Here is a 132980-nt window from a genome sequence, read left to right as displayed (position 1 = left end):
TTGGGGCGAAAAGGTTCCATTTCATTGCATGTGCCCGAGCCACACAAGGTACACACTGAGTGCGACATTGTCATCTTTGGTGTGTCACTAGAGCGATTTGAGAAGTGGTTTGCAGAGAAGTTGTTGCCAAACATCAAGGCCAGGAGTGTGATAGTAATGGACAATGCTTCATGTCACTCATAGTAATGGACAATGCTTCATATCACTCTGTCAAACATCGTGCCCCTCCAAGCAGCAACGAGAAATAGGAATGACAATGTGCTGCCGTCTCGTTCTGTATCTACTTTCTTTCGTCAGCTGAAGGACCTGCGACTTAAGAAATAGGAACAACAATGTGTTTGCTGTCGCACTCCGTGTCTACTCTCCCTCGTCTGCCGCAGGACCTGCGACTCGAGAAACAGCCACGACGACGTGGTGCCGTCCCGTTCTGTGTCTACTCTGTCGTCTGCTGAAGGCCTGCGACTCAAGAAATAGGAACAACAATGTGCTGCCGTCCCGTTCTGTATCTACTTTCTTTCGTCAGCTGAAGGACCTGCAACTCAAGAAATAGGAACAACAATGTGCTGCCGTCGCACTCCGTGTCTACTCTCCCTCGTCTGCCGCAGGACCTGCGACTCAAGAAACAGCCACGACGACGTGCTGCCGTCCCGTTCTGTGTCTACTCTGTCGTCTGCTGAAGGGCCTGCGACTCAAGACATAGGAATGACAATGTGCTGCCGCCCCGTTCTGTGTCTACTCTCTGTCGTCTGCTGATGGACCTGCAACTCGAGAAATAGGAATGACAATGTGCTGCCGTCCTGTTCTGTATCTACTTTCCTTCGTCTGCTGATGGACCTGCGACTCGAGAAACAGCCACGACAATGTGCTACCGTCCCGTTCTGTGTCTACTCTATGTCGTCTGCTGAAGGACCTGCAACTCAAGAAATTGGAACGACAATGTGCTGCCATCGCAATCCGTGTCTACACTCCCTCATCTGCTGAAGGACCTGCGAGTCGAGAAAGAGCAACGACAATGTGCTGCCGTCGCACTCCATGTCTACTCTCCCTCATCTGCCGAAGGACCTGCGACTCGAGAAACAGACACGACGTGCTGCCGTCCCATTCTGTGTCATCTGCTGAAGGACGAAAAAACCGAGACGACGACATATTGCCGTCGTTTCTGTTTTTGAAGGTCGTGGAAGTAAGACAACACCCGCACCTCTGTGCAGTGAATTCATGAATGTGACATTGACTGTTGTTTTGCCCACCATACTCACCAGATTTGGCACCGTAGAACCTTCATCTGTTTTCTGCACTAAAACAGCAGCCTTTTCACAGTGACCATACCATCGCACTCTTTATGTGAGTAGTGTGAGGACCAAGACAAATAGCAATTTTTTCTCTATGAATTGGATACATTGGAATATGACCGGTAAGTGCATAACGCTCAAGGAGAACTAAGTAGATTTCTCAAGTGCCATCGACCTCGGGCAACTCCTTCGCAGGTAACATTATTACCTCTCAAACAACCCTCGTAAATATAGCTTCCAACAGTATTAACAGTTGTTGAGCAAGTTTTGTTGCTGGGCATACGAGAGAATCAGACACACGGCAATCTCTCAGGCAGAATCTCTCTCAAACAATCCCCCGTGCTTTTTTTTTTTTTTTCTTTTTTTTACAGGGCGCACAGTCGCACGATCTGCTTAGCTTAGATGAGGAAGTAGAATTTAATATCACTACAGCGAGCGAGCACCCATAAAGATGCCGGCAGACACACAAGCCAGTGCACACATACCACCACACACATAGCGAGCAACAAACCAAAGGTGAATAAAGTCAATATTTACCTGCTGAACCTTCCAAGTTGAGCCTCAGGATCCACAGACTTCTTCCGGTACACTTCTGGGAACAGCGTTGGGTAGTAACCAGGGTGGTTCTCGATATTGCTGAGTTCGTTGTTCAGGAAATGAGTTGAGCATATCCTGGAGCTCTCGTTCGGACTCCAGTTTGAACCGTCATCGCTGAAGTAATGAATGCAAGAATTAGCTTCAAACCCAACTGATATCTAGGAGGCAGCGAGGTATGCAGACTATGCTCATTTAAACTGGTGCTTTGTGTGGTTTTCTAGTTTCCCCGTCCCTATTTAATATAACACCCGAGTCAAATTGGGAATTCAATCGGTAAGGTTGGAATCTCTACTAAACTATATTTTAAAAAGCACTTGGGTTCAGTACACGCAAGAAGGAAGCGTAAAATACCTGGCTGAAAGCTGCTCGAACAAAGATTTCACTGACACGGGCCCGCAACGGTTCGCGAACATTAGAGAATGTGTGGTTCTCTGATCACATTACTGGAATTGAAACAGGTTCTGGCCTCGCGAAGCAGTTCACCAAGTGAGCTGATCTCCGCAAAATTTTCACGAAACGCAGTTCCAGGAAATGCTCCGCGAAACATTGGCACAACTGTCCTCAAAACGCAGTTCAAACAAAAATAGTCCGCCGAGAAGACGGCATGTCAACAGCATGAACCTGGCTCTAGGAAGTTCGCCGCATCGAACATAAATGATAAAAACGCCGCGCTTCGACCGTCCTCATTGAAATATCAAATCAAAAAGCACACCTAGCAATGCGTCTCGAGCTCTGCGATTAACACGGAGTACTTACTTTACACGCCTTACGGCATTTATCCATCGCTGGCGGCGTGCTTGTTCCCAGGGCCGCGACGGGAACCTGTGGAGCTTGACACCAGCTAGGCCTTCTCGGTTGTGACAGCCCTTCACGCAACAATACCGAACGCTCGATGCCCTTCGACGCTTGGTCTTCTGCGGAGGCATCCGGGATCGCACGCGACAACTGAAGGCGTATCGAAAGCCAGGGAAACCAGACAACTTTTAAATTAACGCCGAGGAAGCGAGTCTCGACCCACACGATCAGGCACAGCTGCCGAAAGAGCCTTCTCAGTGTTGGAAATATTTTGGACCAGGTGGCGCGACGTGTCACACCAAACTTGATTGCCCTGACGGTATACGCCGAATGCAAGCTGCCGAGATAGGGACGAGGTGCCAGAGTAAAGTACGCACCATTTCTACGCAAGATTGTGCAAAGGATTCACTGCGTTTGCGTCGAGTGTCGGGATCATCCGGCATAAAGAAAAAAGACAATTAATCGATAAATATTTTAAATATAGTTGAGTTTTCCCCAAATTAAGATATATTTAGCCGGTCTAGATATGATTTCAGCCGATACTGCACTAGACCCCTCTGCAAACCTTATCAAGCAACATTGGGGGTTACCATTCCTTATGCACGAAGCGCGCGATTGGATTCTATTCCTAACCGAAAGCTGACGGAGCACACGTCTTCGAGACGTGTTGAGCCGCGTTCATGCCAAACGTTGACGCGGCGCTGATGTCCGTTCCATGTTACGACTGCGTGCTGAAACAATGGAACACTCTCATATTTCGATAAACCTGCTGCTAGGTGGTGTCCACTCAAAAAAAAAAGTATATTGTAAAAGGACCTGTCAGACCACAAATTAAAACGTTGATTAACAACATTTCTGGTTAAATATGTTTCTGTTCGTTATAGGATCACCCTCTCACCTAATATCCTCAAAATTTTCAAACACATGCAGTGAAGACGGTGTGTGTACATCTATTCCTTGTGTCATTTGTGTTTAGCGGTGTTTTACCGCTTTTTTATGCATTTACCACGTATTTTGTTTTTCTGTGTTGGAAAACAAAAACAATCACCGTGTATCATGAAAGCACAGAATTTGATTTTTCACGCCGTAAATTAGACATTTCAAGTTTTATTAGGCCACCCTTTTACACCTAAATTTTTAGATATTGTTACCGTTTTGCACGGCTCGACAGAAGCTTGCTGTTCCGCAGCAAAACCCAAAATACTACTTGTCAGTTTTCCCACAAAAGTGAATGGGGACGATAACACGTGAACTACACACAAATTCGGTTTTTCCCCTAAAACTATCGAGGAAATTAATGCCACGTAACCTAAGCACCAGTTCAGCTTCTTATTGAATATAACGGGGAAATCGACGTAGCGCGACCTATTGTCACGTGACTTAAGGAACCATTCAGTTTCGCGTGCCACAACAATTCCATCTCACCATCACTCTCCTCCCTTTCCTTTTCCTCTGCCTTCCCATCCCTCCCCGAAAATCATACGGCGCCCTCCCTTCCTCTTTCTCTCTTCCCCTCCCTCCCCTCCTCCGCCTTGGTCGTGTCAAACACCAATTCAGTTTCCCTGCTGAATTTAGCAGGAAAATATGCATTACATGACACAACAATTTCCTCACCCCAGTCATCTTCCTTTCTCTCCCCGCCTCTAAAATTCCTTTCCTAACTCTCCTGCGGTGCCTTTCCACTCTCCCTCTCCTGGCCTTACCCCCCCCCCCCCATTACTCCCTCTCTCAAAAAGACCCTCCCACCTCGCACCCCCTCCCTCCCCACTTACCACCCTTTCCCATTACTCCCCCCTCATAACCAGAAACACCAATTCAGTATCCCCGAAATTGATAAAAATATAGGTTCTTCACTCTCTGAACGACTGATTAATGTTTTCCAGACAATTAAAAGAAACGCTCCTAAACACTGCATCTTATGCATTATTAGACTTCGAAGATAAAGGTCATGCCCAATTTTATGCCGATATAATTCGAAGTGTTTACAGAAAAGCGGTTAAAAAAAGTTTTATAACCACGAACGACTTTGTCAAGAACAACTTCGTCAGTACGAACATTGAAACAACTTAATCGTTTCAAACTTTCTGTGCATCTCTTCCACAGGTCAATTTAATGCTATATTGTCCTTTGATCGGCCATGTTTGTTCACTTGGTTTTTACTTTTTATTGTGTGTACCAAAGTGAAGACCACTGCGGTTGTTTTTGGGAACATTAAATAAAGATTTATTATTATTATTATTATGATTACTATTATTATTATTATTATTATTCATTGATCAAGAAGAAGAAGAAGTCCCCGAGAGCAGTCGTTCTTTTCGATCGCTCTTCAAATTTCTATCAGTTATTCATTATATTTCAAGCTCATCAGCAGCCTGCAAGCAATTCGCTACAGAAGTCAAGTCCTGGCGTCAACAGAACCAGGTAACCATCGTCATTCATCGAACGCTTGCTCCGGGCGAGCTTTTGCAGCATAACCGTACCTAACCTCCCTGGCATCCATCGCCAGTTCCACGCCATCTTTCAGGGTACGAAGTACTCTTCGAGTGGACTTAAAACCACAAAACCCATGTCTTCTCAATCTCCATCAAAATGTGCAAAATGCCACGAGAAGATTGTCAGCGATGGCCGCCATATGTCCTGCGCCGACTGCAAAAGGCCGCTTCACCTGGGGAAGATGTGCTCCGGTGTTGCGGAAAGCACCTTCAAAACCATGGGTGCTGGTAAACGGGAGGTCTGGCGCTGCCATCCTTGCCGACAACAAAATAGTGGGGCTGATTCCCCAATTGTGTCACGGTGTGAATCTCCCTTGACTGGTGACCAATTTCGATCACTTGTATCTAGGATGGAATGTCTAGCCTCACTCAAGACAAATGTTGAGTCCCTCCTTGATCTACCAGCCAAGATGGATCAACTCTTGACGTTAAAGCCGGTAGTGGAGAACCTCAAATCCACCGTAACGGAGGTTCAGAAGTTCATTGACTTTCTATCAGACAGGTATGACTCCCTACTATCGACAGCTACCACCAACTCCGCCTCAATAACAGAGCTCCGCACTGAAACTACATCTTTAAGAACAGTGATAGCGGAGCAGTCTGAAACCATTCAACATCTACAAGAGGAACTCAATGACAGCGAACAGTTCAGTCGTCTCTCCAATATAGAGATTCACGGGCTGCCTCATTCCGCAAACGAAAATCTTCCTGTTGTGGTGGGCGAGTTAGCCAGTCAACTTGCCCTTCCTGACTTCCACCCAAGAGACATTCTAACAGTGCATCGTATACCATCTAGGCGGGACGTCCCTCCGCCTATACTGATTAGATTTTCTTCGATGACAGTCAAAGAGCAATGGCTCACCTCAAGAGGAAAGCTGCGGACTCTTGCAGCCAACGGGTCACTGCCAAAGCTGTTCGTCAACGAAAACCTAACCCGAAAGAACAAGGAACTGTTTTGGAGGGTACGTGCGAGAGCAAAGGCAAGGCTATACAAGTTCACATGGGTCAAGAACGGTAAGCTGTTCACAAAGAAGACCGAATCCTCTCCAGTTGTCCGTATCCATCGGCTGGACGACCTAGAGAAGATTGTTTAATCTTTCTCTTTACTAAACGGTTCTGCGAACATGAAAACGACTTAGAATAATTGAAGTACAATTTTGTCGGTGTTTGGATTTCTCGTCCCTTCAAGACTTCTTGCACCCATTGAGTGATAGCGCTTTTGGTGTTTTACATGTGAACATTAGGAGTATACGCAAATATTAGGATCAGTTTATAGCAACTGTGAATGATACAATAGAATTGTTCGATGTTTTTGTACTGACACAAATCAATGTTAAAGACGACTTCTCTAGTGAATTCCAGATACCGGGTTATAAGCTGTTCTTTTTAACACGTATAATTGGACGAGGGGGAGGGATTGCTATATTTGTTAAAGATACCTGGCGTGTTGAAAAACTTGATGTAAATTTTCTTAGTTGCGAGTCACTATCACTGAAGGTATCGAATTCTAAGTGGTCGTTGATGTTGCTAGCTTTCTACAGGCCTCCGTCAGGTAATCCTTCAACATTTTTGAACGAACTCCGAGCTACGCTTAACAATTTTCAGTCTATTGATGATAGTTGTTTAATAGGCGACTTTAACATTGACACGCTTAAACCCGCCAAGTCTATTGTTTGTGATTATCTTAACCTATTGGCACTATTTGGTATTGAGGGTTTAATTCTTGCTCCTACCCGGGAAGAACTTTTAGAGGATCACCTTGTGGCGTCATGCCTCGATAATATTAATGTACGCGCACCGAGTATAGTTGCAAAATCAGCAGTAATTGAGCAAAAACTCTCCGACCATTACTTCGTGGCATCTCAACTTATGCCACAACTCAATGTTAAACCACCAAAAGAGACAACAAAAATAATTGAAATAATTGATCGAACGAAGTTTGATAACTTGGTTAGGACGAATGATTGGAACATTTTGTTATCTAGTGATAACTTTGACGACGTTTACAGTAAGTTTAGAGATCAATTTTGTGCCTTCAGGATACAAGCAAAAAAGGTCATCACTCTGAGGAGACGTCGGAACGAACACGACTGGCTAACTGATGACATTCTGTTAGCAATTAGGTCTAAAGATGCCCTTTGGGCACGATGCCGACGTTCTCCAAAAAATTCTCAGTTGAAGACAGAATTCCGCAGTACACGAAATCGTTTAAACGCGCTGATACGTCCGGTAAAAAGAAAATATTTTCGAGGTCAATTTTTTAAAGCAAGGTCAAGTATATCACATACCTGGTGTTTGGTGAATCAACTACGAGGCATGGGGATTAATGAATCAATTGATCACACACTCGAGAAAGAATTCGGTCACGATACAACGCAACTGGTTGAGGACTTTAATACGTTCTTCGCTAAATTCTCCGGAGTAGCCCGTGATGACGCTCTGTTTTCGGCAGGGACTGTAGACTCAAATGCTTCTTCGGCTTTCCTTCCTCAGATGACGGAGCTTGATGTTAGAACTGCACTGTTCAGTTTTAAATCAAACAAGTCCCCTGGTATAGATGGAATCAATGCAGAAGACCTACGGAGAAATTATGATTTTATAAAGCACGTACTCCTTTATATGTTAAATGGTTTCATTTCCAATGGGAAAATTCCGGATGATTTGAAGAGTGCCTTAGTAAAGCCTTTATTCAAAGGTGGAGAGCGTAAAAAACTTAACAATTACCGTCCAATTTCAATTTTACCTTGTATAGTCCAAATTTTGGAAAAACATATCCTTAATACTATGACGTCGTATCTAGATAGCTTTGATATTCTATCATCTAGACAATATGGTTTCGTTAGTGGCCGGGGTACCCAACCACTTCTGGAAGATTTTTCTGATGAACTGCATCTTACTTTTGAAAGGCGTCAAGTCGCGTGTGCACTTTTTATTGATGTGGCGAAGGCATTCGACACGGTCAGCCATAGCATTCTACTTAAAAAATTACATAAAATTGGATTCCGCGGTCCATTCTTTTCTCTACTTCAAAACTTTTTGAGCGGCCGTACAGAAGTAGTCTCTATAAACAATAGACGAAGCTCCAAGGTAAATTTAAAAGCTGGAGTCCCCCAGGGATCTATTTTGTCACCTCTTCTTTTCAACGTGTTTGTCAACAATATGTCCAACGCTGTCTCCACATGTAGACTATTCCAATACGCTGACGACACGGTGTTGCTCTCGCTCCATCTTGATTATGCTACAGCAATGACGCTACTTCAAAAAGACACGTGCTGCTTACTTGACTGGTTTAAAAGAAATTGTCTTGAGGTAAATATATCAAAAACTAAACTTATTTGCTTTCATAATCCCCTAAGAATTATAACATTTGATCATCCACTTTACATGCATACGTCTGACTGTGCAGACAGCAACTGCTGCCCAGTGCCTTATGCAGATCAGGTTAAGTATTTAGGAATTGAGTTTGATAGTGCTTTGTCATGGAATTTTCACATGTCTTATATCTGTAAAAAACTGAGAAAGGTGTCCTGCTTACTCTATAATACAAGATCATTAATTCCTATATCAACCAAAAAGATGATAGCTCAAGCGTTAGCGTACAGTGTTTTAAGGTATGGCATAACAATTTTCGGGCATGGGTCTGTGATATGGTGCCAAAAAATTGACTCAATTTTGAAAGGAATGTTTAAGAGCATTGTCTACTGTTCATCGTCACAAACTGAAAAAGAAAAAATAACAACTTTAGTTTTGCCACTATTCCATGCTTTATTCATTCAGACTGTGGTATTGAAATATTTTTGGAACGATGACTATAAAGAGCCTCACACAGTGTCTAGATCACTTCGTCGGACCGAACGCTATAAAGTGCCTTTTATCACCACGAACTATGGAAAACGTGTTCGCAATTTTTATGTGCCTTCAACCTTCAATGACTTGCCAGAAACCATATATGGTGTGAACTCTTTAAAAGAACTCAAACAAGTGCCCCAAGATTTCAATTGAACAACACAACTATGCGTGAGTGTGTGTGCGCGTGTATGGTTTTTATTTTTACATATCCATCTATTGCATCACAGTGTAGTTATTGAACCTATGTGTATGCTTTTTTTTTCATCATGTTTTATTTCATTCGAGAGTAGCTACTGTATGATGAGCTTGATACTGTTTGTGTGTGGGGATATTGTGACTATGACCTGTAGGGTGCTGTCCCACAAGCCTTTACTGGCTTTGACAGACCCGTGCCTCGATTTGAAGAAATATCTACCCAAATAAATTATTATTATTATTATTATTATTATTATTAATATTATTGTTAACGTCTTACTACTGCGTTTGAAATTTTCAATCTAGAACAATGAGGTGAACAGTGTGCCATGGCAAGCTTCATTCTTATTATCTCGCTGATTATTCACATTTTACTTTCTAAATGTAAAAACAAAGAAAAAAGAGTGTGACGACCCCCTTGCGCAATTCAACATTAAAAAATGTCATTTTTACATGATGAGGTTCCCAGCTAGAAGTTTATATATAGGAACCATGGCTCAAATACAACCATCTAATCTGCTCTAGGTAATGTAGCTAATTTAAGAAACAGTTTGTGAAGTATTTTAAATAAATACATCTGGTAGTAGAATTACGTAAATAAACTAAATCAAGAGTAATTATAGTGCGCATTTGTGGCATACCTCCATAATAGTAAGATACTATTATTAGGGGCTGTAATCGGAAGACCCGAATGTCAGCAGTTGCTGCGAAGCAGGTGTGGAGTGTCAAGCAGGGAGCCAGACACCGGTTATCGGAAAGGCGTCGGTATAGCGCTGATAAGAGAACGGCGTATAAAAAAGCAGGATATCCGCAGCTTAAGTGATAGGAACGCGTGTGTTTTAGTGAGGCCTGAGACGTCAATACTGAGCCTCCGTAAAAACAGCAAGAGTTGGGTTTTACGGAACACTCATATTGATTTTATCGCGATCGGAGTTAACGACCGGAGACATAGCTGTTACATATTCGAGGCATCGCTGGAAATTTATGCCGGATTTCCGGACCCGACAACGCCACTGAAAATAAAAGGGGGAAAAAAAAACTTTCTGGTGTATTCGTCCGATGACTTATCAGAATGTATATACTTAAATATGGCGCAAGTAAGTTCTTATCTAGCCTCATGCGTTCTCATACATTTGTTAAATAGGCTCATATTATTTCAATATAGAATTGCAAAATCTGTATCCTCCTTTAATAAATAACGTCCGTCAATAACAAAAATTAAGAACCATTTCGTGGTCTTACGCTACCCTTGCTCAGGAATTCAAAGTAGCTTCTGGTACACATTGTTTGTTTGTTTTTTGATAGAAGGGGAGATGCCATTACCACGTCACGACTAGGAAATTTTATCCGAGTTCCGGACTATTTGCACGTGGTTGAGGTTATACTTAACTTAATAGAATATGTCTCACATTTTTCGAAACCTACCAAGCTTTGGATAGACGCCAATAGCAACCTATATCGCAGCTCATTATAAACCAGAATTGTAACACCGCCCAGTGTGAAAGTCTACATAGAGTCGAGTTGCTTGTAACACACTGTGCGTGCCGTTTTTTTTTTTTATAGATATACGTAATTTGTGGTATTCTCGCTCACCGTTTGTCCGGAGAAAGGGGCCCAGGTCATAACTGTAGCATTTATTGAGCCGATCTTCAGGTGTTCGGCGACTTAAGTATAAACCACATGTGAGCAGAAAGTGCGTTGCATCGCAGCGCCGCACGACGTAAGGAACCACCAATGACAGCAATGGTTGTCACGGTTACGCCGCTCAGCCGCGCGAAGCGCCGCGATTTTTGCTCACATGTGTTTCTCGCTTCACGCCGCCATGGCTGAAATGTCCTACCCCTAGCCTCGCGCTCGCTCGCCGCACGCCCGCCTCATCGTTGCCAATGTTCTTGGTGTCCGAAGTCCCCACAACCCCCCCCCCCCCCCCCTTTTCTGGATTGCTCATGTTCCACAAACCCAGCAGACACTCATCATTACGGCAGACGTTAAGACCACCCACCTTTGAGGGGCAGAACACCTCACAATAATTATCAACCTTCAGAGACCGTAAACTGCGTTTTCATCTTAAAATAAACAAAAAGTGAGAATAAGAAAGTAATTATAATGAAATTAAATGCAAAGGTGCAAGCGAGCTAGACAAGAATGACGAAAGTAATCCCTGGAGAAGGGGAACAAGAAGGACAAAGGACAAACATAAATCTCGAAACACAGCTAGGTGACTGGTGAGCGACCGAAAAAATCCGCCTGGTCCGGGTATCGAACCCGGGACCTCTCCATTAGCCTTAAATTGCAAGCTTCACCCTTGTTGGTGTTCGACTGGTGGCAGCTGATAAAACCTGCTTGCTCTACTGACGTCTAACCTCTGGTTAGCTCAGTTGCTAGAGCGCTCGATTTGTAATGGAGAGGTCCCGGGTTCGATGCCCGGACCAGGCGGATTTTTTCGGTCGCTCACCAGTCACCTAGCTGTGTTTGGAGATTTATGTTTGTCCTTTGTCCCTCTTGTTCCCCTTCTCCAGGGATTACTTTCGTCATAAGAAAGTATTCGTCTGCTTTCCCACCAATCTATCTTCTCAAAGAAGCATCATCAATAGCGCCGGTCAACTTCAATAAGACTTTCAGCTCACGCAACGGCTTGATCGAGTGAAGAGTGTGAACGCACATAAAATCAGGAACGGTCGTTTTCAAATTTACACTGATATAAAATTTAGACGAGGAGTGACAATAGCACACGATTTGTTTGCTTTTTGACCGGTCTTCCTCTCCAACCAAGAATAGTCAATAACGCCGCTTAAGTTGAAAAAGTCTTCAAGATTGCACGACCACTAACTCAGGTAAAGATAGAGAGCAAAAAAAAACAGCAGCCACTTTTTAATTAAAATTAGTTAAATCCTCACAAAGCTTTCATTCTAGCCTATTAACCGCGGTGAAGAAATTGACCGATGCGTTGCAAACGGGATAGCGGGAGCAAGGTGGGACCATGGGACAGCCGAACATTAGAGCAAGCATGTATACACCACGTTATCATCTCGGTGTCCTGATTCTTGGCGCTATCTGTCCACGGCGTCTTCGGTCTCCTCGGCGTTGTTCTTGAGCGGGCTGACACCAGGATGACAGCCTCGTTCTCCAGGCGGACTCGGACTCGGATGCTGGACATTGTCTTCATTCTTTCATAAGTTTTTATATCTTTCCATCAAACTCACAGGATATGCCGGAACAGGTTGCAGAAATTTGCGCGAGGGAACGTTGCCATGATCGCCTGGTCGTTGGCGAACTCGAGCATTTCCATGAAATCGAGCATGTGCAGGAGCCTCTTATCATGACACTGCATGACTCGGCCCCACACAGGCGGTAAGCCCGATGATTGTGCGCCAAATTTGATATTCCGACTCCCCGTTTGTCTGAAGAATGAAGCCCAAATCATCACAGTAGCTATAATTCAGGCGATTTTCCGGTGTTCGGCGGCTTACACCGCCATGAGCTGTTCTGTCCCCTAACCACGCGCCTCGCCCCCATCCCTTGTCCCCGCGCTCGCTCCTCGTGCGCCCGCCGCAATGTCGCCATGGTTGTTGGTTAACAAAAATTCCGCAAGTTATTATTATCATCATCATAATTGATTACCCTGGAAGGCCCTTATGGGCATTGCAGAAGGGATTAGTACATTTGTTTTTGCAACCGAACATTTTTGCACGCAATGTTAACACACTAGGAAGAGGGATCGGTCGGATAGAGAAGAGATGAAAGTGGTTATACAGGCAGCAAATTTATGTGAGTAAGTTATGGTAGCAATTTCGTTTGGCAGTATGTTCAAATCGTTGATGGCCAACGGTAAACTTGAATTACTGTATGAAGAAGTTGATGAAAAAATTAGCCTGAACTTACAGGAGTGGTCAAAGCGGAGGAAATTTAGCACGGGGCAAAAGCAGCGATTTCCGAAGAGGCATGTGTCATAATAAAAGATGCGGTGAAGGAGAGAGAGATGGGACACTCGGTGCCTTAATGAAAGTGTATGAAGGTTAGCAGTTTCGCGCAGTCCAGATATGCTTGTGAACATTGAGTAATCAAACAATATAAACCGGAGAGTTCTGCTTTTGGACGAATTCAACTTTTATAATCGGGTAAGATTAACAAGGGCAGCATACAGAAGAAGCTAATTCAAGCTTAGACCGAACAAAAGCTAAGCTAGTTGTTTTATGTCTGGTTCTGTGGGCGTCAGGTTTGCGTGCAAAAAGCCGAGGGTACGGTTTGCGATTGCAGTATATTGATGTGAGACGTCCATGAAATGTCAGATGTTAAATGAATACCGAGATATTTATATGGACTACAAATGGTGAGAGGAGAGGCGTCGAGATGGCAAGTTAAAGGTCGAAGAAGAGAATAACGAGAAAACGAAGGGAAGTTGCAATTGTTAAATTGCAGGGTCATCTGCCCTTTACTGCACCAATGAATAATTTGTTTTATATCTGTTTGCAATGTATGATAGTCGTCGGGAAAAAGAATTGGCCTGTAAAATGCGCAGTCATCTACAAACAAACGAACTGATGACGAGATGTGCTCATGAATATTATTAATCTAGATTAAAACAGTAAGAGCCCGAGTACACTGCCTGAGTAACACCTGAGGTTACCGCGTACGAGGGGGATTTAAGATTATTAAAGGTGGTGTAGTGAGTGCGGTTAGCCAAACTTATTTTTATTTGCTTTACGAGAGTGGGCTCGATTTTAAATTTGTTAAGTTTTAACTCAAGACGCGGATGAGAGACCCTATCAAATGCTTTGAAAAAGTAGAGGAAAATGACGTCAATCTGAATATTTTACTAAACCAGCGGGAATTTCATGAAGAAATTATGTTAAGTGCGTTTCACAGGAGTATGCTTTCTGGAATCTCTGTTAGTGAACGAAGATTATGTTCTTATCTGCAAAATATTTCTGTATACCGGAGTAAAGTATGGGTTTGAATGATCTTAGTCGATACGCTATTTGAGGAGAATGGAGGATAGTCTGTTATTATGTGGCGGTAACCAGACTTGAAAACAGGGTTTATGTTGCCACTTTTTCAATCCCGCGGAATTTCAAAAATATAAAGTGACTGGCAAAAATATGCCTCAAAAGAAAACTGCTGATATGCGTTTTGTGTTTATTAGGGTCTTAGAATTGATTTGGTGCTTTCCTGAACTGAAAGACCTTTTTAAGTTCTCGACTGCTTCCAGGATGCCGGCATTTTAGTGGTGATGGGCCCCATCGGAGTGTGCAAAACTGGCGTGATACGATAGTATTCTGGAGGTTTTCATAGGTAAAGAGAAAACTGAATAAATTATTAACTGAAAGAGCACTGAGGATCAAATAATTTATGCTCGCTGTCGTTTGTGATTTGTACGGGAGGCGACGCAGACAGATTAACGAGCTTCAAAAATGTATTTGACTTGTTACTCCAAATGTCAGAGAGCTCCAGAGAATATAATTTAGCTTTTGCTTCATTTATAACTGTTTTATATCCTGTTGAACACTCGTGGTGTTTGTCCCAAGCTACCGGCCTGTCGCAACACTTAGCCCGTCTATGAAGCCTTTTTTTGTGTTTACGAATGGTTTTTGTTATAACACGCTTTGTGGTTATCGGAGATGACATGAGTGGGTGGTAGAAAATACTCAATGAGTTCAATTTCTTTATCTCTGTGCAGCGTCCAGTTAACGTTGAGAGAATTTCCCTCCAAACCGTTCAAAAACGTTTCGTAGAAGTGTTTTAGCTGTTAGTTGAAAGAGGTAAAGTAAGCAGTCCCGTAATCCTTATTCAATTCAGTGTAGTGTGATTTAGGAGGAGTGGTGAGAGAGAGTGTTAATTTGATAAAAAGATAGTCACTAATTCCGCGTAAGTATATAACATTACTGATAATGGCTGGCTCTGTGTTAAACGCAAATCGAGCAAATTACTACGGTTTTTGGTAGTCCTGGTTGGTTAAGTGATATCGTTGGAAAATTTAGTCAAGGCAAACCTTAACGAAAGCGTCGGAAAATCACAGCCGGAATAAATGGCAGTCCAATGAATATTCGTGCAATGAAAGTATCTAAGAATAACAAGGGTGGCACTGTGATAAAAGGTCGTAAATTGGAACGCGCATTTATAAAGCCTAATAACAAAATTCCCACAACTATGTAACGGCCTGTAGAATACGCCCAGAATAATATATGACTAAATGGTTAAGCATACCCAGACAATTTCCAGGCTTGTTTCTACTAAGATAAACCTTAATAGAATACGATTATTCACGGCTAAAAGAACACCCGCCATTTTCTCCTTTCGACTCTGTTGGTACGCTGAACATGGAAATCAGAATACGGAGGAAACAATTCTGATTAAGCGATATCAGGGTTTAGCCACATTTCAGAAAGCAAAACAATATTCATTTTGCAGGCTTCAGTCAATGGATGCACATTTTCCCCTTCAGGTATAAGACTTCTGACGTTTGTGAAGAGTACATACTGTGCAATGGACACGTCACAGATGCGTCTAACACTGTGCGGCAGAACTTGATGAGGGTGTGGCGTGAAAAAGAAATGGTAAACACACCTGTGTGCTTTTTTTTTTTTCTTAGGCCAAACTTTTTGCAGCATCAAATATAAAATATCTGTCAGCAATCAACAGCCTGTCGTTATGAAATATAAAGGGCAAACCTTTTGATCTTGAAAATTAAAGAGGTTTGCGGTGCGCGAGTAGCACAGGTACAGGGAAATCCGCTCCTATAGCAGAAGGCTGATTTTTTTGTTACTATGCTAATGACATAATACTTTCTTCTTCAAATAAAAAGAAGCTAACGATAATTGACGACACTGCTGTTCATCCTAAGATCCCAGACGATGCGTTTTTTTTTAATTCTGTTTAGGTCGACACTAATACAGAGTTTTTTGGAACACAGTTTGACTACCAAACATTCCGATTGATTCCAGGTCTCCTTATCTTTATCGGGGAGACCGAAAAATAACACGTGTGATCGGCGGGACCTACCCTCTGCGTCATCGCAGCGCATTTTTAGATTAGATAGATGTTATAGAGCGGCCGAAAACGAAGGATCTTCACCGGTGCCAATATCCTTTTCCTTAAACTTCATAAAAGCTACATCGATATTTAACTGAGCGTTTTTTCCTGTAAGTGTTAGTAGAGTATGATCGGTTTGTTTGAGGCTTTTTTGGTTTTCGAGTCAGCATAATATTCTGTTTGGAAACTGATAAAAGTGTTTCATCAGTTTGTTTTAGCATTCCCTTGAGTTCGGCTACTGCTTGTTGAAGTGTGGTTAAATAGTTTCGAGTTTTAGGACTTTCTTGATGAGATTTTCCACAAAATTTAACTTAAACCTTTGACATAGGGCCTGGGGTTTTCTCTGCGTGACAGCCCAAAAGAAGCAGTAACACTCTAAATTATTCAAAACACGTTTCTGGCCATGAAAACTTAAAAAGGGCAAACTTTGTTCGACTGGAAACATTGGCGGGATTTGTGTTTACTAACCTGCAATTAGAAGGCGAAAAGGCTCAAGCACTTCATAGCTAGAAAGCTTCCATGCCAACTGGTGAACAGCTCGTCGGAGTCAGCTCTTGTAGGGAGCATAGGTTATTGTTAGAAATGCTCCAGTATTAATAACTGGAGGTCCCCTTTAAGGCGCAAAGCAATAACAAAGCCTGCAATCGTATGGGCTCAAGGCATTGTGCCTATGTAGCCCAAAGATAAATATGTTTTGGCAATAGCCACGGGCCCTGAAAAAAGGAGGGTCGTGTGAGAAAAAGAAATGCAATTCAGTTCTAGTCAAGACTCTAGGCTGGTACTCCCTTTCTGATACAACTGCTACCTTGGTGACTCGGACGAAGCAGAGACCACAAGGAACCCAGAATGAATTAACGAAGCGTCCCCAGTGGTCCTCTGGGCTCCCCGCTGCTTCCCTACCAGCTGTCGGCACCCACGCTGTTTGTCTTCCATTTTTCTGGGCGCAGCACCCCGAAGTATGGTTTCTGCAAGCCAAGGGCAGCTTCCGAGGGTTATAGATCACATTTCAAGAGGTATGGTCCAGGAACCCCTACGCCTCGCACCCCAGCGATGCCGTGCTCAAGAGACAGGACATCCTCTGGAGTGCGCCTAGAATGAACACGTACGACATACTGAACGCTGACATATAAAAACGCACCATGCTTTTCGAGTGCATGCGGCTACGGCAGCTTGCATCAGCGGGGAAACTTGGTGACCGTCGCCCTTAAAACTTCTTTGTCAGATTAAATAGCTTCTGGGCGACCGCGCCGTAACCTTCGACGTCCAGCTACCGAAAGAAATTTCTACCGTAAGACTTCCAGCGACGGCGGAAGTCTTTTAACGACTTCACCCGACAGTGGAAGACTAATAACGACTTCCACCGTTGGTGCAATCTTCCGACAGCATCAGGGCTTTATTTGCCTGCTTTGGCTCTTCACGCTGATAAGATCATGGAAGCCTCCATTCAATACCCTTCCGCTCCTCTCTCGCGTCTGCCCAATCCTCAAGCCCGTCACTCCAATTGATAGCAAATCGGCGCGATCCTCGACTGCATCCAACAAGATTGCAGCGCTGCGACAAGACGTGGAAGACCTTCGGGAATTCGGCCCAAGCACCTTGTTTTTCGTCCGCGCAACCCTCCTGCCCCACGAAACTCACGCTCGCGGAGTTTCAACTGTCGCTCTTCTCGCCCGACGTGGTCCGCCATCCTCGACCACTAGAGCAAGAACAACAGTCGGCGCCGTACCCTATTAAAAAAACAGATTATGGGGCACACCAGAATTTTTCATAGGTTTTTACGTAGCATTCAAAAATGTTTAAGGAGCTGTAGACGACCGCTGAAGTTTTCTAAGGGTCCTGATTACACTTCAAGAATTTATAAAAGATGCAAAAGACCGTCATAGTTTTTAGAGAGGCGTTTGGGTCCTGTCCCATCCTTTTCCGTCAAAGCATGGAATCCATCAAAATTGTTTCCACGGTTCTGTTGGAGAGATAACATGGTCATTCAGTATATATGTGTCGAGGAAGCCGCGTGGCCATTTTCTATCCGGAGGCCACAACGAGTGGCCGCTCAGTGTCGGCTTCGCACACGAACTCAAACCGTAACCGTTACCGAAACCGTAAAACGTTTAGGAACAAACATCTAGGAAGAAAACATTTAGGAAAAAAACGTTTAGGAAGAAATTAAAGTTAAATAATTGATTTCCTGGACTACTACAGCAAGTCATTCCTGCTGAGGCTGTGTTTGCCTCGAAGCGTGAGGTTGTATAGAGCTTGAGCCTGGTTAGACGCCTTTCTGCCATTCTTGGCCCCAAACGCGAGTTTTCTTTAAAACGTTAGCTTTCGAACTTTAACTCATCTTGGTTTTGTTTTGATTTGTTTTGTTCCGTACGTTACGACAAATAACAAAACGAAATATAGCAATTAGATTCAAATTTATTTATTTATTTTGAACACAATTTTGGAAGCCTCATGCTAAAAGGTAGTCACATACAGCATCAGAGATGTAGTGTCCTTTGAACAACAACGATTTTTATTCTATAAGAATAAAAGTAGAAAATACAAACCACTCCAATGCTAAAAAATTAAAATTATCGTAGATATTTTCTTGAAGCACTGAATTTATATTATTATCCTAACTAGTTTGGTGGAAAGTCCAAGTTCACGGCAGCAAATCAAGCGGTAAATTTTAGTGCTCATCAATAACAACCTAGAGCGAAATTTGAAAACGCACAGACGTTGGATCCGTGTCAAATTTCAAGCGGAGTTTATAATGACATTAGGTAGTTTATAAAAAAATCGAATTAAATGTCTCCTTTTGACGAAAGTTGTTTTAATTTGAGATGAATGCAGAACTTGAACGGGCAAAAAATAATAAATGGGTCTAGGACTTTAATTTTGAAGTCGCTTATTTGAGACAGCATTCTCAAGAGCTATTAAGTGACTTGTATATTAAAAGAAAACGAAGACGAGGTAGCTGAAGCTAGTGAACACACACGTTTGGGACAAAGAGACAGAAAATGAAAAGAGAACCAAATAAAGTTACACACCAGTGGGCCTGCAAGTAAAGTAATGCTTCTGACGATCGTCAGAAACCCCTTGGGGGCGTCAACCAAATATGTTGTGGATACATTTTCTGCACCAAACCCATGCTGCCCAGAACTGCATCCCAACCATTAAATAATATTAAGAATAAAAAAAAAATTGGGGGTCGTTTAATTTTTACCTTTAAAGGCCGTTATACTTCGACGTTGAGCGCAGCGAACGCTGCGTAGCGCAGGACGCGCGCCTTTCATTGGCCGGCGAGCAGGGACCGATATCTCCGGCAAATCAGTATCTGTGTCCGCAGCGCTAGGCTGCGTTCGCTGAGATCGACGTCGGATTATAACAAAATCTTAAGAGGGGAACGTGAAGGCACCATCGGACGCCAATCACAAAGCCTTCTTACATGGACCAACCGAAGTCTGTGACGTCACACCACTGCGGTGGCGCTGCCGTCGGCACTGCGCACGCGCAGGAGCTTCGCCTCGCGCGATTTTGGTTTCTGCGCAAGCGCAATGTCCACCCTCGGTGCGGGCAAACGCGGGCTTGTTTGTAAACGCTGTGGTGGTGTATAGAACCGCGCTCGCATTCAAGCCGTGCAAGAGTGTGTGTGTGTCCGAGAGCCGTATATTGGGAGTGTCTAGCCAGTGGGTGGTTGCGACCAAGGCGCTGGAGAGGAGAAAAGTGGAGGAGAGGGAGGAAAGCGCCGTACGGACGAGACAGGAACGAGGGGGCAAAGAGGAGACGAGCGCCATTCTGACGCAACACGCGTTCCGTACAGAGCACTGTTGAAGCTGCGCGTTGTCTGCTACGGGCCCACTTCTTATTTGCCTGAATAAAGTTTGCGGTCAGACGTCGAGAAAACTTCACTTGTTAGCTTCTTAACCCATCGAGGAATGACAATATATATATATATATATATATATATATATATATATATATATATACATATATATATATATTTATACATTTTTTTTTTGCCAGAGCCAGCAATATAAAGGGAAATAACCGAAATTTAGATGCCGATCCCATGCATTCCACCGGGCGAAATAATGAAAATGGCGTCCCTCCCCGCTCAGCTAGGAGCAGCCGGAAGTTCACGCGCATGCGCTCACGCCTCTCGCTCTGCGCCGCGCGCTGATTGGTTCACTCGGGAGAGGGGCGTTAAGGCGGCGAGGTCATAAACTAGACGAACTCTCCCCATATACGGCTCTGGCGTGGCCTAGTCTGTAGCGTCATGTGTCGTCTAACCCCTATTGAAAATCGCTCTGAGGGGACTTCAGGAATTCTTTAAAGGGTGTGAAGGGGACTTCAGGAATTCTTGTGATGTTTGAAAGGTGAACCGATATTTCCTGGTGGGTTCGTTGGCCCCGTCAGAGGCTCTCCTGAAATGTCTGAAGTCCCCTTTACAATGCCTTGAAATGTCTGAAACCCTGTCAAGAACTTTTCTAATGGTTTCGGTAAAACCTTCAGGCTTCTTGAGATCTCTGTGGGGACACGGCCTAGGTGGAGAAAATACATGTCGCAGAATTAGAACATAGCTACGTATTGTTCACAAAGGGAAAACAAATAATTATATGGAGAATGTCGATCGTATGTCTGTACGGTCAGTTTTTTATTACTGCTTTTTTATCAAACACAACTGGGCTCCTCGACCCGTCTGTCAGTGGCCGGGTGTTCGGTCGCCAAGGGGGCTAGGGGTTTGATCGCCCCATGTGGAGAATTGACAAGGCGCGGGCCGAGTGTTGTTGGCCGAGCGGCGTTTTGAGGAGAACAAGCTTTACTTGTTGCACTAATAATAATAGAAAGGGCAAGCCGAGAGCAGCGCGTTGCCCAAATTCAGGAACGCTGCGCTGGGGAGGTTCCGAGGGCGAAGCGGCAGCGACTCGTGCCGGGAACCGGTTTCCCCGCGAGGGACTGTCCCCAAAAAGGAAAAAAAGTAAATAAACAAAAATACTTTGCTTTTCACCAGAGTCGGAAGTCCTCTCTTTTTCGCCGTCGCCAAAAACACGAACAGGCAACTCAAATCCCCCCCCTCCCCTTTTACAATGCCTACACACACACACTGCGCTTCTCTCCCCCCGGCAATGGGGAGAGGGTGCAATACCGCCAGTTCCGGACGGCACGCTTCTCCAATGGTCGGCGGGAGAGAGTGGTGTGAGGAAGCCGAAGAAGTCAGGAGGCCGCTATAGCCATTTTCTTTCCGCTCGTGGGCGGTTTGTTTCTCACCGCCATGGAGATCTGGAACGGACCGTTTACTACATCCAGAAAGGTAAGCGCTGCTTTGAGGGCTCGCCCCTTGGTCTGTTTTAATCCGTGCCGTTTCTTTCTTGGTTCCGCAAGTGAACCCCAGTTCGGCGTTGGCCGCCTTCAGCACCGCTCGAGCACCATCGTGTTCAGCGCATTCAAGGAGATGGTGGCCGGTGTCGGCCTACTCGCAGCAAGCCTGGCAGCCGGGATCAGCGTTCAACCGCATGTAGTGCCTACGCACCGGGATCATGGCACTGTGGGTCCTGAGACGGCGGATGACGGCCGCTGTCCCGCCTTGTTCTTTGCGCCTCTTTGTCAGACCGGCCTCAGAAGAATCCAGCGAGCGAAAAATACGCCGAAGACGCCGCCCCGACGACATCGTGGACGAAACCCTGACTGTGCTCGGAATTTCTCAACGGTGACGGGATCTGCTTGCGAGTTCGTGGTTTTCGCTAAACGTGCTTACTGAGACTGTGTGTGTGTACGTGAGGTGCACCTGCTCCGTTTTATTAGCTGAACTACCGTACACCAGGAATTTACCCAACGGCATTGTGAGTACTTTGAAATATATTTTTCGATGTGATAAAGAAGTTAGTTGTTGCTATTTTATATGATCTCTTTCGTCGACAGCTGCTTGCGCCCGGGTTTGAACAAGCGTTGGTTTTTATTGTCTTTTTGAGTGTTAATACGCATGTAAAACTCAATGTCCGCAATAAATTTTCAATAACGTTTTGAACTGAATTTTTGTCTATGGTTCACAGTCATTTGGGCGTCTAAAGGGTTGATGGGCTAAGGGGTGGGGGCTGGAGGGTTTTTTCTGAGGGGTATATCTGAAGGGTATTTTTGAAGGGTTTTGAAGGCCTGTGCGGTCCCATAATCCTTCAAGGCTGATGGGCCCTTCAGAATTATTTTCAATAGGGACGCCACATGACGTCACGTTTTTCGTCATGTCACGTGACGCGTGATGTTACTCCTGGCTGTTGCGTCATGACCCTATCAACCCGATAAATTTGGCTGAAAAATGTTCCGCTAAATTTGGCGGGGAAAGTTTTTCGCTAAATTTAGCGGATTATATTTTGCCAAATTTAGCGGGTCGATAGGGTCATGACGTTACAATCACGTGTGACGCCACACGTGACGTCACACGTGGCCGCGTGCGTTGCATTCTCGAATTTCAAGGTCCCACCGACGCCGACTCTGGATTTTCTGCGGCACGAGCTCCTAAACGCTATCGCCTTAATACGAAACTGTGTAAAGTAAACGTTTCAGAGTGACCTTCTGATCGGTGCCATTTAATTGGTTTCACAAAAGACTGACCAAATCTCCCCCACGCCGAGTACACGTTACAAAGTGTAAAGGTTGCATGCGTATTGCCATTTGTTAAAAGGCCTCTGTAGGAAAATTAATATATGTCGGTATAGTTTGGGGAACTTAACATTTTAACTATTAAATTTGAAGCTCAAATTTGAAAAAAAAATTAGGAGCTTTACTGGTATAATAGAAAACCACTAAATCAGCGCAGTTAAAAAAAATGTAATGCCCGTGCCGCAATTTGGGACGTTGTGCAGACCACGATATAAGATTTGCGGTGCGGGCGTAAGAATCGGCACAATGGAGATGCCTTGCCGAATTCGAGTTCCAAGCGTAGATACATCGTTTTGCAAGAACTGTAACTAAGTTTCTTTGGAAAACTCAATTCAAAGCTAGAAAAAAAAAATGTGGAACTAAAACGGCGGTCGCGCATTTCCTAAGTCCCATACCAGCCTCCCATCGTCTGCATACTTGTTTATACAAGCTCGTTTCCAGGTGGCGGCGGGAACATTAAAACCCTGACGACGTGATTGGAGACGCTGGTGACGAGAAGGTCACCGCGGGAACTATTGATTTTACAAAAATATATAAAGGATGGTGGGGGCAGTTGTAGTCGAAGTTTGGAAAAAAAGCCAACTTTTTTGTTTGGATACAAGTATTAATTCTAAATCAGAATAAACTTTGCTTACTTTTGCCATCTGCTTTCCGTTCGCGCATCCCTGCTGAACGACGAAGGCGCATAGGAAGGAGAAGAAAAAAACATACACGCACAATTAAAAGTACACCATATGCCTGTTTAAGACCCCTCGTACGATAGCCCTGTGTCGTGTAGACTGACGCGGAGCTTCATCGACGTAATTGGCTCCGCCGATAGCTTTCGGCACTTATAGCCTAACCATAAAGGTAACCGTGAAAAACACGTTAAAAAAAGGTACGGAAAGCACGTCGGTATCGGTCTGACCCAGCGTCTTGTACATGAGTAAACGAAGTCCCGCTCCTCGAAGTGCTTACGGTAAACAACGGCCGACGTTGACGGTGCCTTCCCCGTCCTTTGTTTGATCGTTCGTGCTTTCTTTAACCTCGACGTATTCGAGGGAAATGATTGACACCGGTTTTTTTGGGGGGATTGGCACTGCGGCACTGAAAAGTAGTTCTGCGTGATCAAAAGCTCTACGGTCTTGAGGAAAAGGGCGCAGGGAAGCGAGCCGGATGCCAGAACGCCGAAGCGGAGTCCTTTGCCCGACTTCACGGTACAGCTTACCCGATCAAGATGTGGTGACCGCAACGATGCTTGTGTTCGCTCTTGGGTCCAATGGCGAATTTTGAGACCGATAAACATCAGAAAAAAATTCGTTTTTTTATTGTCTGCTCACACGACAGGATATATTTATATTTACAACACACTGTGGTAAGGTGCTACTAGAGACACGATATCTATAGCTAAAGAAACCAGCGCCAAAGCAAGAGGTAGAAGTCAAACCGCCTTGCTTTGTCTCTTTTGCCTCAGTTCAGTTATTTATCCGCTCCTTTTTTAGCTGTTTGCAAGACAGTTACGCCTTAGCCTAGATAAGGACGAGGCCTGGATTGATATGGAACCATGTCAACAGCAAAATATCTGTCGCAACACCCCATCGAAGCTCAATCAAAGAAGGCAATATGGCTGCTCTTGAGTTACAAAAATTTATATATTTTACGCAATAAGTAATATTTCACAAACCAACATATATAGTGTGTCGTTCAAAAGCAGAAAAATCCTGTTAAAACTGGTTAATATTTTAATTCGATGAATTATAGAACACGGCTAAAGTCAAGAGTGAAGAAACTTAAATGACTCCTGAATTGAAACGAGCTCATGTTCGTTTGAATTTATTTGATAATTGTGTCTTATTTTAGATGCGGGTTAAATATTCTAGTTTCACACCCCAGCTACAATGTATGATTAATTGTTAACCCCTAGAATCTCCCGTGTGCTCGATAGGAAGAAATGCAATATTTTTTTAAGAAACACAGTGCGTGTAATCAGATCGTTAAATTTATATGGCAACCAATAATCGGTTTATCACGTACCGTACTGCGACTTAGTGCGGTGATGTGGAGGACATTTGGATCGAAAATATCTCTGGACGAACTTATTTAAAACAAGAGGAAACCTGTATCGGTCACTCTGTGGCACTTTGAACAATGTTTACAACCACCGTTTTCCCGATTTACAAGTGAAATAGCACTATAAAATAGATAGGCAGAAAGTTTTTGTTTTCTTCTGAAAAAGGTAGGTTCTTGACCTGATATTTTAATTCTGAGCTTCCACCAGCTATACTTCGTTTCAGCTTCGGTCCGAGCGCGGCCGATGCTATGAGCAGAAGGGCCAATAAAACAGCGCAAAAAGCAAAACGTCATGGCCTGCTTTCTACAGCTGATAGGACCATCCGGTATTCGCCGAGTCTCTGTGCGCGCTCCTCCGCCGGCTAGCCCTATCAGGAGCAGAGAGCACGCCATGACGCTGCGCTTTGTGTGGTGTTTGATTGGCCCTTCGACTTATAACATCGGCCGCGCTCGGACCGAAGCTGAAACGAAGTATAGCCGCATTTTTGTAGCAAATCGCACCGCGATACGTAGAGGAACTAATTTCTTCAGACCGTCTAGAGTGACTTCGAAGCTTTTGTTAATAGGATATGGAAGGCTCACAATTGCAGGTGAAACTCATAAAAACTTGCGGCTCCTTGAACCATAAGTGGGCAAAAGTATAAGCGACAAGAAATGCGTTGCATTCGATCGTCGTTTTACAGGGTTGCATCGCCGCGTGGCAAACAGGGCTTTAGGTTGATATTTTATGCGAGTCTTTCCAGAAACCGATACTGTTGTTTTAAAGCGCGTTACTTGCGTGAGCTTAAGCTTTTATATCGCAAGTATTTTAAAGTGAAGCGACGTCCGCGCGCAAGTTTATAGCGTCACCTGTGCAGAACAATACTGAGCGCGCCCAGATTCTACTGCGAAGTGGTAATCGCATCTTCTCCACAATCGGAGAGATCCAGCTTCAATCTTACGCTCACGAATGGTTGGCAAGGCGCCCACCCCACCACTCTGCCTTGTCACTTTATTTATTCATATATCTAAGTACATATAAAGCCCCAAGCAGGGCGTTAAATTGCTGAATGTGGAAGCGAGCAGTGTTCTGTGTCCCGCCTCTTGCGAACTGCGTTTGACCAGGTGTGATATATACTACTTCGTTTTATTAAGCAAGAACGCAATCAAATACTAGAAGGCACAAAGCACAGGCGCATAAAATAAAAAGGAATTTCGTTTTAAGGTACCTCGTGGTATATCGCAATCGGACGTTTCTTTCATTAAGGCCATCACGGGTTCGATTTCTAATCGGACCACTGCTTTACGCCGGCGGTGTTGCTGAACACTACCTCATACACATTGCCCAATACGTGCTCCACACCTGCACCATACTTCCCTCATCCCAACTAGGGGGCGAGGCAGTGACTTTACGCCTAGGCCACCGGAAAGCAGGACTGCGGACGTGAGGATGCGCTTCGATAAGAAACCCAAACCTCGAAATACATCAAAATAGTGCGTTATTTTCGAACGCCGTAAACTGCTGCCTCTGCCCTATATATTTCTAAAATATAAGTTTATTTAATGTTTGTCGATGCATAGGAAGTTTCTTTTTGAAATCATACATATATTTGAACTAATTAAAAAAGGTTACTCGGTAAATTTTCGTTAATTGTTTACCTTTATGATACAAATTTGCATCAGGAAACCAGAAATATTGGTGTGAAATGAAACTTTTGACCGCGTCATCTTTAGCCTAATAATATCAAGGTCCAAGGGCCTTGCTGAAAAAGAAGTACAGGCTGTGAAAAGGCGATTAAAAACGAAGTTCTCGGACGAAGACTCATGGTGTGCCTGTTAAATTACCGGACTGGACCGTTGAAGCATTCATGCCTTTATTCCATGCGAACTCCCAACGGAAAGCATGCTCCGGGAATGACTGAGGATTCCGGGGTACTTCTAGTGCCTGAAGTGCGCAATTACAGTCACACCTTCAGAGTGGCGAATCATTCACAGAAGCTGCAAGATGGGAACATCGTGAAAATCTTCGACGACAATAGCTGGGAAACGAAGGCACAGGTTGAATAATATGATAACTCTCGTTCCTACCGAGCTCGGTTCACACACGGAAGATCACTTTAAAATTAAAAAAAAACAAAAAAAAACAGCACCTTCGAAAGACGTCGGAGCAATGTTAACATGTTCGCAACGACAGTGAGGCGGACAGTGAAGGTGAACACCAGCACCTGCAACTCGCAACACCGTTGCACGACCAAACGGCCCCAGTGGCATAAAAGCTCTAACCAATATCCAAGTGAGTTGGATGCTTTGCGTGACAAAGTTCAGGTTGAATCTAAATTCTGTGTATTTGTGTTCGCCGAAGTACAATGATTACGAGACAGCCAGGCCGAGTACGCTACGACAAATATTTTAGCCGACGGTTTGAGTAGTTTCGTTTTGCTTAATTTTTGTTTGACTTTTGTATTTGTGTCTGTATCTGTATGACTGTGCCTGTTTGTATTGCTCTAGATATACTTTGTAAGAAAAAGAAGGATGTATCAAACACAGGCTGTGAACTCTGTTGGACCCAGCTCCTAAATAAATGGCTGACCATAAACCAAGGCCAGTCTCGTGCCAGATGCCACGCAACTACGCCTTCTGTCTAGTTACTAAGCAAATAATTAGTGTGTCTTTTTGTAATACTTCACGTCCGCTGCGGCTGGTAGTTTGTTCCCGGAAAGATTTAATTTTTTTTTCTCAAACACCCTATTTTTACGGATTTTAGAAAGCCTTCGTTAAAACTCCCGGTACAGTTATACTTCGTTACACGCTTGGTAGACAACGTGTTTAAGCTAAAGGCGCGAGCACGTGGCTTCATCTATATTTTTTAAGGACGCGCTCCAATGATCTGCTAGATCAGCAAACATTAGACAGAACGAACTTCTTTTTGGCCTGGTAAGTCAATACACCGTAAATTACTCACGTCTTGAACCACTTAAACAGACAAAAAACACTACGAAGAAACTTGAAATTGCTTACGTGTAGGAATGCGAAAGCATTATCGTCCCACGGGTAAAATGTTTTCGAGTAAAGTTTCTAGACGTACTGAAGTTGGTTCTGCCGGTATTGTATTCTGTGTGTGTGTGTTTCCGTATTCGTTTGCCTGCTTCCTCGGCTGTCGCGTATTTGCGTGGGTGGGCCGGGCTATGTTTGCCTGCGGAAGCCGTCGGAGATATAGGCGCTGCTGCCGATGTCCTGGCCGTAGATGCACACGCGGTAGCCTCACAGTCTATCGCACGAAGCATAAAATGGCCACGCATGAAGTCCGAATTGACACTGACGCGCCGAAGGCTGCGCGTCGGGTCCTCCTTTCGCACACGGCGCTGCAAGGGTGACATCACGCCCCCCCCCCCCCCCCCCCCCCCCTTTGTGCAGGCGCGGAACCTCCGCCGGCTTCATGGCTTCTGTGACGAAGCGTATGCGTTGCTCTGTTCTTTCTTTCTTTTTCTTCTTCTTCTTTACGGGAAAAGCCGCCTTTTCCTGTAATGGGCACATAAGGCTTTCTCCATAAAAAAAAAAAAAAACATCCAAAATAGATTTTTTTTTTATCATGCGGCTGAATATTAATGAGAGGCGCCCTTATGCTTGTTCAAGACTGAATACAATGTCGCAAAAAGACCACGGCAATAGTATTCACTCTTTCTCGCAATAGTTAAAACGTGGTGGCATCAGTTTGCAAATAGCCCCCGACCACTTCTTGTTCTAACTAGACGGTGGTTTATGCAGTATTCCGCAATGATTTATACATTCTATATCACGGAAATGGCCTCTAATAGCACTGTCAGACTTATTTCCGCCTTATGAAAAAAATATATTGAGTAAAAAATTTGGAAATATACGTGAACCCGAAGGGGTGCCGGGGCTACCCAAAATATGGTGCCACTGGGCTTGTAGCCATAAAATCACGGGCGAATAGGCAGACTCGCCCAAGTCTCCATTTTAATATAATAAAGTTATTATTCTAAGCATGATATTCGTATATGACGAGCCAGAGTACTGAAAGGCTTAGTTTCCGCATCGGATTGTAACAATGGTCAATTCAATAAAAAAGTGCCACAGATAACGCCTGAGGGAACGCGCGACGACGAGTCAGAGAACGCACGGGGTCTTTGGCTGAGTCGGGGAGGAAACAAAAGCACAACGGCGCATTTGGACGATGGAGAAACACACGAGGTGCTCAAGGGGCACTCGAGGCTGCGCGTCGTATTCCTCTTTTAGACGCAATCACTACATGAATCTGGAGATTAACCTTCATTTTGACAAATATTTCACCGACCGAGACCACCTAGATCACAATAAAGAAACTCACAAAATTTAGTGTCTCGACCAGAAAACAAGACATGTTAAAGGGAACGCAATATAGGTTTTCAGCAATATTGGTGTTAGAAGCATCCCTCTGAAGTTTTACTTGCTTGATCTCAAAGATAGCTCAAAGATTAAGCACATGCGCGTTTAATGTAATTTCACTTGCTAGGAAACAAAGCAAAAAACGTACAGCTACACTGCAGCAAGGCATGTAGTTGGGCTAGTTGGTGGTACATACTGTTTGGAGGGAACAACGCAAAAAGGACGCAGGACGAGGTCGAAGAAACACACAGACAGGGCGCTGACTTACAACTGAAAGTTTATTGCTTTGAAAAAAGAGAAATAAACACAGAAAGAAGGAAGGGGAGAGAACAAAAAAATCAAACCAATAACATGCGGCATCACCCACGCCCACGCCCCGTCAAACAAACCTGCCACACTTTCTTACAAAATCCACCTCGTCCCACATTTGCAAGAATGGGTTGCCCTTGCAAATGACGAGGTGGATTTTGTAAGAAAGTGTGGCAGGTTCGTGTGACGGGGCGTGGGCGTGGGTGATGCCGCATGTTATTGGTTTGATTTGTTTGTTCTCTCCCCTTCCTTCTTTCTGTGTTTATTTCTCTTTTTTCAGAGCAATAAACTTTCAGTTGTAAGTCAGCGCCCTGTCTGTGTGTTTCTTTGACCTCGTCCTACGTCCTTTTTGCGCTGTTCCCTCCAAACAGCAGCTACACTCTTAGAAAAAAAAAGTATCGATAGTCCTCCCTAAGGGGAGGAACGGTCTTGTAACCTATGTTCCTTTAGAAAGGGAGAAACTTTCGTCCCTGAAGCAGGGGAGCAAAGATCCTCCGTCGCCTGCATCTCATTATGGCGGCCCTGGATCGAGCAAATCGAGCTCAGTTAGGCTTAGCCAGGACGCTACGTCTCTTGTACGGGACGAGAGGAGCAGCAGATAAGAGCGTAACACGAGGTTTCCGCGAACTCTGTTTATTTCCGAAGCCAGATTCCCCCCGCAGGTACACAAACTTACGTTTCGAAAGCAGTTACTCAGTCTTGTGGTCGTCAGCACTGCGATGTTAAACGGAGACAAGCGGTACCCAGTTACTTCGCGCACTTTACGTCTTACCTTTGCTGTTCCTCGAGCCACAATTCCCTCGTCAATCCCACATCACAGAGGAATGGCAAACCAATCCGCGAAAACAAAAGCCGCTCTCAAAAGAACAAACTCGAAGCCGCTGTTTATCACGTAGCGTGAAAGAATGTTAAATCGCTTGCCACTAGATGGCAGGATCAAGTAGAGTAATTGCAAGTAGCGAGGCTAGGTGGCGCTAGGTACCGCCCAATTCATGTTCTACAAAAAATATTATATATTCAGGCCAACATTGCGCATCGGGATCTTCGGGATCCTGTACTATACACACACGCAGACACATTACTCATACTCAGAGCCGTATATGTAGAGAGTTTGGCCATTCGTTGGGAAGTACAGGTGGCAAGTGAGGACGCGCCATTGGCCGAAAGCGGGCTGGGTGTGTGCCAGGGCGTCTTCGGAAATTCGAATGTGACCAGCCAGAAGCCGGAAATAATACCCTGGTGGTGGTCGCGAGAAACAAACCTGATAACTGCATCGGAGTGACTCTCGGTGACTGAAAATATGGTACACGTGATGTTTCAATCACACTCATTCAAAATGATGATGGAAGACTGCGACTAGCCGAACGATCGACATAATCCGTACGCCAAGCGCCGAGGGCCAGGAATCTGTCGTCCGAGCGGTAACACTCTGTCCGAGCCAAACAGGGTCGAGCGGCGCATTCGTTTCTTACATCTTTCCGCATGATCATGGTCAAAACAACACGTGAACTTTATTTTCAACCACAAAGAGTTACTACACTTCACTCTTTCGCGCTTATTAAAACCATATACGAACCTTTGATAAGAACCGTTTCTCGCTAGCACCGCCAGGGGATTCTTTTCGGCTTCTTGTTGGTAAAGAGAGCATGGCAAGCCCTCTTTCCGAGTATGCCGCACGCCCTGGCTCTGCCCGCACCTCCCATTGACCAAACTCTCTCTATACACGGCTCTGCGCATACTACAAGCATCACGTGAACATACATTAAGCGCGTGCACATACATAGCACAAACAAACGTCAATACAGCAGCACACTAATCCAAACACTACAGGCGAGCTCTGCGCTTCCGTCTTCTACACTGGTCGTTTTGAACGTACGGAGTTTCTCGGGGACTCCCTAAGCAATAAAAAATATTTCCAGCATGTTCGTATTTTTCCAGCAATGTCATACCCCTGAGATTATTTTCAATGGCTCAAGAGGGAAGAATCTCTTATTAAAAGCGAACGCTCGATCATGCCGTAAATATTTGAAAGCCAACAAATCAAGCCGCTGCAATGCGGTTCGAAACCATGAGTTTGTTTCCCCGCATGGCACGTCGTAGCCTGTATTTCTATTGTAGCGTTTGTTTTTCTATTTGGCTACAATTGCCGTCTTGAATTAATCTCTGTAGTCTGGATATTCACTCAGCTGGAAGGGATGCTTAACGGGCAGAGAAATCGCTTTTCGATCAACCTGAATGCAGTCAAAGCTGCGACTTGCGGCAGGTGTTAAGTGTGCGGAGCTACGCCGTGGCGAGCTCGAAAACTTCTAGTAGTGCTCCTCCCAGCGCGCAAGTTAACAATGAACCGTAGTATATTTTAACAGCCAAATAAAGGGTAGCTTTTCTTTTTTTCCTCGATTTTACCTACAATTCTTTTTTAGTGCTAAAATTCCACACTGTAAATATACGAACTTTCCGCCATAATTTCGTGCTGTTCAGTCCTTTCCCCAGAGCGCAATCGCTCTCGGCGAGGAGACAACCGACAGTCACATTGGCCACTGTACGATAGGAGCTTACTGTTCAGACCAGCGTTCGAACATGACTATCCGCAAGTCGAACGATTGCACGTTCCTATTCCTTCAAGTATGTTTAAACTTTCTTAATGTAAAGCGGAATATCAACCTGCAAGACCCCGCCCCCTTCGATCACGGCCCGACCAGCGGCATCAATGCCCGACAGTTTACGTCATATTATCTTGTTTTTACACCACTGATACGCGAACACACGGTCACATCATGGATAATTGCAGTCTTCTTTTCACAAGCCACAACACTGCCATCACGATGTTGCTGCTATGTCGCTGACACGCAGAAATACAGAACCACGTTGAACGCCTGTTGGCACTCGGCATCGGAAAACAGAACCGAACTCACCACGGAAGGCATGCCCAGGCAGCCGGCAGCAAAACCTGCCTGTCTTGGGCGCAGTTCCTGCGTCCCAGACAGTCATGGTTCGAAAACGTCGAAAACGTCGACGCAGTTCCGCGTGGTTCCGCTACTGCAGTTCGGCGTGGGACCCGCAATCCCGCAATCCGGAAACGGCCATCTCACCCAGTGTACGTAGCGCTGCTGGCACTGCTCCGGAACTTCGCTGTTTCTAGCGGTTTAATTTGCTCGTTTGATACAACTAGTGATCAAAACGTCAATGCAACCGAAATGTTCTGCACGTTTGGACTAGACGACATAATTACAGGCGGCCTTCGCTGTGGCTGAAGCTGAATCAACTCAACAACCTTTATTAAACAACGTGCCCGACGTGCTCAAAAAACGAAACCGAAAGAAGATGAGTCGGGAGGGCGAAAGCTTTCTCCCGTCTGCCTGGAGAAGGAGAAAAACGTTTCGTTCCTCCCTGTTTCTCGTGTCCGCTTGGGGGAGCGTCAGTAGAAAGGAGGAAGACCGCGCCGTTGCTAGATTTTTCCTCCATTTTTTCTTAGAGTGTACGCGGTCGCACAGTTTCGGGTGAGCCTCGGTATTACCTATGATTGGCCACAAAAGTCGTAGAGACAACACTCGGATATTCGGAGTGGCTGTTGAGACTCCGCTACAAGAAAAGACTCTACTCCAAGATCACCATGGAGCATCATAGTACTGGAAGCGTTCCTCGCCAATATAAGCGTCTTTGCAACTGTGTATGCAATCAACTTAACAATCATGCCCATCTCCACGGATCTCTTACAATTATATTGTTCTACTTGCGTATTTAAAAACATTAAGACTATTTTTAAGAGCCTCGCCCAATGCTCTACTGTCAAGCCGGATCATATTGAATCCCAAAATTTCGAAATGTTTTATTTTTATTTTTTAAGAGTCAAGTTACCCCCTTGAAGCTTCAATGTAAACGTATATGCGCCTTGTGCGTCTGTATCAAACGTCTTCACCTAGGGCACTGATGCACCAAACCGCGCACCGCACCTCTGGCAGGGAAGCTTTCCTCGAACACAGCCGTCGCTGCTCGCTTTGCACGCGTTCAGAATGAACGACTTTTGCCACAAACGACAACAAATTCAGAGGTAAAAAATACAAATACAGATACACCTAATACTGCTAACGTCTCGGAATGCGAAAGCATTTGTATACGTAGCGTATATCTTTAAGGGGGGGGGGGGGGGGGGAGGGGTGCAACGATTTAATGATTAAAAGACTTTGCATCTAGTCATTTTTGCGTCGATTATTGTGTCCCGCAGGATACAGAAAACAGCTCCGTCATCAAAAAAAGTCGCGATTCCGGTGCATAATCGCAAAGCAAAACCTGAGCTTTTTCCCCCACCTGCAGCCACAAGTGGCAGCCGAAGGAACTACGGCTAGAAGATTACGTGACCTCGCTCGGCTCTAAGCTGCAGCATAATGCCCGCAGATGTCAGCACAGGGAGGAAGAGGAAGCGTCCTCCGAGATAGCACACGGAAACCTACACGGCACTCCGAATGACGTCACTAGGAGGGGGACCAGGTGTGATTCTGAGGACTGGGAGTGAGTTGGGGGAGGGGTGCCCGAAAGGCCAATATTTCTATTTTTTTTTTTTTTTAAGCAACAACTAGGACACGCAGGCAAAATCGGTTTTCTGTTCTTTACTTCAGAGGTGTCAGAGGGCAACTTCCATAAATTTTTGACCAAAGTCCGGAAATCGTTGCACGTGCCCAGCCGAGCGACCTCTACGGATCCTGCCCGGACGGGTTCTGCTGCCGGCCGCTCTGCAGAGCAGGGTCACCCTCTCCCTCTTACCGGCGGCCGGGCTGCTGCGCCATGGCAGTGGGGTCGAGTTCCTTGGAACTCTGCCACGCGCCAGGCAATGGGAGTCTATCCATGAGTTCGCTCCTACAGACTACAGGCTTCGCTCCATAAAACAGGGAAATTTACGTGCCGTTTGGCGCGGCTTCAAAAGCTGATAACGCAGGTTCGCTCCATGGGAAACTTAATGGTTTCGCATTAGAAAAGTATTTGACGAGGCCAGTGTGTCGACAACGGTTGTGCGATCGCGGTTTGAACTCCTTGCTCATCTATAATATTGCGTTAGCATTAATATCCACATGGCAGGGAAAAGCTGACGACCCCCGTCTGCGGAAAAAATAGTAGAAAGGGAAGCACGCCGCTTAGACAGGAGAAAACTAGTGAAGGACGAAGGCGAGAGTGAGGCGCGGTCATGGGACGGAAGCCAATGCGCGCGCGGGAGACCGGGGAACAGCGAAAACAGCGTCAGGCAGCGAATGCCGCTGCTAAGCGTTCAAGGCGGGCGAACGAGAAAGAGGAGCGGAAGCAGCGTCTAGATCTGCTGTATGAAATGCGGCGCAAGAAGCGACGAACCGACGCGGGTCTGAATGCGACAGACGCTGGCTGGACGCGGGTTCGGCGAGCCCGCTTCGTTGGAAAATAATAATGAAGATGAATTGGAGGATTCTTAAGGAATGCCTTAGCATGACTTTTGCGAAACGTTACACACGTCCCGTTTTGAGAAGCGATGACACTTATCCCGTAACTTAGCCAAAAAGGGGCAGCAAAAAATAGAAGAAGCAAAAGAGAAAGCAAAAGGAGAAAGCTGAAACAGAAAATTTAACGAGTCAGTGGTAGCGTTTCCCAATGAGGGACGTGTGGTGCGGTTTCCAAGGTTCATTCCAACGCATCCTCTAACAATCCACTCATGAATCTCCCTCTAATTTTTAGCTTTTTCTTTCTCCTTTTTGCTTGTTTTGTTGTCAGATTGTACGCCAGTTCTTGTTTTGCTGATTGCTTGACTTTGCCTATCGATGAAGGAAGAATACTTCTCATAAATCCAGGTGTTTATATTATTTTTTTCGCGTTTCGTCATCTGTGTTGTTGACGTCGCGGCCACGTGCGGCGATCGTAGGCATGGCGAGCTCCGCACTCGAGCAGCGGCGGCCACCGCGGTTCTTGCCAAATACGCTTTAACCCGGTTCTATATATATATATATATACTGAATTTATCGGTTCTTGGATGTCCTATTTTGATAAGCTTCTGTTTGTCACGATATTCTGTGTTAACTGAGAAGGGCAAACATTTTACATGAAGCTTAAATGAACGCACTTTTGTATAACGAAATCTCGATATGTTGATATTTGTTGTCACCCTCTTTGAGTTCGATATATCCTAATCGACTGTAGGGTTGAAACCATATTGGGCTCCGAACCGCGAAATTCCACGCCCAAAGGCGTTTCCCAAGTGTAATTACTGTTGAAACGAGATTTCCGCGCCAACAAATACCCTTTCCCGAACTGCCAGGCCCGACGGCGACGAAACATTCACCTTACGGTGCTGACATAAAGTTTGATCATACAAATAGGCGTGTCGCGGTGTTTGGTCGCGTTTTTAATTAAAGCACTCGTCTTGCATGATGGTAAGTTAGGGTTTTCTTGGATGCTTAGGACGCGTATATTGAGCTGTCGCTACCAAGGAACGATCCCGAAATTGCTTTAGTGTGCTTTTAAGCGTTCATAAAACACACTATAGGATGTGTGTATCGCGACATGTTATGCGACACAAGAGTATGCAGTTTCAATCATCGAGCACGTTACGTGTGTTTTAATGCGAAAACGTTTTCGGCATTTCACCATCTTGCGAAAGAACTAGGAGGAATGTCTGCAGGGACCAAAGGTGCCCTCGCTTATCGCGAATGGATAGGCGTTGCTTAGAGGACTCGTGTTATTGTAGAGGTACTTATCCCATAGGGCACGAGATAAGCCTCCATGCCCATAGATAAGTAACTGCCGGCTCAATTGTCGTCAGAGCGACCTCCCGTGCAGACGCCTGCCAGTCGCCTCAGGATGCGGACCCTAACATTGTGCGTGTGCTTGCTCTTTGTAGTCCTTCCGAACACCACAGCATCAGATGGCTATGAGGGTGAGTAACCTGGCGTTGAAAATTATAGTTAGTGAAAGCGTTGAAAATACTGATGCTTGGAATGTTTGTAGTCGAATTCGCGATATAGCCGTAAAAAACGAACAGGGTTTGCAATTGTCGCCATATAAGTATTCCAAAAATTTTAGTGCTAAACACCAATAGAGAAGTGTTTGCTCCTTTTTAGCAACTCACGAAAAGGCAATTGAGCGATATAACTTTTACTATAGATTTTTAAGTCCGCTTTATGGACATATATTAATTTCTATCGTGCTTTGCCATGTAGGAATCAATGGAGCTGGCCAGTGCTTCCTGGTGAGCTCAATTGAAAAGAAAAAAAACAAAAACATTGCGAATCTATGAATTTTCTAGTTTTTAAAACATAGTTCTTAAACGCAGTGCAACCAACTGCACCATTTTTATCTTGAGACACTCCCACCAATATATGATAATCCAAGTTTGCTGCTGACCTCAGCTTATGCGCTGAGAGTCGCTTCAATATTTGAAACCTAAAGGCTCTGTTATACTCCGACGTAACGCGCGCGCTAGCAAACGCTGACTAAGGTCGGCTACGTCACGTCGGTCACGCCGCGCGCGTCAAGAATTCGCCCCCTCTATACTCCGGCGGCTCCCGCGGCGCGCGTCGGTGGGCCGCCAGCGCGGCGCATGCGCAGAATCTGTCTACGAGGGCGCGTTTCCTGCGGGAGTGCGGCATTTCCGGCTCTTTTGGTTTCGAACCTCCATGTTTCGAACAGCAGACGAGAATTCTCGCGCTTCTTGAGCGCCAAGTTTGAACGATGGCGAGGAGGTATCTTGGACGACGAAAACTCGCGCTTGCATTGTTGGTGCACGTCCAAGTCGGGCCCGCTTACGCGCACGCTTTCCTTCATCTCTACATATTTTCTTTGGGGCACATTGCATTTTATCTACAATTTATGTAAGCACACGCGGATAGCACAAAGTCGCTCCCCGCGCTCATCCAGCCCTGAACTACCACAACGCATTATCCCTATCCAAGAAACTCTGTTGCGTGTCCGCTCTCTCTTTTTATCTGGCCATGACCGTCACGTTAACCACGAAAGGTGAGTGGAGCGTTTTCATATAAAGCTTCCCCTTTAAAGCAAATTACAAAACATGATCGCGTCTGCTGCAGCAACAGAACACAGTGAGCACAGTAACACTGTAAGCACAGACGTGATGTGCGGAGCAACGAAATATCTTACCTGCGGAGAGACCGCACATCGCCCGAATGGCCTCCCAAGCATTGCCTTTCTTGTCCGTGTCACGATACTCAAGCTTTTTTGTGTCACAGACACACGGGTGAAAACGAATTCCCTCGACCAGCTTCTCGACGACCGAGTTCGAGTCTTCAAACATAACGCCACACGGAGTGGTGCCCCCGCCGTCTGCTATTGCTCGTATTCGCCGCGTTTGCCGCGCGAGGGCTGCCGGGAGCCAGCGCGTGATGCACCCTGGTCCGGCGTCGCTGGCGCGACCGCCGCGGAATGCGGCATGCTCCATTTTGGCGTCGAGACGATCACGCAGCGTCAAAAGCCGCCGGTCGCGCCGGTTATGCCACGAAGCCGGAGTATTAGCGACGTGAGTCATCGAAAGCGTCGCTGTGGTCGGCCCACCACAATTGGCTGAATGCTGACTATGACGTCAGCAAAATATATCTCCAAGACGGAATAAGAGGAGTATAAGAATTTCAATTTTGACGGTGTTGGCAGTGTTCCTTTGAGAGCGCTATGATTTCAGGCGTCCACAATTCCCATTACGAACACTATTAAACTTGTTGTTCACAAGGTAATGACGTCACGAAAAGTAACCGAATGAGGGCGCCACCGAAACATCTCGCCGCTAATAGAACGTCGGGTTTTCGCCGACGTGACGTCGCTGTGACACGCTCGCACGCGCGCACGCGTTACGCCGGGGAATAACAGAGCCTTTAGGCTTACTAGCAGGAGGGTTGCGAGATGGGCACATAATCATTTTGAGATAAAGCATATGGGGAGTAACTGTTCCGCTAAAAAAGAAAAGAAGAAAGAAAGACGGTGCGTTAACACTCAGTCCCTAGCGCTTCTTTTCTGAGATAGCCCTTGACGCAGAATTTTGCACGAACGTTTTTGGGAGCTCGGACAAAAAAGTGCACTTCTCGATTTAATAATGCCATCACCTGAGTTAACTGACTTTATCATATGCAGATGTGCTTAGAAACAACACGACTAAGCGCATATATAAACTTACTGCTAGACAGCCATACAAAGCCATTTACGCTCCCTAAGGCGTCACTGATCTATTTTTCAAGTGCTATAATATAGTTCAGAATATAAAAACAAAAAAGAATTCAACTTTCACACATCTGAGGCTGCTTATCAGGAGAAAAGTGTTCTCTATGGGTTTCATTCGAATCTCAGTCACGGTATGAGATACACTTTTTACGTGAGGACACGGCGGGGCTGAACCGAAAGGCTGCATTATTCCGCGGCCACCGTGGCTCGCGGCTGACAGTATCGCCGGCGGCCGAACGGCGAAACTGTGTGAGTGCGAAAAAAATTATCTCATTGCCATGACACCCCGGTACACCGTGGTCTTTCTGCACGAGCGACAACCTCGCTGGAGCTCTGCGCGTGTGGAGCATAAGGCGGCATGAGCCGTCTTTGCCGTGCCCACGGGTCGACGAGTCGTCTGCCGGCGCGCTTGAAACCATAGTGACAGAGAGAAAGAGAGAGAGTAAAAAGCGAACTTTATCTGCACTGCGCGAGGAACGCGCTGTCCTCACTCTGAAGAGCATTATCTTATACCTTGATCTCTGTTATAACATCAATATTTAGCTTTATGATTGCGCCTTTGCTTCGCGGCAGTAGTTTTTGGTAGGAAGATAGAACTCGGAGGGCGGAACAAATTTGTCAGTGACGGTTCTTACGGCACTGTCTCCGCTAAAAAGCCGATAGCTTGTAGATAAATAAGAAAGAAACGCTTAGCTAAACTATTTTTAATGTATCTATATTGTTCCGTTAATTTTGATTGATCCCTACATACCGTGAGTCAAACGACAGCTTAGCGCGGCTGAGCATCTCTGCTTCCTGTTTGATCGGAGTGCATCACCTGCCAGCAAGTGTTATGTAGCCCGACCAGAGAGATCAACTGCGGCACATTCATGCAAAATGCATCGCCACCGCGTAGCCGCTGCCTACAATCTGCACCCTTGGACGATTCGAGCTGGATGAGCATCGTACCGACATATATTCGTGTACCGTTACTCCTCAGTGTGAGTAAGTAAGCACTTCGGTATAAGCGTCGTAGTGAGCTGGCCAAATTAGGCTTGTAGAACGAAAACCAGTGTAGCCATACCTAAAATGTAAACCGAACTCACGCTGTCTAGGAACGAGCGTCTATTTTTTTACATTTTTAGGGTGCAGCTCTTAGGTGCCCGCTTCCGTGTTTCGCGGCGGCGTCGTCGGCGTCGGCGTCGGCTTCGGCGTCGGTTCAACCGCGCTAAATTTAGCGAGGAATATAACCTCACCTGAGCTCAAAACCAATACGATTCCCCGCTACAGTTAGCGGGGAATCAAGTTGGTGTTTGGCTAAAGTAACGTCATTTTTCCCACTAAATTTAACAGGGAAACTGAATTGGTGCTGAGGTTACGTGGCGTTAATTTTTGACGCATATTTAGCGGGGAAAAAGTGGGAGGAGGGAAGGGTATGGAGGAGGATGAATGGAGGGTACGGAGGATGAGGATAAGAAGGTACGCAGAAGGAGGAGTGGAGGGTACGGAGGAGTAGGAGTAAAAGAGCAGGAGGGGAGGAGGAGGAGGAGGAGGAGGAGGAGGGGAGGATGAGAGGGCACAGAGGAGGAGGAGAAACATTCCCTCCCCTCCGTAGCCTCTCCTTTTCCACCTCAAGAGCTGCGCTCTAATATCGAGTTACAGAGATTTGTAAACGTCTTTCATTTGTATTGTTTAGGACTTGATACGATAACAAAATTTCCGTCCTCTCAACAAAACATTTAGCACAGGAAAGTAGTGCGAAATTAGCCCAGGTATATGCTCACAAAACGATTAATCTATCCTCCCAGTGATTTAACAGTTTTTCTGATTCTCATTTTGATTGCACAGCGGTTTAGTTGGGCCGACATATTTTCAAGTATACGTTATAAAAACAATGTGTTAGTATTAAGTTTTGAATATCCTCAGTTCAAAACATCAAAGATTTCCAGACTGTGCGGGTGCTTAAAAAAGAAATTTAACATATTTTTAATAATCTCCCTAGAATTTAAAGAAATCTCAAATTACTGGGATCTTTTATCGAACGATAACGTTCATTCCTTTCCCGTGAACCAAATATACAAAGTAATGTCAACCGCATACCGAAATTTGACTTGCTTTATAACGTTTGTTCTCCTTCTGCATATTGCATGTGACGAATACCTCCATGCAAGCCAGTTCCTGATTCGTGGTACAAGTTTGAGTGGGCACAACAAAAACTCGAGGATTTCGCGGCGCGTCTGAATGACAGGAAAATACAACATACGCTTAAAAAGACGTACGAAGTTGGGTGGCACAAGGAAAGTGTAATGATGATGTCTGTATATTCCTCAATACTGCCAAACAGTCGCATAATTTTAGGAACTTCAAACAATTACTTTCTGAGACAATAAGGATATCGGGAATATATATAAAGCTTGAATAGATACACAAACACTGCGAGTAAAATCGTAAATAAATATTTTATGAGACAAACCTTTAAGTTAGTTTTAAATAAAAGAAATTTCTAGTATGCGGATTAAAATTTTGCCGCTTACTAAAAACGTTATAGTCATTTCCTGCTATCACTGCATTAAACTCAGGGAGAACACCGCAATCAAATTCGGTTTGTTTATAAACGCAGTAACAGCAGGTTTGGAGTTTATTCATATACTTTCTACAACAATGTCGCCATGTAAAAAACTCAAATGACATTTTTTTTTCATAAAATACAGCTCTGATGAAATATTAACCTGCTATTATACAGCGTGTTTCAGCGAAATAGTCTGAAAATGCCAAATAATAGGGTGTTATGGGAACGATTATCAAATCCCTCCGGCAACAATCTGCCAGCCACGGCAAATGTCAAGGTTTGCAAAAAAAAAAAGCTAATTGGCCAGATGTTTTTTTGTCTAAATTAATGAAAATAAACATTGTTCTTATGAGAAACTTGCTAAGCATATTCATAAACCCCTATATCAAATAAGTTTAGAAAGGTTTAAGGTAAAACAGGATTTGACGGCGTTAAAAGAAAAAAAAGAACGCTTAGTTTTGACACTTTTTTTTTTTTGGTTTTGATTCCCTATCGAAGAGCATCCTTGTGCCAGCGGTTTCGCTCCCCGGTCTGAGACGCTCCACGAATGGGCGCCATACTTCGCTCCGTCCTTGAAGAACGCATCTTGGCGCATCGGACACCCGGCAGCGGAACTGCTGGCGCAATGATGCGCTCCGATAGGAAACCAAAACCTAGAAACGTGTCCTAATTGAGCGTTTCCTCTTTTCTTCTAAGCGCCGTAAAGTGTTGAGTCTGCGGCCTGCCATTTATATTTCTAAAATGATTTGATTTAGTGTTTTTTTATGACGCTTAGCAAGTTGTAAACTGGAACCATGTGTTTATTTTTGCTAACTAAAAGTTAACTAGAAAACTATAGTTATTTTGCCTAATACTATTTTTCTGGCAAATTCTCGACGTCCACCATGGGCAGAAACTCCTTTCCGGAACTCCTTCTCTTTTTTTCAGACAGCATATTTTTGAAAGTCTTCTCTAAGATACTCTGTATACCTATATATCGTTAAAGGGTGTTTGATTATAATTCCAACAGATTTTTGTTAAACAGGTGGTGAGAGTTAGACGAGCGCCGTCTTTCCCATTTATTTATCTCGCTCGGAGGAAATTGGATTAGAGGATAATCGTTATTGTAAGTTGGCCAATTAACTAAAATCTGGTCATTAACATTTCATTTATTTCTTAGGGGTCATGTTGGAATTGTATGATTGACGGCAATTATTATAAGAAGCTAGAACATTTGAGCGAAATTCGGAAAGTGCGATAGTTCCTTTAGATATTAAATTATGAGTTGTCGCGTATTCTGGCCAGATTTAAATATTGCGAGTAAAAAGAACACCGCAACCCTTGCCCATAATGAAGCTTGTTAGTTTGACTAAATCGTTTTAATCATGTTGTCACTATCTCGGCAGGGGTCCTTAGTGGATGCGCCGACCACACTAGGGACGACGTGACTAAAACGACCATGTCACTCTTCTAAGTGTAATTGTGGGGAGGACTTGCGGGGCTCTTCTTGCGCGCAACTGATAATCGAGTTAAAAATACATGAAAATTAATTAACTAGTACATAAAAATAATCTATTGCTAAACATCTTAAGTTACTTCACCTCTGGTAGCAATTGCCGTTAATACCGTAATTGAAACATAACCCTAAAGTCAATCATTAAAGAGTGAACGAACATATTTTAGTTAATTCGTCACTTATCAAAATTATTAACTTATCACAAATGTCCGCCGAGCCTGTTAAATACAAGGTGAAGACGGCGCCTGTCTACCTCTCACTCTCTTTTCTTTTAAATCCGATCCAAGTACAATCTAAATACCAGGCACAGACAGGATGTTGTTTCTTAATTTACAGCTTTATTTAAAAAAAAAATCGTGCAATGTACACTAATGCAGCTTTTGCAGGTGAATTGTACGGACAGGGGGTAATGATATGGGAAACGAATCCTCGTGGTAAGTTAGATAATCAACTAAATACTCTTGATTACCTTTTAATTTCGTGAAAATATATATATATATATATATATATATATATGTGGTTTTAATTACAAACATAGTGAGCGTCATCAAAAACACTAATGCAAACAGCTTTGAGCCTGTTGCACCAGTGGCAAGTTTTGTGCACCCCTGTGCTTCCTATGCACTTCAAGTTGTTCTAACGTTGACTGATTTTATTGTTTCCGTTGACGTTCAGCAAGTTTCTAAATAAAACCATATTCCTATTTTCAATAACAAAAAAGGATAATTAGAACATTTTAGTGACTTATCCTACTTATCGTGAGGATTAGCCCCTATATTATGCCTTCCTGGCCATATAAGTCGACCACACAAAACGGATTAGTGCAGCTTTTAGGAATCGTTTTCAATTAATATGTTCAAAGAAAAGAATAGACACTATCTATATACATTATTTGAATCGACATGAGCAGACATTGATGAGATCACATTAATTCATTACTTGGGTAAGTCATAACCTTAACTTCAAGAATAAATTGAGCGAAATATTAAAATTCGCGACTATGATTTTTGTTTTTGCCAATACGAAACAAAAGCACTTGAAGCGGGATTGTTGCTGCTGACGAAGCAAGCCATCACTTGCTCTCTTTAAATCTTAATATAACGTAATGGCCTATAAGTCACTCTGATATAAACCAACTCTATCAAACAAGCTGGCCTGTGGTCCACTTGTGAGAAAAGCGTGGGTGTAAATGTCAAACATGTAAGTCGTGAGTTGCTCTCTAGTAGAGAATATTTTATGGTGTATGCTGCAGGAAAGCTTGCTAAAGCATCAAGTGTTTATTTGGTATGTAGATGATATTAAGCGCACCTTCATATGTTCCTTGTATTTATTAGCTAATGTTTGAAGGAATCTCTCAATAAATAAAGCAGATATTTAAATTTTCATTCTTTTTAATTTCCTAAATTTTTGCGAAACCATAAAACTGCCACACTTAAAGAATATCAGCCCTTTTTCTATTAGTACGTCCGTTTTGTTTCCGAAGATAGATTAAATGCGGCATTTAACTTATATGCCATTTATTTAGATAGCAACACTGAAAAAAAAGTTTCATCAAAGCTTCCTGAAAATACAGCTTTATAGCCTCGAAAGGATAAAGATAAATTACACCACATATTTATGTTAAGAAGTAGTAATACCTTCGTTCCTCCTATCATGTAAGATATTTTCCGGGCAGATATCTGTCTTACAATTATGAACTCAGGCTTCGATGATGTTTCTCGAGAAAATAACTTTTCTTGAACGGAATTCTTAAATGGCGGCGATAGTACTATCTCATACGTTATGGCTATTTCATACAGAGTACTTCTCTTAATTTGTAGCAGCGGAAAAACAATAAGTTGTGCATATTGCTGCTGAAAATGTATTTACATCAATTGGACTTAACATTATAAACAGGTGACAGTGAATATCCGCGAATTTTAACAGACCAACCTACAAAATCGACAAAAATCATAGAAAGTGCGCAAACGACGAGATTTAAATAAACTGGTGAAGATGCAAAAACGTCGTCATCGACGGCTAACGAGGCAGGTGCGCCAACTAGAGCATGAAAAAAATCTTGAGATGTGAAAGTTACAGCCTCGGTGTCGCAGCTGTCAAGGATGTATTCGTTTCTGAAGTAGGACGTTAAGAGGCCAAGCAAATGTTCACAAACCAGTTAATTAGTCTTGCTCGAACTTCCCTAAGCTTTTACTTCTTCCACCCCCGTATGTTTTTTTTCCCTCTCGATTCTCTACATCCTCCCGAGAAGAAAAGCGCGATAAATCTAAATGAGACATAGTTTTTGAACTGTTCTCAAAGTGATGCTTTAGTTGTTTATGGTTGCACTAATCTCCCGAGATACGAGTGCTTCAGCGCGTGAGTATGTCACGGACTTTGGCTGTTGTTGTCATACTCGGGTTGTTTCCAGGCCTGCATCTCTTTGCACAACTTTCGTTCCTCTCGCTCCCCATGTGATTGCGCGTTCGACACATTATACCCACAATGTTATCCTCCTCCTATTGTACCCTTTATTCTAAGATCTCAATGGCCCTTCGGTTGTTTACCCAGAACGTTGGGGCTGCCTTGCCTCCACTCTACGGGGGAGCGAAGCCATAATCGCTTAATAGATGAACTCACAAAGAAGTCGGCTCCGTAGTCGTCCTTGTAGTTAGCTCCCGATCCGGATGAAGCCACGGCAGCTGGAGAGTGTTCTAAATATTTATTTTCGATTCTAACTTTACGATTGAGATATGTAAAACATGAGGACCACTTGTTAGAATCTTTTCCATTGAATGAAGCAAGCTTCACTTCATTTGAGGTCGATGCATCATCCTACAGGAACCGCGTTGTTGCCTGAGCGTACCGGTTTCATGGCCGCGGAGAGAACTCTCTCTTTGGCAGGTCCTTTCGGTTGCCGTCGGCCGCTTTAAGTTACTGAGGGAGGTCAGCCGCATTGCCCTTGTCAAGAATGTTCTCAAAAGTATCCTACCTGTCCCCGTTCACCGAGATGCTGGCTCTGCTACTCTTGCTTGCCGCCTGCGGTTCTGAATTTTTCTTGGGTTCTACTTGCAGAGGCAGCTCTCAGCCACGTCTTCTTAAAAGTCGTCGAATGCCTCGGTTGCCTGTGTGGTGAAGGGCGTTCTTGTACGCCATGTTCGAAGATTAGTCATTGTTTTCGTCTCTCAAGATGTAAAAAAAAAGATTTGAACTCGCATTTCGGCGACTTCTTCGCAACATGTGCCACGGGACACATTGTCAATGCACTGTTCACAGTCGTTAATAAGTTTTCATATAACAAGGTTGCTCCCCATGGCATACGGGTTTGTCTCGTCCAAGAGATTTATTAAGCTCAGCCCGCCCACCGACAAGATCGATTGTAATGACAATATTTTTTTTGGATTGAGGGTCCTTGAAGCCTCCATTCCAACGTAATGTTTATGGCCATTAGAACGTTGATTTTCTTAGATCTAAGGACCTGTCCTGTGACAAGATTCTATATTAGATCTGATCCGATGAGCAGGTTTCTTCCAGATGAACTTTGTACGCTAGAAAATACCATTAAGTGGGCCAAACCTTCCTTTTGATGATGGAAAAAATAATGAAAGCCGTTTACAGCTCCCTGTAACGCCGAATTAGAGCGCGACTCCTGAGGAGGAGGAGGGAAGGGTACTGAGGGTCACGTGCTGTCGGAAGGGGCAGGGGTCAAGTGACTTGGGGGTGTCACGTGACCTTCGGTGGTCACGTCACCTGTGGGGAGGGGTCACTTGACCTTGGGTGTCACGTGACCTCGGGGGGGGGGTCACGTGACCTCAGGGGGCTACGTGACCTCAGGGGGTCTCGTGACCTTGGGGAGTTACGTGACCTCGGGGGTCACGTGACCTCGGGGAGTCACGTGACCCCCCTCCCCCAGGTCACCGAAGGTACTCGAGGTCCTCCTGAAGGAACCCGAGGTCCTCCCGAGGTCCTCCCGAAGGAACCCGAGGTCCTCCCGAGGTCCTCCCGAAGGAACGCGAGGTTCTCCCGAGGTCCTCCCGAAGGAACCCGAGGTCCTCCCGAGGTCCTCACGAAGGAACCCGGGGTCCTCTCGAGGTCCTCCCGAAGGAAGCCGAGATCCTCCGAGGTTCTGCCGAAGGAGCCCGAGGTTCTCCCGAGGATCTCCCGAAGGAACCCGAGGTTCTCCCGAAGGACTTTGGGTTCCTTCGGGAGGACCTCGGGTTCCTTCGGGAAAATCTACCCATAATGCACCGCGCGGTTACGCCGACGGCGACGGCGACGCCGACGCCGCTCAACAGGAAACGGGCGCCTAAGAGCAGCGCTCTCAAACGCGAAGAAATCTTATCTGCGATCGAATCAACTAAGTCCTCGCAAATTACCGGTGTGGTAATGTTATGTCTTAGAAGGAGGACGCCAGCGATGTAGTAACCACATCTCGGGTTCATAGTCCGCCGACAGTCAGACTGCGCGTATTGCTGGTGAAGCACTGCCAGCAAAAAAATTCATGAGGCGTTTCTATCAAGATAGAATGAGTATGAAGTGGGCGGCACCCTAGCATGAACACGTGGTGATGATCCAGCTATCAAATGGGGCTGAGCGCTTGCATAGACGCGGGGCGATGATCCAGCTTTTTAGTTTATCGCAATGCAAACACTACATTCCCCCTTCCCTAGACGAGGCTTGCATTACACAAATTTAATAGGTACAACGCGAAACGTTATGCTTTCATACAGAGATAATTGGAACTAGTTAACCCATCAAAACACTCGTCCCCAATGTTCGTAGGCCCAATCACTGCACAAGAGAGTACCGATCTGGAGGACGTCTTTTCCTTCTTGGGTACCGAGGTCGGATTGAGGCTTCGCTGCCTCTGGCACCTAGCGAAGGCCCTGTGTTGTGATGAGTATCCTCAGAGCTGAACGGTTCCGTCGATAGGTCGCCTCTTCTGGGAGACTCCCTCGCGTCTTCAATAGCTATGGCCGCTGCTTAATCATGGGGCTGCCCGGCGCATGGTTTATCAGTACCGGTCGGTGATCCAGATGGTTGCCAGGGATCCTCACCAAAAGCGCCGTAAACGTGGTTGGTAGACGTTGCTTGCGGGTCCGCCCTTGAACGTATGTGGTCCTGATGACTCGTCTAATCCATGACTCCACGTGGTGTAGTCACCTGTAACACATAAGGCACTGGTCCCGATCGTTATGTCACCGTTGCCTCACACCACCTTAGACCTTCTCTAAAGCTTTTCACAAACTCTTTTTCATCAATGGCGAATAACCTCTGAAGTTTTCTTTGACACTGCGTCTGTTGGAACTGCTTTTGTTCTACCACTGAACGAGCAGTAGGCTTCAGTAAATCGAGTTGAGTTCTAAGGGGTCGTCGCATCAAAAATGAAGCCGGAGAGTGCTAGGTTTTTGCCTGTGACGCATTCGGGTACGCTAGACGAAAGCTGGCCATTCTCTCTACAAGGGAGCGGCCTTTTACGTCCTTTCGAAGGGATTCTTTCACTGTTTCAATGAATCTCTCAGCCAAACCGCTATTTGATGGGTGATATGGAGCGGAGCGCATATGTTTGATTTTCCGTTCATTCTTAAAAATTATTGATATTATCCACAGCAAAATTGCGGCCCGTTATTTGACACAATCACCTCTGGCAGTCCAAAACGGCTGAAGAGGTCACGCAGCTTACGATGGCAGCTTCTGTCTAGGTCAAGGGCAGCAGAGATACCTCTGGCCCCTTTGAATGTGCGTCTGCCGCCTCAAAAAAAAAGAATTGCGCTGAAGAATTGGGCCAGCAAAGTCTAGGTGGAGCCGTGCCCATGACCTTGTAGGCCAAGCCCAGGTGTCAAGGAGAGCTTGGGTAGGAAGCGCCCGTTGCTGCTGGCAGGCCGCACACGTTTACACGGTGTTCTCTTTGTCGGCGTCACTTCCTGGCCACCAGACGTAGCTTCGGGCCACCTCTTTCATCCGCACCACGCCGTGATGTCTGTCGTGCAGCTCGTCCAAGATTGTCTTCTGTAAATTTGGGGAACCGCAATGCGCATTCCCCAAAATGAACATCCTTGGTTCACCGACAGCTCCAGTTTTTTTGTTTTTTTTTTTAAACAAAAGGCTTTATTCCTTCATCCGTAACGCGCTCAGGCCATTGTTCTGTAACCGAGTGAAGTACCTGTCGTAGGGTCGGGCCTCGTGAAGTTTCGCTCGCGATGTCCGAGCTTGTTATTGGAAATGTTTCCCACCGAAATGCGTGACAGGAGCTTACTTCGTCGTCGCTTCATTTTCGCAACTCTCGGGAAGAGGAAAATGCAACAAGCAGTCTGCTCCTACATTGCTGTCAGCTGAACGGTAAACCAGATTGTAATGGTACGCCGACAGCGTAATTGCCCACCTCTGCAAACGAGCTGCCGCAATGCTCGCTACACCGGTCTTGGACCAATAATCGTTGTAAAGGCTTGTGATCGCTTACCAAGCCGAACTGTCTGCCATAAATGTATTAATGGAACTTCTTTCTTCCAAAATTAAGGCTAGCGCTTCTCGCTCCGACTGACTGTAGTTCCGTTCACTTGGGGATAGCGTGCGCGATGAAAAGACGATTGGCCGTCTGGACCCATCTTTTTCCACTTTCGCGAAGGCGGCGCTCAACCCCTATGGTGGCGCATCATACACTACCTCGAGCTGGGCTTCCGGATAATAATGTGCCAAAACCGGCAATTTTACAAGCAACTCTTTTACTTTCTCAAACGCCAGATCGCACTGTTCACTCCAATCCCACAGTGGAACTCTTGCAGAACGCAGATTCAATTTACTCTTAATAACTCCGGCAAAAATTTTCCGTAGTATGATACCATGTCCGTAAACGTTCTCAGGTGCTTTTTATCTATTGAGATGGGCCACCTAGCACGGCCTTCACCTTCTCTGGTGTTGCTGATATTCCACGCTTACTGACCACGTAACCCAGAAACTTAATTTCGGTTTCAAAAATTCCTACTTTTCTGTCTTAATTCGCACTCCCCTTTCATGCAGCCGGGTTAGTAGCAAATCGAGGTTCTCAAGGTGTTGTCTTTCGTTCTTCCCCATGACCAGAATGTCATCTAGGTAGCATATTACAGTTTCAGTTCCTTTAACATGTTGTCCATCACCTCCTGAAAAATCGCGGGTGCCGACGCAACCCCGAATGCTGGGCGATTTACCGCAAAAAGTCCTTTGTGCATATTGACGGTGAGGTACTCGCTGTAAACCTTGTCCATCACCACTTGCGTATGCTCTACCCAGGTCGATCTTGGAGAACACTTTTCCTCCTGAGAGAGTGCCAATTTTTTTTTTAAGTTTTGGGTAAGGGATAGTTGCCGATGTTTAAGGAGGGGTTCAACGATGCCTTATAATGCCCGGGGATGCGTACGCTCCCATCTTTCTTTACCACCGGTACAATTGGTGAGGCAAAACAACTGCTCGAAATCGGCTCAATCACCCCCAGGCCAATTAGCTTTTCCTGTTGTTTCTCCACTGCGTCTTTTAGCGCGAACGGAATGCTTCTAGTTTTACACAACTTTGGGTGTAGTTTAGGCTTGATAGATAGGTGAGCTTGCTCACCTCGAATCTCGCCGAGTATATCGTTGAACAACTGGCGACGTCCGTCCAAGACTTGTCCCAAGGCCTGGTGGTCTTTTGCATCCACCTGTTTGAGGCTCGCGATGTCCCAGCCTCAAACACCTGTATCAGCTCTCCAGTTGAGGAGAACTGATACAGCCAGTTTCTTCCTGTAAGAGCCGAACCCTCCTGGTAGAGTGCGTGCATAGGCAGCTGGTAAGACTGGTGCTAATGTACCACGGTTACTGTCGCCGATTCGGGCGCACGCGCTCCCCTGTGTACGTACGAAGTAACACCGAAACCGGCCGTAACATCATCTGCGGAAAGCACGACCGAAACATCCGGGGCGGCATCAAAGATACAGCTTCTGCAGTGTCCAGTTCCATTTTAAGCGGCACTCCCTGAACACACATCGCAAAGTAAATCAGTCCAAAACACGGTTTCTCTAGCGTTGCCTGAAGCAGTGGCTCGACGTCCTCCGCGGTTTCGAACACGACAAAGTTTTTCCTCCGGGAGTCTTTTCGCTATGTGTCGTGTAGGGACGCTCTCAGAGGGTGGGAACTAGGCGTCGATTGCGAGGGGCACACTTTCTGAGTATGCCCCACTCAGTGGCATCTGAAACACGTCGTTGTTGGGAATCGGCAAGCCCGGTTGTGATGACGCAAGTCGCATCGCGTGCACAGCAAACCGTCTGGCGCACGTCCTCCCTCTGCAGAAAACTTGGGAAATCCTCCTGTGCTGCCCTGCTAGGCCGGCACTCTGTCACGTTCTTGGATGCCGCCCCTACTGATAATGCGATTTCTACCGGCTTTTGAACATCAAAGACGCATCCTCAACAAAAAGCCTCTACTGGATTTCAGTCCGGGCCAACCCCCATAAGAATTTGTCTCTCAGCGTTTCTGCTAGGTTCGCACAGAAGTTGCATGATTGCGTCGATTGCTTGAGGCGCGGCAAGAACTCCGGGATGCCCTGGGTCTCTTGTTGTGTTTTCCGGTGAAACTTTGCGCTTTCCGTGATAACTGATAGCCTGGACGAAAGATGCTTCCATAGTGCTTTCTGCAGCTCTACTAAAGGATGACTGGCTGGCGTGCTCGATGCGGTCTAACTCTTCAACAAATTGTACGTCTTCGGGCCCCCGATACTCAAAAAGGTGACTACTTTGTTCGTGTCTGAAATCTTATTCACTCGCAAGAATACGTCAATCCTTTCTTCGTATGTCTCCCAATCTGACGGAGATTCATCAGAAGGTTCCACCTGCCCAATCGTGGATGCTTCCGAGTAGATACTTCGTGGTGCATCCTGCATGCTTCCGAGTATATACTTCGTGGTCCTTCTTGCACCCTTGTTTGAGTCTCCGTCTTAACGGTCCCCGTGGAACTTCTCAACAGTCTGTGTCACCATCCTCGTCGGCAAGATCTTGTTGTGTCCAAGAAGGGGGACGACAGCCGAGTAGTAATAGCACTTTGGGTTTATTGTCAGCCGGCCTTCAAACCGCGCGTATCGCTGGTCAAGCACTGCAAGTATAAACAGCCATGAAGCGATTGTATCAAGATGAAAAGAGGATAAAGGAAGCGCCGCCCTAGCATAGACACGTGGTCATAATTCAGCTATCAAAGTGGGCAATGAACTATCATGGACACGGGGTGATGATCCAGCTGTCTGTTTATCGGAATACAAACACTACAGGTAATTTCCTCGATTGCGCACTAGTGTTTTCATACTGGCTCTTAAGCCGAACCTTAACGACATTGCTATAGTGTAATACCTTGATTGGGGTGCTAGCAAACATATATAATCTTAGATTTATCTTTATTAATATTCTGAAATTTAGGCGCAGTGCAACATCTTCTGTGATGAATGATCGCTGACTGCCTACATCAAAGGTGCCTCCTCTATAGCCACTGCCCTCTTCACTGATTTTCCACGCACCGAATATGAGGTGGTGAATGGGATTGCACTCGCATTGCCCGCCCGAAGACTTCTGCTTCGGGTCAGAAGAATAAAGTCAGACGACAGATTCCATGTTTGTTTCTTCTTCCTTTGTCTGGGCGAATACGCATCGTGCGTTGTTAATACATGTCGTCCGTTGAAATTTTCGCATCACGACCGCCTTTAGGTGATCACTTGCGCGATGTCTTTTGGTGCTACAGCCAAAACATAACATGTCTCTTCCTGACATTTTCCTTTCGATGGGCATTGTTTTTTGAGCATCGCAAAAGTGCGTATCATGCTTCCTTGAGAGACAGAAGAAACATTCAGCTGATAGTGAAAGTGACGAGCTGTGGAGAGCGGAAGCAGTTCGAAGAGATTCTGGTTTTCTTTCTTTCGTACCAGGTGTACTGTGGTTGCTATTTTCACTTGCTTTCTACTTCAATGCAAAGGAATTGTAGCTTTTCGTCGAGTGCCGATGTAGACGCAGGTGCAGGTGATGTGGCTGCGTCACACTGATCTGTTGCTGCATTTATTGAAAGCTTGTATCTAACTCATGTATAATATTGCACCACGATGTCGTATGGTATCGATGTGACGAAGATATCGCAAAGTATGTCTAAGAAGTTTGATGTCGGCACGTTTAGTGCATTAAGATATCTGCTGCTCAGCTGCGCATCGTCGTGCAGGTTACTCAAACCTCGTGTATCTGTAGACGATAGATTTTGTGGAAGATTTTGAAGGGCCGCCAATGCACTTGCTCTATACTCCGTAGATCACTGAAGCGTTGCTTCAGTAAGCAATGTCACCGGCATAGCACCCTTCCGTTATTGGTAGGCCGGCATTTGCAGCTGCGGCGTCAACAGTGATGTAGCGTCACTAATAATGGAACTCATTTGTTGTTAACAACGTTCGGTTGGAGTGGATCGTTCTTTCGAACGATCCACTCCAAGAACCCAGAGTGTCCGCCAATTGTTGTCTTCCACCTGAATGTAAATATTTCCAGCCTTGGTAGCCTAGATCCACTCATCCTGGATGTAGTCGTTCGGACCACCCGAACAGTGAGCGTCTGCTAATTTCCAGTCCCTCAATTTCAAAGCAGAGTTCGGCAAGAAACAAGTTGGTCTGGCTTTGAAATTCGTAGCTGCTGTGCACTTGACCTCAAAGTCGTCAATCGGAAGTACCGGCTCAAACTGTCCAGCTATGCGTTGCCCGTAGTAAGGCGTTATTTTATTCAGATGTGAGTCTGGTAAGGTCTAAATGAGGGTTGTTGAAGAGTGCAGTACCGCCGTTTATTATGCTGGTGCTATGGCCTCGTAGAATGGTACGCTTCGGTTTTAATATATTCATTGCGGTGGGGCCGATAGGTTATTGCAGTGTTGCATGAATTCTTCTTGAAAAGTCTTCGCTTTTCGTTCCCTATGGTTTGTCCCCGTCATTAAAGTTTCCAAATAGTGCAATTGAGGTTAGCAAAGAAAGTGCCAAGTACCCGGAAAATTCGCAGTATCGTCTTGATTGGGAGATGATGCCGTGGAGCAGCCTCCCATGTTTCGGCACCAAAATGTCGAGGATTTTTTCCGTTTCATAAGTAGGACGTTAAAAGGCCACGCAATGATTCAGATTCCGTTGATTTAGTTTTACTTAAACCGCCCTAATCCTTCTACTTCGTATTCATCAGTCGCTTCTTCCTTTTCCTTCTTGATTCTCTACAGCTGCTGCAGTCAAGTCCAGTACAGAGTCTACAGATGGCGGTGTAGTTACGCAAACTACAACACCGGCAGTGGTTGGAAATGGCGCAACATCTATACCGTCTACAAAGGACGAGGCGGGTACGCCAACTATAAAAACAAGAGATTCCAGTGAAGATAAGCAAACTGCAGCACCAATAGAAACCGAATATGAAACAGAGACTAGAACGTCGGCAAAAGTCAAGGAAAGTGAACCAACTACAACAACCAAAGATGCTCGTGACAATAAACAAGCTACAGAATCACCAAAGGCCGATGGTGATATGAAAGCTACAGCATGGAGAAAAGGCGAAGCAGGTACGTCAACTACAACAATTGGAGATGTCGGTGAAGAAACGCCAACTACAGTATCAACAGGTGCTGGAGATGATCTAAAAACTACATCATCGACATGGGTCAATCCTCGTGCGCCAACTGCAGAAAGCAGAAATGGCGATGAAAATACACAAACTACAGCATCAACAGAGCCCGGGGTTACTGTAGAAACCACAGCATCGATAAAGCGCGGGGAAAGCTCGCCAACTACAACAACCGGAGATGTCGTTGAAGACACGCAAACTACAGCATCCACAAATGCTAGAGATAGTACAAAAACTACAACATCGGAAAAAGACAAGGCAGCTGAACCAAGTACAACAATCAGAGATGTCGGCGACGATAAACAAAGTACAAAATCAACAAAGGCCGGAGATGTTATGAACACGACAGCGTCGATAAAAGGCGAAGGAGGCGCGTCAACTACAACAACCAGTGACGCCGGCGAAAATAAACAAACTACAGAATCCACAGAGGCCGGAGATGTTACGGAAACTACAGCATCGACAAAAGACGAGGGAGGTAAACTAAAAACAACCACAAGAAAAGTCGGTGAAGGTACGCAAACTGCATCATCAACAGAGGCCGGAGATGGTGTAAAAACTACATCGACAACGGTCAAGCCGGGTGCGTCAACCACAAAAAGCAGAGATGTTGGTGAATATACGCAAACTGTAGCATCAACAAAAATTAGAGAAGGTGTAAAAACTACAGCATTGACAAAGGGCGAGGCAAGTGAACCCACAACAAGCACCAGAGAAGAAGGTGAAGATACGCAAACTACATCACCAACATATGCCGGAGATGGTATAACAACTACAGAATCGGCAGAAAGCGAGGAAGGTACGCCAACTACAACAACCAGAGATACCGGTGAAGATACGCAAACAACAGCATCAACAGACGCCAGAGATGGTATGAAAACTACAGCATCAACAAAGCTTGAGCCGGGCGCGCCAACTACAACACACAGAGGTGGCGGTGAATATACGCAAACTACAGCATCAACAGAGGTCGGAGGTGTAAAATCTACAGAATCTACAAAGGAGGGAGCAGATGCGCTAAATACAGCATCCGCCGGGACAAAGCAACATGCAGCATCTACTGTACCAACCACAGGCAGTATTTCAGAAGGCTCTTCGAAGGACAGAGCACCATCAACGCCGTCAACACGTTCAGACCCCGAAAAGTGTGAGTAATAGATATCTAAATTTAAATGTGGTATTGTTCATCTTTATCAACATGTGTCTTGCCCTGAATATTTAAGCCTGTGCATAATTTGTGGGTTTCCGTACACTGTTTTATCTGTAATTCGCTGTATATAAAATGCAACCTGCGCACTGTTTGCGGCTCGGTATGTTTCATCCTAGGAGCGTCAAATATATTTTGCGGTAGTGAGGGTTGTCAGTTGGAGCTGGAGGTTTTTGGCCACATGCAGTGACTGCCTCAACTATACTAATTGTATTCCTCCTTCTCTTAAGCAACAGCAGTAGAGTAGATACCATCGTTCAAATTAGTTACGTGCAATCCATAGCACTGCACTTACCAGCTGATGATTTATCATCAAATTAAGTATTCCATCATCCAGTGCTTAGGTAGTGTTCAATCCTGACGCTTTATACACCTAGGTGGCCAGAAATATTTTCATTTAATTTTTTTTAAAGTTGAAAAAACACGATAATAGATGGTGCCTTAATGTACAAGGTATTTGAATTTCAGGTTTAGACACCTTAAAGTAATACCCTATTCGGGGTAAGCGAAATCCCTTGCAACTAGGTTTGCTTCCATGTGGACAGTTAGGGGAGGACAAGAGTAGTTCGCACTTCTTTCAGGGAGTAAAATTTATTGTTTAATTTTTATTTGCAGTAATTCTGGCATGCATTTAAATCAATTTCGAGGTGGCATTATATTCCTTAAAATCCGTCCCCGTCGTGTTTGCCTTCGTAATTCGCACAGCTTATTTACTATCCAGTGAGTTGCACTGAACATTTAGTATGTAGAATCTATTGGGTAAATAAACCGGTATCCACGTTGTTATCCTTCTGGTACTGGTTACTGGGGCTTAGGCGGGAGTAGAGTAGGCTTCACGGCTATTTATACTTCTAAAAACTTTTCTCCAAAATGTAGACGACCCATATTCGTGGCGCTACAGTTCACACCCCTACAGATAGACGACACCCTCCACTCCCCACCTCCCATTTCGCAACCCCAAAACCAAACGTTCTTGCTACACTATTAACCTCATAGGTTAGTTGACAATGTGTCAGTCGTCCCGTCTGTAAATGTGCCGTGAATTATGTATATCTAACAGCGACGACAGTGAGCAAGACGGATTCTGCTAGTTCTGCAACTACGCCAGAAACCACGTCAGCCGGCACTTCTGAGGCGCCGACATCAACCGAATCAACGCCTATTCCTGACAGGAGTGAGTGTGAAACATTCAGCTGGGAATTCAGAACGCTCAGAAGTTAGGAAGTGATTGGGGTTTCGAACTTTGAAGTTGCAATAATTACATCAGTTAATTTTAAATATATTTCTACTCTATAGGCATGGCGTCCGAAATGCCGCTTCACGGGTTCTATTATCTCGCATGAAGGTCTTTGAAGAGCCGCACTATATGTGTGACCGAAAACTTTGTTAACGAAAGCGAACCATTGTAATGTTGTAATGTTGACATAATGTTTCATTTTATTACCTTGAGCGGGCGAACGGAATGAACCTAAGTAGTGCAAATTGCAAGAGGCAGGAAAAAAAGACAGTCCGTTGTTATATATCCTTTCGCTTCAAATGTGCATACATAATATATATATATATATATATATATATTGTAAACGAAGAGGGGAGAAAGTGAATATTAAATTTAATTTATCAAATTTAGAGGAAGGGAAAAGGAAAGAGGGCTGGCGAAAAATAGAGCCAGGAACGGGGATTGAACCCGCAAACTTCGTTGGAGGTTCGATCCCCGCTCCGGGCCCGATTTTGTGCCACCTATCATTGCCTTGTCCGTCCCCTAACTTTGATATATTTAATTGAATGATCGTTTTCTTCCCTCAATGCATATGCTTCCCGGTAATGGAGACCTGACCACTTCTAGGCGATGATGTTATAAAATGTCCTATTGCTTTGTGATGAATAGCTGAACTCAAACAATGTATTTGATCACCGCGCATTTTGTACATTGGAGACGCCAGTGCGTGGATATGATTAAAGGAGCCATAGAACGATTTTTCTACTTTCGCTGAAAATTACTTACAATCACTCAATATTTAATCACTTTCTTATGTTAATAACTGAGAAAAAACTTGCCTTAGTCTCTTTCTAAGCAATGGCATTAAAAAAACAATTCTAGAATTATGAGCACAGTTCATCCCGTCACCTCGTAGCCAGAATAACCGGGGACGTTGCCACGTGCCTACCCTATGCCGCCAACATTGAGAATACCCACGCGCTGGGGTCGGCGAAGTGAAAAACGTGTGCTGAGCTCCGGGCATTGTTTCGCTATTTTCATCACCGCAGCGCTTGTAGAAGGGCGACTACCCGAGTGGCCGGTGAGGCATTGATTGTTACCAGCCGAAGCCGAGTGCTCATGCCGTTCTTGTGTCCATATCATGAGCCGTGCTTGACTGTCGGCAGGCGGGTGGTTTCGATGCCACAATTACATCATCAATTCTAGCGAAGGAAACTCTGAAGGAAGCAGTCTCCTTTTACCCTCGCAAATTCACCGCGACAAAAAAGCTTTTGACTCAGTGCTGGTTTGTGCGAGTATACTTGGGTTAGGCTAAGACCAGTACGCCTCTGCAAAGTCATGAACATTCCAACCTGATATCGTTTCACGGCCCCTATAATCTTGTTGGCATAACATAGGCACCAAGCCAAGCGGCCGCTTGCTCTGGCTCCAAGTTGAGGGGATGAACGATGCTCCTATTTCTCGAATCTATATGCTGATTGTCTTTGTTTAGAAAGAAAAAATAAGTCAAGTTTATTTAGGTATTAAAGTTACAGAGCGATTCTGAGCAGTATTTAGCAAAAGTAGAAAAATCGTTTCATTGGCCTTTAAAGATGAACGGAGCATAGTCGGTTCCTTTCTCTTGTAAAGTATTTTGAATAACACCTGCTTGTTACCAGCTAGCGTCTCGCCTTTATCATAGCGCAGGGCCAGCTGCGAGACGCTCTTACACGCCGGGAAACCTGCGTGTAACGGCAGTTTGTGTAGTATGACGTTCGAACGAAGCAACCAAAAACCTAGGCATGCGCGTGATTTGAAGAGGTGACAGAACTTAAGCAAGTTGAGGACGCATGGAGTGAACCGGGACGATGGAGTGCACAGTCAAGTCATAAAGAGAGCGAGTCGTTGAGGGAGGGGGGGGGGGAGCTCTGTTTAGAGTAATGCTATCACGTTTGAAGACGTGTTCTTAACGAAAAAAATTTCTGAAGTGTGATCTGAGAAGGGAGATGATATATTAACGTCTTTAAACATTCGAAAACATTCACGATGATCTAGAACCACTCCTCGAAGTGAAGACCCACATAAACAACGAGACATTCAGCAGCGTTGAGCTTTGTGACAACATGACGCAGCACTCTATCAACGTACGGGTACGTTTCAAACCAACCCCAATCCGCTAGCATATAAGGTAAAAAAATTACGAGAACAAATATCTCGGGAGTAATAATTCTCCCTCCGTCAACCTCAAGCATGGTGCAATAATATGAAGTAGGACTAGCAAGGAACGTAGTCCACGGGGTTGATCTTATCAATGGCTTACTAATTAAGCATGTTTTTACAACATTAAATACAGGTTTACTATACGTGATGAAAGTGTTCGCTCAAGGTATATTTTCCGATTATTTCAAATGAGCAAGAGTGCGCGCAATACCGAAATGATTTAGGGTAGCAAAATAATTTGAAAGCATCTAGTCATATATATGGTCCTGCGCTTTTCTAACAAAAAAGTTTGACGGTGAGTATTAAACGGTTCTTAGTGACTCTCCTTACGGAGCATGGTGCGGTCACCCGTGCCTCATATTACGTTGCATATAATAATTCCGTTTTTTTTTTCAGCAACATGCAGCGAAAGCAAGACGAACGAGTGCCGCAGAACACCATTTGGAAAGTGTGAAGTAGTCAACGGCGAGGACCAATGCTCTTGCGAACCGCCAATGAAGCTGCTGGGCAAGAAATGCAAATTGGGTAAGTGCTTAACATTAATAATCCGATAGCTTTTTAATTGTCGTATATGCGCGCCGGATCGTTGCGATTGCCACAAAATCGGATGGGTCGTAAAACGTCTATAAAATTATGACTTTAATTATTTGTTCACTTAGCAGCGACACATTTATATATTAATACGTGTTTTCCCCACATTATCGATATGTCAACTTCCCGAAATTCCGGTCTCACAACGCATTTGTAAACTTGACAGTAGCTGGATCCCGCATGCGCGGAACGAATCTATGGCACGCATCCTCGTTTTCTAACTTTTCAATTCGACTTAAAGACCGGCATCAAGTTCCTAGCGCGTTTCATGAAACTATGCAAGCCGTTCTTTCAGCGTGTCGGGGCCGGTTGCACCAACGGCGCTTGGCTGAAAGTTGAGCTTAGCCGGGAAACTAAGCTTAGCTTCGGTTTCGATGTGTTACACCAATAACGCTTATCGCTAAACATAGCACTTAACCCCGCCTATCGTGCGCGCTCAATATTGGGCGCTTCGCGTTTAGTTGTTTCTTAATTCCGTGTTTAAGCAATGGTGACTGTTTTGTGGCGGTCGACGCGGTGGGAAAAAGTGGACGTAATAAGTGTTTTAGGCTATAACAGCGTGATTGTATGAACGTAATGACCTTCGATAGTGACAAGAAGACAAAATATTGTCGTGTGGAGTGTTAATCAACCCCTGTTTTCAAGTTGACTACCCACTCTGAGTGCGCGTTAGCCCTAACCGGTGTAGGTACTCAGCTCTGGGGCTAAAGTTAGTCTTCCCCATTTTTTTTAATGTCAAAGTACTTATTCGTGCGTAATTATTAGCGCATACCTCTAAGGTATTGCTCTTTAAAACCTTGTTTATGTATGCTTTAAAGGTATATCCTTTATTCCGATTGGCTCGTAGTACCGCGGCGGTGCATAATCTCGGCGATCAGCAGATTATTGTACACTTTTTCCGTTCGCATCATAATGCCGCGAACGCCTTCTTTTAAATATGAAAACAGCGAAAGTGACATTTCTTTCGTTCTTGAAACTTTTAGACAATCTTCAATAAGTTTTTTTCTTTTTTTAGGAGTACAGTTTTAGCTTTGAAAAACTGTGTCGTTCTACAACCGAAACTTTCCAGGTGATTGCGCGTTGTAGAGATATTTGGCTTTATACCTTTCCTTCGTGGGGACGACAAATCATACCGACTAGGATAAGAGATATGTTCAGCACAGTATTGTGTAAGACTACGTAAAGTGATGCGAAAATACGGCCGTTCTCGTCGACGCGACGTGATGAACTACTTGGAGTTCTGGAACTTCGAAGACGACCGCCCTCTATTTGTTTCTGCCAGGTAGTCAACAGCATTGCCCGTACCAAGTTTTATAAATCTCTCTTACCACTCATGAACGAGCTCTTGGTCGTTCTCTATCTGCAGAACTAAAAAAAAAAAAAATTCTGCGTGACTTTTGGGTGTTCATAATTTGAGTCTTTCCAATCATCACGGGATCCATAGGTAGCATCGGTTTGATGTATGGGAAATTTCCCTGTTTTCCCCGTCTCCAAAAACAAAATATATTTAGTTCCATTACCTAGGTGTTTGACACAATCACTCCATTTCAAAGTGTCATTTGTGTGCTTCACTGCACACCAATTCCTAAGCAGGCATTGACAGTAGAACGTGTCGATCTCAGTTGCGGTATGTACAGTGTGCAGAAAATATTGGTCTACCAGCAGTTCATTCAGAGCTTTCCAGCACGGTGGCCACGCCAGTAGATGGCAGCATTCTTTTCAATAAATGGTTTTTATAGCAGATGCCGAAAGCAATTAGATTCCAGGACAGTGGCCTTTTCCTGGGAGGTGAAGCCTTCGCATTTTCATGAGACATCATAACACTACTTGCGGCATCAGAGACCATTGTGTAAAGAAGGCAAGACAGGGCTGATATCTGGATATTTATGTTGAAAGTTTAAGACCCTTCTTCAATAGCTGAATGCTGTGACCATCACATGCATTAAAGTTTTGTTCTATAACCCTTCAGCAAAGCGCTCCCATTTCCTGTGCTTAAAATTCTGGGTTATGACAAAAACTACACATAGACATATCCACCCCATGGAAAGGCACTAGAATGTGCAGAAATGCTGTTTTTCTGATTTAAAGTTGAGCCCGAGGGCTGAACATTGCACCTTCCGGCATTGTGGCCACAGCAGGTCTCTATAACCTGGTGCTTGAACCGATCAAAGCAGAACTCCCTGTGGATATAGAGCTAGTAAAGCATTCCCGTGTTTTCCCAGCTGTGCCAACCATACCATCGCCTTGCAATGACAAGAGCAGCAGTAAGACCATTCTCATCAAGTATGTGTTTGCGACGAGCCGAACTGTTTCTAAAGAGAGGTTTCAAAATACTGGTCGGGCATCGTAAGGAACATCATCCTATGACAACTTCTTTGGTCGACACTTTGATGCTGAGTTTTGTAGAGGCTCATTTCCCATCCTTACTTATTTTATTAATTTCACTCTTACCTTCCTAAACACTAAATTCTACTGTACTCATGTTACTGTACTCATGTGTAAGCTTCTAGAAGATATAGTATTCTAACATATTCCTTTATGCAAGTTGTGCGGTGCATGGTGTGCACTGGTGTCGCTGCCCCTGACCTGAAAAGGGTTCGCATAGATTGAACACCAAAATTTATTGTGATCTCTAAATTATTTTTAATTTCTAGACCAGGAGCGCAATTTAGTTGTCTCATATATGCAGATAACCAGAGTTGGACTTAGCATCTTTCAGTTCTAGGCAGTCTAAAAGTACCTCCTCCTCCTCCCCACTAAAGGAATATCCACATACATGTGCACATATGTTTACAGGCCAGTTTGGGAGCATTTTTAGAGCACTTTAGAGCAATAGCTACTTCCGTAACACCTTGCATGACGTCGAAGTTACAACGGTATTTGATATTATTTAACCACAAGTGCAGTAGTTCAGACTTGATCGCCGAGCAAGTAATTTTCACACGTTTCAAGCACGATGAGAATCGTTTGGCGTTGCAGTGCCATTCTGACAAGCAGAGGAACACACAACAAATCAGTGCGGATAAAAGAAAATTATCCTGTCGAAGGCGTCTAGTCGTATAAATATCTTCTAATTATTGTTGGTCAGTGCCCCCTCTGTTCTCTAATTCTTTCCGGGAACAGTGTTCCCCCTTTCCCCAATTTCTGCTGCCCCAAGCAGCTGCCTACTCTGCCTTTTGGTTAGTTTGCCACTGCAAATGGGAACTTCAAAGGAAAAACAAAAAGTAACTAGGATTGAGCACTACAATGTCAACATTGTCAGTGCTTACTTTAGTTTTACTTAGTGTTTCACCGTTTGTTGGTGTTTTGCTTTTCTCTACGCTAACAGTTGTTAGTCTCCGTCTCCTTTTGCAGCTGTGAATGATTTCCTAACCCCATAGCGATGGTGATGTTAGTGGTGCCATAGCTGTTTTCTTCCTATTTGCAGCACAGTAGTCAGCAACTATCATAAGAATCCACGAGTTTATTGGAACTTAGAAATATGTGAAAGCTAAGTAAAAACTAGATTCATACTGAGTTTAGAAGCACGTGACATGTATCATGGTCTAATAGATGATGGCATTAGTGACAAACTGTCCATACAAATTTCAATGAAGACACAAGTCAAGCGTTTGGTTGCAGTATTACACTTGTACCAAAACCGTCTAGTTCAATAGACGAGTGTGGAGAATGTGCTCATGTAGAATTCCATATTGTAATTGTACGATAATAAATTAAGCATTCATCTCTACACGTAGAACTACTTAGTGCCATTTATATTTGCTCTATGGTAAAAAGCACTATGCCACAACACACATGTCATGCCTATCAGGAATAACAAGTTACCACAAGAGGTGTTTTGCTACAGAGCAAATAGATCTGGGTAGGACAATATTAAAAAAATCTTCCCCTGCATTTAATTTTCTTGAACAAACAAAAATATTAAAAATAGCATTCAATGAGACGTGCAGAGAACGTCCACGTTCGATGTCAGCCCTCATGTCATTCCCTGCCGCGTCGCTTGGCAAATACGTCAGACACTTTGGGTTAACTTCAGTTTTCTTGCAACGACTTTCCTCACAGTCCTTCATTTTTTTCTTCTGTCATGAAAACTTCCGCTTTAATTCTGTCTTAGTTTTATGTATTCGACGCATTGCCTTGTCGTCCTCTACATGTTTTTTTCTTGCGATGACACGCTGGTGTGGTTCTCTCCTTCCTCTAAACGACACGCGCAACGCATGACTCTGACGTGGGTTGCGAAAGTCGCCAATGAAGCGCAGAGACGGCAGTGGGAGCAAGCGTAAAAAAAAGCGACTGTACGCTCCTCTCCTGCTACCTTCTCTTCCTTTCTGAAGCAACCCGCCCCTTTTCACTTGTGGCATGCTCCTCGCCAATACCGCGCCGGGAACGTAAGCGAAATGTCTTGAAATTATACTACCACAGCAGGTGCCACAATTCCATGGGGCTAATAAAGCAGCCACAAAAGTGCATCGTCAAGATGATCATCATCTTTGTATGGTTGCCAACGCAGACTAAGGTACTGACTCAGAGGAAATGCTCTGAGTTCCTAGGTTTTTAAAGCATGAAATGCTTTCTAACGCTACCCACAATCCCAAAATGTTGTCCGTCCGTCCCTCCGTCCGTCCATGCATTTCCCGCTAAGTATTGCGTGGAAATTGATATTACGAAGCCTATACAGGAAGTCAGTTCCTCATCCAAACTGAGCGGGAAAATTTATGTCACGTGACCTGACATCACGGGACATAAAGGCCAATTCAGTTTCCCCGCAAAGTATAGCTCAAAAGAATGATGTCACGTGGCCTATAGACAAATTTAGTTTACCCACTAAATTTGGCGAAACATGGCGTCATGTTACGTCACCTCACGTCAAGTGACTGACACACCTCGGGAATATTGACGGAATGTGACTTCTATGTCAAGATATCAACTTAGATTCCCCGCTTAGTTTAGCGGGAAAATGCACGTCTTGTAGGCAAAACATGAATTCAGTTTTCCTGCTGAATTTAGCGTGAAATTTATGTGACGTAACCAATATACCTATTGAGTTAGCCTCTAAATTTAGCGGGAAAATTCACGTATTGTGACCTACACATCAACCCAGTTTACTAGCTAAATCTAGAGGGGAAATTGACGTCACGTGACCTAGACAAGCATTCAGTTTCACCGATATATTTAACGGGAAATGTGCGTCACATGACACACCAATTCCCTCACCAGTAGATCCTTTCAGAAAGAGTGCAATGATGCGTAGATTATGCACAGCCACCACTAGTTGGTCTGATCGCTTCTGGCGTGAAGCCCATGATTGGCTTCTGAGTTCGCGGCGAGCACTGACGCAGCACTCGTGTTGAATGCGCTCTGATCCGAGTGCACACCGAATTCTTACGAAGCGTTCGCGTCTCACTCGTGCTCACAGTGCACGACCAACTGATGGCTGCCGCACATAATCTACGAGTCATTTTGAAATTTCCAAACAGTGCTTATTCCCTCGCCAAATACCCATAAATGCATTTCATGCCTTTTGGGCCGTTGATTGTAAATAAATTCGCTGCCGTTCTTTCCTCTGCGCGATTTACTCCTTAGTAGCGAACATACAAAAACGTCGAGCCGCGTGACGAAGCACTTTTGTCGCTGCTCAATTTGCTTTATCGAATCGTAACTTCGGATGCTGCTTGACTTTGGAGTGAAACGGAGCACCTATAAACCGTTTCTCGTTATGCAATTCTACATTCAAAACTTATCTCTATTATGCGGGATCTCGCTTATTTCCACATTACCTTGTTGTTATTGGTTGTAGCACTGAATCTTATACTGGAATTTTCTTACGCACGAGTCTCATTCGGTCTCTTGTTTCGACGAATAACGCCACGCGCTTCATTTACAACAAACGCCCCCCCCCCCCCCCCCCAAAAAAAAAAAAAAAAAAAAAAAAAAGTCATTTAAAACGTTGTTTTTGCGTACGAAGCCAGATCGGGGCTTAGATATCCTCTGCTGGCTAAGACGGGGACCTTCGAAGAAATGTGTATGCTCTGCCTATGTTACATCGCACTGCGGCCGCTACGCTACTGGCGCAATTCGTATCTAAGGTGTGGGAAAGAATAAACACAGTGCGGGCCGGGCAAATCTATGTTGTTTTGGCAGGAGCCTACGTTCTCGTCAAAACGCCACGACGGGGAAAAGCTGAGGAAGGTGCCGATATCAGTTTTATCGTATCTCCTGCGTGCCCGATTCGTCCAAAAACGTATATAGGTGGCATGAAAAGGAAAGTTTATAGACGCCATTGGATCATGATCGCCTGTGCGGGAAGCACTTCGAAGTAAATTCACGGAGACTCGTTGCCCCACTCCCCACTGCGGCGGTGCGGCGAAGCCCGCGAGCTCCAGGCATTTCGTGACGATGCATCTGCTTTGCTGTGCTTTTTTCTTTGTGTTTTATTTCTGAGGCGCGTCCGCTTTTACCTTGAGCGCCCCGTTGACTTTTGTGACGAAGCATCTGCGTGGCTGTGTATTTGGTGATGGGAAATTAACTGCCATTTCACTGCTACAGACAGTAGAGACAACGTCGTTTTGCTCCATGGGACGGTTAATACTTTCGCATTAAAAAGCACGGGGACAAGCACCGACGACGAACACATCGCTTCCCAATGATTTGTTAATAAAGGACGCAGCATTTCCTGCCCCACCCTATCGCGCATGCGCACTACTGCCTCTAGGGGCTCGCCGGTTTGCTTACGAAAATGAATTAATGTATACCATATTCCTCGGCCTCATAATGCTCAGTCTTCTTGGTTCAAGCAATGGCGGTTTGAACAGCATTCGTGCTCTTGAGGGCACGAGAGTAGGCGTACAAGTATTGTCTCAGATATACGTGAAAGTTCATGGAATACATTTTTTGTACAAAGAATAAATTTCTGATTTGCATATATTTGTGGTTCGCCCCAGCCACATGGAATTAAGACGAAAAGAAGAAAACTTAAGAACTGGTAAAAATACAATGACATCTGCATACACGACAAAATGCACAGAAAGATGCCTAGCACTAAAGAAAAAAAACAGCGTTAGCCAATAGTGAAGTAGCCAGAAAATGGCAATCTTATGTCACTAATATTTGCAGGACCGCCTTTATCAAGGTCTTGCTACCACCAGGATTGATAAGCGAAAAGAATTAGCATCACAATAATGACATTTCAGCAAACAGATAAAACACAAGCAGAACAATTATGTATGATTAATATTGAAAACGCAAACAGAACAATTATGAGTAACATATAAGGCTATGATATGACTATTTAGATTGTAGAAGAAACTAATTCTGTTTGAACTAACCAAATTATTCAGCTCTTTCAGAAGATAATATAAACGGCGATCATAGATGAATTGCTTGTAACGCGAATTTCTTAATAAGGGGCTTTAAACATTACACTGTTTGTTACATTTACAGTGACAGACAGAGTAAAAGACACAAAGCGTGGTTTGTAATGCTCACAACAGTGGTTCCGCGATACGTTTTTTTGACGTTTTTAGTGTCGGTGAATAAAATAATCGCATTGCCTGCAGGCAGATACAAGATGTTCAGGTCTCGCCACACTTTGTGTTCATTAATCTGTCGAAGACGATAGTTTGAACTAATGAAATTCTGTTTTCGTTTCTCCTTTTGTATTTCTGCAGAAAAAAAGATACTCGTAAAGGTGACGTTCAAGGTGACTAAGAAATCCCAAACTCTATACAGCAACGACGATGGATGCCCGTCCGATGAAGATATTAAAACAGAGGTAAGTATTAGTCTGTAAAAAAAAACTTAGCCGAGAGAAGTCGAGAAAATTAATGGCAATTTTGCGAAGCTCAGTCTACAGCTAAAAGTATTATTGTGAAAATTTCAACAGTTACGACGGAATTAACTGACTTGACAGCTTCATCAGACATAGCTTTCAAGGGCCCCTGAAAATAACAAAAAGTCTTTTTATATACAGTTTGGTTCGGACGCGCGTGTCAACAAATATATTTTACGCGAAAAAAAAATTAGAGCAATGTTCACGGCGAGAAATGTTTTTAAAATTCTACGCGCAAAGTCCATGACGTCATGGATTCGTAATTCGCTGTTTCGGCCTCAACGAGGTGGTCATCCGCTCTTTCTACCTCAACGTGAAGGCGAAGCGGATTCACCTCTCCTCCGCGCGCCCAGACAGAAAACAAGTGGAAAGGAGGTGACTACCGACTAAACCGCGTGTCGCGCCGTCAAATTGCTCTAAAAATATTTTTTCGCCTAAAATTATTTTTTGACACTATCCCCGGTGAGGTTGTCTAAAAATTATTTTCAGGGGCATTTTAATGCGCCTCGGCTGCAGATAAGTTTTTATCGCAATATTGTTTCTAGGCTTTTTGAATAACGAACTATCTAGAGTTAGTAATGGTACCACAACCTTACTTCTAGCAAATTAAATCCACAAATTAGGCATGGTGAGTATAGAAGGCATTGCAAATCGAATGACACAGAGAATCAAGAAACTCATGTCGTTGTAAATGAGCATTAATCATTCTTTGGTGATAGAAGCGACTAAAAATAAAAAAAATTAAAAAGAACAATGAATTGTTGGCATAGGGACAAACATAAAACTGCTAATTGAAGCTTAAAGGTGTGAGCCTAGCAGAGTACTAAGAATGAGAGTTGTTCAAGCTCTCCCGTTTAGAACGAGCTTCGATAGAACTATTACGACACAATCAAGGAATATATGCCCACGCAACTATTTTGGCAAATTCAAGCACTCTTTTTTTTGTGTGTTGCGCTATTCAAAAAGCAAATAATATTGAGTTGTCTGTCACTTGAGCCGCCTGACAAAGAAATAAATGTATATTATTTTACTTAAGCTATGTAAAACACTTTCTACGGTATAAGATAAAAGAAAGATGCCCTGTTTAGTAACAACTCCAGTAGTAATACCTTCTAACACCTACTAGCCATGGAATGCTGCGACATTTTTGTACAAAATTACATGTAATATTTATATGTGGGCACTTCATTAATGAACATTGCCATTATAATAATAATATTTTAATCCCGATTATTTTTTTTTTTTATCGGAGGAATCGATTAAATTTTGACAAACAATGGGACAAGTACAAAAGAGACTTTTTTGACCAGGGAGACAAGAACCAATATAAAAGATGTCGCAAAAAAATTTACAGGGTTCTATTTTTACAGAAAAAAAAAAACTAGGCATCGCCGAACGCTCATTCTCTGCCCAAAGGTAGCGCTAGAGGTCACAACCAGATGCCAAAGTGTCAGCCCGATCTGATGCCTTATTCAAAGCTGATTTTTTGAAATTTTCAATGGGAAACTGGCGGCCGGCGGAGTTTTTGAATACATGGTGCTCTATGGGCATCAGAAACCGGAAACGGACAAAAATCGGCTCCATTTTCCCATTGAAAATTTCAAGAAATCACTTATAACTTTGGAACAAGGTGTCGGATCGGGCTGAAACATTGGCATCTGGTTGTGACCTTTAGCGCTACCTTTGGGCGGGGAATGAGCGTTCGGCGATGCCTAGTTTATTTTTGCAGTAAAAAAACACTGACTTTTTTGTGACACCCTGCACATGTATGAAGGCAAACCTTTGGTGGAATTTTAAAATAAATAAACTTTAGGGACGAGATTGTAGTTCCTAACAAGTCGTAAAGGTTTTACCTGTCCCTGCAAATCACGGCGGTGCGAGTGTCCATTCAGCGCAACAGAGACTACTGTGAACAATCAAAGGCTTTTGCTATTGCCGGAGAAGATGAACGAACCTCTTTACCGCTGCTGCTCAAGTAGTCAATATTGAGTGTAAGTGTCTTGACTGTACTCAACTGCACATGAAGTTTGATTAAAACGTGAATTGTATTGTTTCTTAAATATTCAGCAAAGGCAAAATATGTAATTTTGACGGTTTCTTAACTATTATGCTAGAGAATCGACAAAACTGATTAATCGTTAGTTCACCGAGCGAAGGGTGGTGAATAATCGCGTTAAAAGTTTCCGTGGACTCCCGGCTCTGCTTTTGCATTTTCTCGGCCGTAGGATGCATACCCTTTTTATTCTAACGCGCAGGCTATATTATTAGCTTGGTGTTCTCTTGTATAAATATATGAATATTTTCGCTTGAGGCCTAGGCTCTGATTTAGATGTGTGACTTTTAGGGACTGAATCTTTCGTGCGCTTTAAGGTCAGTTTATGCAACCCTTCCAATTTCATCTAAGATCGCAAGGTGCGAGGTCGGATGTTTTCGACTTCTTAATTTTTTTTATAATAGTTTCCTAATACTTCAGCATACTTTGTTTCAAACCAAGTAGCGAAAAGTGAGCATCGTCAACGCGCCTCAAGGTATTCACGTTACCGGGTTCCAATGAGTGCCTTCGTGAACACCAGTAAACAAAAAGCTGCACGGATTACGTAAACAATTAACGTAAGCAAATTTATTGTTTTGAACCTTTCACCATATAACTTCCTGGTACTCGTAATGCTCGAAACACTTTCACTCAATATGCAAAAATCTACCTGTAGATGTATGATACACCTTATAAATATTCAAATCCTGTGTTAGACCCCCTAATTTTCGTTTTGATAAAATATAAATTTTTCACCCCTCACAATTTGCCAACTTATATAATTTTTCCGGAATTAAATGAAGATTAGAAACAGTGCCATTCATGTCGCACAACTTTTCAGGTCGACATTTTTTTTTTTGTTTGGAGTATCAGAAACTTATAAAGACCAGTGATCATGTAGTTATTTTGTGAGTAATTTGCCAAACAAGTGCGAGAGTGAGGCTTTATTTCGCGTTGTTCGTTTTCTATGTGGCAGCTCTGAGCTTAATCGCTAAACAAGTGCAAGCTTCAGGCTCCAGTTTGGGTTCTTCGGTTAATACGTCGCATTTTGGGATGAAGTTTGGCTCTTTAAAGATTATCTATTGCGACGGAGAAATGTAGCAAAAACACCACAGTAAAGTACTCCGACACCAAACAACGCTTGGAAGAAAACTCAATGAGGCCATAGTTAGACCCTTTAAGTAGCCAAGCTTGCAGAAAGTAAGGCCTTTCTCTGGCATACTCCCTGGATGGTATCTTTTTTATTAGTTACATTTTACACACTCTGGTAAGAAAACTTACGGCATATTTCAATAGGATTGGTTTAAATCGTCTAGAAATATATTTTCCAATTCACTTCCTTTGAGTCTTTACGCAAAGGTAATGAAGTTGAGTACATATTTATTGTCCTTTTAAGGTGTTTTTCGTTCAAAGTTTGTTTACGGTTTTAAATTCCTCAAAACACTTTGCTTTATATATTAATCCAAACTCATGACGCTTAATATTTTTTCAACGTCAAAATTGTAAAATGCAATTAACGCTGAGAAAACAAAAATGAATAAAAAATATATATTTGAATATGTACTCATTCAGCTTCAATATCGTTTTTAAACTTAAACGGCATTATGATTGCTGTGCACTCTTTAGTTATGCTCTCATTTTCAAATCTTGAGGCCTGCATTCTTGATGACTCAAACATACACATTATTTTCAGATTCGGCAGATATTGGAAGGAAAGGGAGTACACATTACGGAGATTAGCAACATAAAATGCGAGTAAGTATATGTTAAATCCTCATAATTATTCCGTATAATGTAGCGCGTACTTTAACAACAACAAATTTACATGTTATACCTAAAGTGAAATCCTTCATTTGAGATACCATTGACAAGAGCGGAAGAGGTTATGTCATGAAAAGGAAGTGACAATTGTTAAAATGCTCAGCTAAAATTCGTAGGTCGCTTTTTAGGCATTCGTCTTACATGGAACATTCCAAGTAGAGATGTGTTGCTCATCGTCCTAATATCAGTTGATTCAAGTAAAAGAAACTATTGGTCTAAACGGAATTTCTTGGCGAAGTTTGCTGCCCACTGTAAGCCATACCGAAATTGAGAAAAAAAAATACCCTCGGAGAACTGAGCACCCCAGGTAACGTCAAAGTTTGATGAGCCTTTCAGATTGGCTAGTAAGACCCGCTACCCGCGCCCGTTTCGGAAGCGAGCATATCAATGCCAAACTTTGTCGCTTAATTGCGTTTCTCTTTTGGTATATGATACTCTTTGGCACCAAATGCTTCTAAGAATAGCGTGGAGCAAAATTTAGATAATTGAATTCGTACAAGAGCTATGACATTTTCAAAGATTCGTGTCAAGTTATGTGTATTTAATTTATAAAACAGGAGGCTGAGATATCTGCCTAAGTTTATGCAACCACGCAATGTATTCATGCAGTCGTTAATTTCGCAGACAAACGTCCATAGCCGAAACGATGCTCAATACCAAACAAATTAAAGAAAACAAGTAATACAAGCCACAGGAGTGATTACCTATAAATGTGATAGCACTTATCTTTCCACACACGGGCAGATGTTCGGTCCCGACGACCAAGAACTGGAGCGCGAGAGCTGAATTCACGATATTTCAATCCGCGCCAATGTTTCCGCTAAATCTGGCGTGAATACTTTCTGCTACAATTAGCGAAAATGTTTCCCGTCAAATTTAGTGAGGAAACTGAATTGGTGCATCGGTCACGTGACGCATAAATGTTCCGTTAAAATTTCCCCCAAATTTAGCGGAAAATGGACATCACGTGACCAACGCAGCAATGCAGTTTCCCCGCTAATTTTTCCTGCCAGATTTATCGGCACAAACTAAATTGGTGCGTGGGTCACTTGACGTCAATTTTCCAATAAATTTGGCTTGAAAATATTCCGCTAAATTTAGAAAACATTTCCCGCCATGTTTATCGGGGAACGTATTCGATGCCAGACTCCAAACAGACAGAAAACTGGGATAAGTAGCTCGATAATTGTTTCGGACTAAAACATTTCCCGAAGAGTTTTACTTGAAGACATTGATATTCGGCTGGCGTTGAAGCGTGATGCTCTCTCGCTCAATGGAGCCAGTTTCCTATATGTTCCGTCTGCTCCAGCGTTTCGAGGGTACGGTTAGTGTTCTTCTTCTTGAATCAGACCTTTCGCTTTAGTGTTCAGAGACAAGCTTGCCCTCCGTCCCTTCTTCATAAGCCCATTTCTCGCCCCTTTACAGTAAAGCTCTTTATGGCTAAGGTTCTGTGATTTTTTCATGCGCGCCAACGAAAGTTCTGCGCTCGCACCATCGCACGCGCCACATGCGCACGCCTTCCCCGTATAAAAGATTCGAAGTAAATAACCGAAATAAAGGGTTGAAAAAGGCGCGTGCAAGATGCCATCTGGTTTAAGCTTTTGCTTCAGGACAGTTACTTCTACAGACGCCGTCACGTGCGGCGCGTGGAACACCATTCCTTGCATTCTCATTGAGGCTTGTGTAGTTTAGAAATGGGTTTGTTCAGTAGATTCGTGATCATTAGGCACCATTTTCAAGATCAGTAGACTCTCACGTAGATAATAAAGGTTTTTCAAAAATTTGCCGATGTGCGACCCGCGTCGGCCCCGCCTACGGTCGCACCACCCTCTCTTTACCGTCCTTCCAAGCCGCTTGCGTGCTTAGTTTCCTTTCCTTCCGCTCTCCGGGGGTGGCGGTCCCGTCGCGCGTGTCTATTTTCCCCCGGGTGGCGGTCCCGTCAAGCGTGTTTAGTTTCCTCTGACTCCTGGAGGCGGCGATAGTCGTCCACGCGAAATAGTGACCCCCGATCAAAACAAGAATAAATGTGTGTGCGTATCTTTCGTCATGATGGCCACCGATAAAGACAATAAATGTGTTCGTACCTTTGTTCAAAATTTCGTGTCACGTCTGTGTCGTGTGCTAAACAGCTTCGCCGCTCAGTCACTTTCACAGAGTGGAATGGCTCATGTTTTTCTTTACTTCCTTCCCACATCACGCCCTTATTGGATTTAACTTTTTCATTTCAGTTCTCTTTAGCCAAGCTATTACAATGGGCGGAACATATTTCCTTACAATGTACAGTCTCCGGCGATATGAAAGACCCACTGGGAGCGCGTGGCCGAGGCGGTGGCTGGCGGGGGCTCTGCAAGCGCTCCGGGCAGTTCCATTCCGCTTCCAGGGGAGGACGCTCACTCGGGACTCGGCACAAACTGATAAGCGCGTTTCGCTTTATCTGAGCCCGAGTGAGCGTCCTCCCCTCAAAGCAGAGTGGAATTGCCCGGAGCGCTCGCAGCGCCCCCGCGAGCCACCGCCTCGGCCAGACGCTCCCAGTGGGTCTTTCATATTGCCGGCGAGTGTACAATCAGGCAAATATTTCGGGAGTTTGTAAATAAATTTTCGATAATTCATTCGCAAATTATTGCTTAAAACTCGTATCCTGCCATCCGCCAATTACGATACATTCTTACCGAAGATTTTAATTCTTCGTTAAAGTTACTTTATTTAAATTATTTTCAGGCGTTAATAAAACGCCATACGGTACGTCACCGTGTCTCGCTATATGTAAGTACCAAGCAGATAACACGTATCTAGCAACGCCCGTTCCTGGGTAACAAAATCGGAGCGAGTACGATCATATGTTATCCAGAAACTCTTAACACTTCTAAGGAAAGTACAGTCACTGACAGATAAGCGACGCGAGGGCATAAATATCAGGTTAACGCTTCTTGCTTTCGAGATTCGTTCCACGGCGTTGGTATGATGCCGTAATCTCAAAAAGGTGGAGCGATACTATTTAGATGCTCAGGAGTCGCCACGCGCTGCGTTTCTTACTCCCTGCCACTTGCTATAATATTTCAAAATATTAATAATATTTACGTTTGGTATAGCGAAAACATAATCACGCTCTTGTTTAAAGAGTTTCTCAAGTTCTGAAGAGCCAGTTAAAGGAAGAATATATATGCTTCAAATATCATTCCTATTAATTGATACCAGTGCTGTAGGCATTGCCGAAAAAAAACGTAAAGGATTACATTACTCGTTCCTAGCAAATAAAAAAAAACGTGTTAACAATACAATTTTTTTTAATACATTTCGCTCTGTAGCCACGTAAGCCAAGAAACCCCCTGCCTTACCTCAAAAGGAAAGGAACGCGTTACCGTCACGAATATAAAGGAACGCACTCTACTTTCTGAGCTACTTCGTTTAAATTAGGAGTTAACTAAGGCTGAGCACTTAATCGAATAACCTACCGATTAATCGATTATTGTTTTAATCCTGATTAATTTTTTAACCGGTTAATCGGTTAAATATTGGCAAACAAAAAAAAAGTTAATATTCAACACTTTTACCACACAGACATGGACTGGTACACCCGTATGAACGTAAACTCTATAGCACTCTAAAAAAAGCCCGTGCGTCTACGTTCCCGCACCACACTCGCTGAGCTATCTCTGTAAGTTCAAACTTACGGAGGCAGCTCAGCGAGCGACGATGCCGAAACAAAAGCTTAGACCAAAAAAAACGCTGTCTTAGTTTTGACATTAGGCAATGAAAGCATGACGTTTTTTAATGCTTAATGTCACAACTCAGACTGCGTTTTTCGGTCCAAACAAATCTTCCGGCATCGTTATTCGCTGAAGTACCTCCTCAGCTGCGCAGACTGGATCGCCGAGTATTGTGCGGGAACGTAGACGGACGGCCTTTTTTTTTCTTTCTTTAAAGTTGTGAAATTTTGACCTTTGTAACTCCAAAATTTGTAACTCCAAAAATTGTGTTATTGGTATACGTGTCCAAGCCAATTTAACCCAGCAAAGACTATTGTGAACTATCAAGAGAGTTCGCTAATGTCAGAGAATATCAACCAGTCTCTTTGCTTCGATCTACTCCTGAAGTAATGATTTTTGAGTGTGGATCAACTTTTGACTTTTCTCAACTACACTTCAGGGTTCACTTAAAATCCGAAATTGTACATTGTGCCCTTTATCACATATTCAGCAAACGCAAACAGTATAATGTTTACTTGTCTGAACGAGCATTACTCGTTTTACTTGTTTATGCACGAGCATAAAAAAACGATTAATCGACTGACTAATAAATTGATTAAAAAGCGGCGATTAATCAGGTTAAACTTTTTAATCGACGCCCAGCCCTGGAATTAAGAGGTTTTATTGTTTTGACGTTACAGCTTTGCATAAGCACTATATTACAAGAAATATTATGTTCATAAAGAAACAGAACATAGTTACTTTATCTTATTCGCGTTTTCACCTCAATACTACCAAGAGAAAACACAAAGAAAAAAAAAACGCATGGCTTGGAGCCTAGAAAGAGGAAAATAATTAAGCGTAATTGTTTTGTGCGGGAGATATAATAAAATGAGCCGCGTAACAACTTCACACATTACTCGAAATAAGTAACATAAGTACATTCCCCATTATTGTTTTGAACATGTAGGGAGTACGTTACGCGTTACCGGAAAAAAGTAAAGCGTCACCGGTAACGCGGTTACTTGTAACGCATTACAGCCAACGTTGCTTTATACCAAGCTGTGACAAGAAGCAAATTACTTTTTTTTGCTGTTATATGCGCTTCTCGAGTTATTACCTTTATTATATCATAGTCATAAAATATACTGGATATTTGAAAGAAAAAAAAACTGCTGACGCTTTTACGTTTCAGTGCTGGACAAACCTTACACGTAAAACATGGTAAACAAAAGTTCATCTATGGCCAAAAACATATACTTACACAATAGATGTAGACTAAGCAATATGTACTGCACATTGCTTCCATCGAAGTGTTTTATAATATCGTATGGAACGATAACTATGCGAACAGGTTTGAAAAGTGCACGCAGAACAAAAGTCGGAATTACCCCCCCCCCCTTACTTCTCCAATTGAAGCGTAGAAAGCGAATACAGTTAGAAAGTGTACATCTTTATTTCAACGGCGTCTTGCTGACCACTTTCACGAACAAAGCCCAGAATACGGAGACGTCGCTTCTACCCATCATTGTTCAAATAGCTTGAGAAAGTACTTCTGTACCTAGGCAGGGCAAAATTGGTTTAACCACATTTTATTGAAACTACAGGATGTGTCTTTCAAGCTCAAACACTGCAGTGTATCACGGAAGCGTACTCGGAGCTAGGCAATATTTCTTTTAATTATGATATTAATATTTTTTGGCGACAGTAGTGGTACTCTGGGCGGCTTGTAAATTTAGTGAAGTGCAAATATATGGAAGTGTAAACTCACCCCAACTAAAAATTTTAAAATCAAAACCGACATTTTTTTGGTGACTCCAAAGTCAGGTAAACTAATGTACACGATATGCGAACAAGCATTATCGTGGGTTATTAAGGCATTTCATTGGGCAACACGCGGAGCTAGAGCAAAATTTCTTGTATTTTTTCTGTTCTTTTAGAAATTTGAGGTTTTAAGTGCTTATAGCGAGATTTGTTATCTGCGTGAATAGAGCTTGACTTTATGTTGATCCGTAGAAAACAAAGGATTTTAGTTCTGAGCTCTAATTCACGCGAGTTTGCTGATCGGTATTAAAAAAAAAAAAAACACCCAGCAGCTCTTTTGCGTTATATTGAATTCTGAAGAGCTTCAAACTGGTGTCTGATATCTTATAAAGTGAGGTAGGTCAATTTAGACCTCCCGGTCGCTTCAGAATAAAGTGACAATAAAACGAAAACGTATCCATGAATGTCGACCACTGTATGAGTTTTTCAAAACTAAAACATGCCATCTTCAAAGTAAACTTAAAAAAAGTAAACAATATTTTCATATTTGTTACAGCCACCCATTTCAAAATTATTTTTTTTCAAGGGATCGTAATCGTCTCCACCAGTATGATGTATGTCAGAAAATATTTTTTGGAGGGGAGACTACAAGGAGACTACAAGTCAGAACATTAATCCTTCCTTCGCGCAGTGTAAATAAATATTTCCATTCGGTCGCTCTTTTGTTGTACTTTTTTGTTTAAATGAATCCAAACACATTGTTTTTATTCATGAGCTAGCGGGTCTTCTTTTTAAAATTACCGATTCCCGATGTGTTTTGCATGTGGAGCTGAAGGAAGTTCATCCGTCCCAGTAGTAGCGACCACCTTGTTCATGTTTTCCTACTTTAGATGTTTATATTACTTTATAATAATTCGATATATTATTTTCCAAAATAGGGTGTCCCGCTGTAAAATACAAAGAAAAATTGCGCTTTCTGGAATCGAAGTTTTTACACGGAGTCAGATTTTAGAATTTGCCACGCGGCTACTTCCCTTTATCTGCAGTTTGAACATTTCGTCTTCATACGAAGCAGTGTGCTTATTTTACCCAAGTGATAATTAAACAATGATTTATCTACCATCACGAGAATTAAACAGTTATCTAAACAATTAGATTGATTTCCTAGATATCTAAAACAAAACTCCTTTGAAATATTTACCTCGGCTGACATATTTTACTTAGAGAATAGTAGCTCGTCGTAAAATTACACACCAGCTCTTGCTAAAACTCGGATAAATAAATTTTTGTTTCACGCCTTTTCAAAGGAATGTGTAAGCCATTTGAAAACAGAAATAAGAAAATATTTCTGAAAAATCACGAAAAAAAAGGGGAGAGTCTTATGCGTGGGAGACTTCAGCCTCTTCAGCGGGCAGGGCAAGCGACTCATTGCGAGCCACTCTAGCAGACGCGGAATTGTAGAAAAGCTGCACCACACTCTTCTGCTGTTTGCTGTTGTGCGCATCTTTCTATGTAGAACAGAATTTGGTTGTCTCAATTCTAACAACGGCTGTGAAATATTTTCACGCAGAGTAACACATTTCTTTATACAGCGAATATTTAAAAAATGAATTAGCAAAATATGGGTGAATATTGTTTTTAGTAATCACTTTAAAGTTTTCACCTGACGCCTGCCATTGTCATAACGTAATCTTGAAATGCTATTTCTGTATTAAAGTGTCATTTTAAAAACATTGGAAATAATTGGCTTCACACCTTGTATTGTTTTAATGTACGTTTACGAAAAAAAATGTTGTGTATATCGATTAGAAAAAATTACTCCATTTCATTTGAAGGTATTTTTGTGCTCAAAAACCTCGAAAAGTACTCTTCCTAGTATATTTTATCACGTATGCCTCCTCAAATAGGCTCCTGTTTTTTAACGTTTCAACACATCTGGTTAGAGGTAACCATAAAAGAAAACTGGAGACGATATGAATATAACAATTTCGTATTTTCGCAACAAAAATTAACAATTTTTATTACCTTCTGTAATGACCATGAGAACAAAGACGTAGTAGGACTGCAGTTTAAATAGTTTTTCATCGCGAAAGGATGATGGACCGATAGGTCACAAATTATTATCATATTTGAGTACTAAAGTATGTTAATATTGTGTCGCCGATCCGTTTATGGACTTATTTTACCCTCGGCGATTTCATGTGTACGGAAGATGGGAAATACTATCTGCACCAAAGAGAGAGTTAGCCCGTTTAATCGAGTGTTGGTGCAAGCTTTTAGTCAGAAAAAACCCTGCAAAGTACGTTTTGCTTTTATCATGACGCTAATTTGTTCTTGCATTGTTTTAGGGGAGGCGAGGTGACGATGGATTTAGAAATAGCTGATGACGGCGATAATAAAATAGATGAAAATGTAAAAGAAGCACTGCGAAACGCTCAACCGACGTTTGGAGACTTTAATATAGAAGGAGATGGGATTGACGGTAAGTGGCCCTGTTTGTTGTCTTAACATATATTTTTTGAATGGCATCTAGAACATCCAGTAGCAATTCCGCATTATTGTGGTCCAGTGATACACAAAGAAAAGAAAATACACCATGATTATTATTTCTAAAGTTCTTGAGGTACCCTATTTAAAAAAGAAAGATATTTAGATGCAGTCACAAACATTTTGGATGAGATCTACAAGTATTCTACAAATTTGTTGCCTTGCGATATGTCTAGGAAATATCACTATATATTTAAAGTTCACACACCATTTGCAATAAAAAAATGTTTAGCTCTCATTTCACCTTTTAATGGTTCTCACACGTCTTAAATTTGGTCCCTGGATATTGATTAATTCTAATTCTTAAGCAAAATATTTAGGACAGCCTTAGAGATTCACAAAAGGCGTGTTATTTTAGTTAAAAAAAAGAACCGTGGTGTGATCTTAAAGAGACCAAATGGGGTCGCCGGTAATCCTTGACAAAGAAAGCAACTGAAAAATACGTATTAACGGAGCCTTCGTATACCCCCTTCACCGCCCCCCCCCCCCCCCCCCCCCCCCGCTTTCAACCCTTAACAAAATGTTTGATTCATTTTTATTTTTTGTCAGGCGATTTAATACTGTCAGGAAACTACCTAAATTTAATATTTTGCTGCAGACACGTATATTTTTAAACATACCAAAAGCTCAACGGTTTGAAAAACTGAGACACTAGCACGGAAGCTCATGGCCGGAAGTGGCGTGGCTACACTCGACCACATTTTTTTCTTTGCTTCTCCGTCGTGTGTAGCAGACGACGCTGTTGCGTGCACCGTTTCTCGTGCGATTGCTTAGCGCGTATATCCCTTCTGCTCAATGTTCTGCGCTTGAAGACCAATTGGCCGGTACCACGAACGACAGTTCCAAAGTCGCGCCCCCGCGTCCGTCGGAAAGTTGGTCTGTAGTGAGCCGCAATTGCTTCGTCTAACCTGTCGTAAATCGACATATAAGAATGACGTGTATATATATTTCCTCTGATCTGTGCAAAATTTATTTTGTCGATCAACGTATTTCTAGTTTTTAGAGGTCACGAAAAGTGGGGTTAATATCCTTTTTATATTTTTAATATAGAATATGTGTGCCTTACATGAACCATGACTTCCAATATATTTGGTGGGCATAATTTCAACTCCACGTTACCGTGAAAAAGAAAGTGAGCGCGACTGAAACCGGCCCATTTTCGAACGACTGTTTACGGGAGGAAAGACGACAATTGTCGAGCTGTAAATCATGCCTGGGTTGTTGGGCTCTTATAGCTCATGCTCACATGAAACCACGGCAAGAATAAATAAATACCCTGTCAGTCTTCCTTTAAAGGGCCCATGAAACGAATTTTTATTAGGATTGTACTAATAGCACATCGTTCAGTGGGCCAAAAGAAAAAAGGTAGAAAGTCAAAAGCGAGACTTTCGGTACGAGAATTTTGAAAACACGGCGGACTATTTCGTACCTCCTTCCCTTCGTAAGCTCTCTGCCTTTTCACTGTGATACATCCGCGAACCCCGCAGCGCGTCACCGGGCATCCGCAGCGAGTCATCTGGCCCAAATGCACGTCACACGGCACCGGACCTCACTTAATCCCTTCACCCCTAAGCTGACATTGTGTTGCAGGCTAAGCACTTGCCGGACCAATCAGCCACCTCCCTCTCATCACCTGACCTCATTCTCTGCGCGTCGGTATGCGTGAGGGAGCGTGATCACATGGCAATAATGTGGCTCGCCCAACGAGCACGTAGCTTCCACAGCACTGTCAGCTTCGGGGTCAACGAGGTGGGGAAAGCAACTTTTGTCAGAATTTTGAGCGACGGGCTCATCTTCTAGGGGGATAATGGCTGTGCCCGGGTACACTGACGAGATTACGAGAAAAAGGGGACTTCCCCCTTTCCGTCTTCTTGAACTGTTTGGTAGAATGGGCGATTTATGAGTTGAGGAGGAAAGCTGAACAGGAAAAAGTTTGAAACGCGTTTCATGACTGCTTTAAGGCTGCTTATGACAAAAAAAAATATATTTTAGTCGTGCAAAACTTTACTTATTTTTGCGCTAAAACGTTGTTCTTATACTAAACTCATCTGAATATTTAGAATCTACGTTCGGTGTTCCGCAAGAGTGCTATGAACGATAACATTATTTGTTTTAACAAGGCTAATGTTAGACTGGTTTCTAAACATTAAACCTTAGTTGTTGGTTTCTCATTTTGATAACTGTATATTATTACTGCAGAATAAGAGATGTGCATATCATTTTTTAGTTTAGCGATACATTTTTATGGGCTTTGTTCTGGCCTCAAAATGAAGCACCTAAGACGGATAATGAGAGCTTCAATATACGTGAATTCAGATATACGGTAGAATTATTTCTGGCTATTTTGCCAATTGTATGCATTTGTGTTCCTTAATTAAATTCCTGAGAATGGTAGCAGATTACAAAAACTTACAAGAACACACATTGTCATTTGTCCCCAGTCCCTAGTATTTTGTTAAAAAAATTATCTCACCAGCTAGCAAACAGTTCTTTATTTCTATTCTCACTTCCAGAATTGTTTTTTTTTTAAATATAGCAGTTTATTTTTTACGAATACAACTGTTATAATGACGGACTCTCTTCGCATAAGAGAGGCTTTTCCGAACCCTCAGGAGGGAGGACTTAATAATCTAAAAACTGTAGGGTTCATATTTGTATGACGATTCATATGTTCCTTAAAAAAACAAAAAAAAAACATTAATGTAAAAACTTTATTTTTCAGCTACTCTTGTCGACCAGTGCCAGAACGGTCTCTCGCAACTGGGGAAAAAACTTGGAGGATTAAAGTGCGAGAGAAAAGGGAATGACTATGTACTTGCTTGTGACGACACACGTAGCACTTACATCGAATCGGTGGATATTGAAGGTATTCAAGTACACATGTGTCAAGGTACGTTGATGTTACGCTCCCTACGTCGGCTACATTCATAACGTGTTACAACTTTGTTTTGGTATGCGAAATATAGGAACTGTACATACTGTAACCTCTACAAAATCCCTTGTTGAATATGGCGGGAGCGATGTCCTCAGACATCATTCGCATTCCAATAACTTGTTTTCTTTTTCTTTTATGTTTTTAAGCTGTTAAACAGTCAAGCTGTTTTAACAGCTTTTATACCAAGCCCCCACCAGCAATGTGTTTCATTGTTGGATATAAAGCTATTATTATTATTTATTTGAGCTTTGAAACGTGTTTTTTATATATATATATTTTGATATGAGCATTTTCAGCACGGATTCTTAATTAACTGTGATTTTCCTGGGTGTTTCCGTTTCTAATCTTGCAGAGGGAAAAAAAGTCACTTTTTTTTCATTGTGACGCAAAATAGCTATGTTTCAGGGAATTTCCTATCTAGACGAATCGCGCAAGCGTTGGGTTTAGATAACGTTTTTGTTCTCAAGTTATGAAGCGTAGACTCGGCCGCGGTAGAAATTGTTTTTCCTGACTTTCAAGAGTCGTACGTTTGGTTTAATTTCGTATTGTTGGTTTTTGCATCTACCTTGGTTCTTTATTTTGTCTCTGACTTGGTGTGGACCGTTAAGATATCTTAATGTATTTAAGTGTGTCTAGGCCTTTTATTTTGTATTAAAGAAAGGGTAAAATTTACCTTTCAGATAAATTTGTGATAAATTTCGACGGCCACTATCAGTGACCTACTAAAGTTATATTTGTACTTTTATATTTCTTGAAAGCGCAACTTTCGGTCTCATCCCTTAAACATAGTAAAACTTGAAGATGTGGCAAGTTTAAAATTTGTCTATTTCAAATAACCCATTTCGTTTTTTTTTTTGCGTTCATTTAAAAAAAAAAATTTTTTTGACCAGGAATTATTTTTATAACTGTAATATATGTTTTATAGGCTCTGCCTTATACCCTTTAAAGTGGAATGTGCCTTGGTATTTCGCTAGAAAAACAGGCAAACTTTTCAATTTTGGGCACCCTGTATGAGTTTTAAAATGTGTTGCTATATCCCTCTGGCGATATGTCCACTCACTGATGGTGGACTAACTATGAGGTGCCAGAAACAAAAACCGAAACGGTCTAAATACAAAAAAAAAGAATCGTTTTACGGAGCAAAACAATCCTCTAAAATTAAACATCTGTTTTTTCATTAGATACCAGAGCCAATTCATAGCTCCGAGCGTGTGACATGACTGCACGTGTTCCTTCATCTAACCGGAAGGACACGTTACACAAAACACAAGGAGGCGAGGTCCGGTGTTGTATTCCCTGATTGCCCTCCCCGACGGGTCCCTATCACTTCGTCGAAACTGGTTTTCGTGGAATCACGTTTCCTGGACAACTTTTCATGGAAACACGTTTTGTGGACACATGTTTCGTCGAAACAGTTGTTTCATCGACACTGGTTACGCGAATGGTAGACTGTAGGGACATTTCGTCAAGCGTGTATCACTGGGGTGCGCGCTAACTCAGCCCCCGGCTGCGTTCACGCCACCTCGCGGCGACAGTAAGTCTATTTTAAGCTGTCGATGAAGCGATTTGTCAACAAAACAATCTGTCGATGAAACAACGCGTGTCGATGAAACGGTTTGTCTATGAAACGTCGTTCGATGAACTGACTGCCACGGCTCCATGACTTTGGACTAAGACGGCCTCTGTGGATCTTTCCGGGGCCGAAGGGTTGTAGTGGCGTGCAGTGTGGCGCGAATGTAAGACCAGTGGACGTTTTGCGAGCAGGTTAATCTTTTACTAATAATGTTTTCGCGATGGCCTAATAGGGGTCTATGCCACGGCGAGCTTGGGTGAGAAAGCACTAGCGAGGACGTTGGAACAGACGAAAAAAAGTAAAACTAAGGCGTCTCAATAGCAATGTTTTGTTGCTGCATTGGTAAAACGTTGGGTGCCTTTGCGGTTGAGGGAAAGTAGTGCGCTGTTTGTTCTTTTATCCAAGTGCCTCCTCGGTTGGTTTTTTTTTTTTTTTTTTTTGCTACCTAAAACAATTTTATTTTCACTTACCGTCTCGGTCTTGTTCCGGTCGCTTCAAGGTGAGTTCATTACCAGGGCGTGGAGATATTGCCGAGGGATTTACCAATATATTATAAAATGACAGAAGCGCCCAACACTGATAAGGATGCCTGTTTTTCTAAGTGCAGATATTTCTTAATATTGATTCTTAAAAATAGGCTTTCGAGTCAAAACATTACATTTATAAAACATATTTCTTTGTAGGAAACCAATGTTTAATATTAAAAATAGGGTTTAAAGAATAATCTCAAAATTTGAATTTTTTCTTTTAAAAATATTCATGTGATGATATCAAAGGACGTAATGAGACAACTGATTTAATTTAATGGTGCTATACACAGCTTCGTTCGCTCTTTTTATGGACATAAAATATCCCTACAGCTTAAGTTTGTCGCAAATAGCAGCCTATAAAAATAGTTGTAGAAAATCGAACTGATATGTAAGTTTGCCGACTTATATATTGAAAAAAAAAAGAAAAATGCCTAAAAATATGTTAATATATTAAGACCGCTTCATGGTGGCCACAAAGGTATAGACGAAATTAAAATAACGTTGATACAAAAACCTCGAAAGAAGACTGATTCAAACATTCGATCTTCGATAGCCGGGAAAAACGATCATTCCCACCGCGATTGCCTGTGCGATGCATAACTCGAGAACAGAAACCCTAGCGGATCCCACGGTTCCCACCTTTCTTTTAGGTGGACAATTCACTAGGATATATATTGTTTTCGTCAAAATTAAAAATTAGGCCCTTTTTGCGCACGCGAGTTTAGATTAAATCACCCATTAAAATATTCAAAAGGCGTTTTTTTTTTCTTTATTACTTATAGAGCAATTTTGGTGCATGTCATTCCTCGCATACGGAGCGTGTGATTGGAGACAAGCACTCGGCGACTGCTGAGGCAGCGTTCGTTTTCACTACGAACTGAACCTAGTTCACGCCGAATGCTGACGCAGCCCCTCGCGTCCTATATTTACTCACAGTATATATGATCGAGCAATGGAAAAGAGGCGGTAGAGCGGTCTTTTGAAAACGGTCTTTTGGATTGAACAAAAGTAGAGGAATAAGGAAGTTTACACAGAAATCGCGTTTTCTGCCTCGAATATTGTGTAAATAGCTTCGCAGGTCGAAGAAGTGCAAATGTGTTTTGTTTATTGGCAGCTTCCACGACTTACGCCATATAGTGGAGCGCAACCCTCTCCGACCTATCCGCCGAAGAAGTGAGGGAGAGGAGGAGACGAGAGCCCGCGGGGACTTCAGAACGTTCAGCTCTGATTGGAGGAATTAGTGGGCAGAGCTAAAGCTATAGCAGCCTTTGTCTCCAGTGTATTTGTCGAACGCGTTAGAACGCGGAACGCCGGCGTCAGGTTCTGGGCGCTCGCTTTCGAACGCGCTCGATGAGTGCCGTGGAGACAAAGGAAGCTAGCTTTAAGCCTATAGCCACTAATCAACGGAATCGGAGCTCGGAATTTTTACAATCTCGCGCGCACTCGACTCCTTCTTTCCATCGGTTTCTCGGCGCATTCTAATCCACCTGCAGCCTCATCGCACCGTCTCCAGAAGGGTCCCTGTCGTTTCGTCGCAACTCGTCTTGTAAAGTTGCGTTTTGTGGATAACTTTTCATGGACACATATTTCATAGACACACGTTTTGTCGACACGGACGTTTCTTCGACAATCGTTACGGGAATTTCATGCTGGGACATTTCGTCGCGCATGTATCACTGGGGTGCGTGTCAACCGATGCGGCCATCCCGTCAGTCTGCGGCGGCTCATTGCAAACATGTTAACCCACCTGACCCACCCCTAAAGACCGCTTTGCGGCGACAGTCTGATGCACCATACTATAGGAAATAGCTAATCTGATCTGTAAATGGGACGATTTGTTCATGAAACAAACTGTCGATAAAATACAGCACGATGTGTCGATGAGACGTCGTTCGATGAATTAACTTCCGCCGGTCTCCACCTTCCCGCGGCTATGTTTCTCAGCCTAGCTCCGGGGTAAATGTTTGGCACCCTGACATTCGAATCCTACCTACATGCAGCGTTGCTTTGGGTCGCGTCCCGGGTCATTCGACCCGCGGGAGTTTCTTGGAGCTCAAGTTCAATCGCGTGTCCCACATTTGCGAATGGCAACGGCGGCTTCATACTACCATGTTTTTCGTTTATCTCCGCTGGAAGATTTCACTACGAAGAGTTTGTGCGTTCTACGGTTCCGAAATTACTACTGGACAATATTTGCCAATTTCAGTATAATCGATAAATCTACATGGTAAGCATTGTTCGTTCCTTTTATCATGAGACTGCCTTTCGCTCGCCGGCACATTGAGTAAATGTGTTGGGATTGAGAAGATCGCGGAGGTTTTCGTCGCGGCATGGAGAGGATATTTGCTGTCATTTTCCAGCTCTTGCATAAAAACGCCAGCGTCGAATGTGACCCCGAACGTAACATATACCTCTGAGCTGAGTTAACTGGATATTCGCTACAAACAAAGCTTGGGTGTTACGCAGATTGTCTATGCATGTCCGGACGTTTTCAATACAGAACGCATCTCCTAGGAGCGTCACCATGGCGCCACTGTCTTGTCACACGATTCCAATACGATTGAAACTGTATATATTTTGAGAAACTGCACTTTTTCTTGCAGTCTAGATAAAGTCTTGACTATTTCTTACTACCGTTTTTAAAGTTGGAAAGACGCTGACACAGCACAGTGAGCTGGTTGCTCCAAATTAAATCAGTGACCGTTCCAGAATAAAATATAGATGCATGCGCATATATATATATATATCTATATTAATATATATAACGTAGTTCTGGGCTGGTATGAAGTAGGTTGCATTTGAAGCGTGCAACCAAAGAGTAACCCCTCGGTGCGACTCCTAGCAGGTAGATTTTGCGTGCATATCGTGTGTATCAATCGATGGACAGCAAGCACTGCGTCACTCTTTTCTAATCAATTTGTTCTTACCTGGACATTGCGCTACACAAGCGTTCGGTTCCATAATCGGCGCCAACCTGTCTTGCACTTGAGATAGGAACTGACATCCCACAAACCCTCCAGGCGTTAGAAAAATCAGCCGCGAACTTCATATTCTCAGAAGGTGGAGTCGAACTCGCCAGCGAGCCAAAACCAAACTGGGTCGCTAAGCTCGTCCAACACAAAGTTGGGGCAGAAGTTTGCAAAGCCTGCTTATTAGACCCTCGCGGCGACGGTGTCACGCGGGGCGAGATATCCACCATCCAGACTCTCTCGGTGGTAAATTTCATCGAGATTGTGAAGCACAAATTCATAGCGAGCTGCACCGGAGAGCGTGCGAGCAACATCGTGGGGAAAGGCGATTGAACGATTACACTTTGACGTCGTGCCCGTGTGTCCCTACATCCCTACGCCGCATTAGAGTCAATGGTTTCTCGATTGTCTCTAGGCAGGCTGTGAATACTCTGAACTTCCTCGTCGCGCAATCGTCTTTCGTAGAAGTTAATGGTGAAGGCAAAGTGACGTATTACAACTTTGAGAAGTTATATGAGGCCAAAATCTTCGCTTCGCAATCGAGGAGAAAAATGAACTTTGTGATATTTTGGAGCCATGCGCCGTGTACGCGGCTTTAGTCCTCGTCTTCTGCGACCGTCAACGAAGTTCTCGGGGACGCCGAGAGGCGGTTTGTGTAGTAACGTAGGTAGGGTGTGAGAAATAAGGAGGCGACAAGGGATGGCGAGAGAACACCGAGGGAAGTGAGATAGTAGGGGGACGACCAACAGACACACACACACACACGCACACACAACCACACGCACACACAAAAACGCACACACGCACGCACGCACGCACGCGCCCCCCCCCCCCCCCCACACACACACACAGATAGGGCTCAGGAAGTGCTGTAGAAAATGTCCGGGTCCAAAAAAGGGGTGTGGTATTGAAGAAGGGGTATACCCCTCCTTCCAAATTTTTCGTATACCTTTCTGAAATATATGGGCACTGTATTGGAGGGAGGCTACAGTTTGGGGCTGGTATGATCGCCTCCCGCATTCCACCTTTATGCCCCTTGCCCACACTTTCGATGCCACTGGCAAGTGAGGGAGGGGGGAGGGAGAGGACTCCCCCCCCCTTCTCTGTTTCAACGCCCCTGCTTAGAGGCGTTCCAACTTCGCAGCCCACCACGCAAGTTTCGGAGATAATGGTCCTTGAGGTTCTGGAGTCAAAATCGTTTACGTTTCACGAAATCACGTGTGGTCATGACAGACTTTCAAGAGAGAGGCTCGTGCTAGGGCTAGTAATGTGCAGGTCCGTTCGGTGGCCTCCTTTAGAGTTTTCATACCCTGGACGTCAGGGTCAGGATTATCGGTTGGCAACGACAAATTAAATTGTGCGTGTTCGCGTCGACGGTGATACGTTTGATTGTGTTGGATAGAAGCTTGGAGGCATCGCGTTCTTAAAACAAAACAATCGATATTGACAACATGGCATTTCTCTTATTTCCGTAGATAAAAGCAGAATTAATTCCAGTCTGGCTAATCTTGGAAAACCGACCGAACCGACGCTTTCGCTTGCCAACGCGGACAATAATCACTGCCGTAAAAAAAAAAAAAAAAAAAAAAAAAAAAAGAGCACATTTATATTTTTATTCGCCGATGTCCCGACAACTGCCCGGTGGCACCCGAAAGCGGGCAAACCTGCTCGTCTGCTTCTGGCCGTTCTGGCCTAGCCACATCTGGCTACACTTTGATCATAGGCCGAGAGAAATGAAAGGAACAGCAAGGACGCTTCTCAGAAAATTCTGCTTTATTGAGGAAAGTAAGAACGACGTCAGACTTTCAACTTCGACGGTGTTCATTTTAGAATCCCAACTCTCCACCGTGTTTTTTAGACTATGAAACCCGTTGGGTTGATGATGATAATCTTTCTCGTGACGTCAAACTTATGAACCACGGTCGTCTCCGCGTGCTCTCTCGTGCTGCTCTTGTTCGGCGCCTAAGGAGAGATAGGGATTTTTAGCCCATTAATTGAAAAACATCACGACGATAAACGGATGTGCGCGTTTGGGAGAAGAGGAAAAACTTCGCGGTAATCTTTCGGCTCCTCCCTTCATTATGTCATAACACAAACAATATTTGTGTTGGACGGGTTGACCGACCCAGATTAAAGCTAAGAAGCTAGAGAGCCAAGAGAGGCCGTTTGCGCGTTGCAAATTAAAAAGGAGAAAGAAAAGAAATCGTCAGGGCGCTGATATTATGACGTCACCACAGAGAGATAAGAGACGCGTACCTTAGCGGTGGTGGCATGAACCTGGCCCTTTCGACTGTCTAACCACGTTGAATCTAGCGAATTGCGGAAGTCGAAATGTGTTTCTATGTTCTTCAGCACTACACAGAAAGTAAAAAAAAAGCTCAGCGAAGGCGCCACAAGTAGTTAGAGGCCAAGTCAAAGGGGGGTTCTACTACCCAAATGGGAGCGCCACAGTTTGATCAAAGCCAGAGCCATTTATACTGAGAGAGTTTGACCAATGCGCGGAGCTTGTTGCCCGCTACAACCAACAAATTTTGCGATAACACGAAATGGCGTTACTTTTTTTTCTTGTTTATTTTTGAGAAATTGCATAGAGTCATTAGCCGATTATCAGACTACGATGCTGTGATTGCCAGACTGTCAAAATCTTCTTAAAAAGGCCAAACTCGCTCAGTATAGACGCTTTCAGCGCGCGCCAGATTGAGTCGCCATAGTCGACCTTCTATTGTCTTACCAGGATGCCGAGGCACTAAAGCGGGCGTTAACGAGCCTCCAGAGAGACCTACGCTGGGGAGAAGGAAACAGTAACACCTAAAATGGCAATAACCTGTCCGACTGTGGTAATGATGAAATGAAGCGAACAGAATAAGAGGGAACAAAAACTGAAGGTCGGTGTTAGCGGCGCCCATGCACAGTACCTGAAAGCGTCTGTAAACGGCTCTGATAAAAGATTCAGTGCAGGAGGCCTATCGTCAGAGTCACCATGATACCAAAGCGTTTGCTTTATGAGCGAACGCGCAAACGCGACCTTCAAACTTAGCAATGGTAGACCCCGTCTTCTGAATAACGTCTGCTAAAGTGAACGCTGCAACGATAGCCACACTTGGACGTGCCGTTGTGGAGGTCGACACTGAGTGCAGAAAGGGGTCGCCTCGGAAACTCATTGAGGTTTTGATGCAGGCTCGGGCCTGAGATGATAATAACTATTCCCCGATGGAAGCAGGTGGTGTCCGCACGCAGTGCGGTTTGTTCGGATGTTTAGCTTAGAGTCCGAGATAGTGTTTCCGTGTTGATAGCAGACGGCGGTCGGAACATGGCGTGGCGTGAGCTGGCTTCAGACGCTGAGTTCGCATATGAGTCTATTAACGATCTGTGACCATAACAGACGGGTTGTGTTCTAAATGTTACTCGTATGGATCCGAGTTACTCCGGCGGATCGTGCCAAATGACAAGACAGGTAAAACAACGTTGAATACGGGTAGGTATTCGAACGCCAAGTTGCAGAACCCTTACTCTAGGTTAAGATCGAGTACAATTTGAAACACGGCCACTTACTCCAACTTGTGGAAGAAGACAGTGTTGTAAGGAAATTAGGGCCCGTTTGCTCAAAGCCGGCTAACTTTAACCGCGGTTAAAAGTTAACCGTCATTCTCTACTAGGTGCCTACAAGTAGCTAACCAAGTTTGGCGAGGGCTGGATGAGCGTTAGCTTTGTGTTTTATTATGAGGTGGTAGCTGGTGTCGCCTTTTAATTCTAGTGAATATAAGTGGCTTCCCTGGAAAAAGTTCACAAAAAGGGGGGACCAGAAAACGCGCTACCGAGATTTCTTGACGCAGCGCGGCATATATTAAAACTTATGAAGCACTTTTTGTTGCTCGTGGTACAGATATTGGGCAAGGCAAAACTAAATTAACCCATGTTTCGGAAATTTCTATATGTTTGGCTCTCTGAATTGAAGACAGGCCTCGTTAAAATTTCCTTGCAAGTTCAAAAGAGGACGACGAAGCTCAGTTTTAAAAACTATGAGGAAGAAGTGAGCATTGCAAGGTGGACGGTACACCGGCAGTATGGTTGGTGAGCATGTAAGATATATATATATAACGCTATCATAAATTGCAAAACGCATAATTGGGCTCCAGTGAAAACATAACTATTATTAAATAAGCCAAATATCAGGGAGAACGCTGAAAGTGTAATTGTACGCTCCACGCGTGCTGGCCTTACCGTATAAAAGGTTCGAAGTAAATAGTCATAATAAGGCTTTGAGGAACGGGCGTTTAAGGCAAAATTTGTTTTAGGCTTTTGCTTTAGAACAGTTTCTACTACAGATGCCAGCAAGTGCAGCACTTGCAACTAAACTCGTTGCATGCACCTTGGTGCTTTGGAAATTTAGAAAAAAACGTCTGTTGGAACGCTGTCTGCTTTTGCGGGCTACCAACACCCGGTCGATTTAGTCAAGGCAATTCACTTTCCAAAGACGTTGCCATGCCGACAATTTTCGCGTTCATTTAGGTTTAGGAAGGGACAGAATCGAAAGATCACCTGAACAATGCGGCGAGGTCTTTGCTCCTACTTTGCGATTTAAGTGAGGTAAGGCAATGCGAAAGCCCCCTGCACTATTCATTTCAGACTAACGCGCCCGATATTGCAGCTACTACAACATGTTATTTCCAAAGCGAGCGCCGCTCGCTCGCCGGGGCACCGCCGTCTTGCCACGCTGTCTTTACACTGCCGGCCACGTGACCTAAAATCCCCCCTGACAGGGAAATGCGGTTACGTTTTTACCGCGATAAAAATTAACAGGCTTTCAGCAAACAGGGCCAGGTGCATATGTGGGCTTCTTAATTGTGCTTTCGAATGGGCGGAGCATAAACAGAAACAATTCCAAATAAGCAAACAATTAAGATGACTGATTTTCTCCGGCTCATAATATGTTTATGAGCCTTAGACGAAAAGCTTCGTTTCTTCGTTATCGGGCGGCTTTTTTTTGTTCGTTCTTTCTTTGAAATATAGGGCTGAAATATAAACCTGCAATTTGCAGTAGGGTTGCCTTGCTGCAATGCCCATCCGGGAGGAACAACACGCAGCCGAGGTTTCCAAAACAAGAAACTACATTTATTAAAGTAACAGCAAACGGTTGTTAGTACTGAAGTATAACGTGGCCGTAGCGTTCAAACTACACGCCTCCGTGAGCTCGGTCCGTCTCCCCCCTTCTGTGGGCGTGCCCCCTCTTCCTCTCGCGCCTGTCCTCCCTGCGCTGTTGCTTGCCTCAGACGTTGTCCGCTCTGGGTGGCCGGCAGCGGCCTCCGGGCGTGGTGGCCGACCCTCGCTCCAAGAAACTTAAAGGTGAATTTTAATACAAATATCACGTGAATAAACACATATGTTGAGCCTGTCATTGCGGCTACCATATTAGGGCTCCTTGTGGAATAACCAGGAAAGAAACTTTTTTTAACTATTGGGCATTCCTCGTGCAGAGGGGTGAAATTACTTTTCATCCAGCTTATAAACAGTGCTATCATGCACACTTGTTATCTCTCTATATTATTAATTTAATATTATATACAATATGATTCATTCTTATAAAATCCTAACTGTGGTGCCATTCTCTCCAGGTCATTAATCCGGTTTTGTTTTGCTTTCAGATAAACCGTGCAGCGAATACTGTAACGCAACACAAAACAAACGATGCGTGCGGGAGAAGTGCATCTGCAAACACGGGTTCGTCCCTGAGAATGACATTTGCGTCGGTGTGTATATCTCGACTGTATCTACATTGGCTGTTTCCTTCCGTTTATAACATAGGCACTTCTACGAGCTATATTTTGTTATACCATACAAAATACTCCCACAAACAAACAAACGTCTGGTAATTAAGTAGTTTTATCAGCGGACTTTACAATTTTAATCAGTGTACGATATTCTCCTATTTTATACACAAATTATACAGGTGAATCGCCAAAAAATATTGTTGGTGCACTGTGAGAGTCTTATATAATATAGATATCGCTAATTTGGTAAAATATTAGAAACACGTGACAGAAGACAGTGTCATTTATGGGCCCTCTTAGAGGAAAAGTAGAGTAGAAAACCACAGACAAACTACAAATTCACCTGCGGGTTCAAATTCCGAAAAACGCATATACAAGGAGCCGAAATAGCCTGCCCCAAATAAAAGAAACTGATATTTGTGCGCGAATAATTCCGATTGTACGTTGTTAGTAAGCGTGTAACGAAAGTGCACGAATTATTTTAGTGCGCCTTGCAATTTAAATAATTAAGCCTATATTAGCTAACTTTTTTGTTATTCCTTCAAGGGCAGAGGTGTGCATTAGGATGACTTAGAGCGCATTCAGAAACACCCAATTAAGATGTATAGTATGTGATACGCATGGTGTGCTTCTTTTAATTGGTCTATATGGAAAGCCCGCGAAATATTGAAAAAAACTATAATCACGTGACGACGCACCTGCTCGTCGTGCTTTCAGCACTCTTGACGTGCTCTTAAGAACGAAGTTCACCTTATCACTGGTGCAATGTCCGAGACAGGACTTTGCGACAGCAGGTGCTCGCGACTATCTTTTCGTCCTCCACCGACACGAAGCACAGCCTCGGACTGCGCCAGCGATAAGGAGGACTTTGTTCCTTCAGAGCATGTCTAAGAGCCCTGACAGCACGACGCGCGGGCGTGTTGTCGCGTGGTCTTTTTATATAGTTCGCGGGCTTTCTTGTTAGGCTAATTAAAAAAAGCGGGCGGGAGTATTATATAGCAAACCGCTTAATTGGAGGTTTCTCAATGCGATTTACAACATTCCAAGCCCCAATTGGGCCTTTGAAGCAATCATTTAAAAAGTTAGCTAATTAGTCTTAATGAATTAAATGAATACGTTCACTAAAGCAAATTCGTATAATCTCGTCAGACGCTTCCTAACAACGAAAAGTTAGTATCACCCACTGAAAGAGTTCCCTTTTGTTTTAAAGTTGGTGCAAGTTATCTCGGCAACCTGCATAACATTTCATATTTTCATATCATGTGTCATCATAATGTATGGGTCGTACCCCTGCATATGCGGTTTAATAGGGTTATGCTTCAAAATTGTTTTAAAACAATTTGCAAGAAAGTATGCGTAGAATCAAAAAATGTTTTAAACGTTATAAATCCTGTGGATAATGATTGTCTTTGTTCAAACCGACAATACTCGCGGTCAGCTTTCTGTGGCAATCTAGTGAATGCTAGGGGAGAGGGAACACCAACCGCTGTCCACGCGCTTTCCTTCTCCTCTCAGATTGCCACAGAAAGTTGACGGCGAGTATAGTTTGCATTACGCTATGGTAAACTTCTCTGGAAACGTTAATAACGTAATTTACCCGAAGCATGATTATTGAGGTAGAAGATGAATGAAAGAAAAAGGCCTCCTGCGCCTTATAAGATACAACTGAAATAAAAAAAAATAGATAGATATATTTTATCTTAAAAATATTAAAAATATTTTAAGAACACAAGCAGGCGGATTTGTTTGGCACTGACATGTAATGTTCAGTAAAGAAGAGTTAAAAAAACGCTGAATTACGTTTTGCAATAAAAAATTTCAATAGAACGGAAGGCTCAATCAATTATTCATATAATGTTTCAGAGGCTTGTAGACCAAATATTTGCAAAAACGGAGGCACCTGCCAACCCCACAGTGAAGTCCAATTCATGTGCATGTAAGTATTATTTCGTTTATTTTTACCAGAAGCGAAGAACCGACGACGTCACGAAACCATGCATTTTTCGTCAATTGATGTTCCTAAAAATCTTTATGTACAGATATATGGCGTCATGTATATTGAACTTGCGAGAAATTTTTGCATCACATAAGAAACTTCCGAGAAATATTTGTGAACCAAATAATGGCGTCATATATTTTTAATAATTTAAATATGTTTGCAAGATGCTGCTTATTTTTATTACTGAGTATCCCACGTATTTCTATCTCGATAAAGCTATTTTATGCAATTACTGAACGTAAATACTTTAGCCGTTCGAGATGTGAAACAAATTATGGCAGGTGTTTTTTTACATAAAGGAATAATTTCCATGCTCGTTAATTTTTTGTTTTAATTTAGAGCTATGAAAGGGAGCAACGCATAGTGCTACTCTAGAGCTTACAACTGTACAACGTTTATTTGTGAGGCCAAAAACACAGATAGAACCATAACTATAGCCGTCTATCAACGAATATATTTTGTAGAAATGAAACTGTTTACACTCATATTCAGTTACAACAAAACTACCGGGGCCTACATGATATCGTACCTTCTTTTCCTGACTAAACGTTAAGATTGGTTATGTGCCAATTTTAAAATTGATAGACATGAAATGCATAATGCACGAAACGGCTAGCGCAAACAAGATCTTGGCCCTTTTCTGTGATTCGCCATTAAATACATGAAAGAACAACAAAATGCTGCTGTCCCAGTTGCTATCTCGGAAGTTCGCCTGCACGCGTCAACTCTGTACCTCTTTCTGCATCAACAACAAAACCAGAAAAAAAAGAAGACAACGTTTATAATAGTTTCATTTGTGTACCTCTGGTGATCTCCTTCATGGCCGGGCTATTATGAACTTCGAGCTCGTCTAAGCTTATTCTAGGCAGCACATTCTGTACAGACGCTTTGGGCAGTTTACGTACCTGTCCTTAAACGTTCTGAATGAAGAAGGTAAACCGTTGGACCTATTAGGCAAGTATATATCTAAGGAGACACTTGTAGTTCTGTGCACTATTTAGGCTTCCTGATTTGTGTTGCATAGGATAACCCGAACCGTCGTAAACAATTATTTTAATAATATCTATATATGACAAAACCAAAGACGATGCAGATAAACGGATTATTAGAGAGGTCAAAAAATATCGTCCTCTTGAAGAAACATATCCGAACTCGGTCGTTTAAGATTGAATATTTCTGTTGCCTCCAAGTTTCATATACATAATCTTGATAAAAACTACGTTCCTTGTATTTGTTATACGAAAATAATAATAAGAACAGCAAATTATTTGTTTCAACATATCTAATAATGATATACATTATATGGTCTTCAATTTTCGTCGTTGTATCATTGCAAAATTTGGATTAAAGTTATTTTCCGCCATATTAAAGACGGTATTGTTTCTTATTTCACGTTAATTTCTTCTTAATATAACCGCGTTTTTTATATGCAGAAACTCGAATCATAAGTTCTTTTAGAGACCTATAAATATTCAAACTAGGTCTATAGAGATCCTAAAATGGTTTTTACTACTTCTTTTCAGATGTCCATCAAAATTCAAAGGTCTATTTTGCGAAGAAGAAAATAAGGAATTGCATTGTAAGCATGGTCCAATAAATACAGACGCTTTCAACTTCGACATTTTTAAGTTCAAATTATAATCGTCAGTGGTGCGCCTGTCTACGCATCGCACAGAATCCAAAGAAGGGCATCAACATTGTAGTCTAAAGTTTAACATATTAAAAAACGCTTCTTCAATAAATTTGTATGTGCCGATTGGCTTCAAGCAATATCGTTTATTTTAATTAAAACAAATTTGATTAACTATTTTCTCACATGAAAGCATCTTTTGGGATCGTTACAAACTTCAAATCCCCTGAAATATATTATAAATAATAACTAAAAGTATTGAAGTAATACGCAGAAAAAATAAAACTTTATTCATTTGCGTTAATATTATTTGCAGCGGCAAAGTTGAATATTGTCATCGTTGGAGTTGTGCTATCGGCGCTACTTTTATTGTGCTTCGTGGTGTCTGCGAGCATCATTTCAAGGTATGGCCTCTATTTAAGTTATTTTAAATAAAACAACATTAACTAGTAAATCTTGTTTCACATTTATGAGCGATAAAGACCGTGGCTCATACGCATTCATACTGTAATTTATTATGAATGTTGCTTTGTGACAAGTTTAGGTTCCGTCAAAAGTTAATATTCACTATTACATTGTACTATAATTTATGAAATATAAAATATTCGCTCAACGTTGTATCGACATCACGATAAAAAAAAGAAGAACGAAGCCAAATTTATGGGTTACCTGCCCACCAGTGACACATGAGCCCTTATAATTTGAAGAAATCTGTAAACAATAAATATATTTCAAGCTAAGGGTATCTCCACTCTACTGAAATTATATAATCGCATAAATTAAACTAGTATTTTAAATAAATTTTAGCGCTGAATAACACTGAAGGACTAAGAATGAACATTTTGTAATGAACATGTGTAGTTTTTCTCAAACATCCTGGAACTTTCAGTGCAATGTATTTATGGCACATTTGGCTTCATGAAAAAAAAAATCTTCAACCATAATTATTAAGTGGTTTTCGTGTTTCGTGAAAATGTGGTACATAACACAGAGCACGCCAAAAAGGGTTCCGTTCTTTTTTTAACGTATACAAGAAATACGAATCATGCTGTACAAATCGTTTTTCTGGTGACCAGGTGCGAATATTGCTAGAAACTACGTAAAACAAATGAAACATATATATGAAGTTTGTTAAGGTTTGGAATAAAAAAGAGTGTCCTCCGCCCCAACCGTTGGATTTAATAGCTTCTCATCGCTGCTCTTAGGTCACACGAGTAGTCTAATAGCTGTCATGCGAACAAAACAAGAAAAAAAATGAACAAAGGGAGCCGCCACAGGACCCGCATGTTCCTTCAGGGATTGAAACCGAATACCTAGATATATATTCGACTGTTGCTAGCTACACCTAAAGTAGATTGCGCACATGCTAGTTAAGGTGTTTTGTAAGCTCACACCCTAGCGTCTGGTTTCCGGTCTTCATTCGCATTTTTCAGTGACGACTGCCACGTTGTGAACATCATAGGCGCTTTCTTTTTTTTCCCGCGCTAAGCTGCAAAATTTTAATTCCAATTGAGCAAAATCGGAGTAACAAATTGAAGCTATGTTAGAGCCCTGTTTATACAGAGTCCTACGCAGTACGAATGCATAAAGATAAAATGTTGTGGAACGCATTCATTTTTGTTAGAGGGGCCTATGTACGTATACCCTTTAACATATGTTGATGTTCATCCGTGTGAGAGGTGGGTACTTTTTTTCATTAAATGGCACAACATGCAACATATCATGCATTTGATCTTATGAATATCCTGACGTCTTAGATATGCAGCTCCGCCAGAGGAAAACTGGGAAGTCATGCCTTATAATCCTTACACGTAGCAGAGCGCGTTCAAAACTATAAAATACACAGAAAGAATAAAACACATGAAGGACGAGCACAGAACTTTGTGCGTCTGTGTTCGTCCTCCATGTGTTTTTTTTTTCTTTCTGTGCATTCTTATAATCCTTACTGGCCCATTTTTTCAGGCTTATGTATGCTATATGCTTTTACAATAGAAATTGGAGATAATTTACGGAATTTTTTTATTCACCTAGCACATTGGCTATAAAAAATGGCATTCCGCAGAAACCACCTTAATCGCCTTCTGTAGAATGATCAGCGCTTTCTGAGACGTGATTTATGTGTGCGCTGCAGGAAAACAATGCCATGAAATGTTCCCCCTATATCATACTCACGTAATTCACGATTAACGAATTGTTCTCTATGCGCAAGGTTCTTCTTTTAAACCTCCGAAGAACTGGCTAAAGACAGGAAGGATGTTAAATTTATTTTATAACACACCAATTATATATACTATAGTTAATTTTTCATTTGATCACTGTGTTGGTTTAGCATTCATCAGGACGTGGCGCAAGGTTTTGAATGCCTTTCTCAAAAAAGGCTGCCGCCTTGGTTTTTAGTCATTCCATTACTTGTTCAACAAGACCGTCAATCCCTCCAAGCGTTCTCCCCCGATCTCTCCTTATTATAGGAATATGATCATCCTCCCCGAAACGTCGCGCCGTTTCTTTCTTGAAGTATATACGTTTGTGGGGGCAGACGGTCTAGCAGATGCGCGATGGAATGGGTGGGCACCTTGTCGGCAAAAGTCTTTGAATAGGTATAATCCTGTGCCGCGCCTAAAGAAGTGCCTCAAAGTGGGGTTTTTGATGAAAAAATGAAATACCTATACAACTCACCGTAATGCCGAATTGAAGCGCAACTCTTGAGGAGGAGGAGGAGAGATTATGCCCCTGCTCCCCTCCCGTACGCTACCCCCCTCCTCTCCTGCTCTCTTTCGATTTAGCGTCGAATTTTCGCTAAATTTCCCGCTAATTCAAGCCAAAGTTTCCCTGCTAAATTTAGCGAGGAACTTTATCATTTTTCCGCCCAATTTAGCGGAAATTTAGAAAAACCTTTCCCGCTAAATTTATCGCGAAAACGAAATTTGTGTTGAGGCCACATGACGTCAATTTTCCCACTAAGTTTCGCAAAAACAACTTTAAGCTAAATATAGCAAAAAATTTTCCTACTAGGTTTTAAAAAAATTTCCTCGCTCCCGCTAAATTTAGCGGCAAAATTCCTCCTCTAAATTCAGCAGGACTATTTTCCGCCAAATTTAGCAAAAATTTCCTCGCAAAATTTAGCAACACGCGTGACGTCACACGTGACGTCACGTGTGATGTTATTATGGGAAACGTCCCGTAATGCGACGCACGGTTACGCCCACGCCGACGCGGCTCAAGCAGGAAACGGGCGCCTAAAAGGTGCGCTAAAAAAGAGGAAGCTACAGTACGTACCTAATATTTGTGCATATTAAAGCATCGTTAGAGCCCAGCTCTTCGGCGCCCGTTTCCCGCTTTCGCGGCGTCGGCGTCGGCGTCAGCGTCAGCGTCGGCTTAACTGCGCAACATTTAAACGGAAAATTGATTTCACGTGACGTCAACACCAATTCAGTTTCCCCGCTAAATTTAGCAAGGAAAAGGACGTCACATGACCTGGTGTTAAGTCACTTATCAACAAATTCAGTTTCTCCACAAGATTTAGCGAGAAAATTGACGTCACGTGACCTCAACAGCAATTCCATTCACCGCTAAATTTAGCGGGAAAATTGACGACACCTGACCTTAACGCCAATTCAGTATCCCCTCTAAATTTAGGGTGGAAAATGACCTCACACGACTTGGTGTCACGTAACTTGTGAACAAATTGTGTTCTACTAGAATCAGCGTCAAAATTGACGTCACGTGACCGCAACATCAATTAAATACCCTACCAAATTCAGCTGGAAAACTGATGTCACGTAACTTCGAGACCACATTCGTTTGCCCGCTAAATGTAGCGGGGAAACTGACCTCAACGTGACCTCAAAAAAAATTATATTCCCCGCTAAATTTAGAGGGGAATTGAATTTCTGTTGAGTTCACGTGGCGTCAATTTGTCAGCTAAATTTAGCAGGGAAACCGTGGGAGAGGAGGGGAGGGTACGGAGGAAAGGTGGAGGAGGAGAGGAGGATGGGAGACGAGGAGGAGGAAGAAATGAGGAGTAGGAGTAGGGGAGAGCAGGAGGACAGGGAGGAGGAGGGGAAGGCAGAGGCGGAGGAAGAGGGAAAGAGCAGGATGAGAGGAGAAGGAGAAGCAAAGGACGGGACGATGAAGACAGATGAGGGGGAAAGGAGGAGGAGCCGGGAGGAGAGGGTGCGGAGGAGGGGAGGGCATACCCTCCCCTCCTCCTCCTCGATGCTTTGCTCTAATTTCGCGTTACAGAAATTTCTAAACGCCGTTCATTTGTTGTTCCAAATTATCGAAACAAAAACAAACTATAGTCTGTGTGTAAGGAAAACTACGAAAAAGTGTTGTGTATTGTATATTCTTCAAAATACTACAAAGTAGAAAAAATAAAGCTACAGATGTTGAGTAAACAAGAATTTGTTTCAAATTCCTATTTATTCTGGTTATTTCAACAGAATGAAGAAAAAGAACAATCTTCTCGCCCACGACTCAAAAGATGTAAGTAGAATCACTGTATTGTTTTATTCAATATTAAACAAAAAATAATAGTCGGGTTTTTTTACCTGATTTTTATTTCAAAAGGTGGAACGAAGGCGAGAACTCCACGGCTACGACGGACCATACAATGCCAATTCGTCTGCATCTAAGCACCGGGATCACACATCGCTATAATTATTACTAGAATTCTTATTTCAACATCTCTCATCAATTAATATCTGAGCAAGCATTCATGGGTTCATCCTTAAAAAAATGCAATATTGTGTAGTTCTAATATAAGACATAAACAACCCAGCTAAATTTTATCACCTTATATTAAACAAGAAAACTTGAATTTTATTCAACGCGAGGATTGTCGTTGATGACCTAATCTGACCTAACCTAACCTAAATGTTACGGCCGTTTAGTTTTTCGTCAATGTCGTGGTGCACTGATGTAATTATTTTTTTAGGTCAATAAAGGACTTTTAAAGATTTGTCGAAACTCTGGTATGAAAATAAAGTATTTCCTGAACATAAACAAAGCAAGAATTGTCGTGTAGTGCTGAGAAAATGTTTTCTTTAATCTAACTTGAAGGCGGTAAAAAAAAAAAAAAAGAATATCAAGACGATACATTTTGTTTTGTAAATGCTAGGAATAACTGTCGGAAGCTAAGTAACACCTGTCTTTTATGGCAGAAGATTAAGAACATTGAAGTGCAAAGACTTAAGCGATAGTCAACAAACAAAGGGGAGTGACCATCAACTATAAAAATTCTTAATTTTTACTCTATTTTTCTTGTGCTATTTTCATTAAAAGTTGCGCTTACTTTTTTATTGAACCCAAAGAGTTTTTTTGTTTTCTTGTGGATCAACTAATATTCGGAACGAACATTTTGTCGCATTTCCGAAGAGAGGGCTATCCGCATAAAACTTCAGTCGGCGCTCAGTACTCTAGCACACGCACTCCTATACTTGCGACGACATTTCCAGAGTCCCCGCGTGTATTTCGATTCAAAAACTAGATCTTTCAATGTATAATATTTGGTTATTCAACAACTATAATAAAAATAAAAGCCGTGTTTTTGACAGTTGTTTTTATATGCGGGTTAGGTATCAACACATTCTAATACACGCCATCTTTTCCGAAAGATTTATTGTATCTTGATGAATAAAGTTTTTTTTTTTTTAACAAAATCTATCTGAGAGTGTTGTTTTCTGTTGAATTTCTAATAGAACATTTTGACACTTGTCAGTCGTATATTAATAAAGCAAAAAGCATATATGATATGGTAATACCAAATATCGTTCAGACTAATACAAGAAACAACCATAAATGCATGAGGCTGGCGGGAGACACAGAAGAGGTACCATCTCTTGGCGAATAGTGGTCAACTCGGTGCCGAAAATTAAATTGATATCAGACAAGCGCTGTAGGAGCCCGCAACAATGGCCGCAGCACGGAGCTCGGGTCACGAGCTCCGTGACGCGGGTCACGCGCAAATTAAAAACGTGCGGGCAGTCGGAGCCCGAGCACCAATCGATTCGGTCGTGTTCTTTTCCCCATAAATGGTGACCCGGAATCTGAAGGCTCCCCGTCGCCTTCTCTAGCAGCCTCAACCAACATGGATCAAGGCAACGCTCACACTGGCGACGGCGCGCCACTTCAGTCCTCTGACGCCAACCTCGCAGCGGTCAACTTGCGCCTTCCCCCTTTTTGGCCGAAGAACCCGCGAGTTTGGTTCACCCAAGTCGAGGCGCAGTTTCATCTTCGGCGCATCACTACCCAGCTCTCACGATTCTACCACGTCGTTGCCTCTCTGCCGCCAAACGTGGCCGACGAAATCGACGACGTGCTGACGGAGCCACCGCGTGAGGACGCATATGATCACTTGAAAAGCATTCTGCTCGAACGAACAACGGCATCGGAGCGGTCACGAATCCAGCAACTTCTGACAGCCCAGGAGCTAGGGGATCGCCGCCCATCACAACTTCTCCACCAAATGCGACAGTTGCTGGGTCCCCAAGCCACCGATTCCTAAGACCGTACACTGCGGGAGCTATTTCTTCAAAAACTTCCGCAAGGAATGCGCATGGTTCTTGCAGCTGCTGACGACATGCCGCTAGATCGTCTTGCCACGCTGGCGGATCGGACTGCTGAATATTCAGCACCTTCTATTGCTGCTGTGGCATCTCACGAGCCTCACGAGCCCCAGCCCTGTCAAGCAACAGTCGCCGAGATCAAGGCAAGCATAGCAGAGCTTTCCTGCGCTGTGGCCGCCATGAAGGCGTCAGACGAAAGACCTCGACAATCCAGGCGCGGCTCCCCTCACGCCCGTTCAGCCTCGCGACGAGCCTCGCGGTCAAGCAGCAGAGCCCTGTGCTGGTACCACCGGCGTTACGCGGAACGGGCCACACACTGCCATCAACCATGCTCCTGGTCGGAAAACCCCGAGGCCCGGCACTAGCAGCGGCGAGTGACGATGGCCATACCTTTTTCCCCTCTTACACTATTGTTAAAAAATGCATAGTTACCGATTGAAATGGGGAAACGCTTGCTTATGACACTTTTGTATTAATGGGTGATTTCCAGAAAGTTTATATACTGTTAAGAGTCTACTAGCGCCACCAGAAACCATAGTGGCAGAGAACAATGCCAATAAAAAGAAAAGAAGTAGTGTGATGCAGACCGTCAGCGGGTTCAGACGTGTTTTCTTTTCTTCCCACACTCGTAACAAAATGGCGACGAGGTAAAAAGAGGACTATGCCGACGTTCGGCATTATCGAACCGTTCGAGGGGGAAGGCGACGAATGGCTTGCATACGTGGAACGAGTTCACGAATTCTTCTTTGCCAACGATGTTCCTGCTGCAAAGACAAGATCCATTTTCCTGAGCTGCTGCGGCCCGAGGACTTACTCTTTGCTTCGGAACCTGGTGAAGCCGCAGGCACCCCAAGACAAGACCGTCAGCGAGATCCTGGCCATTCTCGGCAAGCATTATGCCCCTACGCCGTCCTCCGTTGTTCAGCGCTTCCGCTTTAATTCAAGGGTTCGTTCCGAAACGGAATCTGTCAGTGACTTCATTGCAGCGCTGAAGAGCTTATCGGAGCACTGTGACTACGGTGCTGAGCTGGAGAAAATGCTACGAGACAGAATAGTTTGCGGCATAAATGACGCCGTGATTCAGACTCGACTTCTTGAAATTCCGGACCTCACCTTCGAAGTTGCTGTTCAAACTGCACGCGCCATGGAATCTGCAAAGAAAGATGCTGGCGAGCTCTGTCAAGCTCAAGCTAGTACAAGCGTTCTTTCCACACACAAGATAATGCACGCGGCGAAAGACATATCGTGTTATCGCTACGGAGACAAAAGCCACCTGGCATCTCGGTGCCGACACATTCATTCTACGTGTCACTACTGCCAGAAGCGAGGGCACCTTTCTGTTGTGTGCAACTCGAAGAAGAGTGGGAACCTGCCCAATTCAAAAAGTTCCGGAAGAGCTCATCGGGATCAGTCAAGATCAACTCTATCTGCTCGGGTGAGCACACTGCACGGCGACATGTCCCCGCAAGATCTTTGTCAGGTTGTGGAAGCTGACGTCTACGACATGTGGCACCTGGGCACAGCATCAACAGTGCCACCTTTTCTGGTCACCGTTGAACTCTTCGGTAAACCAATTTCCATGGAATTAGACAGCGGTGCGAGCGTTTCGGTGATGCCTGCAGAAACGTTTCAAGCAGAATTTCCCAATGTCAAGTTGGATTCTTCGAGCGTCCTTCTGCAAAGATTTTCTGGAGGCCTCGAGCAAGTGAAAGGCAAGGCAAATGTCAACGTCAGTTACCGAGGTCACAGTGAGGTTCTTCCGCTGTTTATCACCTCTGGTACTTCACCTACGTTGCTTGGTCGCAACTGGTTTCAAGCTTGGGCCTGAGCCTCAAAGGACTTGAGCCAGTGAACAACCTGTCTAATGTTGTGGACCTCATAGGTCAGTATTCTAGAGTTTTCGAAGAAGGTTTGGGCACATTCAAGGGGATTTATGCGAAGATCCTTGTGACTCCAGGGGCTCCGCCAAAATTCTGCAGGCCCCGTCCACTGCCATTTACATTACGTGAGAGAGTCACCCAAGAGCTCCAGAGACTACAACGTGAGGGTGTCATTGAGCCAGTGAAGACATCTGACTGGGCAGCTCCCATCGTCCCTGTTCAAAAGAAGGATGGTCGAGTGCGGATATGTCGGGACTTCAAAGTAACAGTCAATCCTGTGTCTCTTCTAGAGACCTATCCAGTTCCACGCGTCGAAGAACTGTGGGCTGTTTTGTCAGGGGGAACCAAGTTCACAAAGCTGGATTTGCGAGATGCGTACCAGCAAGTGCCCCTGGTTGAAGAGTGTCGCAAGTTTGTGACCATCAACACCCACATGGGTCTCTTCCAGTATACAAGACTTCCGTTTGGAGTTTCTTCTGCTCCAGCAATATTCCAACGAGAAATGGAAAATCTTTTCCGTGGCTTACCAAGCGTTGCGGTCTACTTCGACGACATCATTGTCACGGGAGTTGACGATTAAGACCACGTGAAGAACCTCAAGTCTGTTCTTCAGAGGCTTCAAGATGTTGGCCTTAAGGTGAAGTTGGAGAAATGCCAATTTTTCAAACCTGAAGTAGAGTACCTTGGCCATATCATTAGCAAGCAGGGACTCACTCCAAGCCCAAACAAAGTGGACGCGATCGTCAACGCTAATGCTCCTTGCAACGTGAAAGAGCTTCAAAGCTACCTTAGACTGCTCAACATCTACCGACGTTTCTTGCCAAACATTTCGTCTACGGTACGGCCATTGCACCTTCTACTGATGGCAGGCAAGAAATGGTCGTGGGGAAAGGAAGAAAAGCAAGCTTTCGCTGAAAGCAAGAAACTCATGACAACTGCACCCATTCTTGTGCATTACGATTCAAAAAAGGACCTCCTACTAACCTGCGATGCTTCGCCTTATGGCGTTGGTGCTGAGCTGGCACACATCGGGAGTGATGGAGTGGAGCGACCAGTAGCGTTTGCTTCAAGACGGCTACTTCCTGCTGAACAGAACTGCAGTCAAGTGGACAGAGAAGCCCTGGCTTTGGTTTTCGGTGTAAGCAAGTTCCACCAATACCTTTTGGGAAGACCGTTCACAGCAGTGACCGACCACAAGCCGTTGCTCGGACTGCTGAACTCCGACAGAGGCGTGCCATGTCAAGCGTCTCCACGAGTTACAAGGTGGGCGCTGACCCTTTCGAGCTACCAGTTCAAGCTAACCTACAAGCCTGGAAGGATGGTAGGCCATGCCAACGGCCTGAGCAGGCTGCCTCTTCCAACGAAGGAAAGACCTGATTCGACGCCAGCCGACGTGTTCATGCTTGACAGGGCCTACCCTGATGCTCTATCAGCTACAGCTATTGCTCGAATGACAACAAGAGACCCCGTGATCTCCCAGGTTGTCCACGCTGTCCTCACCGAAACGCCGCTGCCAGTGGGAGGAGACTACGTCCCATTTGCTGCAAGGTACAATGAACTCAGCCTGCACGAGGGCTGTCTCTTGTGGGGATCGCGTGTAGTCGTGCCCAAGCTGATGCAGGCTCAAGTCCTTCAACTACTGCATGCTGGACATCCTGGAATTGAAAAAACTAAGATGATTGCCAGATGCCATGTCTGGTGGCCTGGAATAGACAGCGACATTACAAACCAAGTAAAAAACTGTGCTACTTGCCAAACATATCACAAGTCACCTCGCGGCATCCCAATTACTCCATGGCCGTTTCCCGACAAGCCCTGGTCTAGGCTTCATGTAGACTTTGGAGGCCCCTTCATGGGCCATTATTTTCTCGTCATGGTAGATGCTTTCTCCAAGTGGGTGGAGGTTCATCCTGTTCGTTCACCCTCGACAAATGCTACCATTTCTGTATTTAGGACAGTTTTCGCCCAACATGGACTGCCTGACATCATCGTCTCCGACAATGGACCAGCGTTTGTCAGCAGCCAATACGCTGAATTTTTAAGTCGGAACGGAATCCGTCGAATACTGGTTCCACCGTACCACCCCGCCTCCAATGGAGCAGCAGAGCGAGTGGTACAAACAATCAAAGACAAGCTAAAGAAAAGCGCACCAGGCGATTTCAAGACCCAGGTGGCCAGAGTACTTTTTCATTACAGAACGACGCCGCACGACTTGACCGGCCGCGCGCCCTGTGAGTTGCTTACGGGCAGGAAGATAAAGACGCCTTTGGACTTAATGCATCCAAGCCTGAAAACTACCGTTCAGTTGAAGCAACTCAAGCAGAAAATACATGCTGACCAAGGTTGCCGTCGGGTATCACTGATGGAGTCCGGGACAAAAGTGTACGCAAGAAATTTTAAACCCGGACCACCTTGGGTGCCCGCTTCCGTTGTTGGACCAGTGAGTGCCTCCTCTGTTCAGCTAAAACTTCCAGACGGAACATCTTGGCATCGGCATGGTGACCATCTTCGACCAAACACCATGCAACAGCCACCGCAGCCAGATACCCATCCTCAGGAACAGTCTTCTGTGCTTCAACCGACGGAGCCGACTTCGCAACCGACGGAGCCGACTTCACAGAACCAGGCTCGACCCGACGACCAGACTACATCGACAGAGGGAACCTACCCTCCAGGGAATCAAACCATGGCCGACACACCCGTTATGGTTGAACCGATTCCCGTTGCTCTAAGACGGAGTGCAAGAGACAGACGGCCCGTTCAGCGTTACTCCCCATGAGCAATGAGCGAACACTTTAAAGGGGGGAGGAATGTTAAGAGTCTACTAGCGCCACCAGAAACCATAGTGGCAGAGAACAATGCCAATAAAAAGAAAAGAAATAGTGTGATGCAGACCGTCAGCGGGTTCAGACGTGTGTTCTTTTCTTCCCACACTCGTAACATATACCAGTTAATATCTTGTTCGCAAAATTAAATACATTTTTCGGGCTACTAATCAATATTTTTACTTACGCTATTCATATTTTACGAAACCCTGAAGTAGGTATTAATAGCTAAAATTCATCAATAATCAGGTATTCGTGTTTTTATGAGTGAGATTGGCTTCAAGTGGCTCGTATTGGTCTTCGGGACCTATTCTTGACCAAATCAGTTTCACGTGGCTATGAATAACTATTAGTAACTATTAATCCTACTTTTGAAGCATTGGTGTTTCCGGGTGCCATTAACTTGAAGTGAATACTATTGGCAATTAGAATATGTTCTTGGTCAGATTATCTTGAAATGGCAATATATCATTCTCAGTGGCTATTCGCAAAATATGCAATTGCTGTGTTCATGAATTTGCTTGCCTTCAACTAGTTATTATTGGCTACAGAAATATAATATTTACCTGTTTGGCTTGAATTTTTTAATATTGCCCGCAAGCATCTATTCCTGACCTGGTTGGCTGGAATTGAAAACAAATGGGTACTAGTGCTTATTAGTCGCAATGTCCTGCTATTTTTATACTTTTGAACAAAAATGGCTTCAAGTGGCTATTGTAGGCAATTAGCCTGTGTTCTTAACAAACTCGCCTTAAATCGCTCGAAAATAAATAATAGTGACTATTATTGACAATATGATATTCGTGACCTTTAGAACATTAATAGATTCAAATGGCTGATATTGGCTATGGGAAGTTTCTTTTACCATATCGGCTTGAAATAGCTATGCATTTGTTTAAGGAACTATTAACAATTTATGCAATTAGAGTGTGTATGGATTTCATTCACTTCAACCCTCTATTATTGGCTAGGGACATCTATTCTTGACTGGGTTGACTAGCTTGCTACTACTGATTATAAGCATCCATTCCTAACCTGAATGTCTTTAATTAACTAAAAATAGCTGTAAGTGGCTAGCTTTGAATATTAGTTGATTCTCTGACTATAAAATGAATGGGTTCCTGTGGCTATTATCGGCTATTGGCATCTATTCATTACCAGATTGTCTTCAAATGGCTACGAATGGCTATTGACTATAGTGACAATGCTGTGTTATTTTGGCTTTCACTTATGAAAATGACTTCAGGTGGCCATTATTGACTATAAGCATATATTTTATTAGATTGGCTTGAAATGGCTATACATAGCTATCAGCACCAAATAATGACAATTTATGCATTTGGAGTGTGCATAATTATTAACTGTCTGTTATTGCCTATTCGTCTGGTTGGCTTGGATTAGCTAATATTGGCTATAATCGCGTATTACTAATCTGGTTGGCTTGAGTTGTCTACAAATGGCTATAAGTTACTAGTACTTATAATTATTGTGTATTTCTGTTAACAGTCTCGAATGGCTTCATGTGGCTATTTTTGAATATTAGTATACGTTCTGTGTACAAACTGTAATGGCTTCATGTGGCTATTTTTGGTTATCACTATCTATTTTTAGCAGATTGCCTTAATATCGCTACGAATGGCTGTTTATGAATATAGTTGACAATGCTGAGCTATTTCAGTATTTATAAAAAAAAGTGGATTTAGGTGGCTATCATTGGATATATAACCGCCTATTTTACTTAGCTTGAAATCGCTACCAATGGGTGTTAGGAACTAATAATGAAAATTATTAGATGCTTCTATTTTTACGCACTGCAATGGCTTCGACTGGCTATTGTTGGCTAGTAGCATATATTTTATACATATTGGCTTGACGTGGCTACCTATGAATATTGTGAGTTCAATTGACAGCTTTGCACTATATCGGTGTTAAAAATGCTGGGTCTTTGCATCTGTTCTTGTCCAATTTGGCTTAAATTGCCTTAAACTGGCTGTTTGCGACTGATACTGACAAGGATGTCCTATTTGAATCTTATTAAATGCAACTCAAGTTACTTTTATTGGCTTTTGGCCGCTGCTCCTTGATAGATCTAAGTGAAACGGCTGTATATGCTTAATTGTGGCTGTTATTGACAGTTTTTGTACTTGGTTTTTGATAGATTTGTTGGCCATCAACTGGCTATGATTGGCCATAAGCATCTACACTTGATCTGGATGTCTTCAACTGGCTCCAATAGGCCCTTGGTGCTTATTCCCTGCAATGTTCTTCTATTCTATACGTATGGCAGGGAATAGCTTAAAGTGACAATTGTTGGCTATTAGCACCTATGGTAGTTTGATACTTTAGTCCCATGTTACGGATAAAAAGAAAAACGGGAAGCTGGATGGCCAAAAAAACATGCTTTTCGTTAAAGGCTCGTCAAATTATGAGGCGCTGGAGAAATGCAGCCTTCTGCGTTAAGCCCTTATTTCGAACTCTTTTTGTTCGCCTTCTGCTCATTGAAAAGCATGCGGGAAGGGCCTTAGAACGCACCTGGTATCGCTGCGCCGCAGCGTTCTTCCGCAACATAAAGTTCGTCTGCTTTCCTCGCCGTCGTCCAAGGTCGCTCTCCGGTCCGTCCGTCGAGTCCGCAGCTCAATGTCGCGTCCGCACTTCCATGCGCCAGCGCCTGTCCCCTGGCGCTTCCCGCGCCAGCGTCGTCCTTCTCTCCCGTAACCGCTGCCCTCTCCTTCGTGTCTGCCGCCAGAGAGATCCTTCCTTTGTCAGGCGTCTTCTTTTCGAACCGTGGCCCCTTTGTTCCGAGAAGCCAGACGCGTGACGTCAGTTGCCTTAGGGGAGAGGTGCAGCCGGCTTTTCTGGTGCGCGAGGCCATCGATGCTCCCCTGAGGAACGACCCATCTTGGAGGGATTGAGCGCGTTAAGCTTCTGCCGCGCTAACTACAAGGTCCGAATGACTTGAATGTGGAGCCCCGAGGCTTAGCACGGAGGAGAGCAGCCACATCTCCACAAAGCTACTGGCCAGAAAACTAGCATTTCGAATGAAGATGGGCCTTAGGCACGTAGTACCTAGGTGCTAGACCAGGGCATACCGGTTTATGCGGAAGTCTATCACCCCTAACGTCCACACCCTGCGAATAGCTTCCGAAGCTGCCGAAGCAAGCGGCATTCCCGCAGCTTCGAGGCAAATGAACCTGAGCAAAGTATGTAGCAGGGTGCCGCACGCTTTTCTCTTGAACGTGCTTGATGCCTACGATGTCGGAAACTAATGGCTGATGATGCCAAACCTTTCTACAATGATATGTCCACATGCCTCCTGCTTAAGGGGTGTCCAAACAGGACACTACAAAACGCACGTCTCCGACAAATCGTGAAAATCGAAGCGGACGCTTCTATTTTTACGATTTGTCGGAGTGGTGAAAATGTTTGCAATAGTCGTGAAAATTTTCACGATCACGACTGCTCTCCTTGCCTCCTCCACGTTTCTCCGACGTCACACGCCACCTGCGTCTGGCTCACCTCGCCAACGCCCTTGCGTACACCCGTCGCCTCGGCTTCGGGTGGATTTCGGACATTCCTGCGTCGAAGGGTGCGTTTCGCCCGCCTCGGATCTGCTTTCTTTGTCGAGATTCACTTTCGTCGTGGTGGCGTTCGACGCGGTTCCGCATTGTGAGCGGAGGCCTTCAGCGATTGACCGACAGCCAACAGAGCGTGTGAGTGGCTCTCCGGACCCACGTGATGAGCAGAGCAAGGCCGCCGTGGAGGAAGCGAGGGGGAGATTTGACGGGAGGGAAGTTTCTCCCCGGGAGCTTTGATGGAGGGAAATCTCCTTCCGACGGCCGGAAGCGGAGCGCGGCACGATTTGCCGGAGTCGTGAGTTTTGTAGTATCCTGTTTGGACAGGCCTTTAAGGGGAGCATAACTAAAAACATAGCCGTTAAGTTTTTGGTTACACAAGGATACCCGCTCTCGCCAATACTTTTTCTTGTGCCTTGTACCTGTCTGCAAAAGGATCTTAAAAGATTTTAGGAGTCAGGGTATCGCTCTTGCTAGAGCTTCTACATAGATATCGGCGTAGGCCGATGACGTCACTCTTGTAACCGTCTCCCGACTAGAAACGCATCGCTGAGTTTCTAGTCGGGCAAGCGGCGTCTGATTAGAACCTCACTCCCATACAAAAATGATCTATGGACGTCTATAGAAAATTTTATGGAGAGCTATCACCTTCTATGGCCCTCTATGGTCAGCCATTAGAAACCATAAAACACGCTATAGCCACCTATAGGAAAATGTATGTCTTCAAAGCTTTAGAATCTCGACCATTCCGATTTCTATACCTGGCTATAGAATAATTTATGACTACGCAGCTATAGACTCGCGACTATTCAATATTCTTTAGCGAGCTATAGAAATATGTATGTCCTTGATGCTATAGATTCGCGACTATTGAATGCGCTTTAGCCGGCTATAGAGTGGTGTATGTCCCTAAATCTATAGAATCGCGACCATTGAATTTTCTTTAGCCTACTCTATAGCGTTTTATGTCCCCAAAGCTATAGGCCTTTGACCTTTCAATGTTCTTTAGCCGGCTATAGAGTGGTGTATGTCCTTAAATCTATAGACTCGCGACCATCGAACTTTCTTTAGCCGTCTCTATAGCGTTTTATGTCACCAAAGCTATAGGCCTCCGACCATTCAATGTGCTTTAGCCGACTATAGAAGGGTGTATGTCCCTAAATCTATAGAATCGCGACCATTGAATTTTCTTTAGCCGACTCAAAAGTGTTCTATGTCACCAATGCTATAGCCTCCGACCTTACAATGTACTTTAGCCGGCTATAGAGGGATGTATATCTCCCGAGCTATAGACTCGCGACCATCCAATTTTTTTAGTCGGCTCACTGGTTTGCTTAGGCTATAGGCCCGCGACCCTCTTTTTTTTTTTTTTTTTTTACTGCAGATGTACGGAAGTGGAAGAGAGTCATTCATGCTCTCGATCGGGGCGAGAATTTTCTTCAGCCAGGTTAACGGGGCGTACGTCGCCGAGGTTATACGCCCGCGATCACAAAAGCGTCCTTAGCTGCCTATAGGACTATTGCAGTTTTGCCGGCTGCTTTCCCTGCGCATTGCCTTATTTCGGCGTTGACGTCATCTCAATCTTCCGTTTTTTAGCTCTAATTATCTGTCGTTTCCAGTGTATTTTGTAAGTATATGTATTTCGTAGCGCGCCTTCTACGTTGTCCGTGTCCCTGCCATGTTTGTATTTCTTTCTGCCTGCTGTGTTAAATATATTTAATGTTTTTTTTGTGTATATTTCGTCGTTCTTGACGCGGCGTCAAGAACGCTGCTTACGCCACTACAGAGGTGAGCTTTACTCTTGTCACGACGGTTTATCGCGCTATAAAGCCGTCTATTGGACTCGTATAAAGTCTCGAGAGGGCGGTTTTGAATGCCGGTGCACATGTCATCGGTGTAGGCAGAGCAACGACGTAACAATCGCGACGCGAGTGCTGACTCCGCCTCGATCGGGCCGGCCGCGCTCGCTCTGCGGAAATGTAAGCTTGGGACTCTCGAGCCCCGTTACCTTACTGAAGATGCAAGACACCACTTGGTCGTCGCGAATCCTTTGCCCTTCGAATGGCTTCGAAGCCGTTCCAGCGCCCGGCGTATACCCTACGCAGCGTCCTCCAACAACCGTTCGCACAGCATCGAAACCCTCCGTCTGCGAGCGCCGGCGGTTCGCCGTCGCGGGGATTATGTTCGCGGGAGTTCATGTTCGCGGTGTTTCATGTTCACCGCAGGAGTTCATAAAATGCTTCCATTCAAGTCGCAACGATAAATCGTCGGCGCTCGCAGACTGCCAGTAGGCTCCAGAAAGGTTGCGATGCTGCGCGGGCGGTCGCTGACAGGCGCTGCTTCCTAGGGTACGCTGACCACTGGAACGTTTTCGCCGGCGTTCGCAGGACAAAAAATCTCAACGACAAAGCAGCGCCCTGCATCATCAGCAAGTTAACACTGCTCGAGAGTCCCACGCTCGAGAGTCCCACGCAGTCGTCTCTCATTTCGCGATTGCTGCGTCGTTGCTCTGACTAAACAATTCACAGTTCTCTCGAGACTTCATGAGCGTTAAATCGACGCGCCTATAGCGCGATAGAGTGTCGTGACAACAAAAAATCTTACCCCGGCAGGGGCGTAAGCAGCGGTGCAACGTCCGTCAACGCCCATGTCGAGAACGGCGAAATATACAAAAATAACAGCCGAAGAAAAAAATTAATATCATTAGGCACGCGCTACCCTAGGTGCGTCCTATTATCTTTCTGTTCTGCGAATTCAACAAATCAGCAAGCGCTGTGGCTAATTTTTCTTCTTTTTCTTTAAATTATGATACATTAAACTCATTGGAGCTTCTTGGAGCACACATCCCCACCATGAGTCATCATGGTGCTCAGAGATTGTAATTGATTGCAGTGATATAGACTGAACTCACGGATGAAAAACGTATTACGGCACAAATTTCTTAAACCACACAACCATAGATGCCACAACGATGCAAAGATTCCCAAAATTGACGTTTAAAAATGCAAACCTAACCGTGTACACATAATTCAAAAGTGCTTGGCAAAAAAAAAAAAAAAAAAAAAAAAAATATATATATATATATATATATATTTATTTATTTATTTATTTATTTGTTTGTGGACATCCTCCGCAAAGAGAAAGTATTCGCCATTAATTATCCATTTGGAATTAGAATGTGGGCTAAAAGGCGTAAAATATGATATCTTCAAACATGCATCGTTTTGGGTCACTTCTGGGAAGTGCAGCTTTAAAAGAAGTCCAAAAGCTGGGGGGCCTTCATGGAGCTGTCGTGTTCACTCGGTAGTGACAACAGAGTAGACGCTATGCGTGTTTTAAGGCCAATCATGTCTCCGGTTAGGGTCCCGTGACAACTGTCTCGAAGCTGGTGATAACGCTGGACACGGCACCTGCCTTAAGCCCAAGGCCACACATAGCATCCACTGCACTATCAACCTTGGCTCGAACTGTCAACAGGATATAAGTGACACATTCTCTCGCTGTGTTCATTGTTGGTATGCCCCTGAGGCTTAGTCTTTGTGATCGCACCCCCGTCCTGGCCTTGAAGGAGCTCTGCTTTTCAATTTTTCTGTTTTCCCTCTCTCCCTAAGCTAAAAGCATTGCAGAAGGTGCGGACTCGGCGGACCAATCAACCGTAGACTTTCTATCGCTTCACTCCGCTCTCTGTGCGCATGTAACGGAAGGAGCGTGATCACGTGGTTTGACGGATGACGTAATAGGCGCTGCCAATTCCGGAATGAGGCTGCGTGCGGACCTAGTTTCGCGTGTCGTGCGGCCCGCGGGGCTGCTGTGGTTTTCGCTTCTATGTTAAAAGGTATCCCGATCGAAAAGTCCTACCCGTATGTCGGCAACAAGCGATTTCTTCAAAGAAGCCCAAGACATTCTTGTGATGAGTTCAGTGTTCGGTTCGGCAAATGACAGCTTGTGCTACATCGTGGTGAATCTTCACGGATCCCTTCCTTCTCGGTTTTGTGTTTGAGTGGTTGGTCTGCAGTGCCCGTGTCGACGTATATTTCGGATTACATCTTTCAAGTCCGGTATTTTGAACGTAAGTGCGCTGCAACCTACTCGGCGACAATTAACCGTTCTGTAGTGTCTATCTCCTGGCAGTGCCTATCTTCTGACAGCTGGGAAAATAATTTCCCCGTAATTCTACCGCAGTCGCCTGCCATTAGCTCTCTGAAATCATGTGAAAATTGTAGTTAGAATACTGACATTCTTATTCTCTCTGCGTTTTGTGAAAAGACGTTTCATGGACACCTTTTCGTGGATAGACGCTTCATGGACACACGTTTAGTCGGCACTCGTTACGCGAATTGCACGCTGCAGGGACATTTCGTCGCGCCTGTATTCCTGAGGCGCGTGCTCACCGACTCAGCCCACCCGTTCACGCCACTTCTTGGCAAATCATTAGAAAAAAAAAAAAAACATATTTTGAGTTGTTTATAAACGTCACGGGTTGATGAAACGATCTCGATGAAACGTCTTTTGATAAACTGATTGCAGCGCCAATGAATGGCGACTGGCATTAGAATTTCGGGGGGAAAGGGGGGGGGGGGGTAATTCGGCCGGCTGCCGGGGGACTAGACGCTACCCAGGAATTGCCTTTGGTTCTTGTTTGCTTTACAATATTCTCAGTTGTATAACAGCTCTGTAGTACCTCTTCACATAGTAGAGATTGCTTAGTGTGTGCTTGTCTACAGAATGGGCTGTGTGTAATAAACTTCTAGGAGATTTGAAAACAATACCTTGTGTCTGTTTACCTGTGCTTTTGCAAACACCTGAGTGAGTGCATTTGTTTTTTGTTGTTTTGTTGAAATGTTAGCTCTTTGTTTTAAATGGGGCTATGAAGTTCGGCACGTCTCACAAGGTTTTTTTTAAAGATGTCCAGTGACAACAAATAATTTGTTTCACATTTCATACGATTGCGGTAAAAAGAAAAACTACAGGCAGCTATGGCACGATGGTAAAGAGACTCATAAGACGAGATATAGAAGAAGCTGTAGCAAACCATACAGAGAGCAATAGGCACATAAAGAAATCATAGAAAAAGCTTTAGGCAGCTATTGCACGGTGTCTAAAAAGATCCATAGTGTAAGGCATAGAGATTTCTACAGCACACCATACAAGATGCTATAGGTGGCTAAAGGAACCATAGAAAATTCTATAGTCAGCTGTAGCACGGTGGGTATAGAGAACCATAAGACGAACTTTAGAATGAGCTATAGCGGACCATACAAAGAGCAATAGGCGGCTAAAGAAACCATTGGAAAAGCCATAGGCAGCTATTGCACGGTGTCTAAAAAGATCCATAGAGTAAGCCATAGAGATCTCCTTAGCAAACCATACGATATGCTATAGGCGGCTAAAGGGACCATATGAAATGCTATAGAAAGCTGTAGCACGATGGGTATAGAGAACCATAAGACGAGCTATAGAATGAGCTATAGCGGACCATATAAAGGGCAATAGACGGCTAAAGAAACCGTAGGAAAAGCCATAGGCAGCTATAGCACGGTGTCTAAAAAGATCCATAGAGTAAGCCATAGAGGTCTCTATAGCAAACCATACAATATGCTATAGGCGGCTAAAGGGACCATATGAAATGCTATAGAAAGCTGTAGCACGATGGGTATAGAGAACCATAAGACGAGCTATAGAATGAGCTATAGCGGACCATACAAAGGGCAATAGACGGCTAAAAAAACCATAAGAAAAGCCATAGGCAGCTATAGCACGGTGTCTAAAAAGATTCATAGAGTAAGCCATAGAGATCTCTATAGCAGACCATACAAAATGCTTTAGGCGGCTAAAGGAACCAAAAGAAAAGCCATAGGCGGCTATAGCATCCTTTCTAAAGAGACCCATAGACTAAACCATACCGAATTCGATAGCGAAATTTCCATTGAAAAAGCTATAGACAACTATAGGGGAGACCATAGGGAAAGCTATAGACAGCCATAGAAACGGCTATAGCTAATTGGGCCAATTTGCTATAGCCGGCCATACAAAGGATTTTCTATAGCCGACCATAGACCATTTTTGTATGGGCTGTCTAAAAAATTGTAGAAGAGGCATTCACCTCAACACTTTAAACGATAATTTACAGGACTGAAGAGGCAGAAGTATTGCTGTACTAAACTGCGCTCTCGTATGCACGTTTTTATTTTCATTCATATGGTACGCGGCACAGCGTCTGCTGTCCTATGCAAGCGAAATTCATAAGGTGCAGCGGTTTTGTGCAAGTTATGTTTGGAACTCCAGTTTTGAGCTCATGAGACGTGGAAATATTTTCATTAGCCAAGCCAGATGAGGGTTGGGGGTACCAATTCTTGAATTTAAACAAAGTGAAGGGGTTCTTATTTTTTCGCGACCAGCGGAGTTTTGTAATCGTGCGATCTTTCGTCAATCTTGGTGGACCGCTGCTCGCATCCTGGCTTGTAACCCAGTAAGGAGCAACGGCAACAGCATTATTACGGTTCTATAAAGAAATCCCCGCTGCCACAAAGTTACTTAAAGCCCGTTTTTCTCGCAAATATCTTTGTAAGGTGAAAAGAAAATCCCCCTACTGGAACACTATACACTCCGTTTTTCCGCCGACCTTCTACCGCTCCTTTTTTGTTGCTAAGAGTCGCTCTAAGGTGTTCAAGCGCCTACGAACATATCTTGTCCAAAAAGACGCAATAGATTTCTTTATACGTTTAGCGCCGACGTACTTACAACAAAAAAATAACAAAAAAAGAAAAGTTTTTTTTTTTTTTTTTTTGTTTCGTGGACTCCGAACTGTGCGATGTCTCTTATGCTGGAATCTCTCCAGCATGTATTTTTCTCTTTTGCCCCAGCGTATAAAGAACCGTTAACACACTTCCGACATCTTAAATCCGGGTGCCTCGGAATCTCTTAATATATCTTACAACGAGGGCACACACTGGCGCCATCTATTGGGTAGCAGTGTAACATTGACGGTCCGGCATGCTTTCTATTTCTTTCGCGCATTATTTTTTCTTTCTTGGCTCGTAAAACTTTTGTCAACGTTATGAACGAGCCTTTCTTATAGGTATTATGCACATTTGACCTAGAAAATCCCGCAAAAACTTCGCTCTTGTGAAATGCAGTTCCAGGGTCACCGCATAGAAGGCGCCAGAGTACCAGTGTGTTCTCTCGACAGGTCTAGGCTCCCTCGGTCGTACTCTGTTGCAGGAGTGTGAACGGGCCTTAACTGTTTTGGGCGAACTTAGAATGTACTAGTGCATTGCAAGTAGAACTGTACATGGACTGGTATAGCGCGAAGCTCTTTGAGTCTGGCACAGGCCTGAAAGGTAAATGTTGGGAAGTGCTGGCACTGGTTGGGCTGCATGCGATGTGGAAGTCCCGCACAGATCACCTCCTGATTCTTGAAGGAAGTAAACCGGCGTGGCGTCACCTTGAAGAAAGTTTCAAGATTACAAGAAGCCTCATTGGCGCAGGAGAAAACCTCGTATACATTGGATGGTCCGATTAGGTAGTACTTTTTAATACCTCAAAAACGCCTCAGAATCGGAGGAGATAGTTGCGGAACTGGCTGCTGTTGGAATGCGGAATTATAAATATGTCGTTTTGACATGCTTCGTAACGTCCATGTTCAGGTATGGTTTTAATCTTGTACATATCGCATATTTTACGTAAACAAAAAGTGTGCTGTTGTATTGATGTTTGTGTGTGCCGTGCATGTGTACGCGCTCGTTGCATATATTCAGCTGATGTTTGCTGTAGGCGTAATGTACCTAGATGTCTGATAATGAACGTAATAAGTGTGACCAAGGCGCAATGATGGCGTGAGAAACTAAAATTTTTTGTAGAACATGAATTAAGCAGTAGTCAGTGCCACCTAGCCTGGCTACTAGCAACTACTCTGATTGAACCTGCATTTTATGGCGGGTGATTACACCTTCTTACACGCTTGACGGTGCCGTGTAACAATAAGCGAAGTAGGCTGCTTCGAATTTGCTCTTTTGTGAGCGGATTTTGGTTTCGCGAATGGTTTACCTTTCCTCCTTGACGTGTGGTGCAGACAAAGGAATTGTTGCTCCAAGAAGAGCAAAGGTGAGACGTAAAATGCGCGAAGTAACTGGGTATTGGTTGTCTCCGTTTAACATCACAGTGCTAACAACCAGAAGATGATTGAGTGACTGCTTTCGAAACGCAAGTTTTTTTACCTGCGGGGGAAACTGGCTTCGGAAATAAATACACTACGCGAAAGCTCGTGTTGCGCTTTTAATTGACGCTCCTCTCGCCCCGTACATTAGACGAAGCGTCCTCGTTAACCCTATTGAGTTTGACTTGCTCGAATTGGGGCCGCCATATTGAGGCAGACGACAGAGGATCTTTGCACCCTGCTTTCAGGGACGAAAGTTTCTCCCTTTCTCAAGGAATATAATTATCAAGAGCGTTCCTCTCTCTCGGGAGGACCATATAGACACTTTTTCGAGAATCTCTGGGATATGCAAAGCGAGCTTTCGCTCCACGTGCTCCGAGCTGGTGAGCTCTAGCCCACTCGGCCACTGGTCCCCTATTGCGTTTAACTCTTAGTATACAACGCTATCAGAGCTACTGGTGCGAGCGCGTGGCTTCATCTATAGTTTTCTTGGAGCGAAAACGAGTGCAAAAGATCTGCGAGATCGAACCCCGTGCTTCCGCCAGTAGCTTTGACAACGCTCTATGGACTCTAGGTGTAAAACAGTATTCGCCTCGAGATCCGATTGCCACGGATCATGTGGTGAAAAGCAGAATTTTGTTTTGTTCCACACTTACTTGGAGCAAAAGGAAAACTACGGACGCGAGCCAAAGCCATGGGAGCACCAATGCAGAGCTCACGCACTGGAATCCACTGCTAATAGCTCGTGCTTTGTACTATTGCCCGTCCTATGAGCAGTTGGTGTGGATGTGTTGTCTCCACCTGCATTGTGGACTGAGTGAATCACAACGTGGTTCATAGAAGCATATGAAGAAACAAGAGCACGCTTTTTCTAAATTCAATCTGGGTCTCGCGTCGACTAGTCAGCGCTGTGTTAGCCCTTCTATCTGTCCTCAATTTTGTACGTGTTTATGTCCTACTGTTGATGCTAACATAAACGCATATCTCCAAATCGGCCCAACTTCCTCTGAAATTATTTAGAGGCGTTGCTTTGTACTTTACGCTGCGTTTATACAAATCTGCGGCGTTTATTTTCGTTAACATAATTATAACAACTATGACGAATTTGCCATCATTGTTCTCTTTATGAACCTAAAAAAACCTACCCCACGCATCCTGCGGTTGTGCAGGCAAAGACCACACAAGTCCGAAGTGCCGGCCGAACGATTCCACTGGGTTCCGAGTTCGAGGAAATCGGTTCCACTCCCGTGCTGACATAAAAGGAAAGCGGTTCGGAGAAATCCGTCGGACACTCATGGGAAAGGTTACAAAAGTCATTCATGGTAGCTAGAATTGTCTCTCGCCGGATCCCAGCCATGAGAAGTTGACAGCCGATCGCAGCAAGGAGAACGCACTACCACCTCATTCCACTTTAACCAAGCGAACGCTGGAGGCGAAGTCACCGCCTCTCCAGCGTTCGCTTTCCTAAAGAAGAAAGGGGTTAGAGGAGCTTTCCCTGACTCTTAATTTATCAGTCATCATTTGATGATAATGGAAACGTCCCACGTTTTCATTTTGGTATAAACAAACGTTCGCATTTACTTACACCAAAAAGTAATGTACCCCGGTTTTCTTGACACCGACTATTGGAAGCGTGCGACAAGACACTAGGGCTCAGAAGCGTTTTGTATTGACCACCGCCGGACTGGCGTAGGACTTCTATGTGGCTGCCAATTCTAGTCTTTAATCAATGTCAGCTTACCTGAGCATAGCACTATACAATACGTTTGGCGCCACAATCCGCACTAAGCGTTTTTACGCAAGACTTGTGAATTGAAATTATAGATTTACTTTATGCGCTGCGAAAACCGCCTTCATCATCCCAATCCCAATATATCTCCTCGATATTCAAGTGGGCGAGAGCAGTGCCATGATAAGAGGAGCGAACAATACAGGGTGAAACAAGGAGACGGAAGGTTCTTTAAATCGACCGGAAAATTTGGTTTCTTAACCTATCGCGCTACGACTTTGTGCAGCGTCGCCCACAGATGGTGCATTTTTTTTTTGTAAAATTTGCAAAGAGCGATTTACCTGAGGAAAAAGTAAAGAAAGAAAAAGGCTTAGCTCTTATGGAAACGCAGCGATGCCACCGGTCTTCAAACAATACGGCGCCGTTTCGCACGGTAGACAAGAGATGCTGCAACTAACGCCGCCAACGAACGAGCATACGGCGCCGAGAGCCAGCGTCTTTAGCAGACAATCTTTTCGACTCAAGCGACGCTCGTTCCGCAGGCGGCGACAGTCGCAGAAACAAAAACAGGCGCGGTAACAACGAGGAACTGCAGTTCCTTGTCTGCTAAATACGGCGGCTCTCGGCGTCGTCTGGTCGTTCGTTGGTGGCAGTTGACGTCACGACCGCTTGCACAAAGTCGCTGCACAAAGTCGTAGCGCGATAGGTTAAGAAACCAAATTTTCCGGTCAATTTAAAGAGCCTGCCGTCTCCTTGTTTCACCCTGTACTTCTGATTAAACACTGGCGCTGGTGATTGGCTTTATATTGTTATTTCCGGACCTTCGAACACAAGCGCTTCGTGGAGGCATATACCAGCGCAGATAAACAAAAAGCATGCCGGTATGTTTGCCCTCGTTGCCGCTTACAACAGCGCGGAAAACGGTTTCACTGGTGCTTAAGGCAACTCCAGCGGGTTAAATGATGCGAAAACACAAAGAGAGAACGCTGGATATCCGTAGGTTGTTGAGTGTCAAGCTACCAAACTTTTACTTTAGGTTTTGATTGAAAGCGCGGCCGCGGAAAGGGACGCGACCAAGATGCTGCGGGCGCATTAGACGAGGTTGGAGCGGCAGCGTTTCACTCCGGAACCTAACGCAGGCGCAGTTATTGATGGCACTGCCGAACAGCTGCCAAGGCGGAGCGGCGCACCTTATTTGTGTCGCACGCTCCAAATGGGTGGAGGGGAGCAAGGTGCAAGCAATGAGGCGATAAGGTAGCGAGGTGTCAAACGAAGAAAAAAGAAGAGGAACGAGTCAGTCACAGAATGAAACGTTCGAGAGCGGTACGTGCGCTCGGTCGGAAGCTGGAGTAATAGCACGCACTATCCTCCCACGGGAGGCCCGCAAGCTGCGACTCCCAGAGGATGTAAATTCGCAAGTTCGAGCTAGGTTGCCACCGCTCTGGCGGCCAGCCTCAGCAACAAAAAGAGGGTAATTCTGCTCCATCGCTTTTCTCCGAAAGCTTTGCAGCTGGCGTGTTTCTTTGAATGCAATTCGCGATGGACGACATTGTTTGATTAGATTTTCTTTTTAATTTTTAGTGCGTATAAAAAGTGCAGAAACGTATTGTTCGGTGTGTTATCGCTGCTGCATCTTGAAATTCTTCCATTTCGAGATTTCGAGCATAGCGCATATAGCACCCTAGCTACTTGACATTATGCAAAGTTGACATCTGAAGATAAGTCTTTGGAACTCCTTCATTTCCCTTCTGCAATGCTCTGTCTGGCTGAATTTAAGTTGTTTGACGTCAAATAAAGTCTTGTTTTTCAGGGATTGTCTCCCCGTTATTTTGGGATCAGTTTACAAGGATTACACATGAGTGTAATGTTTGGACGTGCACAGTGCCCGTAATGGTTGTGGCAACGCGAAAAATGTACCAGAATGATTGGGAGCTCTTTTGGAGCTCTTCGTTTTTGCAAATTGTCAATGTAGCGATCCAATTTCGGTCAATGGCAATGTAATATTGCCGTAAACAAAATAAAGATTTGAATGATGTTCACGAAACTAAAATGATCTTAGCCCGCATGTCTGGTTCGTTGTTTCCGAACGCTTTCCGCGCTTACCCAAGGAGGACATTGATTAAAGTTCGTTTCCTCGTCTCGCGCAATGTCTCCTACCGCCTGTCGTCTTCTGTACTGTACTGCTTTTTGCCGACCAACGCTTACAACACAAAAAAAATCTTAACACATTAAACATAACCTATATTGCGTTTCCCGCAGTGGCACCTCGTTTAGTATCCATGAGACGTACTGGTGAATAGCGACGTCTCAAAGTGTTCGCGGCGCTAATCGTTCCTTGCTTACGTTGCGCGACCAGACATTCATTGGTGGGTGACCTCAAATGTTCTTGTTGCCCTTGTGTCATAAAACGAAAATTGACTTCCCACCACGTCACACTTTCTTTCGGAAGACTAGCCTTGCTGAAACGAAGTGCCCATGGTGAAACAACACCTCTTCGGCCGTGCCAGGGCTGATTTCTATTCAACATTGCGTTGCGTGGCGTGCAAGTATAAAGGGTTTTCAAATGTTCAAATAGCTGCGGCTGCATTTAAAAAAAAAAAAAAAAAAAAAAAAAAAAAAAACAGGCTAATGAAATATTGTAGTCGATCGCACGGTATAATTTGTCGCAGAACACGTCGATTCTGATGTATGGCGATTCCCACAGCGAACCAATCACCCTCTTGACCGCGTCTTTGAATTTGCGGCGCCCCCTATTTTTGCTGGAACTTGCGACTATGCTATCCCTTTAGAGCGCATTTCGTGTATATTAAGAATATAAGCTTTTTTAAGTGTGTGTATACTTGCCATTACTTAAAATTAGCAGTGGATTAATACAGCAAAGAAAGGGAGCTGCAGGAGCTAAATGCGCAGAATTGAGACATAATAATAAGGAGTACAATAAAATTAAGCATTAATTAATGGCACCGGCATGTAGTACTTCATTCGAAATAAAGAAACAAAATAAACCTGGGTGACCTGTAAATATAAATCCAAAGAAAACAGAATATGTTTTAAAAATATTTCGTTATTGGTAACAAATAGTGACCTTCCTCTAAACGCGCACTCAATTCAGTTTCATAGGCAGTACAATGCTGGGATAGTTTCTGCGCACCGTGCTTCCTTGCGCTGCATTGTGCACGTTTAGAAAATGCCAATATGTAACAAAGCGCTAACGATTGAAAGGTTGTAGCATGAGTATGAAACATGTTGGTGCCGATAAATCTCAATCCTGTAAAAATAGAGTTCCTGTAAAGGCTCCCAACGTTAGCGAGAGTTGCGCGTTCGTTTTCTGCGTGCCGCTGCGGCGCTCTTCGCCGAGATTCGATAACTTGAGGAGCAGGATCAAATGCCGTGCAGGAAAGTAGACGTTGCACGCGCCCCGGGGCACGTTCCTCTTGCTCTTGAGCGCGCCGCGCGCCTCGAACGCGCGGCGCTGCTATTCGCCGAATTTAGTCACATGAGGAGCAGGATCAACATGCCGAGCAGGAAAGAATTCGCTACGGGGATGAACGCGCAACTCTGGCTCCGGTAGGTAGCCTGCACAGGAACTTTATGTAAGACTAGAGCAGAATTACCCCCCCCCCCCCCCCCCCCCACTTCCTAAGCTCAATTGATCAGATACGCGTGTCACTGCCGGCAGCATTGGTGCGAATGCTTATGGTAAAATACTATCTGGTTTCTCGGTTGAAGACAATTGGGTTTTCTCGGCGCTGTTCAGGTAACTGTGAAAAAATATTCAAGAGTTGAAAAAGCCACATGACAAAACACGGTATCCCGGCAAAGAAGAGGAGCTGCTACTCTGAAGTCAGTTTGGTTGGTGATAAGGTCAACGATATTTGATCCTGCACAGAGGCTCACGAGTTGACCGAGCTCACCAGCCAGTTTCGTTACGCCATTGCTGCCGTAATACATCTAGGAAACTTCTTTATTATTTCTTCGCGTGGGAAAGTCTCTCTGGAGCTCTGCCTGCGCATAGCACGAGGTGGCACGAGTCGTCTCGTGCATTGCCACCTGGCTCCTGCAAACTTAAGTTATGGCGGCGTCACGCATGCGTGGATTGCATAGTGAGATCGGTCTATTGTCTGTAGTGCGGTAGGTGCCCTGCAAACATAGAATAGAAGGGCACTTTAGAAATTAGTAAAACAGTTAGGTGTTGTAAAAACAAGTAAATTCTTGTCGCGTACAATTCTGTCTTAAATGTTTCTTTTTTTTAATTAGAAAACAGCTTGGTTTTACAAGTAACTCGGAGAGAAGTGGAAGTCAAGGACTGGTATCTCCGCAACGGTAACAGTCAACTGTTATTCCAACCGTGAAGTTGCGTTATTGCTCCATTGGAGATATCTTTTGGTTAGGGGAAGCCTTGTGGTTTGTTGATTTAATTTTGAATTTTTCTCGACAATAGTCAACGTCAAGGCAGCGGCTCTGGCAAAACTTACATACGAGTATCTTTGTATTGCTCATCTTGGAGTTTAAATACAAAAGGATGTCATCCCCGAAATTTCCAGAACTTTGCTCATAAAAATAACGATACTTATTTTAAATCCTAATGTACAGCGTCATTTTCATTCACCCACCTAGGGCTTGTAAACAACGATTCCAGAAAATGTTTATATTTTTGAAGGCACATTTAATTTTTTCTTGCTCTAGCGTGTCAATGACTTTTTGTGATTCTGCTTGGATCATTTTAAGGGAGTCAAAGCGCTGCCCTGGTCCCAGGAGTTTTATTTTAGAGAAGAGGTAGAAATCTTAGGACGCAGCGTCAGGGGAGTGGACAGTGCTGGAGAAAATGGCCATGTGTTTTCTTTTATTTTTGTAGGAAGTCTGTTGGCTACAAGAAACGAAGCTTTGTTGCAATTCATCTCATGATTATTTCATTCGCGAGGATACGTTACAATTCGATATGTCCTGTATGGCAGTCCAACGCCATTAGAATTATCGTGACTGATCTGTTCTCTGTCTTCAAAGATATCGTCACGCTCGCTCCCAATTATTTCTGCAGCTGTGCACAAAGACAGTGAACGCAGGGGTTCGTCGTCGCTCACAGAAGCTCAGACACCTCTGAAACACTTAAAACATTCGTGATTAGCTGACTTTTTATTCCGAAATGCCTCACTTAACTTCCGGTGGGTTTGTACCATAGTTACATTGTTATGTTGAAACAAAATTGACTAAAAATTGATTAATCTCTAAGAAAAGAGAATTCGACACTCACTGAAACAGAACCGCGTTATGTAGACTAGAACCGAAACTCGAAAGAACTTATGGTTATAAAGAATCCGGTTGGAAGTATATGAAAGATAGGTACATTGACAGGCATCTAGCAAAACTGCAAGTTTTAAACTTCTCGTGAAGTACTTGGAACCGAAACTATGATATCCGCAATTGCCTATTGTCTGACGATTCGGACGAAACGTACCACATTAATACCGGCTTTAATTAAAGTTTATCGTGACTCATGAATATAAGCTAACTTGTGGACCGACAGTTGCTCAGAGAAGCCAAAATGGAGTCTTAAAGACCCGCTTGTTCCGTGCTTAACGGGCGTCTAATAAAATCGTGCACTGGGTCAATATTTCGGGTACAGGGAGTACTTAATCGACGCACTCACTGCCCAAAGAGTGAAAACTTTGGAAATTGTTGTCTTGTTTTCAGACATTCCCCTGCTATCACAGAAATTTTTATTGTGTTTTACACCCATAGCATTTATTCCATAATTCGAACTTTGAGGCAAAAAAGGTCACCTGCAACAATGCCCAATTTGTGCCAAAGCCACACGGTACTTAGTCTCGTAAGTTTCTGTAGAATCGAGTAAACTTCGTATCGGTCAGTTTTTGATTATTTACTTTTGCATGCAACAACAACAGAAAAGTCTGAATTTGCCACATGTACGGGCATTTTAGAATTCCGAATTTTTAAAGTGCTTCCACACACTCAGGATGTGGCACCTTAATGAGACTCTCGGATGAAAGAGCTCAGTTACCGCTAGAGACGCCCTGGTCGGTGGTGAAGTCACCCCACCGCGGCCCATAGTTATTGGCATAAAGTGTGGTAGGTTAGAAGCGGAAGATAAGCAAACAATGGGATGTTTCCGAGTAGGATTGTTAACGCCGTCCCTTACATCCGGCCATCTAAGTGGTTGTGGTGATGTCAATGATCCACTATCTATATATTGCTCTCGAAATCTGTGCGACCTGTTGTTGTGTTTCGCCAAACGCAAACGCTGAGCGGGCGTCACAAAAAAAAAAGTGCATGACAGACAACGACACGAGTGTTTCAACGTTTGGCACAATGCCTCCGTTAAAGGGAAATTCCGGCGATGTTTTTTGTCGTCTTCGATTTGGTTGGAAATTGACAGACGGCGTCAATAACCCTTTATCAGCGGAAAGCCAAAATACTTATAAAAATAAAATTTTACCCTGAAGTTATCGAAACTTCAAGTAACGCCGGCCGTGAGCATTCCAGGAGGCCACTTCTTGGAACCTCATGGCCGGCGTAAGCGGCCCAGAGTGTTGTGGACGAGACCGCAACGCCTACAAACACGAATCAAAATTATTAATATATTTTCGAATAAAGTATTACAAGTTTATGCAAGTTAACACATAGAACATAACCGTGAGTGCCATTAGCTGCACAATTTCAGAAGCGCCGGATTAATTCTTGCTCACTTGCATCCGACATTCTTATCAATGTAACAAAATACAGGATAGCATGTATTCATGCGTGAATCAGTAAACCAGGCACAAAGTTATTAGGAGTCAAACTGCAGATGGAAGGTACTTTTTTCAAGTTCCAAAGTGAAAATCCCACTTAAAATAAACTGCCTTCCAACATTCTGAGCAAATTTCTCAGACATTGTTGCGTAAATTACAAACTTCTGGTATGTTCCCCGTTATGTTGCAACTGAGGTCACTCACAAGTCTAGGCGAATGCAGATGCTTAAAGAACTAGAGCCGTTAAGGCACCAAAAAATACTGACTGCACAAAAGCGCATGTGATAGAGATTGCCAAGGGCTGGCTAAGCAGACCTCAACAAGTCTTTGACCGAAAAGCAAACCAAAACTTCACACTTCGAAACCAAGCAGATAGCCCGCAATAGAAAGCTTCTATAATATTCTCACGGTTGACATATGTAAGTATCGATTGTTTACATGTTAATAGATTACGGTTATATATATATACCTGAGAAGAAAAAACCCTTAGTGAAAACAGCAACAACGGACGATTTAATCTTCGACGTTTCGGCCGGAGTCCGGCCTTCGTCAGGAAGAACTTTTACAGATGAACGCGGGTGGTATTTATACAGTGCTACGGTCGAGTCCAAATTTCGGCGGGGGTGACGGTTGTAGCTTTCGTGAGAGAGAAGCGTAGGGCAGTTTTTATCCGGGTGAAGAAGCTTGACGGTCGGGGCCAAGTTTCGAGGACGGCGGGGTGACGGTTGTAGCTTCTTGAGATGGGGCGGCAGGGTCACTTTGCGTCCGGGCGGACAGGGGTGACCTGGACGATAGCGTACAATAGATGAAAGTTAAACGCGCAAACTAAAGTGCTGTCTCAAAAAAAAAAAAAAAAATATGGGCGGCACGGTTACTTGTGTTGTTTTCTGGGGCAGGAATGAGTCAGACCTGGAAGGGAACAATGTTAAACCTAGAAATAAAAAAGAAATACGATGAATAATGAAGACCTGGAAATAAAAGAGAAAAGTTGAGGGTCCAGTTCCGGCCACAAAAACAGTACCACTGTTAACAATAAAATCTAGAACCTTCAAAAAATAAAAAAATAAAAAAATGTTTTTCGTTTCTTTTTTTTATCGTGGTTGCTATTCGTCTGTTAGCATTTTAATCGACGCTAGAGTACCGGGGCTTTCATTTATCCCTTGTTTAATAGTGTTGAATCGGTAAATTAGGTAGGATTCATGCTGTTCACGTTCGCGATTTGATTTAAATCCAGATTCTAGGAGCGTCACCGATAATTTATCAAACGAGTGTCTCGGGAGAGCGAGATGTTTGGATATGGGCAGTGTCGGAAGATTTATGGCGTGAGATTTGTGGTTATTAAAGCGCAGTCTAAATGCCGTTCTAGTCTGCCCTATGTATTGCATTTTGCATACCGTACACTTGAATAAATACACGACATTCGACGAGGTACATGTTAAGTTCCCTTTAATTTTGATCGAGAACTGCGAGTGCGTGCTGCTGGCCGTGCTTGTGTGCTGCATCCGTCTACAGATCAGACATCCTGGGTGCATGCAATGCCTACATTCGTTCGGTGGTGGCGATGAATTTATCTGAGAGTTTACTAGTGCGTCTTTGAGGTTACGCGATCGTCTGTGCACTACCCCAGGGGCGAATGGAAACGCGCGTTTAAGGCGCTCGCTTTGTTCGAGAATGTTATAATGTCGTCTTAAGATGTCATTTACATTAGGATGGTTCATGCTATAACTTAGACATAGATTTGTGCGTCGTGTGACGGTTTGCGGGGGGCGCGGGCTGATAAGGTCTGCGCGGTTCAGTTGCTTGGCTTTTCTGATTGCATCGTCGATTATTCGGGGTGGATACTTTTGTTTGTTAAGCACTGACTTTAAATTTTTGCTGGTTGCATCAAAATCTGTCTCTTTTGAACAAATTCGTTTGAAACGATGAGCTTGGCTATAGGGAATGCTGTTCTTGCAATGGTGTGGGTGGTCGCTTTGATAATGCAGGTATTGCTGTCGATCTGTTGGCTTACGGTACAGGCTCGTGGCGAGTTTACCTTCGTCTATTTTAACCTTGACGTCTAGGAAGTTTATTTCGGTAGAGACAGCACTTTAGTTTGCGGGGGTAACTTTCATCTATTGTACGCTATCGTCCAGGTCACCCCTGTTCGCCCGGACGCAAAGTGACCCTGCCGCCCCCTCTCAAGAAGCTACAACCGTCACCCCGCCGTCCTCGAAACTTGGCCCCGACCGTCAAGCTTCTTCACCCGGATAAAAACTGCCCTACGCTTCTCTCTCACGAAAGCTACAACCGTCACCCCCGCCGAAATTTGGACTCGACCGTAGCACTGTATAAATACCACCCGCGTTCATCTGTAAAAGTTCTTCCTGACGAAGGCCGGACTCCGGCCGAAACGTCGAAGATTAAATCGTCCGTTGTTGCTGTTTTCAGTAAGGGTTTTTTCTTCTCAGTTATATACCCACGCCTTCGGCCTTCCGCCACCATGCCCGTTGTATATATATATATATATATATATATATATATATATATATATATATATATATATATCAGGGTGTCGAACCGGAACCGAGCCGGTATTTTTTCCGGAACTGAACCCGAACCCGAACCGTTATATTGTTATCGCGATGAACCCGAACCGGAACTGAACCGGAAAAAAAAATAACGGTTACCGGCTCATGTCAAAACGGTTCGGCCACGCACTGTTGACAATGAATGTGCTATCAATGCCATTTGTTTTTTAAGTGCCGTCAACTGACACACACCTCGCTTACATATTTTTCTTCTCCACTCAGCCTTAGGAATATAAACGCTGCATCCGTGAGTCTTGACAAACGCTGCATCCATGAATCTTGACATAGAAACCAGTATTACGCTGGTCGCGGCTTGCACGGAAGAAAAAGAAATAAAAGGCTGTGCAAAAAAAAATAAAAAAATCGCGTTACGGGATTTAATTTTCCTACAATCTCGTAAATCCTAAATTCTGCTGTGTGCTCATTTCATAACACGTTTCTAGAACGCGCGAGTTCTTGAAGCTTGCTTCCATCGGAATGAGAAAAGAAAAGGCTGTGGAGTTTGATAATAATGCATCCGGTTTCGTATAGGCACTTAGAAGCTAACATATTTGTGAGACAGCGAACTCTTCTATTTTAATATTTATCCTATTACGTCCTTCTGGCGTTGCGTTCGGTGAAGTGTTTTTCATATTCCGTATCTTGTTTAATGAAAACTTCTTTAAGGGTCTACTTTGAGTTACCGAAGGCTTGTTCAAATAAAGAAAGCTGTATTTTCTCCCCACTGTTCCTTCAATTGCTTACACGCCGAGGTGGCGGGATAGTTAGCGAGTTCTACTTGTAAGGGGGTTTGTAAGGAGGTCGCGGATTTTACAGCTACTGCATCGGACCCAATTAGATGAAGTCCGAATGCGTAAACGTCGGTGAGGTAACCTTTGAGTGCACATAAAGAAACCATTCCTGGTAGAAATCCCTGAGCCTTACACTACGACGTATCCCGTTTCGTATGTGCTGATTTCAGATGTTTTATTTGTAATTTATTTTGATGTTGCAATTTGTCATTTATAATTTCCGAACCGGTTCGCGAACCGGTTCGCGGATCGAATTAGTCGAACCGGAACTGAACCGGAACAAAATAAATTTACCTGAACCTGAGCCGTAACCGAACCCGTATTCCTTTCGGTTGGACACACTGATATATATATATATATTTATTATATATATAGGAGTTTATGAGCCATATACCATGGCCACATTTACATTGTTTTTGCTCGCATATATCCGATTCCAGATAAACACTTTTTGGATACGATGAATTCCCACCTATACTCCGAATTTCAGCCGAAATTGGCTTAGTTTTGGTTTCAGAATTTGTCGCTTTTAGAAATAAAGACCCTTAGTATAACCTTTACTGAACTGGATTTTTCCGTTGTTTTTTATCGCTCGTATTTCAAATAATTTCAGAACCTCGGTTTGCGCATGACATGCCAAGCCGCAAATGGTTTGCAGCCCAGTAGTAGTTTACTGCTGCCTCCGGAGCTTTTGTACCCGGTACATATTCACTGCCACGTCACCAGAGCCTGGGTGAAACTCTCCACGGTCTCATGTGAACAGGGCTTTTATCCTTGCACTCTTCCGCAACGTTTTTACGAGGACCATTCATTTTTTACGAATACTATCTGTCCAAGCTTCTCTGGGGAAACTTGGAGACTGGTATCAATTAAATGTGGTTCTTGCTCTCTGTCAGGAACCGGGAGCCAAATTGGCTATACTTGGTTTCACCTTCATTCCAGACAGAGCCAAAGCTACAAGCTGATGGGGCCAATCACGCAGCTTTAAAAGGCACCATACACGGTGTTCATAATATTTTTGTACATGTTCTTTCATCGCTGAACAAATCATAGACAGAAAAGGCCTAGCGACGAGCACTTTTCACGCTACTTCATTGGTATAATTTCTTCGTAGCGTTGGCTACGTCTAAAATTAAGTTGAAGAAAAGTAAAGAACGACTGTTCCTTTCTTCTGCAAGGTACGTGCCCTCTTGTGGTACCAAGGCAGTACGCTACACGGCCATAGCACCTTCATAGCTTACTTGATTTCTTCGGTTTTTGCACCGGTTGTTCAACTACGTTTCACCTCGTGTTCGAGCACAATAAAAGCTTACAGCTTATATGCGCTTGCGAATACCGGTTCGAATGAAATAGCACAGCATCATTCATAACTGCACAGTGAAAGGGAAAGTCCCGACAATCTGTTCCTTTAACAGTGTTATAGCTAG

The 132980-nt window shown here is 43.8% G+C and overlaps 2 protein-coding genes across 2 annotated transcripts in view; one reads left to right on the top strand and one right to left on the bottom strand.

Annotated features, from left to right (window-relative positions):
• The window catches only part of LOC115311472, a 5963-nt gene extending 2972 nt beyond the window's left edge, over positions 1-2991 (bottom strand). Inside the window, exons 1-2 of the mRNA XM_040215118.2 lie at positions 2643-2991; positions 1827-2000 (exon numbers count right to left, since the gene is read on the bottom strand). Of these exons, the coding sequence (XP_040071052.1) occupies positions 1827-2000; positions 2643-2812 (344 nt within the window). The 5' untranslated portion in view covers positions 2813-2991. The remainder of the gene's footprint in view (positions 1-1826; positions 2001-2642) is intronic.
• A 33310-nt stretch (positions 2992-36301) lies between these two features.
• LOC8053346 (mucin-22) lies at positions 36302-101684 on the top strand. The gene is made up of 14 exons (XM_029991984.4): positions 36302-36494; positions 54027-55568; positions 56689-56802; positions 59440-59568; positions 67302-67405; positions 71188-71249; positions 79114-79247; positions 82035-82202; positions 92962-93066; positions 94951-95023; positions 96610-96665; positions 97033-97120; positions 101159-101201; positions 101286-101684. Exons 1-14 carry the CDS (start codon positions 36419-36421, stop codon positions 101373-101375), a joined length of 2784 nt encoding a protein of 927 aa, XP_029847844.2. The 5' UTR covers positions 36302-36418; the 3' UTR covers positions 101376-101684.
• Positions 101685-132980: the final 31296 nt, after the last annotated feature.

The sequence above is a fragment of the Ixodes scapularis genome, unplaced genomic scaffold, assembly GCF_016920785.2.
Source record: "Ixodes scapularis isolate PalLabHiFi unplaced genomic scaffold, ASM1692078v2 PGA_scaffold0__279_contigs__length_252992795, whole genome shotgun sequence".
In the NCBI taxonomy this organism is placed as follows: Eukaryota; Metazoa; Arthropoda; class Arachnida; order Ixodida; family Ixodidae; genus Ixodes; species Ixodes scapularis.
This window is presented reverse-complemented; position numbering and strand designations above follow the sequence as displayed.

Coding starts and splice junctions, on each gene's coding strand:
- LOC8053346 (XM_029991984.4), top strand. CDS start 36,419: ATGCGGACCCTAACATTGTGCGTGTGCTTGCTCTTTGTAGTCCTTCCG. Junction 67,406..71,187: donor ATGAAGATATTAAAACAGAG/GTAAGTATTAGT, acceptor CATTATTTTCAG/ATTCGGCAGATATTGGAAGG. Junction 101,202..101,285: donor TCGCCCACGACTCAAAAGAT/GTAAGTAGAATC, acceptor TTATTTCAAAAG/GTGGAACGAAGGCGAGAACT.